Raw genomic sequence first — 127,340 nt, 5'->3', positions numbered from 1 at the left:
TTGCTTGATTTCATGAATCACATGGCTTCCTAACCAGCAGTATACTAAATTGTGTTTTTCTTTATTTTTTGGTGCTTGTTACCACAATGGTAGGTCAAAGGTATCTGTATTCATCCTGTTGTCTGAGCCAAGTTAAATTTAGCTCCACAAGGTAAACCACAAGAGAATTCAGGAAGTTCTTCTTTAAGAGCAAGGAAAAGCAAAGCAAGAAAGCAGATTTCTGGCAAACTACTATGTCTTTTAATATGTCCGCAACATCAATTGGATACAGACAACCGGCAGTCCTCTCCGGTTTCTGAGCAGAGGAGATGAGCAACCGGCGAATTCAGGTTGAGGTTAAGGTCCAGCTCAGTCTGTGGAACGGTACATGGCCGCTGCATCCTGAACCTCACGCACACACCATGTAGCCCTTGCCCTTTTTATTTCAGACTCTTTCCAAATGTTCCGGGTGGTGCACTGGCTGTGAGGTGAAGAGTGAGAGGTCAGTAAAGGCATCAGACACAGCCAAGTACATTCCATTCAATCAGTAGGCCTGCTCACGCTGCGTCCCTCAATCTGGAGACACTGAAAAGACACAGACGTCAGGCCAGCTTCCACCAGCTTTAGATTGTGCTGTTAACCAGTTTTGACTCGGTGTATTACACACATGATTTAGCGTTACAGTAGTGACTCCCTAATTTTATTCACTTAATTTGAAGATTTTCTGGATTTTTTCAGATATAATTAACCGATTCAGTCTCATGACCTCCAGTTTCCATTAAAGAAACAATGGGTGGTTCAGCAAACTGTGCATCATGCATTGGAAAAGGTAAAAAAATGACCAAAGCATGGGAATTTCATTCTTTCCTGTTTTGTGTAAGGATTTTGAGGAGGTGTTTAAAGTTGTCAGTTAAACATCTTTACGGGCCTACCCTCCATTACCAGCTGCTGTACAGTGGGGGCATCAAATATCTTAAGAGCTAAAGTGGACATCTGGGTTTAAGATCTTTGCATATATCAGTAGGCTGTCTAGTAGATTAAAATAACCCGTTAAAAAATGCTAATCACATGATATAATCAGGAGCACTAGAACATAGATGGACTTGGTTGTTCTTATTGAAGCTTTTATTAGCTCGACATGCAGAAAGCCATAGTAGAATAAATAAATAAATAAATAAAACAAAAATACCAATTTAGACCAAAAATGTATCCCATACTGACCGTTAAAAGTCAAAAATAAACATGATTTTGTGTAGCACTAATGTTTGTTTTCCCCTTTCCTATCTTGTTATTCATTTTATGCCCTCAGAAGATCCTGCGTCTGTCCCAGGCTCTGGATGGTCCCTGTCCCCGGTTGCTCAACCTATGTGTCATCCTTTTCTGTGAAAACATAATGGGCAGAGCGTGTTCCGTGCTGCGCTCCAGTGCACAGGCCGCTTTCTCAACAGGTGTGATGGTCTGTGTACTGGATTAACTGTTTTTGCTGCTTGTTATTATTTGTTGTTAATGGTTGACAGATTTTAAATGGAAACATGTGAAAGTGCCAGAAAAATATACGCCACAGTGGTGTCACCCAAAGGTGCCAAGACATACAGCATTTCTGTTAATAATAATTTTGTTCATAGCTCATAGAAATGAAATCAGACAAAAGCAATTTTTTGAGATATGTACCATTTTTCAACACATCTGTGGTGGCAAATTCAATTAACATGGGTTTGGGTAAGGGTTAGGGATTGATGTTAAATCCATTCAGCTTCCAATATTTTTTAGGCTTTTCATGACCTTTAACCTTTAATTTTCAGTTTCAAACCTCTATCAGACTCTTCTTAACCTTCTTTTCCCATACTCTCCTTGAAAATGTTGGTGTTTGACAACAAATGACCAGATTTATTTGGTCATGTAGAAGTCAGTTTTCTGCTGCCAAAATACTTGAGTCATTAACTTGTCAGCGCAGATGACGAAGCTGCAAACAGACTGTAATTTATCTGTTTCCAGAGAGTAATTAACTTCACCCACACAACACAGCAGCTGACGCTTTGCACACCAGAGCGAAGGGCAACTGAGGTGTGCATCAGCGGGGAAACTTAGTAGCAGAGATAAGAGAGAAGCGTAATCTGCGTAATGATACGAAAAGCAGCAACAGCAGCAGCGACAAACCTTCAGATGAGTGTGACAGCTATTAGGGTTGATGTTAGAGCAAAATGTTGGATTATTAAGTGATCACAATACTATAATTGTTGCAGCTTTTAAAAGGGACCTAAACTCTCCTGGTGTAACTTTATGGTGTTTTTATCTCCTCCTGCACTTACAACTGGGGCCTTTCAGCTGTTATACTTATATCATAAATGTTATATTGGTACTGTTGTAATCGTTTTCTGCATTGCTAAACAAGTTCCAACACATCTTAATTTTAATGAAATCACTTTACAGAATGTGGGCTCTTGCACCAGTAGGTTAAAGGCAATCCCGCATATTACTAATGATCAACTACATTGATACTACACTGAAAGATTACACATCTGACCAATAATTGGTTAAGTATCTTGTTGTAAAGCATCATACATGTTACCAGAGAAGGGCACTGGCCTTTTTAATTGCCTCGGGTTTGCAGTAAGATTATTTCCTCCTGTATTACTTTGGAATTGAATTTGTGCATTTCTGAAGTAGAATTTTCAGGTGCATACTTTTTGTAGATATCAATTTAAACAAAAACCTAACAACAACAATGTTAAGTTTTGATTTGGTTGAATTAATTACATTGTATTTAATTGAGAAATCACTAATTTGCAGAGAAATATCAATAATGAAAATCTCGATGGCCTACAACTCAGGCAGCAGTTTGAATCAACAAATTGAACTACCTATCATCACTGTCATCACTACAGAATTATCTTCTTCTTTTCTGAAAATCAGATAAATATACTTTTTTTGTGTGTGTGGGGGGTCTATACTTATGTATTAGCTTTATGCATTAACTGTAAGTCTCTTTTCTACAGGTAAAAGTTAAAGAAAAAATATATTTGCTAATATTTCCACAGTATGGTATTGGTAGCTGAGATGTATACTTCTTCCACCACTTAATGAAAGATTATTTAATATGTAAATGATGGAATTCTCTGGGGAGCCTCTGGAAACACTGTTAGGAAAGGTAATTTATTCTAAACATGTAAATGCCAAGGGATTCCCTGGAAATCGCCGGCTTCAATAAGCTAACTTGAACTTATGAGCTCTGGGGCTTAGAGGGCATTGCTTTTAAATCTCAGATTCCATCTTCCCAAGGCTGATTATTTTCCAAAAACTTTGAATAGACGCCTGTGGATTCTGGGGACTGGTTTGTATTTTTTGCTTACATTGTTTGCAATTTAGAAAATATAGGAATTTCTATGTCACTATGAAGTCTACCCAAGCCAAAACTCTCTGCACCTGACTGTATTGACCTCACAGGGAACAGTTCGCTGGGGTGAAAATCCGAGAGTTTGGCCGTTTTAGAGTTGAGTGTTGAGGCTGTGGTGTTGATTCTGGCACAACGAACTCCGTGTTCGTGAGAAAACGTCTCCATGCAGCCAGTGGTTTTCACATCCGGGCACTTTACCTACACTTCCGTTAGAAATCTGAACGACAGCCATTTTCTTTTCCCGGCAACGAGAAGAAACCACGCAAGTGACGGGTGAGTATCGTGCCGACATAGCTCACTGTTATTGATACTGATATTTTGCTCAAAATGTGTTTGTGTTGGCTCGATATTAAAAATGCAGGAAAAGTGGTGATATAACTGTTGTCTTACAAACGAATTGCCGCCGCCGTGCATGCAGCTGTCCGTATGTTTGATGCCTAGGTTAGCTTGGTTAGTGTTTGGACGCGGTAAATAAACGGTACCGTAAACTAACATCACTCTGAACCTGTTTTCTAGTGAAAATGGTTTCCGCCGTTAAAAGTTCAACGCAAACGTCGGCAGTCATTAGCAATCACCGGCCGGGCTGGAGGTTAGCACCTCTGTTAAACAAAACAAATTCTGCAATTTCTATGTTTATGTCTTTTAATTCAAGTCTTAAGATAAGACTGACACACATGTTACTCTTTTGCTTATGCACTTGGCAGGAGTGGAAAGTAACGATTTAGATTTACTGTCCTTACTGTAATTGAGTAGCCTTTCTGTGTCGTTTGTACTTTTTTGAGTAATTTTAAAATCAGTAATTTGACTATAACTTGAGTTTCCTTTCTTCTGGACATTGTGCTTCAGAGTACAGAGTAAAAATAGGTGAATGAAATAAAATAATAATAAAAAAAAATCTCTCCAGCTTGCGCACCAGAATCTGATTGTACAGCTGATTGGCCCTTGCGACCTGCAGTGTCTGACGTCACGCGGACGGCAGCTCTTTTCCGCACGCCACGCACGGGGATGGAGGCAGCAGCCGGGACTGCCCGTCAGCCCATTAAAATGAGAAAATGTTAGCTTGTTGGTAAATAGTGCAACAATAGGCTAACGAAGAAGGGGTCCCTTTTTTTTCTTTCTTCAAGATACCTGAATGAAAATATATTCGTCAGTATAGTAAATATATAAGCATCAGGCCTAACCTTTTACAGACACATCCACTTCACTCTAATCTCTTGCAGTTTTGTGCAAAACCCCTGCAGTATTTGTGTAATTTTGCCTATTCTATTTTATTATTCCTGCTTATTGGGGTCCTTCAACAGTATTACAGTCGGCTAAATTGAGGCTGACTGGAAAGGTGTGACTTGTGGAGTCAGTGAGCTATTCATGTGTGTCATTGTGTGCCATGTGTTTACACTCTTTATACTCCTCATAATAGTCATGCCAAACGAAGCCGGATAGACTCTGATAACTTGGAAAACCAACAGCTACTGAAACTGATCAAAAGGTTCAGAAAGTGAATTGTCTAGTGTATTGGGAAAGGTTTAAACTGTTGTCTGCAGGTTCAAAAACATTTTTGTCAAACTAAATTCCTGCTTTATATATGCATTTGTTTACAAATGTAATTTTTCTATACATTGTCAGAGAAATGTACTTTGAACTTAGATATTTTATACAGATGAATCCAATCTATTGACAATGCAATAAAACATTCATCAGTTAAAAAGTAATCAATAATCTGACTGACATCAGTACTTTTACTTGTAATTGCGTACAATTTAACAAATGTAACAGTACTTGTACTTGAGTACACATTTACTGTACTCTTTCCACCTCTGGCAATTAGCTTTGTCTATTTTGATTTGTAGCACAAGCGATCAGTAGGACCATCAGAGCCCCAACAATGTTCTCAGCCTTCAGGTAAGTGAAGTTAGAGTGAAAATGTAAAGTTAAAACTTTCTACCATGTTCATGTAATAGCATAAAAGTTAGATTAAAATCCCTCAAGATCAGCTACAGGTGGGTTTGCTAGCCAAACGTTGTACTCAAATAAGAGTATGATATGATGATCTCCATAGTTATGATCTCCATTAAAAATTATACTATACACAAGTTGTTGTTTAGTTTTGTTTTTTTCCTTTCTTTCTACAGACTGGGGCAGTGGCATGGCATCTCTTGTTACACCTTAGGCCATCAGTAATTTTCCTTGTTAATGGAAAATAAATATTTTTGATAGTCATTTTTGAGGTGATTATTTAATTTACATTTTAACTGTTAATACCAGTGGTCCATATATGCTGTGTCAGCAGCATACATGTGATACTGTCAACACTATTGAAAGTATTAATTTAACTCTGAACCAGTGGTTCCCATATAAACACTGGGTCAGTGTTAATCTTAACTCTGAGGGAGTTAAATTAGCAATTTCAAATTTGCTGTGTCTCGAGTGTTAAAGCAGCATGATACGTTTTACTGTATTCCAGCTATTTAATATTTATCTTTAAAGGACCGAGTATGTAACATGAACCAATGTCACATACAGCATAGCTGAAGCTGCTGTTCATAATGTCTAAAAACATCTGAGCCATTATAAGATCATCAGCTATATGTATTCAAATAGCCACAAATATTTATTTCTGTTATTTCTGTTCCTAAAACTAATGCAGTGTAAAAGCTTGTGCTGATCTTGACCTCCATTTCATTATAAAGGAAAGTATTTCTGCTACTTATCTCCACTGATATAAGGATGGTCAAAAACCACCTGTCAGTTTAATGCAGCAGACCTACATTACAGTGAAGTGATCATGAAACCAAATCAACCACTTTCTGAAAGAACTCCAGCAAACTGAACATTAATGACTCCCTGATTGACGATTTATGTCTATATCAACTGAGTATGCACTTTATACATGATCAGTAGATATGTTTATCATCCCCCACAGTTTGTTTAATATCGATTATAGCTGTCCTTTAATGTGGCCTGAAGATGTGAGAATGAAACCTACGTTTATTTTGACACGTTCCATTCACGTCGAAAAATACAGTTATAGCAAAATAAATACATAAATCATGCAGTCAGTGGGTTTTATAGTGAAGGGTCTGGAGTTCGTTTCGGGTCTTTTTATTTTATTTTGTCTTAGAGAATGAATCCAGGTTCTACCTCTGATCGGTGGAGTTGTTTAACGAAGCTGACACAATAAGACTGCAGACATTGGGCTGTCTGCCTGTCAACTCTCACCTTTCTGCTCTGATCGTGTCCTGCGGGAATAGAGACCCAACAGATCCGTTACTAAAAACTCTAGTTTTGTTGTATTTACAGGACAGAGAAAGAAATTCCACTACACAAAGGAGAAAAGATCGACTTTAATGATTAAACTTAAGTTCCGGGACAACTGTCAATTTATGGGTCTTTTTTCCCCATAAATTTGCTAGATAAGATAAAAGTGAGTTTATTTTATCCACCAATTCAAGGGACTTTTCTTAGTTTTATTATATAGCCTATTATTCGGCGATAAGAGACAATTGAGGCACCTAATAATTTTTTGTTCCACACTTTCAAGGTTTATATTGTTTATCTAATATATCAAGCAAAATGTATAAGTTTAAAACGAATCAAAGATTTTGTTGATCTAATGTAATCATGCTGACAACGTGGAGCTTTTGACACATTTTTTCAAAATGTAATTTAATCCGCCTGGGTGCATTGTCATTATTTATTTCTCTTTTGTCTCCTAATTGGAGAATTTTTGGCTGAAAACTGAAGCGATTATTTGGCTTCATTAAAGTGAACAAAGCTGTATTAATGAGGGCAGCAGCAACAACAACCAACAACACCTCATTAACACCACCATCATCACCTATATGATTATCTCATTAGTGGGTCCACGAGGACACCTCAATGCCAATACAACATTACAAATAAAGTCCTTTAAAAAACAGGAATAGGCCATCCCACAATAAGCACCCGAGGCTAAAGTAATAAATGAATTACAATATTGTTATCTGACAAGTCCTGTTGTTTGTTTAGAAATAGACTGCTGTGGAATAAAACCACTGCAGGCCCGCTGCGAATATGTGCAGGTCGCCTTTCTTAAAAGTCTTTAAGGCATATACAACAGTGTCCAAAGTCCATCAAAGTTTTGCTGATAAGGGGAGCCAATAAAAGCAGCAGTGCAGCAGTGTAAACACATGTCTACCTCGGCCCAGAGCGGCCCTTATTCTGCGCATTTACATAAGGCTGCCATCAGCCGGCCCACTCATTACCATGTTTTATATCCCCCAGCTCTCAGAAAGCATCATGGCAAAGCAGCTTCATCCTCCCCTGCAACAGGGAAGTGAGGCAGCTTCTCGGAGCAGGTGTCAGCAGCAGTGAGCTCTCCGGCACACCACAGAGCCACAAAGGAGCTTTATTCTTCTTTTTCTTTTTTTTATTGAACTCCCCCCGTCTATCCTGCCTTTTCCCTCCAGCTCAGGCGCGCACCCCGCAGGCCTTTATGTTGACTTTTTAATGTTCTCTAAAATGGTATCCAAGCTGACATCCCTGCAGCAGGAGCTCCTCAGCGCCCTGCTGGACTCAGGAGTTACCAAAGATGTTCTGATCCAGGCTCTGGATGATATGGACCCCAGCCCGTCCGGCTTTGGAGTAAAACTGGAGACCCTGTCCATGTCTCCGCAGGGCGGAAAGATTAGCGCGGCGGACGCCGACACCAAGCCCGTCTTCCACACGCTCACCAACGGCCACAGCAAGGGCAAGCTGTCCGGGGATGAGGGCTCCGAGGACGGAGACGATTACGACACCCCGCCGATCCTGAAGGAGCTCCAGTCCCTGAACACCGAGGAGGCCGCCGAGCAGAGGGCGGAGGTGGAGCGCATGTTGGCGTGAGTTCCCTACTGCTTTTAAAAAGTAACATATTTTATAAACATTAAAATAAGTCTGAAAAATAAGCGCATATACAGGTTTATTCTGTTTCTGCTGATTATACACACTGTTACATTTATAGTCCTTTAAATCTTAAAAAATGAATAAATAAATAAATAAACAGCAAGATGACCCTAAACACGGGCCTTCCCGAAGCTAAAACACTTTTCCTTCTTTGTTTACAATTTTAAAATAACCCGCCACAGCTTGGATTTCACTTTCTGGTTACTAATTATCCACATGGATTATTATTTCTTTACCTTTGTAAAATATCAGCTGAGCTTAGATCTATTTATAATTAACTATACTCCACCTCTCAATGATAAAAATTAGGCGACAAGAGTTTGAATGGAAGCACTTCTGAATACGAAATTTTGGAACTTAATTATTAATTGAACTAAAATATGAACAACAACAATAATAATAATAACAAAAATAACTAGCAATTATTTTTATTGTTTTTGTTGCCAATAATATTGATAATAGTAATAGTAATAATAATACTTACATAGGCTACGACCACGACAAAAAATATATATTATTATAAATTGGTCGGACATCTCGCCCGTCAGCCATTTATTTCTAATAATCTCCAGTCAAACCACTTGTGTCACTAAAACTAATATTTGAGGCTCTAACAGCAGCCGAGTAATATCAAAACTAACCCACGTGTAGTTAAGTTATTATTAATTTTATTCTATAAATCATCAACTGAAAGATACACAGTGGCGTGTGATTAGAGTGAATGGAGATCTGGTTATTCATTGTCAAAAGTTATAAACTAACATCTCCCACTTAACCCGCAGACTTAGATGTAGGCCTCCACATTCTCCAAAACAAACAGACTTGTGCAGATTTGCAATAGTTACCGATGTCAGTGTGTCTCGGCCCGCTAATCTCCTTCAGTAAGAGAGCCTTCATTTTACCTCCGACTCCGAAGCCACGGGGAATACTGTGAAGGTAAGAAAATACCTAAATAGGATTTTAAACCTAAATTTACACGCGGAGTCCAATTTGAGGATGAGAGTAAATGTATTTTCTTAACACACACACACACACACACACACACACAAAACCCAACAACAAAACCAATAGTTTTTTGTTTATCAACTTTGTCAACGAATGTTTCTAATTTTAGAGGCAGATATTAGATTTTTGGCCGAATCCAATTTAATGACAGTTAGGATAATTATGACAAATGCATTTTTCTAATTTATTGTTTGGTTAATGGAAATCCTCAAGCCTTAAATATTTATTCATAAAAATACTTCAGTTTAATGATAGGCATGTTTTATCCTTTGTGGACTGATGCTAAGTTTGGGCCTTTTCCCAAGTACAGCTGAAATATGTGACAAACCATTTTTATAAAAGTTTTGTAGTTTTCAAGTCTGGGATCCTTGACATTTATATATTCATTGTGAATTCATACATACCAAAGCTAACTCTTTCCAGGCTGAATTTTGAACCAAATACTAAGTCCAAGTTTCTCAATCTCCCTGAATCCACTTGAGCTAACCTTTGAAAAATATTTACTGCCTATTGAACGGCCTACAATGATAAACGGGTTGTCTGTTAGGGGTCTTACTATCATTACAGGCCTTTTAAACTTGAGGCCTTGAAATGAAGGGAAGTTAACAGGAAGGAACAAGTTCATGAGCAGCTGTGTGAATATATAGGTAAAAGTAAAAACCTTAAAGTCATTTGAGAATCGCCTGCTTTAACTTCAAGCATTTCTTCCAGTATTTATTTTAGACCAAAAATATAACTAATGGTGCTTTTGCTCTTTTCTATTTCATTCTGAAAGCTGCACATAGTTGAGTGGTGAAATGAGCTGTATTTTCTGCCCTTGTATTGTATCTTAATCCAGAGAGGATCCATGGCGTGCTGCCCGCATGATCAAAGGTTACATGCAGCAGCACAACATCCCCCAACGGGAGGTGGTGGACATCACAGGGCTCAACCAGTCTCACCTCTCCCAGCACCTCAACAAAGGCACGCCCATGAAAACACAGAAGCGAGCAGCCCTCTACACCTGGTATGTCAGGAAGCAGCGGGAAATTCTCCGACGTAAGTTAATATTTGAGTTTCTCACAGCTTGGCCCCGGCCTGTAATAATGTCATTGGCAGTAGCACAGCATATTATTTGGGTTTCATGCATGTAGGGATATCCAGCAGTATGAGGACATTTCCTCATATTGCTAGATGATGCATAGTTAGTCCCACAGCAATGAGCCAGTGCTGGATTTTATCTTTAGTCTTCACGCAGAGAAAGAAAACAAGCATTATTTATAAATACAAAACACAACTGTAATGTTCTATGTTTTTTCTCATTTTAAAAATCAATTTTATTGAGTGTGCCTCTTCCTTTTTTTCAGAGTTCAACCAGGCAGTGCAAGGTTCTGGCAACAATATGACAGACAAAGGCAATCAGGATCCGGTGTTTTTTTTCCCAGAGTTCAACCCGTCCGGTCAGGGCATGGGTCAGCCCGGTGAGGAGGTCGGCAGCGAGCCCTCCTGCAAGAAAATGAGACGTAACCGTTTCAAATGGGGGCCTGCATCCCAGCAAATTCTGTACCAGGCATATGAGCGGCAGAAGAACCCCAGCAAGGAGGAGAGGGAGGCTTTAGTAGAGGAGTGCAACAGGTAGAAAAAGACAGGACGCCCCCCTGCACCTATTTCCCAAAAAATACCAAATACAGTTTTTCATCCTTGTGCATCTGTTTTGTGCAGAGCTGAGTGTCTTCAGAGAGGTGTCTCCCCCTCCAAAGCTCAGGGCCTCGGCTCTAACTTGGTGACAGAAGTACGAGTCTACAACTGGTTTGCCAACCGTCGTAAGGAAGAAGCCTTCAGGCAGAAGTTGGCAATGGATGCCATCACTGCACCGACCCACAGTATCAACCCTCTGCTGTCACACAGCTCGCCACATCACCCCCAGACCAGCGCTTCACCTCCCAGTAAGATACCAAGCAGTTTTGCTTTGTCTAAAATGTTTCAATAGCTGCTTATGAAGAAAAGTTCAGCATTTATGCAAAATTTATGCACACCACGGATTTTAGAGATGAATGAAAGTGCACAAAAGGGTGATGATTTTGTTTTCCTCAGAGTGAAACTACTGTCAAATGGCACAGTTGATGTGATCAGGGCAGCAGAAAAGAGGGGGCAAGTGATCAATGAGCTTGAGTGAGTGAGCTGAGCAAATGCCATTGTTATTCTGATCTTTGAAAACACACTGAGAACAATCCACATTGTACCTGCAATCTCCACTCCAAAGTCAGCATGGAGAGGCATGACACAAAGGGCAGCAATCCTGTGACAGTCCAGGGTCAGGCCAGGGTCAGGGAGGGGGGACAGACACATCCAGATCAGCTTGACATAACGCCATCATTTCCACATTTCCTCCTCCCATGCAGGTTACTAATGAGCCAACTCGGAGAGTTGACAAAACAAGGAGATGCTGTGTGTTGTTGCTCAGGCCTTGTCACCCTGACGTGATGTTTGTGTTCAGAGTAACTGGTATTGACTGAGTCTACCTGGTGTATACAACATAAAAACAAAGCAGATAGACCTGGCTGAGCTTTATCCTCCGTGCCATCACTCACCCTCCATAAAACTGTGATTGGAGAGACTCGCTCAGAATCCATTGTTGTCCTCTCGTGTTCGAACATGAAGTAAGCTTTGAAGGGAAAACAAACTGTTTGCCTTGGCTTGCTCTTTTACCTTTGGATAAACTGGTCCCACTTGTGGATTGTCTGTTTGCTTGAGGTTTTTTTTTTTTTTTTTGCTCGGAACACCTGACCAGGCATTGACCTTAGGTTGCATAGCCAGAAAGGTCAGCGATAAGGCTGCAGAGCAGAAGGGTGGCTGCGTGGCGGAAAATCGCTTTGCTCCTGCAGAAACCCTCAGCTGGCTGCTTACAAGGTGTCCTGCTGGCATCCTGCCGACATCATCAGCTGTTTTTCAGTGTCAGTCCCTGGTCTGACAATAATATCCCAGCAGGTTGTCTCATTGCGTTGCTAGGGCACGGCCTGTATTATGCATGCTTAATGGACAATTAAAACCCCTTTGCTACTACATCTCCCAGACCTTTGATAAGGGGCTCCTCTGACTTCTCCTCTCTATACCCTACCTCTGCAGGGGGTCCCATTGTCTATGGTGTATTAGAAGACTGCACTGACTGTAACCTAGGTTCATTTATCTTTGCTGGCCCTGAAGGAGGAGTGATTTTAAAGCCTCCCCCTCACCTTTATTGGCATTAGTATAGTTGCTGAGGCTGTGCGCAGACTTGGAGCAGCAGGAGCTGTCCACTGGGGTATTGGCTCTTTTCTGGCTAGACAGGACTGATGACCCCCTTCTTCGCCTATAGAGAAAGCTACTACTAACCCCCCTCCACCCCACGAGCTCTACTCTGCAACTTCAGTGGTACAAGAGAGGTCACTAGTGGGTCAGATCAAAGAAACTCATCTTACTTGGGGAGTTTTTATTGATTTTGTCTCAGTCCATTGCTCAGTTGGACACAATTGGATAGACAGTCAAACAGTGTGACACGCAGATTTGGTGATGACATTTTCATTACACTCAGAAATGACGCTGATGTGCGGCACATTGCATACATTGCTGGGAAGCTAGCGGAAGCATATGCCTATGTTTTCCTAAATGATATTTACCTACAGTTCATCTTCTATGTTTACTGGTCTGGCATATTTATGGCATTTTACTTATCAGCCTTAATCTCCAACAACAGGTTAGTTAATGTCATGATTTCTTGGTTAAATCATAACACAGTCTCAATACACACTCCACGTAGGTGACTTTTAGTATTTTACCAAAATTTTATTTTCATTTTTTGCCACGTAATACACAATTAGGTTTAATGTAACATTTTTGCTTAATTATTTTTAATTTATCAAGCAGATTTAGTCATTTATATTTTCAGGTAACTGTTCATTATTAACTTGTCAAAATTTCATTTCAGTACAATTAAGCTATTTCAGAAAAGATAATTATTTACTTTGAATTTTGCTATAATTAATTGACAACTCTTTTTTTTTTTTTTTTTTTTTTTAGAAGCAACAGGTGGCAATCTATTAGCAACAGTGAAACTAGTGGCTCCAAATCCTTTTTTTTTTTTTTTTAACTCTAACATTGTATAATATCCAAACACAAATGAAAAAAAATTAATAAAATTAACCAGTAAATTATCTGAAGGCTGAAAATGTAATTTTTCCCTCTTTCTGACATACATTTCCTGCAGGAAAAAGGCTCTTTCTTGGTAGCTGGCATCATCATAAAACTGAGTGACTGCTGTATCTGCTGAGCTGCATAACTCCATTACACTTACTCAGAAGTTCCAGATCAGATACAGTAGTAGGGGGTTTATCCGTAGGTTGCATTGCTTTCCGTCACCTCAGGCTAGCCTGGAACAGGGACATGCACTCACAGAGAAAGGCCTAGCTCTGCACTTTCCACTGCCCTATGTCTCAGGGAGCCACAAAGAAGAGGCCGGACACGTCCTGCGTAGATCCAGGGGGTCTGTCATATGCAGTGGGACTACAATGGCTGCTGCCTGGGGTTGGGGAGGCAGGCTTTGATACTACATGGGTCACACAGGGAGCTAGAGCCTTTTTAACCAGCTGAAGAATCCTGCAACCACTCTTTCTTAAATTCTCACCCTCCCCCTGCTCTCAAAGAGAAATCCCAACTTCCTCTGGTAATGTCTAAAGTATAATTTCCATTTTATAGGATATGCCACCTGAAGAAATTTGTGAAGATTAATCTGATCAAGAAATCTTTTTCCTGTAGCTTTATAGTAACCAAGAGTGTCTTAGTTTAAATGGAAGTTCTCCTTGCTTACTCCGAGGTTCCCTGCAGTCAGTTACTGCCGGGCCCAAAGAGACAAACCTGGCCTGAATAGCATCCTTTTCTACTTCTGACACTTAAAGAGGTTGCCCGGCCCAGAGATAAATGCCTTTTTATGAGCCCTCTCCTATTCTGTGGCAATAGGGGTCATGAGTCCATTGGAGTGCTTTATTGTTCTGTGGCTGTGTTTACAAGGCATGGTGGAGTGTTGTGGGGTTGCTAGTATGCTGCAGGAGACAATATGAAGTCTGTGGGCAGTACAAAATGGAGGACAGGTCATTTAGAAGATGAAATATACTGCTGTGATTTGGTTATCGTAGCATCTTCATTTCTAGTCAAAGATATATTTCATAATGGGGAAAATACGCTAGTTTGTGGTCTTGCTTAAAATAAGAGATCTGATACTGCTAACTTATCTTCCTGTCTAATGTGGGACAGTTAGCTTAGTTTGCATAAAGACTGGAAACAGGGAGAGACAATTTACCTGATTCTGTTTAATGGTGATAAAAACATCAACAAAAGCGTAAATGTCACTAAGTCACATGTTTCTGTTAAATGCCCTGAAGACCAGTCAGTTAATCAAATTGTCTTCAAATTACTTTGATCATTAGTAGCTTCTTTTGAGCAATTTTAAAAACAAACAAAAATCTCAGATTTAGCTTCTCAAATGTGAACATTTTTTAGTTTCTTTACTTTCCTGTGAGAGTAAACTTCATATCTATGGGCTTTGAACTTAGAGAAAATAAAACATGAAGAAGCCAGATTGAGGAAGGCTTTTTTTTTTTTTTTTTTTTTTTTTTTCTTTTCCTTTTTTGGTATTATTTGCAAAAATGCAAAAATGTTAACACTTCATACTTGTACCTAAACACATCCAAACTCTTTACCTGACACCTGAAGCAAATATATGGTAACATTTAATGATTTGGTTTCCTCCAGTGACAAGAAATCAATACCCCTGTTCCCCTCCCACCAGTCACATTTTGCTTCAATACCACATCTTGTGTGGATCCTAATGATTGTGTATCGGTGGTACCTGTTGTGTCTGAGCGCCTTGGGCAGGGCAATCAGGCTGTCACACCTGGGTCAGGGACAGGGGCTTGGGGATGATGTGAGATCTGGGGGCAAACAGAGTCTGTCTCTACACTGTCACTGAGAGGAGGGGGTAGGTCTCTGTGTGGGACTGAGACCACAGGATAAGAATGTGTTTGACATTGCTTGTAATTGTGTAATGTTTACTCTGTTGGTATCAGAGGGGGCCTACATTAGCAAACAGTAATTTGACTGTTAGTTGTTTAGGAGGGTGAGGCATTTCTTTGGGCCTCGAGTGGGAGACAACAAGTGGTCTAGACATGGGATTAAGAGGAGAATATTAATTTCACTTTAACATTGCTGTGACAATGGAGAAAATAATATTTACTGTTGTTGAGTAGATTTTTTGTTGACAGTTTTTTTCCACCAGTTATACCTGTAATCTTCTAACCTAACTCAAAATTGCCTTGGATGGTTGTATTTATGCTTTAATCTTCTCACAACCTGCCAGATGTAGCTGGTGACCCTTTGTGGGGGTGGAGCCCCATCTGTAGACCCACTGATCTGAACTTTATATAAAGTAGTAAAAACCAGCCTCAGGCAGCAGTAAGATTCTGCTTCCACAATGATGTAGAATGTAAGAATGTAGTTATGATTCATTGTTCTCCAGGGGGAAATATTTATATTTTTGACATTTAAAGTACATTTTGTTGAGAAGACATTTTTATAGATAGCTGTGTATTTTTACTGCTTTACTTCTTCTAAACTTTGATGCTGACGCAATTTGATCAGACTCTCTGATCACATTGTGTGTGATCAGAGAGTCTGATGGGAGCTTTGCCGTGGTGACTGCATGTGTCCAGTGAGTGGCCTTGGCTGTTTAATGCAGATAGCAGCAGTGGACGGGTCACTGTGTTTGTTTGTTCTGTCCCCCCCTGTCTGAGTCAAAGAGCAAGTGAGTGTGGTTGGAGCGACAACAGTGCTGCTCAGCAGAGATGGAGGCCATTGGTGCTATCTCTATGCCCTATATATAATAGCACGCAACACCTCAGACTCTGTAAGTGAAACTAACCTCTTCTGTCCATGTGTGTCTCTCTCTCTCTCTCTCTCAGTGCGTTACAGCCAAGGCCCCGGTGAGGTCACCTCCTCCACGGCCATCAGTCACCACAGTAGCAATGCCATGGCGACCAGCCAGTCGGTGCTCCAACAGGTGTCTCCGGGGGGATTGGACCACAGCCACAGTCTGCTGTCACCTGATGCCAAGATGGTGAGTGAACACACCTGGGCCTTCATGGCCTCAGATTAGATAAGAGCAGGGCTACGTTTAGCATAAACGCACAAAGTCGTTTTCCTGGACCACCTCTTCTATGGACCAACTGGCAACTGACAATTAGCACATTGTGTTGCTCTGTGTGGAAGGTGGAGCTGGGGTGGCTGGCCATGGCTGGACTAGCACACAGCCTTCACCAGAGTGCATCAAGCATGTGCATCACTCAGCCAATAAACCTGACAAAGAAACATTCTGTGCTTATTGATTAAATGCCTCGCACAGAGGAGCCGCAGGTGGAGCGCTGCTTGTTCTGCCAGAGAAATGACGCCAACATTTGATTATGCCCAAGGCTCTTTTTTTTTTTTTTTTTACTTCAGAGTTTCTCCCCTCTGCCCTAGTCCAATATTTGATCAGTGACAAGGAAACCTGTGCAAGGACCCATAGCATTTGAATAGTAGCGTGACAGTGCAATGTGGACTATATGTCTTGTTCAGATAAAGACAAATGCTTATAAATATATAAATTATGCAAACCAACATTGAATGCTGTGCTCTAACTTCCCTGGCAGTTCATAACACTTCTGCCTTTGACAGCAAGTTTATGTGAAATGACTACTGTGAGGGTGTGTGGTGTGAAGTGCAGTGGGTCAGAGCTGACTTTTGAATCGGCAGATGTGTATCTGTTTAGTTTGTCTTCTGGGAGCTGCTGGCCCCAATGAGAGGAGGATCTTGATCCATATAGACATATCGAGATGGTGTTTTTGTGGCAGCTGTGTTGTGTTGCGTTTCTTGTTTTTTTCCCTCCTTTTTTTTTCTTTTGTAATTAAGCACATTGTATAAGCCAACAGGTAAGTGCAAACATTGTCAATGTGCTACGTGGCCTAATACAGTCTTACCTGCTGACATTTTTGGAATTATTTCTTTTTTCTCTACCCCCCTCTCCTTATCAGTATTTGCTTGTGTGCTGTGTGTGTTACTCAAGCAAGTGTTATACAAAAGAATCTAAACAAAGTCAACATTCATGTCTGTTGTTCTGTTGTTCTTTCTGTTGTGACGAATAGCACAGAAATAAAACAGTTTTACCTTTCTTAATTTTTCCCCAGATTTCTGGTTCAGGCGGAGGACTTCCTCCAGTTAGCACGCTGACAAACATCCACAGTTCCCATCACAGCCATCAGCAGACACAAAACCTCATCATGCCTCTATCAGGAGTCATGGCCATAGCACAGAGTGAGTTCTACAACTCTCCAAATCAATGAAGACAGAAGAGCTGCTGAATTTCTTTTACCATGATGTGGTCTAACTAGGGTTTTGCTGTGACTTACCAGGTTTAAACACGTCACAGTCTCAAACGGTGCCAGTGATCAACAGTGTGGCGGGCAGCCTTGCAGCGCTGCAGCCGGTGCAGTTCTCCCAGCAGCTCCACAGCCCCCACCAGCAGAGCCTGATGCAGCAGTCGCCGAGCCATATGAGCCAGCAACCGTTCATGGCTACTGTCACACACTCACACAGTCAGTAACACTTTACTTTATTCTACTCCAAGCTGAGGCCTTTACTGGACTTAGTAAATAAATTAGATCACTAGTTGTCTTGCTTTAAAACTTTTTTTTCTTTAAAAGTTGTAAGGACTGATTTTCTCCACGATTATCAATCTGCTGAATCTTTTTTTTAGGGCCGCCCCCATATATATTTTTATTCTTTACAATTCTGTACAACTGAATGAGTGTGATAATCTATCTTGTTTGTTATTTGCAGTGTATCCTCACAAGCAGGAGCCTCCACAATATTCTCACCCGTCTCGTTTCCCTTCGGCCATGGTGGTCACAGACGCCAACAGTATCAGCACCCTCAGCTCCATGTCCTCAAGCAAGACGGTCAGTTCCTTATCCACCAGCATATCTCACTTTGCAAACCAAACTCAGATGCACCTTCTTGCTTCTCTTTGCTTGTGATGGCAGATTTTAGTTCCAGTAATCACTATTGGCTTGTGACCGCATGAGATTCTGCATTAAATGTGCGATATTATTGCAGCCGTTTTGCAGTGATGCTTCTGCGGAATAATTTTTAAATTTTTGCATCAAGGGTCTCTTCTGTCTCTTTTGAAAGGCCACACTTGAAACAGCTCAAGCATTTTCAACTGATACACAAAAATCACCCTCACATTGAGAAATGACTAAATCGAAGTGTGCACCAACAGCAGGAACTGGGTCATGTCAGGGAAGGAGAAGTATGTTTTTATGATTGTGTGCTGACTTGTTTAATTCCTGTCCTATTAGGACGCTCCTGTAAACAAGATGGTGCAACTTGGGGGTCTCTCCTGGGTAAATAAGTTTATTAGTTCAGTTTTTAAAAATTAATATAATGGGCCTCCAATCAAGTATCTGAAATGGTTCTGCTCAGTTCTATTTTATTTATTTATTTATTGCCTTAAAGGTGTTTGCTTGGTGCTGCTCCTGATGTTCACATGCTTTCATTTGAGCTCAAACTAACAGACAAGACAGATACATGGATAGCATGTGCTCCTATTTCCTCTTACACTGACGTTTAATCAGTCACCTGTTCCCTCAGCCTGAACACCTCTTGATTAACGCTGCCTCCTTTCACTTTCCTCTGGTGAGGGTTAGTCCTCTGTGATCAGGAAATGAGCCTTGCTCTTAATCAAAGCGCTCCAGGCTTATGTCCCATTACGCTCCTCCATGCTGCAGTGAGGCCGAAGATGAGGTGGGATGGGTTGGTTGGGTAAGAGGGGGGAGGAAAGTTGTTTTTTTTTTTTTTTTTTTAATTACACCTCTTCCTCTTTCCTACTTCTCCCTGCTCTCAATGATCGCTCTAGCCTGAAATGTTGACCACGGTGCTTTCACACGCTCAATTTCCCACGCTGAGGCACAGAGTACTTGTATCCGCCGAGCTGCTACTGACAGACTGATGGGTTGATGGTACGATAGCTCAGGGTATATCCTTTGTGTAGTCATGGAAGTAACACAAATCTTCCAGAGGCCGTGAAATTGACACATTTGGAACTGGATGAACAATCAGCTCTTTATTTATCTGTTTTGCAAAACAAATTAAAAGATATGATCCTAAAACTGTACAAGCTGTATCAACTCCTTTACGCATCACTTGGTTTCAATATTTAATTTCAGGGAACAGTCTCCTGTTAATTTTGAATAGTTTATGTCATGAATGCTTAACATGTAGAATACAGATCTCATTTATAGTGATATCTTTAAACAGCATGAAATCTGAATTATACTGAATTAACGTTTTACATTATTTCTAAACTTCTGTGCCAAAGCAGCAAAGTTGCAGTGGAAGGAGTATAATATGTTCGAAATGCATTTAAAATTCCACTTCAGTAAAAGTGCAGACGTAGGATCATAAAAATAGTGTAGCCAAAGTATCAAAGTGCTGCAACATTTATATTATCTTTGTCAGAAATTAGTATGTCAGCTGGTTTTGATAGTTGAATTGTTATATAAATTTTAGAAGAACTTTAAGAAAGGTTCATAGTAATATAAATTAACCAGGTATTTCAAACATCTATTTGTTGACTTTTGATACAATTTGAAACTGCAAAGTAACTACTTGCAGCATCTATTAAAAAATGTAATGAAAGAAAAGAACAAGCTCTAAATGTAATTTCTACTCAAACTACTCAACTGCTCCAAATTTTCCCTCAGTATATGTATGACGGGCTGTACCCATTGGTCACCCTCTTGTCACTCTTTTGGCATTTCACAAACCCTTTTATTTAAAGAGCAATTAGCAAGCAGGCTCGCCCAGGTATTTTCTTATCAGGATTTTAGGATTTTATTTGGACAGGTCACCCTTCTTCTCATTACATGTCCAGCATGCTTTGGCTTTATAGCACTGATTGTTTACTGAGAATGTGCCGTTATACCTGTTTGAAACTCACCTCTGCTCAGACCCTGGTGTCTAATGACTCAGAGTCTTACCTGCGGGTCAGCTTTATCAGGTGAAGCTGTTTGTTGGCTGCAAGGTCACGCGGGGGTCACCTCCCCTCACCCCTGGTAATGCAGGAAAAAATAAATTCCACAAACAATCTAAAAAAAAAAAAAAGAGACCATTTCAATGGAAACAGGGCTTGTCAGGGGAAGGACAAGAGGGATGAGGGATGTATTTGGTCAGGTGTGGCACATGAAGGTGCAGGGGTGATGTATTTACCAGTGGAGGACGAAGGGAAAAAAAGTAATTCTACACAATAACATATTCCATCAGTGCTGCATTCACAATTTTACTAAATTGCTTCTATGTTGCTGTTGCCGCTTGTGCTACTGCACCCTAATGAATATCTACACCTACAGGAAAGTACTAGATGTAAAAAATTATCCACTCATTAGGATGACCTTCTTCATCCGTTGAATTTGGCTGCACTTTCACATTGTAGTCAGTTAAGGTAGAGATATTTCTACTGCCTACATGATGTATTTTCAATTTTATTGTGAAAGTAATCAAGTGACTGCAGGTTATACCCGGTGGAAGTCCACACATTACTTACTTAAGTTCTTTCAACCATTTATTTTTGTTTGATTTGTCAGGTCACAATCATAACATGATGTACAGTACATGTTGTATTGGTGCTGGACAGACTGTATTCATTGGTTTATGTAACACACAGCTACTTTGTCTGAAATTTTTCTCCCTCTCATTCTTTTCAGTGTCCTCTTCAAGCTTGGTGAGAGCATCCTTGACTTCCTCGATGCCCGGCAACTGGAACACATTTTTCCACCCTCTCACTTCTGTAACCATGACAACACTTAATAACCGGCAACAGCATGCTGGATGATGAGTCAGTCAACAAACAGGAGGAGTGGCAACGGTGGGCCAGGCGGTAAAAATGAGAAGTGGGGACAGGGAAGGAAAACAAACAAAACAGAAGAGAAGAAAAATTCACTCAACCTGAAAAGCAAGGAGACAGGATTCCCCACCTCTCTGTCGCACACACGATCAACAAGGATGTATGATTTAAGTCGCTGAAAACAGTATTCAGTTTTTCATCACCCCACTCCCCCCCCTCCTCTTTTTTAAAATTGTACAGCCATTTTCTTTTGTGACATTACAAAAGAACAAGAACTAAGCACCAAATACCACTCATGAACTGTACGGACCCAAATTCAGGCTCTGGGGACAACTTCGATTACACTGTGACTTAAAGTGGAACTATGAAGATACACTGAGACAGTGATCAGCCTCTGTGAAGGTTCAAGGACCCAATGAAGGCAATTCAGTCACACAAAGCACCAGGAAGCCTTTTCATGTGAGCAGAACCGTGCGACAATCACAATAACAAGTACTGATCTTGTGCACACACCTGACATTCTTACTGGGCTTTAAAGGAGTCTTCCATGTTATTCTTTCACACTTAGTTTATGATGAATTTCAATCTGTGACTGGACAGATTCATCATCTTGAGTTGTTCAGTGTGTATACTGTGATTTAAAGAAACTGACAATCTTGAAAAGACTATGCAATGTCTCGACAGGTGTATGCAATGCTTTGTATAGCTGGATTCCACTCTGAACTCCACACACACAACACCATAATATGTACCAGTGAAGTCACCAACAATTATTATACTACACTGAAGTTGCTGTTGATAAAGCTGCCTGTAAAATAATTCAAAAGCAGATGGATGGATGTGTGACAAATATTCATACTATAGCTAAGTTGTAGCAAGTATTTGTAGTTTGTCACCATGTCTGAAAAGCTAGCCTGCCATGTCTATAAACCTGGTCTTGCCTTGTGGAGGAGGACTGACTCACACACATTAAATGTGGCCTGTCCCCTCCATGGAAACCTTAGGCTTTTGTTTGCACATAGGTTCAGGTGAATTTCAGGAATGGGACTCACCCTCCTCCTCCTACCTTTCCCATTTCCTGCCAGAATGTGAATTAATAGGACAAATATAGTTAACTACTCCTCATCCTGAATCACGGCACAGGACGCCCACCCCAGTGTAGAATGAAAATATTGACAAGTATTCAGAAACTAAACAGTCATACAAGGCTGGTATTTTGCGAAGGAGAGTGACATGAAAGAGGACAATATTTTGAGGGCAGCTGCTCTAATCGTACAGGAATCCACAAAGAATGAGAAATGCTGGGGAGAGGAGCAGCTGCTGTGGGTTCACACACCCACGCCAGGAGTATTTAGGTGTGTTCAGTCAGAAAGCCAAACGTCTTTTTTTCGCACAAATTTGACCATTGGACTCTGTGTGTTTATTCACCCCCAGACAGTGTTGCTAGATTGAGCAACTGGCTTATTTATGTTAAACTGAATCTTTGTTAAACTAAATCTTTGTTGTTTTGATGGATTGGTATAAATTGGCCAACCTCTCTTCTTACTACAATACACACATTTATTCTGTTTGATGTGCACGGGCTGTCAATTTCCAGAAACCCGTGGAACTCCAGCTCCCGTATGAGAATATTTATGCTTAAAATATTTCTGCTACCAAACTAAAGATTTATGTACAGTTGTCCGCACTCTCACTGGTGCTTCACAAATTTTTGTGTCTTTACACACAGCTAGCAGCAGCTCACTTTATTACATTATACTTATTGTGTCTCATAAAATTGTATGCCTTCTCTGCTAATAGATCGCTCCTAAAGAAAAATTGTTGATATTGACTCTGCAACTTTTTGTTGCAACTAGCAAATCTGGCAATAATGAACCCAAACAGTCTGTGGGTGTGTCTATGGGTGTGTGTTTGTAAATTTGTCTGAATGGGCATCCATTTTTGTCAGTTCAGAGACTCCATACGCAGAAGAGAAACAGTTTGCTTCGTGCTTTATAAGAACTTCAGAATTTGGACCCAATGTGGCATCAAGGATAACTTTTCTTTTCACTATATTGTATTTGTGTGAAAAAAGGCAATTTCTGATCATCAAACTCAGCATATTCTAAGTGTGGCAGGATCCAATCTCATATTCAATATTAGGTCATTACTTTGTTATTATTATGTTGGTTTGTGACTGTTAGACACATCTATTGCCATCTGATCAGAGGGCACTCATACTTGTGTGGAAGGACGTGATTATTTTTTTTTCTCCTAATGTATTATTTTTGTATAAAATTGAAATCAATCATAAATCATTATTTATACTTTCTGAGAAAATATTGATATTTCAAGTAAATGTTTTTTTTCCAAAATGAAATCATGGTTGTGGTTAATTTCTATGTGGCTATGATTTGAGTAAAAATGAAGAAGTACAGACATGGAGAAGTAAAGGTAGCAATGCCGCAGAGTGTGTCAGACATTTACATGCACTTAGTATGTGATAGCATTATCATTAAATTGCGTAGTCCTATAATGCCTGACCAGAGAAATAATGGACAGAAATGTCATATTTTTTTTATCTTAAGTCTTTATTTGGCCCTTTAACAAACTGTAAAAAATAAAAACAAGCATATTGCCTTTTTGTTTATATCATATTTGTTACATCAGGCATGTCACCCAATTCAGGCAATAACAAAAACCTTTCTCTTTGGTCATCAGTATCATCTGTATCTTTATATCTGCATCTTTATTTTTTTTCCAAACAGCTTCTTCTTCTTTTATCTTGCCAAGGGGATGGTCTCATAAATGTATGTATCAAATATGATATGCACAGCATTGGGTCAAACATTATATACAATTTTTATCAGGCTTCTAACAATAAGTTGTGGACAGAATTGAGTCAGGTCTGTGGACCTCTTTGTTTGCTCACACCATTTCAGCACTAAATGCAAAATTTTGGATGGACTGAATTTCAGGTCGTGATAGTTTGCCACAACTTGGCTGATCCCTCTCATTTCTGAACTCCACGGTTTGGATGATGTTCTTTGACTTGTAAGCCTCAGCCTTATTTCCCCAAACATAGACTATTCCTTTTAGCCAAGCTGATCATGTTTTGTTTGGCCAGGCCTCAGGAAACTTCAGATTGCAGTTTATCCGTTGCATATGGTTTTCCTGGTAGTTTCGGAGCAGTGGCTGCTACACTGCAAAAGATTCACAACATGTGACCTCCCTGAGTGGTGTGTCACCTGCAGGGTTTCCTGGTGTTTACATTTTACAGTTGAATACGGTACCCTCAGGATACACCAGACTAAATTCATGAAATTGGGGAGAACTTTACTTGAGGTTTTTAGTCAATAAATTGTTGAATGTCAGCAGACTTCATCATCATCTGCCAAGTCAAGATAAATGTGCTAAAAGAGGCAAAAAGCACCGACAACAAAACGATACTGTGAGTGAAGTGATAATGAGTAATGTAATGAGCTCACATGATATTACCTGTATAGCTGTCTCAGGCCTGTTAAATGGCAGTATAATGTACCAGTTTTACAACGTTTGCATCAAATAAGAAAATTCAACATAGCTGTATTATCAGACACTTAACAGACATCTTAAAAACTAACAGGCCTGGGATTTATATTACTTGGCAAATGACCAGCTCTCCTTTCTTGTCCCTGTGTTGGCCTGCAGCCTCCATCATGGAGCCCTGCTGGGGAAAGCCTTGTAATCCCCTAATGTCACTCTATTTGGTTTTCAATAAGACCTTTGATTTTCAGACCCGGGAAGCCCTTAAAGATCCAACCAATGCCTCTTTGAATCCTCCTCTCTAAAAGAAACCGAAACACTGGTCGGCTCATTTGCATCTGTTAGAGACTGAAACACAATACTATACTCCCTAAACATCACATTTAATTCAGCTGGGAATGAGGGTTGCACCACAAACCCAATTCCTTTACAGGCTCTTGAATAATAGGAAATGTAGAACTTTCTGACTACATTCACAGCTTAAATTTGCTGAGCGATCAGTGATGAAGATTCCTTGCACTGGTTAGGCATTATCCTCTATAACGCATACTTGCTGTTGTTATTGCTGTATTCTTTGGAGTTTCAGTAACACTGGGATGATCTGTATGTCAGTTTTGAATGATTAAACTGGATCTTAGAGATTCTGACCTCAGATTTCTGCAAACATTCGATGACATACGTCATCAGAGTTAATCAGCCTTGGTGTCTGAGGGTTGGATTACATATTGCACATTGAAAACTTAAAACAGAGGCATGTCTGTTTTACTCCAGTGCTTACATACAGCACACATGCTGTTCTTCACCAAACTATGATGGAAGTGGGGAAATGTTCATACTACGATAAACATGATTGAAGCGTGATTGAACAAGGGGCATCGGAAGTCGGTTACAGCAATAATAATACATTACACACATAAGATTCAAGTAATATAACATCATTAGCATGCATTAATAATTCAGTTTCTTTGCTCTTTTTGAAATCATGATGACATGAAATATCTTTTGACCTTTTGACCTATACTCCAAACTGCCCCACATACACACAAACATAAATTGGTCTTAGTGCCATGTTATCAAAATATCCAGGAAATTGTGGATCAAAAGCTTCCTCTTGGAAAATATTGTCAAAAAGCTTCTCTGTAGAGATGCAGAGGTCTATCCCACTTTCAGATTTTTAAATCTGACTGTGATTTGCTCAGAAATTTTGTACAGAGCCACTTAAACAGAGAAAATGAGCAGTAAGACACTAACAGTTGACTTTCTCCTGTAAAACTTTGAGAGCAGCTCCCACGCAATTTATCAGCGATTTACTGCAGATGAACCCTGATCTGCTACATTGTTTAAAGAGTTACACACACACACATACAAAACCCACAACCCAATTTAGATAGTTTATATCATCCTGCAAGGATATAAACAATAAAAATAAAAAAAAAAAAAAAGTTTATTTGTGTTAAATCTTGAGGTGTAATGATTTGGTTAAGTCTAATATATGTAAAATTTATAAACATATTAATGGGGATTAAATAATGGAAATGGACTGAAATGGAAAACCAAATTCAGCTGTTGAATATTCTTCTGTTGGCAGACAAGCTCTTTCACAGAAATCAGCTCAGTTTACATTGGTATTATTAGCACAATTAGAGGAATCAGCCTTTGTGCATGAATACCCACATCCATAGAAACACAGACATGAACAACCTGAACCTTAGCAGTAGTTATTAAATGCTGTGTGTAAGAACGAGACGATAGATGTAGCTTCAAAGACAGCGCTAGAGTGCAGAAGATGCTCTGTTAGAGAGTGAAACTATTTGTTTGCTTCTGCGATGGAGGTCGATCGATAGATTCACTTCAGCCTCGGACATGAGAGGTCAACACGAGAAGCAAGCTGACACGCAGGGAAAATAGAGGAGCGGCACAAAGAGACAGAAAATGGAAGCTGCAGGGTGAATGTGGCCGTGTGTTTAGCAGAGCCAGAAGAAAGGCTACTACATCAACTCCAGCTGAGGCCCAAGAGGTTAATGGATAAGACTACCCAGCAGGGGTCAAAGGTCAGGAGGCCACTCTCTGCCAGGGCTAATTGGTCACTGCGACCAGAGTTGGGTCCGACCTTTCTATGGTGAAATACATACACATGTATGGAGCCGCTCTGACAGGAGTCTTCCATCAAAACCCCTGATCAAGGCCTCTGTTGTGCTGCTGCACAGTGATGGAGATCAGTCAGGCCTCCGCAGTAACAATCAGCTCTTCACCGTACCACCTACAGTGACAGCCAGGCTGGACTCCTGTAAAGACAGGTGGCTTTTGATCTCACGTTATTCTATTCAGTCCATTCGCTTTTATCTTTAGGTTTTCACGTAATGATATGTCCGCAAATCTTTTTTGTTTTGCGTCACTAAATGTCAGATATGATGCCACGCCAGTGTTTCTCAAAGTTTTTCATCAGAAGGAACCCCTAAAGCGACGGAGATTACACCACCGCTGGCCAACATTTTGGCTTCACATTCAATTCATACACAAAGAGAGTGCTTCACAGATTTACTGATCGCAAAAGATTTGATTAAAGAGAGTTTGAAAAATGTATTACATGCACGTGTATTTAGATATGCAGGAATTACTGACGAAAATAAAAAATTGGGATGAAGCCACAAAAACACAATGTAGTGTTACAAACAAAATACAAAAAAGCAGCAGAAAATAATTACATTTTAAGAGCTTTGCAAAGGAAATTAATGAAGTTGTTATTTTTTCGACATTGCATTGTTTATATGCATTGAGAATATGAATGAATGAGCGATTGAATGAAAGGATGGAGTATGTATCATTCAACTATGCTCAGAAACCCCAGTGACCGTAAAAACATGGCAAATATTGCCTCAGACAGCACCAGGATGACAACAATTTGTTTGTTGCTCCGTCAAAATTATTTTTAGCACATTTATGTTTGCAGATGACAGTGAGACAGAGAAAAAAGCATCTTCCAAACATGATATTAGGGGCCACGTGAGGAGTTTCACATGAGTCAGCAGTGAAACTCTGTGAAGTCTGCTGTGATCAGAATGAATCGAATTTCACTGCATTTGCATCTGAGGCTGAGAAACTGTATGAGCCCCTGGCTTAAAGGGATCCTGACAGATTGATGTTGTCATGCTGATGCTGTCACAGGTTGATGCTGGACAGGTTAATGATTTATGGGGGCTAGTGGGATGTTCAGAATGGGACCTGGGTTAATGTTCACTTTTCTCGCCAGACCTCCTCCGGGGGGCTGCCCACATCCAGTCCAGATTCAGCCATCGGGAAAGAGAAGAGAGGACCTGACTGAGTGATTCGGCTGGCTTCCAGATAAACCTGACATACACAGCAGGGAAGGAGCCCTGCTTGAGAGGCCTCTGAATGGACTCAGAGAAGAGGGCCTGACGAGGCCTAATCATCTTTTTAGTGATTCTCAATAGATGCAACAAAGATCATCAGAAATTAATGCAATCATAGCAAGATCATATAAACAACCACAGGCGGGCCAATTTTAATCTCCTTTTCTAAACTTCAAAATCTATTTTGCGGATTTGTTTCATTTGGCTGTCTGAGCTGCACCCAGGAGAATTCACACACAAACCCTCTTTCTTACGTTCATCTGCTGAGGAGGGAATGTTATTCTTTACTTGTTAAATGACAGCTATATGAAATCTGATTAATTCTTTTAATTACTTTAAAATCTTGAAAGCAAAAGAATTCACAACAATCATCTTCCCAAAGGCAGAGAGTTCAGAGAAAAACTTTTTTTTTCCCACTGCGTGATAGTAAACTCACTACCTCTGCATTTGACTGCTGGTCAGACAAAACATAATACTCATTATTTGTTTAGTTAAAAAAACAATCATGAAAATGACTGCTGGTTGCAACGTTTCTTTTATATTATCTGGAATAATTCAACCATGACTGAAATATTAAATACACTTACCTGTGTAAAGTACAGTCTCAGAGCCACAGGTTGGGAACCAGGATGCAGCCAGGATTTTAGAAACTCTAAAGTTGTCAACTGACTATTTGAATGTTATCATTATTTTGGTCCAGACACACAATGGCTTCAGTACTTCAAGCAGCTAGTAAAAGTGTTAGACATGATGTCATGTTGTAAAAGCAGGTGCTGATACAGCTTACAATGAGAATAACAGTATAAATAACAGACCGATAACATGATGCAAATCAGAGATGATAATCTAATGACCGATGTCTTCAATAATTCAATTACTTTAATATTTCAAGCGACCGGTAAAAATGTCGGCCAAGACATCAGCTTCGAAAAGCAAGTGCTGTCCAGTACAACAAACAATGAGAATACCAGTATACAGAGCAGACTGCTCATGATGCAAATCAGAGATAATAATCTAATGACAAATGTGACACCAGAGCGGCTGTGCTAACACAGCTCTTTTATATTTAGTTGACTAACTCCATCTGTTGGGACATGCAGAAAGCAGATATACATTTTGAACACACTTCCCTCAGTTTGAGGAGTGAGAGTCTCTTGGTGAGAAACCATGTTTAGTTATCAAATTAGTATCAACCAAATTATGTTAGTATTGTGTTTCATGAAATTGTCATCCTTGTGGCCTTCAAAATCTCTTTTATGTCAAAGTCTAAACTTTCCTGAGCAGAATAGATGAAATATGATTATTTAGTTTTTTGTTAGTTTTATTTAATTATTTACAACCTGCACATTATTCAATTAATAATTTTTAAAATAAATGTACTAAAATCTTGACTCCAATTTAGTCTCCAATTTCCATAATATTCTGACAATGAAGGCATTCTGACTTCTGAATTGTATGGAGTCTAAACATGATTCAATTCACTTGCCAAATATCCACCACTTTTAAATTGTAACTCCAAAAAGCACATATACAAATATTGTGAAAATACTGAGCAAAACTGAATAGAAAAACTGCTGCAGTTACATTTTGCGAGAGAGAGTAATTTATACTAAGATTATAAAAGAATAGATTCAGTCCTGTAGAGAAAACCTTCCATGTTGTGTTGCCACCGGCTGCATATAAAACCATCAAAAAAAAAAACCAAACAAACAAACAAAAAAAAAAAACAACGCTTTTTGTCTTCATCTATCAAAGTTAAGGTTTTTCTCATTTGTGAGTCACTCTGGGGCCTTCATGGTTACATTTGCTCCTCTGTCATGCATACGGCCTCTTTGCCGTTGAATAAAGCTGAGGTGTAGGAAAGGTTGAGGGCAGGCCAGGTGATGGATAGCAGTGGGGCTTGTCATCCAAGCCCTAACACTAGTCTCATTAAGCTGTAAATCTTTCACAATTCCCGCTAAAACAATGCCACAGAGGCTTTTACTTGTTGCTCCACCTTGTCACTGGCGTAACAATGAAACCGCCAAGTGGATCACTTTTGTCCACACACACAATGGCTTCAGCACTTCCAGCAGCCAGTAAAAATGTTGGACAAGACTTCAGGTTATGAAAGCAGGTGCTGTCCAATACAACTAACAATGAGAATATCAGTATAAATAACAGACTGCTCATGATGCAAATCAGAGATATAATCTAATGACAAATTTAACATCGGGCCGGCTGTGTTGGCACAGGGAGTAGACCAGCTCTGTCATATTTAATTTACTGTACATCTGTTGGAACACGCACAACACCATTATGATCCCTGATGTTATCCGTGATTAGGGAGCAGGCTCTTGGCCAGTCTCTTTGTAGCATGCAAACAAGCTAAACACTGACATCTGCTGGAAAGGATACAATGGGGAATTTGTTACCCTGTGTTTTCCAGGTTTCAGTGCTCAGGAGGAGGCAGAGATAACTGGTTAGGGTTAGTTAAGGTAGGCTTGGGGTCAGGTAAAACATCATAAAGGTAAGAAGAAGCACATATTTACAAGGAAACAGACTTATTTTAAAACTTTGGCATAATTCAAGTCAACCATGGCTTAAGAGGTGCGAGTTATCCCAGTTATTTGCAAAACAGCTATCAATATGTATCAGTTACAAAACAAACAGTAACCCAAGATATATGCAACTAGTCAAAACTTTGGAGACAGTTAGGGTGCGTACACCCTTTCATGACATACATAACTGAGAAATCTCACTGTGCAGTGGCTGTGTCTTACTGTTTGATTAATATTTTCTTTAATTTTGAAATGCACCAAAATAAAACTTATCATTCATTCATTCACTCGAGAGTGGTTCTCAGTGCCACTGTCCAACTCCAATGGCACAACCTGGTGGCAGCAAGAAAGTGACATTCATGTGGTGGCAGAAGTACTACATAATAAATATACTGTATACTATATATAAAACTTAGTGTGGAGGTAAATTAATCAAGAGTGACTTTTATATGTATCTTGTAGCAACAAAGGGGGACATTTACATTCAGTACAACACAAAGTGGTGACAGGGACTGGATGTAGCAAAAAGAAAGAGCAAGTCACAGAGAGCAGCATGAGACATTTTCACACCTAACTTTAGTTAGCTTTAAACTGTGATCCATGGCCTCATCAGTTAGAGAGAGAGGCGTGTGCCACTGGTCAGGCTGGAAACCCGCCTCAGCGCAGAGGGCCAGTAATCCCTCCGCAGCGGGCTGAGCTCAGCCTGACAGACCAAACTCAGGGCCGGCAGGCTCAAGTCCCTCCTTCGTCACTGCCGACGTCATCCTCCTACTTGTACCACCGATATCAAGATGGCGCTGCGGCCGGGATCTGGGGGAGGCAGCAGGTATTTTAACCTTTTTGTTTTGTTTTGTTTTGTTTTTAATGAGCAGTGTGTCGACAAAGAAAATGTAAGAGGCTGGCGAAGGAGCCGCCTCCGAAAAACGCTTCGCTTCCCGTTCAGCCGTCGGGAAGCTGCTTTTTGTTGTTGGGGCTGGATGCGCTGAAATGAGATGGCTGGTCTGTCAGGTGCCACAGCTAATGTTAGCTAGCCGGTGAAAGTGGACCGAGAATAACGCTGTAGTGTTCACCATGTTACCGCCTTTCAACACGTCGTGCCGCCTCTAATGGCCGTTTATCTCGCAGTTTGTGGTATCCGACGACAAAGCGTGATGTTCGTCGGTGTAAATGCTCCACAACCCCCCTGCTGACAGGCCCGTGGACCAGTCATGGTGTTGATGTTTGGCCTCGTCAGCTGTCAAGTTTCACACTGAACTCGTCATGTTTGCTATGAGGCAGAAATAAAGAAGATAGCAGGTGGAAATCGAGCTCAAATCGTTATTTCATGTAACACCAGCTGCTCTAAACTTTGAGGATTCAGGCTGATCTGCTGTAGGATTTCTCCCTAAATTAACATCTTCCATTATACCTGTGTGTCCACGTGATGCTCAGGTATCTTATTAAAACTTTAGGATAATGGCCTAAAGGAGGAGATGAAAAGGCCATCCTTATCATTTTTTCATAAGCTACCTGAATAATGAATATTCTCTGGTTACAAGCAAGGCACGCCGAGCCAGCTACACAACAGCCAGGTAATAGAGATGTGACAGGTGAAACCAAAACCCTCCACACAGTGTAACTGAGCAGGGAAAAGCAATTCCAAACCACATATAAGGAGAAGAGCTGATTATACTTATGTGATACGGCTGATAGTTATTGACTTGTCTTTTTTACTTGTGTGCAGTGTCAGTATAGGTTGAGTAGGATAGGAAAGATTCATTTATTTGACAGACATGGTCATTGGTGGACAATTGAATATGTAATTGCTCCGCCAGATTTTTGTAATTGCTGACTGATCTGTCAATGTTTGCGAATAGCAGAAACAAAATGGTGAGAATGCTCGTCACAACATGATATCATCAATATCAATATCTTATCATATATGAACAACTGACTGAAACACAACAAATGTTTAAATTGGACTAATGAGCAGCTATTTTTTTTTCATGAAAAATGACAGTTGTGGGCTGTTTTGATGACTGAAGCTTTTTAAACGAAATTATATACAATTTTGTGAAAGTGTGAGAAACGATCGGACAGTTAAAATTGAGTTATGACTGCATGCTGTAGTCCCTTTACGTTTACATACAGCTGAGTACTGACAGTGTTATACAGGATTTTATTCATATTGGGCTCTCCAACCCAAGTGCCACTTTATCACTGCTTCTGATAAGGCATTAAATTTGGCAGTAGCTCTGTAAAAACACAATTTTTTGCCAAGGGCATCTGCTATCTGTAGTACATTCAAATCCCATTTCATCTTTGTGTAATCTTTTTAAATATAATGGGTATGAATGAAGGGATGTTTGGAATATGTCTGGTGCACTATGTTATTCTTGGCAGATCGGATAATTCTGCTATAATTAAATAAAATGTGTCTTAGAGTACTGAAGTGGAAATCCAGGAGGTGGAGCAGTGGTGCTGCTTACAAAACAAGAGGCAGTGTTGTGTCATAGATGCATCTCTCTATATATATTTTATATATATAGAGAGAGAGAGAGAGAGAGAGAGAGAGAGAGAGAGAGAGAGAGAAACCAACAGTGTGATTGAGATGCGGCACATCAATATCATTAGGTCATGATGGCCCCATGCAAATGTCTTCTTGAAGCAGGCCATGCGATTAAACCATTCATCAGACTGCTAACCTCCTGAATGTCAAATGATGTCCATTGTTCTGTCCCATTGGTCAAGAGCGTCTTGCTGTCACTTACTGTTGTTTCTTCAAGAGAATCAGGAACATGATTTCTACATATATTGTAATTTCTGACGCAGTTGCCTTGGTTGAATTTAACGGAGGTCAGTGTTAAAAGACAATCTGGGTTATTTTAACTATGATAATTTGTGGTAACAGGAGAAGGCCTTTGGGTCCAGTACCTCTGGCACACTTAAAAAAAAAAACCAAAACTAAATAATAAGAAGGTCACTCACCTGGACTGGCATCCTGCCTAAATAAATAAATAACAAGATCCAAGTCAGATCTCCTCAGTTTCATAAATTAAATTATTAGTTGATGAACATAAAATCAATCAGCAACTACTTTGACTATTTATATTGACTCTATCTAGAACAAATGATTGATTAATTAAGAAAGTAATCATTTTAAGGCAGCTCAAACCCAAATCAGATACTGTATGGGTTTTAGCCTTTTAATAATAAATTATCTTTATTATTTTTGCTACTTTCAGTTTGTTTGTAAAAAGTGAGATTCCTCACTGTACAAACTCCAAAGACATTGTTATTGTCAAAGAAATACAGGAAACAATTTTGAAATGTAAGCACCAACTGCGAAAAATCTAAATTTAACAAAGCCTTTCAGTGGTCTCTCAATGTGCCTTTCTTTGAAAAACAGTACTTGTTATATTTATGGTACATTCCACAAAAGGAGCAATTTCACAATAAGCCGAAAGTAATTTTGGGATGAGTGTCCTCTGTGATGATGACATTAACTGAACCTCCTGACTCTGCCGTCTGTCTGATGATAACTGTTTGATGATTACAGTTCTTTTACAAGCCATTGGCCTGTCTGGTGGACACAGCTGCTATCACTGCTTATCTTCTTCTATGTTAATCTGCTCAACCATGACATGTTACTTGCTGTATGATGGTGGGCAGCAGTGCCATAGTGCCCCTCTAAAATCCTTTTAAGCTGCAAATCTTACAGGGAGCAGATGTGAGAAACCCTACAAGTCAAGCGTCATCACAGAAGATAAAAATCCAGGCATACTACATCAGGGCTCTGTGAAGGGCAACCCGTCTGGGCAATCAGTGAGACAAAATATGACATTTGAAAATGTCACTTTAGCCACTTCGATGGTAAAACAGGCTGTTTTTGTCTGTAATTAATCAATAAAAAATAGCAGATTAATTATTAAATAAAACGTGCCTCGGTTGAGCCTCGATTTCAAATGTCACCACCAGGAAACTCTTTTGAAGTTGCAGATCAGCTTCACATACATCACAGGTAGCAGGTAGTATGTAGTGGGTTTGTTAGAACTTTTCTTTTTTTTTTTTAAAGAGCTGAATAAAATCTAGCTTTGGACCAGAAAATCAAAAACCTCAAAGACACTTTAGAGCTAATAACAAATGCTGTAAAGAGTGGATAACAAGTCTGGCCAAAGTTCTCTACAGGCCAATCACAACAAAGGACTTATTTCATATTATACAGGCAATTTAATCTATTTTTTTGTTTCATTCAGATATTCATAAAGAAGAAGGCACATTGAGTGCCAAGAAATTTAAATCAGTTTTCATTTTCTGTCACAGTGTACATAATAAAATGGCTGTTTGATTAATCAAATATTAATCCAAAGGGTTATTTCATGATGAAAGTAAACCTTAGTTATTGTTGCAATGTACAGCTTCCATACTTGTACTCTACAAGAATAAACATATTCCTTTGTAATTATATATTCCAAATGTTAATCTTGCGTGTAGATGTCATGAAAAAGCCAAACCTATTTATTTGCCACTGGGATAGGATAAATGCATTAATACCTTCTGGCTTCCAATTAGCTCCCAGCGTTTGACGTGACTCACCTATTGGATTAGGGAGCTGTTTGCTGTCACTCGCAGCAGAGGCCTAGCTGGTTTATTCTGCTGTTTGTTTCTGCATCATCAGTTTCTGCCTGAAGAAGTGACCTGTGATCAGTTATTTGACAAATAGCTGATGGCCTGTGTGGGTTGGCTTCAGTGAGAGAGAGATACTTGGCTGAATGTGGAGACTTCCTCTGATTATTTCTTAAAGGCCCATTTCTCATCTCAGAGTCCAAGATGCCCTTGAAACTGAAGTTTGAATAAGGTCTCCTTAATCTACTTTTAACTAACATCTTTGCGAATCTCGTCTTGTAAGTATAGTGTTTTACTGACAGTGGACATTTTGAATACATTTTTCCTTTTCTGCCAGAGTTAGTGTTTCTTGTCTAAATGGTTCTTGAAGATGGATTGGAAGCATCAGCACAACATTCAAATATGTGTGACTCAATGAAGCAGCACATGATTAAAAGCATGTCAAACTGAACAGCAAACCATTCTCTAGCAGCTGTGTGTATACAGATCTAATAATGGAATTGCACAATTAAGAAATGGCAAGCAAGGCAATTATGTTTATTCATTTGACAAACAGGCATTTACACTTAAATACACATTGGAAACAAATCCAGTTAAAGTACCCTTTCGTGGAGAAATAGTACTGATTTTGTCTAGTTTTGCATCTCTTTTATTCAGCCTATAAATGTGTAATGTAAATTGTAATTCATTTTGTGTTAAAAAGCAAACAAATCACGTCTGTTTCACCTTCAAGGTTTCAGAGGGCATTTCATTGTTCATGTATTTCATGTCATGAGTTTGTATAGAAGGTTCAAAGCAGCCTTAATGTGTTATGAGCATGTTTTGTTATTTTAGCATTCATTTGAATCTCGTAACTTGCGTTTTACTTTCTGTCTTTAAGTTTTATGTATCCTGTTGGAGGAGGCTTGGGGCCACCACAAGGTGAGTCATTCTGCAGTTAAAGTAAGCATTTGACTAGTTTCTTCAAGGAGGTTGACCCAACAAATAACAAGTGTCCAGTGACATAGGATCTTCTCTGATGATATCTTTAAACGTATCTATCCAAGTCACAACATGTACCTTCAGTGATTACACACAAATAGAGAACATGTTTGTTTTACTGGGTGTCATAAATGACTTTGTCACTCGTTAAAGATTTGAAATAGATATAGAACTCAGAAAAAAAAAAAAAAAACATGATTCAATGACTATGATTCACAAAGCAGAAGTAAGTAGCATCAAGGAGCACAAACCTTTGTAACCCCCAGTGCTAAGCCTCATGTGTACTATCATTTAGCTGTGAGTGTGTCATATGAAGGCTGTTGACTCTGCAGTAACACACACATGATAAACTATTCCTGCACCACTGGGACAGGCTCATTACACGCTCCCGTTAGCAATATCATTTTAGTCAGACATATTAGAATATGTGCAACCTCCTAAATAAGCCATTTATTCAGCCCTGTTGAGTCCTAGCATGGTGAATCATCTTGAGTCCCGAGTAGGAGCTGGCTGCTCAGCTCTGCTTGTCAGCTTACGCAGCATCTGTGAAAACAAACTCACACTTTTCAACCCCCCCCCCTTCCGTTATGCTCCAAGCTGTCATTGTAGTCACCACAAAAACAGATTTGGTTGTTGTTGCTTGGGTCTTTTTCCAGCTATCCAGGAAATGGATTTGCAATACTGAATTATGGTCAGACTCTGAGGACGCTTTTCCAAAGTCCAGACATGTATTAACTTTCCCTCAGTGTACTTTAAATTGGACTTACTGTCATGCTTCAAATAGTAATTGAATACACTATTCTTTGCCATATCTCCACAACATTATAATAGTGATTACATGTGTTTGTACAGGCATGGTACCCATGCAGCAGCAGCAACAGCAGCAACAACAGCCGGGCTTCCCCATTGTTCCAGTCATGCAGCCTAACATGCAAGGCATGATGGGAATGAACTTTGGGGGACAAATGCCACCAGGAGCAATGCCTATGCAGGTACATTTGTGAATATGTACTAGGCTTCTGGAATTCTTATACACTTTCTTGATGATTTGTTAGTCTGTCAGTAGTTTTGAGGTGGAAACAACACCTCTTTTAATTCATTGTCATCTGCATTTTTGGTTATTTTTAACAAATTTGCCTTTATGGGCTTTGATTAATGAATATATAATACAAAACACTGCTGTATTGATTCAACTGATTTCATTTAAGTGGAGGCCTGGGTTAAGGATCTTCCTTAATGTTTTATATAGCATTTTTCATCATCATTGGTACCATTAATGTGATTCTGAATGGTTTTGCTTTTTCTTGGTGTAAATATTTACCTCAAAGGAGTATGACAGTAGGAATACGAATGAGATTTCTCTGCATCTTTTATGCCTTTTCTGGTTTATAACAGGGCGGGATGGCGATTGGGATGCAGACACCCGGAATGCAATTCTTGGGTCAGCCACAGTTCATGGGTATGAGACCTGCTGGACCCCAGTACACTGCTGACATGCAGAAACAAATGGCTGAGGAGCACCAGTAAGACAACCAATACCATCCACACTGTTACTATGCACACACATTGTACAGACATGCTTCCCTGATTTTTCCTCTCTGATGCTTGTGGGAGTTTGACAATTGGTGTTTTGAGAAAAGATTATCTCTCCCCATTAAACAAGATGGCAAAAAGTTCAAATATGGATTAGTATACTAAGTTAATATGCAAAGCGCAATGGGTTGCATGATTAAATATAACCTAAATAGCTTTCATTAATTACTGACCAGCATATTTGTGAACTAATATGAGTGGTTATTCTGATGTTTATCTTGCTCCTTACCTCCTCAGCAATATTAGTTGTTTTGCTCTACATCTAATTTCTGTATTCCTCGTTCCATTAGAAAGCGTCTAGAGCAGCAACAGAAGATGCTGGAGGAGGACAGGAAAAGGAGACAATTTGAGGAGCAGAAACAGAAGCTGAGGCTGCTCAGTAGTGTCAAGCCAAAGGTGAGTATTTCTTCACATTCTGATTACTTTATTCTTTGGTTGTCTCCTTGTCACCTTCCCAGCCTGTTTGGTAATTGATACTCTATTTTTCTGTGCTCAGACAGGGGAGAAGAGTCGCGATGATGCCTTAGAGGCAATCAAAGGCAACCTGGACGGCTTCAGTAGAGATGCGAAAATGCACCCCACTCCATCATCACAGACCAAGAAACCAGGTACCTCAACCTAAAAACATGGCTGTAATCCCTGTGAGAATAATAACTGGGTTGAAGGCACGTCAGCACGATGGCCACCCAGATTGGAACCAGATGAAGAAATTTGGGATTTTCTGTCGAGTGTTTGTTATCATATGGAACATAGATTCATAATCCAAATTTGTATCATGTTGTTTCAGATTCTTTTGTGTCTTGCGTACATCTAGTTTTGGTCAACTTCAATGTTTCCTTTTTATATTTGTGTTCAGTACAGCATCTGTTTGAAGACCACAGTTTTCACTTTCTGAACTTTTTATTGACACTTGCACTCCTTGATCTCTCTCATTTTACTTCTATGAATTTCAGAAAACAAACATTTTCTAAACATTCACAGTAACAAACACAGCTTGGAGTTTTTCAAAGACTCCAGTTTCCAACTTTTTTCCTTCATGCAACCTTAAAATGAAGCAGACTTGACTTTCAGTTCCTTGTCACAAGTTTTGTGACAATCTGTGAGCAGACTGAATCTCACCTTTTAAACCTCTCAGACTGCTTTATTTGAATCATTGATAATGACTTGATAAGATAAAACTGTCTGCTATTAAACTAGAAAAAAAAACAAGGATTATTCCTTTATATCCTGATCCCTCAGGTTAGGTATCTCTGCTTTACAGTCATTATTCTTGTGATGATATTTATACAAATGCTGCTCTACCCTTTAACTAACTAAATCTGAGTATTAGTTAAATGTGGCATATTAGGGTTTTATTTGAGTTCCTGGTTTATTTCTGGTCTTGCACAAAATACTGTCTCATTTCAATGTGGAGCCCTGAATTCAGTTTCCATTGTAGTATGTGTCGTGTTGTGCCATCATCATTATTTCTTCATTTTTGCAGACTCATCGCCATCACACCCGTCTGTCACCACTCACTCCCTCCCCCCAGCTTTGTCTGAGGACAATGATGAGTTTAGTGACTTTCAGGGGCCTGTAGATGCCTCACCCTCCTTCACTCAGCCCCCCTCCTCCTCCACTTCTTCCACCTTCGGCCTCTCCTCTCAAGCGCACATCCAGCCTTCATCCCTTGCCCCCAAGACAGGTTTCTCTGACAACGATGATGAATTTAGTGACTTTGTTCAGGGTCCTGTAAATACTTTTCCTTCCTCCAACCTTAACTCCTCCTCTCAAGCCCAAATCCAGTCGTCGTTCCCTTCCTCACAATCCCTCCCTCAGTCCCTTCCTGCGTCTGTGTCCATTCCCCCTGCCTCCCAACACTCTGCTGTCAACACCAGCTCCCAATCTACATTTCAAGGTAACTCTTCTTTTGCTCTGTTGACACCTCCCCACCCATTCCCATAATTTTAAAACAACCATTTACACTTTGAATCAGTTTAGAGGGCTTTTTATATTCATGGTGCTGCTTTTATTGCTGATGCTGAATATTTTTAAATTTACGTCTGGAATTTGGGTTGGTTCTTGGCCTGCTTTGCAGTGAGAGAGCATGCTGCCAGAAAAGCAGGTGGTCCTATTACTTAACAAACTAGGGAAACAAGGATGCAGAATATATAAGAAAACCCAACTGCTTCAGTCATATTGGGAATGTTTGTGTTGGTTTTAACCATTTAGCAATTGAATCAACAATAGAGTTAAATCACAGATTGTGTAGTGACAGAAGACTGTCATTCTCCTGTGTCACTTGCTGTCCAATTTTGAGATGAGCAGCTGTTCTTTGATATCGCTCAATTGATACACTATCAAAGACAGGACAGTGACATTGTCTTCTGTCCAGATAAATGCACCAGCTAAACCACCATTGAATGTCATCCCAATCCTCTTAAGACATTTCTGACCTAGTTGTTTAGCATCTGGAATAAGTAGATTTGATTGCATCGGGATTGCTTGCCTGTGACACAGAGAGAAGAGATCGAGGCATGATTTTATTTGCAATAAAGAAAGTTTTTTCTTCCGGCTGACCTTTGTCAGTGTTGAAGAAAAGAAACGTGGAATTTTGCACAACAGGCAGGCTGTATATAAAGAAATGTTAGTTAGCTGTCAGTTAAAAGTGTTAGGGACTGAAAGATCACACCAAAATGATTTTTTTTTTTTAATTTAAACTCCTTTGACAGATGCTTTGTACAGACAGACTGTGTTATAAAGAAGCCTGTTCCTCATTCACCCCTCTAGGCCCATCCCTGGAAGAGAAGCTGTTCTCCTCATACGATCTTACTGCTGATAAGACGGCTCAAGTTAGCTTTAAATCTAAGCAAAGTTTGTCTGAAATTGGCCCAAGAGCTAAGGTTTCAGCCCAGTTTCAATCCAGCACTAAAGCGAGGAACTGGGCTGCGGCCCCTGAGGACTTGAGTTCTGTCTTTGCTGCAGAAAAGCAACATGATGCCCCAGTAGCAGCATTCAGCGTCCCCTCATCAGCTGCTGACTCATCCTTCCAAACCAGTAGTGACGGTGGTGAGAGAAGTGCTTGTTTATTAGACTTCATAGCTTCTTCTTCCTCTCTCCCATGCATTGCCAAAGCATTAACGCACAGTCGAGGCAGTAGTTTTCTGTCATGGGGAAATAATTTCACTCTTACTAACCCTGAGAAAACAATTTTCTACCTTTTGCAGCAGCTGAATGTTTTTCTTCTCTTTGGGTCACAATTGGTTTATACCAATATCTGAAAAGGGCATCACACTACTGTGAATTTGTGCTGTTAAAATGAAATCACAACAACTTTTCCTTCACCTGTGAGATTGTTATATAGAGGTGATATTTTTGAGGTCTCCTCCTTGGTGTTTTCACATCATCTCTGAGGGCAAGTCTCTTCTTTTGTTTCTGCTTCTTTTATACCTCTTACTTCAGACCAGATCTCTTTAGACGGGCTCTCTCTCTGCACAGATATTTGAAATGGACTGTGGTTGGAGGTCCTGGGGTAGTACCTGCTGACTCACTAAACTGCTGTCTGTTCTCTCGCCATGTCACACCCTCTCAGAGAACTAGATCTGGTGCATGCTGGCTGCATTGGTTTAACAGGGCTGCGCATGGATTGGCAGGTGCCACTGAGGCCCAAACATAATCCAGGGCTGATTGTGCATGTTATTCTGCTACTCCTCTGTGCTGTAATTTGTTTGTCTGTGTCCATGTCCTCCATGTCATCAAGGGAAATATAGACGCTCATCACGGAGACCAGGGAGTTTTGTAATATGATTCATTTAACTGCCAAGGACTGATGGGAGTTTTGTGTGCAAAGTCACAGCTTTATGTTGCCTTACAGACATTATTAGTGACTCAAAACAAGCTATAGCTTTTTCAAAACTGTTTCCTCTTCTATTTGCAGATTAAGAGTTTATTTAGGTCAATGATAGCAGTCAAATTACATTTTTAACATATTGTCCCTACCAAACAGTCTCCTCTCTTACCTTACCTTGAATCTTGAAATAGCTCACAGACTGATTTATAGATGTCTGACATGGCTGGATGCTTGTGACTCGGGAGCCTTACATCTGCACCGAGCCGTCCTGACATCAGGTGTATGATTTTGTGGAGTTGGACACAAAGCAGGGCTCAGCTGCCAAGAGACTTGGAAAATCAGAGGCGTGGACAAGGCTTTTGCTGCAACAACTAAATGTGTTTGTGTGTGTGTTTGTGCGCGTGTGTGTGTTTGTATGTTTGTTTGTGTGTGTGTGTGCGCGCGCGCGTGCCTGCGTGCGCGTGTGCGTGCATGTGTGCGTGTGCGTGTGCTTGCAACAGCAGGTGTTGGCGTGTATCCACAACAAGAGCACATCCAGCCCATGCTACCAGCCTGGGTGTACAATGATAGCCTCGTCCCAGGTAAACGTTTACACTTGAAAATATTGAGTGTTATGTTTTACTGTTTTGTGAAAAGAGAATTTTTCAAATTCGTCTCTCACTCATCAGCATTTTCCTGTTTTTTTTACCCTTAGAAATGTTCAAGAAGGTTCTTGAATTCACCATGACTCCAGCAGGGATAGATACAGCCAAGCTCTACCCAATATTAATGTCGTCAGGTCTTCCCAGGGAAGCACTGGGGCAAATCTGGGCATCAGCCAACCGCACAACACCTGGCATGCTGACCAAGGAGGAGCTCTACACTGTACTTGCACTAATTGGTGTGGCACAGGTAAATTTCTAATTGTCCTTTTAGATATAGCTTCACTTTTCATCCCCCATGGCCTGTACATATGTGTGATATAAACTCTAGGCTAGGGCCTGTCACCAACATCCCTGGGATGGATGCAAGTCTGCAGGCAGTTCACAAATGCTGCATGCCACTGCCTCCATGTAAGGAATAATAACATACCTTTGGAGACGTAAATCTTCAGCAAGTTGAATTTGACATCTATTCAAAGGAACTTGACTATGCTGAATAAGTCATATGAAAACATCAGTCTTTTATATACTTCATTGACTCCTCAGCAGAACTAATCTGTGATGGCAAACTAACAAACATTTGCATTTTGTGTGTAACATCCATAATAATGAAGTTAAATAAAAATAGGTTTGTTTGTTATTCTGTGTGTCAGCAAATCCTATGAAAAGACCAAAACTGTCTCTCAATACTTTCACACCTCCCACATTGTCTGTGTTTGTTCACTTCAAGCTCATTTGTTTATGTCTCATCAGATCTTTGAAATCATCAACATTTGGCAAATATGCTCAAACAGGCTGTTTTTGTACTAGTTATTTGGACAACAGTGGAGCTGTGTGGCAAACTGTCACTAGTTGCATCATTTTAGTCTATTTTCTTTGATTCAGAGTGGCCTGCCAGCAATGAATGTTGAAATCCTTGGTCAGTTCCCTTCTCCGCCCATGCCCAACTTACCAGCCCTGGCTATGGCCATGGCCCCGGTGATACCCCAGCACCAGCAGTCAATGATGGCCCAGCCCCCTGTCTCTATGGCCATGCCCTCACCAGCACCACCAGTCATGGCCATGACACCTGCAGCACCGGCTCAACAGCCTGCAAACACTAACTTCATCGCCAGCTTCCCTCCCACACAGGTAATACAATTTTTCATTTACAGTGTAAGCATTTATTGGATGCCTGTTTCATCAACTGATCACTGTACGCAATTATAACACATGTCTTATTAAACAACATGTTGATACAGGGAACCAAAGCAGATGACGATGACTTCCAGGACTTTCAGGAGGCTCCAAAGGCAGGAGCGGGAGATCAGGCCTTTACTGAGTTCCAAGGGGAGTCGGGAGGAAGTTTTCCCAGCATCATTCCACCTCAACATCAAAACAGGTACCGTGCATTAATGCACTGATGAGTTTTTGTTTTTTGTTAGGTTTTCTTTTAAATAGTGGCGCATACAGGATTCAGTTGGCAACTCCTGAGTTGCCACTTTAAAGAGATATCGAGTTCTTTGTCATTTCTTACTCTCTCCACACTCCAGCTACCTCTGCTGAGCAAGAAATTGTGTCGATGAAATTATGTATATGCTAACCACCGATGAGTATCTAATATTCTTATGGTTATTTATAGCTGAGTTATTTTGCATAATTTTTGTGTCTTCCATTGTTCAACCTGGCAGTCAGAAACACTGCCTTAATATCGCACAATTACTTCCTCACAATAACAATGAACTTGTGCTGTTTCTTAATGAATTAATTTCAGTGGGCAGTAGATATCATAATTTCTGTGTATGACTTCCTAGCCCGTATGGAGAGACCATCCTTTCACTGAGATGAAGCTGAAGGGCAATTAAGAACTGAAATACAAAGAAAAAGCTAGAAACTAAAGTATTTTTCATCAAAGTGACAGACTTTTTATTATTCTCTTCCATTTCACCCCTTTAAACATACACTCCTGAATGTTTCAGCAGTGTAACAAGAATCTCCCACCATCTGAGATAGTTGTCTAATTAAACAAGACACTGAAAAGCGCTTGCTGGGTTGCCAGCCTGAAATGGCAGGCATGACTTACTGTCAGATGTCTTGCTGTGAAAGGACTTTGAGGAAACTAACACTCATTGTGAGCAAACAGATTCCCTGTAGTACTTTATTCTTGTATGTTATCAGATCAGTATGTCAGTCTTTCACTGTGCAAAGAAGGAATATTTTCAGTTTTGATTTTAATATCTCACAGGAACTTAAGTGTATATTTAATCCATCCAAAATATAATTTGTGTTTTATTGTGCTATGTTCCAAGCTAAGTTGGTTTGTCTATGATGGCTGTTTCAGCTGTTTGCAGCATTTTCTTCTGGATTAACAAATGAGTTGTACTGTAACATGTTCATTCAGAATTCGTAGTAGGGTAAAAAAAAAAAAACAAACAAAAAAAACAACCTGATAATAAACTTTTAATTTTAACATACAAACATGAGGGCCATATTGATCTTCTAATCTATCACTGCCAGAATGTCAAAATATTACTTTTAAATTCAGTTTATCTCATCCAAGGTACCAAGAGTAGACAAAATGCCTTAAGAGCCTCATGCAACTTCAGATCTGAAAAACCAAAAGCACAATATATGTCAAGGATACTTTCTCATAATCAGGATAGCACACTGCAATGATGACTGGAGACATCAAGACATCAGTTCAAACTATCATATATAATATTTTGAGGTAAATAAAAACTGATATATAACCCATCTTTATATGCACTTTTCAAGTGTAATTTAGTCTCTTCTCAAGATTTTATGATATAAAAGCTCCCTTGTGTTGCATCAGTCACAATGACTGTTAGTAGAATGGAAAAGCTTTTAACAAAAAATACCTGTGACTCCAAACTTTCCAAGCCCAGAGCAAATGTTCAATCAGCTCAGGCAGCTTATGGGGATTATGCTCTACTATTAAACCTCACTCCTCCTGATGTCTGACTATAGCTTTCTGTCCCTGCAGCACTCCTGCCATGCTAACACCAGTGTCTGGTTCCTCTTCTGCCTCCCTCACATCATCCGATAAGTATGCTGTCTTCAAGCAGCTGTCTGTGGATCAGCCTGCAGAAACTGCAGCAAATACCTCAGGTAGCTGGTACATTCACCTCAAAAAGGGCTTAATAGTGTGTTAGGAACATTGTCTGTTCACAAGCCAGGTAAACATTTGGAAGATAAAGTTTAAAAAAAAAAAAAGTACATTCAAAATTTTGAGGAAACTGTCCAAAGGAGCCTTAATAAAATAATATTTTATGGCAATGCTTTCAACTATTTAGGAATACAGTGTTTTGGTTGTTGGACAACACACAGAGAACAGATCCATTGTAACAAATTGTATTAAGGCAACACCTGCCTGCCTGCCTGTCTGTCTGATAAATGTGTTTTTTATTTTTCTGTTTAATTTCTTCTGATCCAGATACTGGAGACAAATACAGTGTTTTCAGGCAGCTTGAGCAACCTACCGACAAGAAACCAGCTGGTAAGAAACTCGCATACACTTGTAATACTTTTTTGTTTGTTTGTTTGTTTTGTTTGTTTTTTTTTTTTTTATACATGTTCTTTGTTTTCTTGAGTCAAATAATAATTTTTGCTCCTCACCAAACAATGAAACGGACACATTGGGTTCCAAGATTGTCCCTGTCAGAAAATATCTGGATAAACAAAAGCAATGTCGCAGATCTTGATAATCTTATTTGAATTATTGTGGCAGTGCTGGTACCTTTAGGTTACCTTGAGTTAAACACTTTATAAGCTGGGCAAAGCTATCAGACTACGCTGCCAAGTGTTGTTCCTTATTTACATCATATCTTATTTTTCAAGTTTACGTTGTTGATACTACAGCACTTCCCATCCCTGTTTCATTAGAACAGTTTCGGATGGGGACGACTCTTACAACTTCAGTAAGTCATGCTTTGCAGTGACCTTTCCTCAGCATTGTCAGGCTCTATCTCCTTAATGAGCCCATTAGTTGTCTCTATTCCACTGCACAGCAGCAGTGTAAACATACTCTTTATTTCAGTCCATGCATACCATGGTGAATTAACTAATCCAAAAAAATCAAGAATGCTTTCTGAATTTTTGTCTTCTGGTTTTTGTCACTTGTATAATCTTTTTTGAAAAAAAGACAACTTTAGTGTTGTAGCATATTTTGAGTTTCCTCATTGCAAAAAATCCATCTTAACCAGCAAAATCAGTTACAATTGAATCTTTTGACTCAGGATTGAAAAAAAAATAAAATAAAAAGAACCCTACCATACCTGAAATCAAACATTGGCACACAATTCTGTCTGCAGTCCAGACATAAAGAATAAAATGGCATGTTTAGATGGACTTTTTTGTACAGTAGAATGAACTCTGTTCTTTTTTTGAACAGTTCACAGCATGGCAGTGAGGGTGTATGTGTTTTCTGAGTTCACTTTTTTGTTGTTTACTGTTCCTTGGACACTTTTGCAGCCCGCAGTTCCCCTGAGGACTAAAAATTTACCATCCACCAGACAGCAGAGACAAACTAATCCACCCCATTTCTTTCTCGTAGGATTTACAATAACAAAATCATGGCTGTTGCTGAAGCTTTCTTCTCTGATGTCACAATATTTCTAGTTTTCAATGTTTTTCACTGATGATAAATTGTTATCTCTGGTTCATAGGGGAAGTATTTGCAGATTTCAAGTCTGTCAGCACTGATGATGGCTTCACAGACTTTAAAACCGCCGACAGCGTCTCTCCACTAGACCCTTCAGAACAGGCCAAAATTTTCCAGCCTGCCTTCTCCTCTGCTTTTCCAAACTCTCAATCGCTACAACAATTACCACAGCAGCAGCAGCAGCAGCAGCAACAACCAGCAGTGTCACTTTCTCAACCCAAAAACCCTCTGAATATGGCTGACCTGGACCTTTTCTCTTCTATAGCTCCCTCTGTTCCTGCCCCCACTGAGACAAAACCCAGCACCTTCCCCTCTATTTCTGTGCCCCCCTCTTTAGTGCTCCTACCAAGTGGACCTAAACCTCCCGGGGCAGGGTCAGATGATTTTGGTGACTTTGCCCTCTTTGGTTCCTCCTCTGATGCTGCTCAAGCTTCAGTAACAGCAACAGGTGGCACTGCAGCAGTGACTCAGGATGACTTTGCAGACTTCATGGCATTTGGCAGTTCTGGTGGGGAGCCTAAAGGGGAGAGCAGCACTGCTGTTCAAGGGGAGACCTCCATGCAGCAGCGGCCTCAACAAAGCTCAGACAAGTACGACGTATTTAAACAGCTGTCTCTGGAGGGAGGCCTCGCCTACGATGACACTAAGGAGAGCGCTGGCGGCTCCTTCTCTTCCCTCAAGAGTGACACAGACGACTTTGCTGACTTTCAGTCCTCAAAGTTCTGCACAGCACTTGGGGCTTCAGAGAAGACTCTGGTGGACAAAGTGGCCGCTTTCAAACAGGCCAAAGAGGATTCTGCCTCTGTCAAGTCCCTAGATCTACCGTCCATCGGTGGCAGCAGTGTGGGAAAGGACGACTCAGAGGACGCGCTCTCAGTGCAGCTAGACATGAAGTTGTCGGATATGGGCGACCTGGCTTCAGGAGATCTTAAGCACGTGATGTCAGACAGCTCTCTGGATTTGCCAGGTCTCTCGGCCCATCAGCCCCCCGCTACAGGTGAGGAACTAGTGCGTTTGCTCTGGTGAGGCCCCATCCAATTACACACAGTATTAATTCCAAGGCCAGCAGTGGCCTCTCCTCCTCAGTGCCCACTTGAAACCACCAAACAAGGGGTCAAAGGGCAATTAATGAGTTTGATATGGTCAAATACAGAAGACAGACATAACACTACATGATGAACATAACATATGAGTTGCATCATATCATCCTTCATATCATTCTTGCACTTCATGATTCATCTCTCAACATATTTATTTATATATTTATTAACATATTTATATGAAGCTTCGTTTCTCTTTTATTTACATGTCCCCCCCTCCATGTTTCTTCATATCTTATGACCGTGATTATTATTGTCTTGACAGACAGGTCGTGGCCCATATCTTTATTTATTTACAAATGATGCGTGCCTGTTTTTGAAGTATTGGCAGTCATAGTTTGTAGATAAGGTACCTGGTTGCTGTTTGTGCGACTCGGATAAGCTCCCCTGTTTGTTGTATACATTATGCAGCGCCAGACTTCATGCTTCCCCTATTGTCTCTACAGGGTGCGTGACCAGGATGTGTGTGTGTGTGTTACTGGCGTGTTAATGGTGACGGCTGTTGCTAGTTTTAATCACACGTTTAGTGAAGGTTGCAGTTAACCAAAGGCATACTCTGTCAGCCATCAGTTGTTAGTTTTTTGTTGTTGTTTTTTTTCAATATTTTAATGTCTTGTTTACGTCGGTCATGCTCCAGATAATAGAGTTTTGAATAGTTACCATAACAAGAAAATTTTACAAGCAGGAACAGCGAACAAGCCATTTTAAAATACAGCAACAAAATTTTGTGTTGAAAAAGCAGCATTTTCAGTATCTGAATGCGAGTGTGAAAGCTGTCCTATTACTCTGCAGTATTTTCTGATAGTAATGCAGTATTATTTAAAAAAAATAATAATAATAATAATAATTTCAGAACATGTTGGATTTTTCTCCCCTACCTCACATCCATGAAAGTTGAGTTAAAGTTTACATAAAGGTGGTTGTGCAGTCATGAATCTAAAAGGAAATCAGACTAATTTCCGTGATAATCAGGTAATGTCCATGTCAATGCTCCCTCTCCTCCTCCTCCTCTCCAGCACTCATAATTTATACATCAAGCATCTCACCTTCACCTTCATGTTTCACAAATAACATTCAAGACCAACTCTTTCTATAACTAAAGTTTGCATTTAATCTTTTTCATTTTTTATTTCAATGGTTTGAAAAATTTGTAGAAGTGGGCAAGGACCTAACCAATTGTGCTCTCACATGTCTGCATGGATGTTAAAAGTATTACAGTGTTGTATATCAGTTAACAATCAATTAAATCAACACATAAGGCAAGAACATCATTTCATCCTAAGCATTTATAATAATTTCTGTGACCAAATCATTGGAACACTGAACCATCGCCTTATTTCAGTGTCTGTGCCGTGCTCATATTTCTTCTGTAATAAGAAGGAAACTATCTCCAGTCCATGGAAATGCAGCTAAATACTTAGGCTACCACCAAGAGGGCAGAGATGGTGCCCAGTTTAACATTAATACATTCCTAAAAGCTTCTACACCACCATAACAGCTGCTTCATATTTCTCTTTCATACGTTTATTCTGTCCTTGTTCTTGGAGAGCTCTTGGACAAAACTGTTGTTACAAGTGTAGCAGGCCAAGCAGGTAAAGCGCCTCACAATGCTTTTCACTGTGTTTCTGGACATATATACGTAATCTTAAAGAGACAGTATTTCTTTTGTGAGATTCCTTTTGCGTCTGGTGCAAAAAAGGAATCTGATTTCACTTTTTTCTTCCTTTCTTTTTCTTTTTCTTCTCCTTTTTTTTTTTTTTTTTTTAAACTGTTATCTTTTTGATAGTACAGCATGAATTCATCATGTGTGGCTCTATGGTCTGGCTCTCTGAGAACACAATGAAGTTAGTGTTACCCTTCCTGCCTTGCTTTTTGCTGCAGTGTGCCTGCCTTTTCAATTTGTGAAATTGACAAGAACGTAATACAAGAATACAAAAACCATTTTATGCATAACAGTATTGCAAGTTGTTTTTATTCAAGGAAAAAATGTATACATACAGATTTATAGTGTATTTTTATTACAGGAATATGAGCTCTTATTTTGAGACTAGAAAGATTCCCTGATCTTGTTGTGATTTGCAAGTTATGTAAATTAAATGTAGCCTACAGTATTTAGTAAGACAAATATGTTAAAGTATTTTAGATTAATGTTCTGACGTGAGAATTGAGAAAACAATGGTGTAATTAGTTCAGGGATCATAAGAATTTGTGCACATTACCCTTTTGACAAACAATCACTGTAGCAAGAGAAAAGGATACTGTCTCTTTAAATCTGTTTCTAAATCTGTGATTTGATGAAATGAAGGCCCTTTCTGGGATATCAGCTGTAAGGATGGCCCTCTTTGTTTTCTGTAACCCTTTGAGTGCTTGAACAAGATCACTTCACATGTATAAGTAATCCAGATATTGTGATTTCCTTCCCTTAATTTTCTGTTAGCATGATCACTGGGACTTAATTTTATTTCATAATTGACAAAATGCATAAAGAGCCCCTTAAATAGTGACTGTATTGTAAGTCCTCAGTTTAGCTAAAGTAAAGTTTGTACAAAACTTATCTTTACCAAATTTCCCCTCAGGTTCTCAAAGGGTTAATGCCTCCTGCCTTGAGCTTGTTCTTGAATTAACTTTACAACTTGGCTTTTCAAGTGTTCTGTATTCAAATCTTTTTTTCCAAAAAACAGCTGTTGCTTTACATCCTAACATTAAATCAGAGTTTGTTACCTCCCCAGAATTACTGATTTTAGTCTGTGAATGTGCCTTCTCATTCTGGTTTCTGCTTCTATATCCTCAAATTATCTTTGTTTTACCTTCTAGCTGTTTGTTTTCTTCCTTTCCTCCCATATTCTGCATGCCCTTGTATTCTAAATGACTGAAATCTAATTTAACAAGTGTTAGTTTGACAGACCTCTTGTAATGATAGACCTCTTTCACAGTACTTTGTGATCTTTCTCTCTTTCGCTCTACTCATGTTGTCGTAATAAATATTACTGTTGGTATTGCTGAAACGCGTACCGTCTCATTTTCTCCTTTCCTTTCTTGAGAGGCCGTAAAGTGATTTGAGTGTCATGAGGCTTACAGATCTAGATCCTTGTCAATTTCACAAATTGCTTTGTGTATTTAAGGGTTCTGTCATGCAAAATAAGAAGGGTTCAACAAGGACAACTTGTATGATTGTGGGTGTGTGAGAGAAATTGAGGAGACCTGAAAACTAGTGTTGACAAATGTGAGCAGACAAAAAAAAAACAAAAAAAAAAAAAAACTAAACACTTAAGGAGTAGTAAGATCCTGTATTAATGCTGCTGTCAGTAGACAAAATCCTTCATGTTGCCTTTAGTACAAAGAGATCAGCTCTGATTACTGTTAGGAGCTCTGTTGCCTGTGAGAACAGAGTAGAGGAACTGTGCTACAGAAAAAGCAGTGTGAGTGTTTACTTTGTTTCACTAAAATTATGCAAGTGATTTTCATTTCATTAACATGTTTCAGCTCAGATATCAAAACCACGTTTACCCTGCCTGAGATAATTTACCAAACAATTCACAAAGGAGGAGGAGGATGCATGACTGAAACATAATGTCTATTACTGTTACAACAAAATGTATTGTTCAGCTCCTAGTACCGTAATTTTTGAGAATAATAATATTCAGCATTGATGCATTATTTTAGTTAGTATTTTAGTTTTCTCACATCTTAAAAATACCAAATGAGGGAGTTGGCAATGTACATCAGATGTGATTGTCGCTACTATGCATTACATGGGACATAAGTTCAAGTTTACCTAAATTCAAAAACAAGTATTTTTTCACTTGCCATTCATGGTATCTATCAATAGAGATGGTTTCAGTTTTGTTGGCACATCTGGTTTTATGAAGACCTGTTAGGTTTGGGCATCAGTTGTGTTTTGTTTTATTGAAAAATGGCATTGAGGAAAAACATCCCCTCCCAAAAACATATTTCAGGGTTCTTTTGGTAATCCACAGAGAAGCATTTTCTTAGGGTTTGACCCATTGATTGAATGTAGGGCAAATACTTCATATTTCCAGATCACTTTCATGATCAATAACTTTGTCAGCGAAACATCTTAAAGTTGCTACTCCTGTCCACTATCCTAGATGTGACACAATTAAATGTTTGACCAACTCTGTCCGTTATCAAATGAAATTGGAATCAGTAAATATTACATTTATTTCACAATTTTTACAAAAAAAAAAAGTGTAAAGTATTTAATAATTAAAAAAAAAGTTTCACATCCTTTGTGCTGAGGCAGAAATGTGAGACTAAAAAACAAAAAAACAGGACAAATAAAACTAAAATTATCTGCATGGACACAGTAATAGAGGTAAGTGGAAAATATTTGTCATTTGGGTTAACTGACCCTCTAAGAGTCCCAAAATCTTTGCACCACTTCAAAAGTGATATTACTTTTACTCTAGATAATTGATACAGTGATAATCCATCAGAAATCTCAGTCATTCATTCAGGCTCATGAATTCAATATAATGACAGGATCTGTGCCCTTCCTGGGAGCCACTGGTATATTTGTGTTGTCATTACAGAAGGAGACGACATGAAATTTGACCCATTTGGGACATCAGCCATCAGCACACTGACCAGCTATGACTGGTCAGACAGGGAGGAATGTCTGCCTGTCGAGGTTGGAAAGCTGCAGCGCTTGGAAGGAGCTTCCGTTCCATCCTTAATCCAAACACATACAAAGGAGCAGAGTGTTGGCAGCAGCGAGAGCATCACAAGTAGTTCCTTAGCAAAGATCACCACCTACTTCCCAACAGAAGATGGCTCATCAGCAGAAGACAAGTTCGAAGCCTTTGCTGACTTTGGCTCAGGTGAACCAGGCGGTGTCGATGATGAGGACGACTTTGGGGACTTTGCAAGTACTGTTTCAGAGAAATCAGACTCACCAGCTGCCACTGCTGAGGTTGGCTCTGAAGGAAACCAAAGTGAAGTCTCAGATGAGTTTGGTGCCTTCCAGGGGGACAAGCCCAAGTTCGGCAAATCTGACTTCCTCAAAGCCAGCACTCAGACCAAAGTCAAGTCCAGTGAGGAGATGATCAAGAATGAACTGGCAACCTTTGATTTGTCTGTTCAAGGTGAGTCCCAACCTCCAGTTGATCATTGCATTGAAAATTGTGATTATTTTCACTGTTGATGAATTTGAAATTAATAAATTGGCAAAAATTACCTGATCTATATACAAGATTTTAGATTATTTATTTTGAATTGAATATATTTGGATTGGGAGGAAAGAAGATATTTGAACATTTGAGTGGCAGGAATTATGTATTTATATTTTATGATCATTATAAATCAAACTAGAATATCATCACCAGATTGATTTGTGATGAACATCATTATCCATTGCACCCGTAAATCACCCGCCCATCAATTTACCGATCACACAATAATCTCATAAACTGTTTACAATCTAAATCCATTCAATTTAAATATTCACAGATAAACTTGAGAAAATCAACAAATTCTCCCATTTGATTATTTTTGAAACGTGAATGTGCACTTTTGCCTGACAAATGATTTGGCCAAAATTATTACTAATTGTTATCAAAGTTATTGAGATATTTTTCCAGATGGAGTCAATGTTATTCTAGGTTTTTTTTTTGTTAGTTTTTTTTTTTTAATCCCTGATTGCCATCTCCAAATCTTCTCACCTCAAGTGGCACAAGTCTGTCCCCACCCCCACACCAGTGTCCATCAGATCTGCAATTAAGCTGTCAGACATCAGGTGGCAATGTTGGGAAGACAGTGCTGCCCTCTTGGTATTGACTGGTGAGATGGACCAGCAGAAATTAGCTGTGCCCACTTAAGGCCTGTTCATTTTTTAACTACAGTTTGCTTCCGTGATGTTCCACTAATAATTTATAAGTGTTCCTTTCATTATGGTAAAAGCCTGTTTGCCCCCCACATTTATTTAATTGTGCTAAATGTAATTTGTGTGAAGAATAAGCTTCACTTATTCCAGTTCTGATTGAGTTGGAGCTTTAAGGGGTGGTGCGCAGGATGGCATATGTGTCTGTTGGTTGTGGAGCAGTTTGAAGAGCTTTCACCTGCATCTGGACAACTCACAGAAAACATATGCACTAAGTGGCAGTCCCACTGGAATAGTTTCAGTTTAGCATGTGTTTGTACTTGCCTTTTTTTTTTTTTGATGCCATGCCAGCATTTGCGGGTATGTAAGTCCTTATGAATAATTCATGGTTTGCATATTTGTGTCTGCATTTAATTATGGTTTGTCACAAATTAAGTATTTACTCATGCTGTCCTTGTCCAGCAGGAGTTAGCTGTAACTGAATGGCAGTCTAATGACTGCAACAAACAGGAGCATATCTCAAAATGAGTCATCATCACTGTTTGCTGCATTGATGAGAAGGCGAAAAGTTTGAAATATGTTTTTGTGCTTCTGTCTGACGTCATTTAACTCTCTCATCTCTACTGTCATTGCCTTAGGCTCCCACAAACGTAGTCATAGTTTGGGTGAGAAGGAGATTGGGCGTTCTCCCCCTTCTCCTGCTCCAGAGCAGCCCTTCAGAGACCGATCCAACACCCTGAGTGAGAAGCCTGCCCTGCCAGTCATCAGGGACAAGTACAAGGACCTGACTGGGGAGGTGGAGGTGAGGAGGGTGCTGTGTACTGTGTAACTGTACCACATGTTAATCGCTGGTTAATAACCACCAGATTTCAGCAAAAATACTCAGTAAACAATACCACTGTTCTCTTGTGTTCTGTTTTGCCCTTGTGTTAAGTTTAGATAATTTTGTGCTGTGTTGTTGCAGGAGAGTGAGCGTTACGCATACGAGTGGCAGAGGTGCCTAGAGAGTGCTATGGAGGTTTGTACTGTGTTTCTTATATGAGTAGTAAAATAATTAAGATCAAAAGTCACTGAAATGATTTTTTTTTTTTTTTTTTATTAATTACATTTTGAGACAAATTATTAAACTCTTTAAACTTCATGATTTAGACTTAAAAATAAATGGGGGTTTTTTATGTTCTAAAAAAACAGTCATAGCATTCATGAACATTAATATTCCAGTCAACAGTGACAGTCTGTGAATTTTCTCTAACCTCAAGTTCTTTTAAAATGAAATACTTAAATACTTATCTTTAATGTTGCCAGTCCCAGAAAAGTGGCCAGTTTGCTCAGTTTGCCCACACCTGGTCTGTGTCAGTCAAGGCAAAGATGTATGGTGTGACAATAATATTGGTTGTCAATTCGGGCAGCATAGTGGTTTGTGCTGTTACCTCACAACAAGAAGGTCCCAGGTTTGGTTCCCGAGCCTGGGGCCTTTCTGTGCGATGTCCCTGTGCTTGCGTGGGTTTCCTCCAGGTACTCCGGTTTCCTCCCACCATTCAAAGACATGCACATTTGGTTTAATTGGTGACTCTAAATTGTCTGTAGGTCTGAGTGTGAGTGGTTGTTTGTCTCTGTCTATCTCTGTGTGTTGGCCCTGCTGGCGACCTGTCCAGGAATAGGCTCCAACACCCCCACGACCCGGAAGTGAATGAATGAATAAATGAATGTTGTCAATCAATTTTGAGTACAATAATTTTGGTCTCTGTCTTATCACATTAAGGTAATCACCAAAGCTAACAACACCCTGAACAGCATCAGCAGCTCCTCTGTCTGCACTGAGGTTATCCAGTCTGCTCAAGGGATGGAGTATTTGCTAGGTGAGAATTGCAAACCATTCTCCGCAACCAACACGTCAGTGCTTGGTGTATATTGTGAATAAGAGGCTGTTGAAGAAGTATGCTCTGAAGGACAGAGGTACAGAGAGGGCAAGATTAAAACAAGCTCTAGTGTGATGGCTTGTCTCTGCCTGGTCTGAGAAGGTCTTGGCCCCTTATTGTGTTTCTCTGCTTGTTACAAGCTACAACTTGCAAACACGCCAAAGTGAGGTACTGAACACAGCTTGCCTGGTAAAAATGGAATCAAAAGCGCAATAAAACATGTTTTATGTGCTTTTCTGTTTTTCTTTGGTCTTTCAGGCGTGGTGGAAGTGTACCGCGTCACCAGGCGCGTGGAGCTGGGCATCAAGGCCACAGCAGTGAGCTCTGAGAAGCTGCAGCAGCTGCTGAAGGACATCAGTCGTGTTTGGAACAACCTCATAGGCTTCATGTCACTGGCCAAGCTTGCTGTAAGATCCTCAGAAAACATAAACCTGCCAGAGCACAGGACAGTTATAAAAAAAACACTTTAATTTGTGTATGCTGCTGCTTTTATCACCTTCTATCATCACCCAAACATGTTTACTCTGTCAATTGGAGGTAGACAAGTTTACGTGATAATACAGCAGTGAAGATCAATTCACAATATAAAAGGCTGCCAATAACTTAATGAAATGTTGGTGAATCCAGCATTGTCAGTCCATTAGGTTAAAATCAATGATCCATTGATTTGGATGCAGTGTAGCTAGAATCTTTTGATAGGCCAGTGTGCAGATCAACAGGAATGACAAGGTCTTTATAGAGTTATCCAGCTGTCTGCTAGTTTCTGAAACAGAAACTGTCAGGTGCAGGGCCGTCCTTATCCACAGAGCCAACACGAGTGCATTTTTACACAGAGAGGTAATGTTTAATGGAAGCATGCAGGTAGTTTTTTCCTGAAAGGATAAGGACACGTGCTGCTATTGTCTGCATTCACTCTGCATAGTCAAAGTCAAGCAAAGACATTGTTGCTCTGAGATGTTTATTGTAAGCAGACTTGTTTTCACTGCTGATATTGTAAGAATAAAAGTGTCCACCTTTTTCCTGTAGCAGGAAGTAAAATTGTGTATATTTGTGTGTGTGTGTCTGTGTGTGTGTGTACAGCCTGATGAAAGCTCCCTGGATTTCTCCTCCTGTATTCTAAGGCATGGCATCAAGAATGCCAAGGAGTTGGCTTGTGGGGTGTGTCTGCTTAATGTTGATGCTCGCAGCAAGGTTTGTATGTTCACACACACACACACACACACACACACACACACACACACACACACACACACACACACAAATACAAACATTCCAAACTGGCAGATTACCTGTTTCTGAATAATTTTTTACATTAATGCTGTTGTGCTCATCCACACTAGATAACAACTGACATTTTTTTGACTTTGAAACGTTTTGCAGAACAAAGAAGAGAGCTCTATTCGACGTCTGTTTAAACGAGTATGAGACAGTAAACTCTCAACCAAATCTCTTTTCACTCTTTCCTGCTGGGGGCCTGGGGGTCTGTTCTCCTCTTACTGACCAGCCCAGTGGGGAACCAAAGTGACAGCATTCATGCCTTTCCATGGTTCCTCTCTCACAGGCAAATAACAGTTGTCTCCATAGAAACATACAAAGTTTACAATGATAAAGGTAGTCAATTTACCATTTCAAATTCTTAGTAACTTTTGGTCATTTCATTTCAAACAAAATTGAATCTTAAGCAGTTTCTTTTTTTAGCCAGTGATGTTTTGTTGGCTGAATTGACACTCAAACATAATATTGTGCTACTCTCTCTCACTGATGTGTTAAATGTTTCTATGTGTTTGTTTTCACCTCACAGGTTTGAGGGTTACATACTTGATGTGCTTAAAAACGTATCAGAAAAAAAATCTGTTCTTTCGTGGCAGTGTAGAGTTTGGTAGTCTTTTCTGAATAGTATGTTTCTATTTCTAATGTTAAAGAGATAACAATGAGCTATTAGAACCCTCTTTAACCTTCAGATAAAGTTGGCTAGAGTATAAATTTCCCCAAATCCAGTCAAGAGCAGGACAGAGTTGTTAAATTTAACCTAAGATCTGATAACATTCAGGTCCTGCCGCCGACCAAGTCCAGTCAGGCCATATGACCCAGTGGGTAAAATTTGATAGATGAGAGAGACGTGCTGTGCCTGTTGACGTTGCCAAGCTGTTGGCCAATCACTGTACAGAGGCGGGGTTTAGCAAAGTGTCAACTGTAATCTCCTTGGTTATTTGTTGAAGGAGAATTGAAAGAAAGTATCCAAGGATAATAATGTGTGCTCCTGAAATATGTGAGAGGGGAGAGTTGTCACTTTGGCACCTCAGGATGGGTTTTTGCACACTGGGATTGGTTCTTCAAGGTCACAAAGGTCATTACTTTGTCTTGAAAGGGTTTCATTTTCTATTCTGTCGCCTCCATCCTGAGGTAGCTGCTCACCTTGAAACTTTCATCTCACAACCATCAGTGTTTCTGATAACTGCTTAGTTATTAACTCTGACTGGGGCGCTCTGTGCAGAACTGCTGCATTTCTACCTCCTCGCCTCCTGGCTTTGATTTTCATTGACGTGGGCCATTAATGGTACTCTCAGACCCTGCGGTTTAGAGGGGGTGATGGTGGCGCAGATTATTTCTCATGTTCCCTCTGCTGCTCAGCCAGAGCCAGATGGATGGTCCAGGCAAGATATGGCTGACTGAGAGGCATCTAGGCTGCAAGCAGATGTGGCTTACACATTAGTCATAACCAGGGAGTATGGCTGATAATAGACCTCAACACACATTCTCTCACCTCTCACTGTTGTGTGTGCACAGACAGGCTGAAATGAACACACTTTTATTTTGTCTCTGTGCTACTAGCATGAGATTAATAACCCATCTTTTAATTACATTTTTGGCAGAGACACACTGGTAAGAATGCATAAAAGCCCACTGGAGTGTACTAACCCCTCAGAGTATTAGGAAGTGAAAAAACAGCTTTGGCTTCAGCAGAGTGATTGTTGCATTGTCTCTTAGTGAGGAGGCACTGATTTCAAATTAAATCAGATTTATTTATATAGCACCAAATCATAACAAAGTTACATCAAGGCACTTAACATATAGAGCAGGTCTAGACCAAACTCTTTATAAAATGATTTAAAGAGACACAACAGATCCCCCGATGAGCAAGCACTTGGCGACAGTGGCAAGGAAAAACTTCCTTTAAGAGGCAGAAACCTCGGGCAGAACCAGGCTCAGGGGGGGCGGCCATCTGCCTCCACTGGTTGGGTAGAGATTTGTTTTCTTAGCCATAGCTACAGAAGGGTGAATATGCTGATGTGCCATTGATGATGTGACACGAATCAGTAAATGCTATTTATTGATGCCATTTACTAAATAGGATAATCCTAAGGTTAGGAGGCAGAGATGGGCAAATGGCAGCAGCTTCATCTTATCTCAGTTTGTGTCTAAAAAGCAGGGGCTGCAGTCATAAGTTTTATCACAAGTGCTACGTTTCGACTAATGATTCTCCAGCTCCTGCATTAAATGATAATGCTAATTTGAGCAATTACAGGCAGAAGCACTGGAAAGGATTATAAATTGAATAATTCAGCATTTCTGGCTATTTATATTAGTGCAGGTTTCTGAAGTGCCTCTAGTATTTAGATTGATTATGAGTCTGTGGCTTTGGCAGCAGTGCTGAGTTGAATTTAGATCTTAACTTTGACATTTTATTCTAAACTTCCCCATCTCCTCAACATTTTATTTTATAGATTTGTTGTTAAGTTGCCCCTCTCTGTCGCAGCATGCTTTATTGTGGCTTGTGTTAGAAGGGTTCCTATACATCCAAACAAAGACTTAGTTGGATTCTACCAGAGCTAGTAAATCTGGAAATAGACAAAGTGCCGAAAAAACACATCACAAATCTTTGTAGATGTTAGCACTGTTTGTACCTGCAAAGAATATTGTGGAGTTACAGACAAATTCTGAGTGTTCCCAAGCTAAAGCTGCCATTACTGCAGAGGGAGAGGTGAACAAAAAATATTTACATTGACAATGAAAGCAGAAATGCTCTAAATTAATTAGTTATTATGTGTTAATGTGGAGTCACACAACATTAGTCTTACTGTAAATTGGGCAAGAATATAAAAAAAAATCCTAGGTGACATTCTCAAACAGGTTTTTTTTCCAACCACCCAAGACCCCAAGAAATGTGATCAAATAAAACTAGTTAATTTACATTTGTCTTGGTTATTTTGGCTGGTAATTGAGGTCAGTAGATTAGCTAAATAATTGTATGTTGATCATCCCACTAATTGTCTCATCTCTTGATCAGAGACCTCTAAGCAATGTCAGTAGATCATGTAGATTGGATTTGATGTGGCAGAGGCCTTTAGTTTGTTTAATGTTGTTGCAGCTGACAAAAGCAGAGCCCTGAAGAGACACCCCGGAGTCTGTTAAAACTGGGCATTGTTGATCACCACAATAACTGCAATTTGCTGTTATTGTCACTATTCACTAGTTCATTAAAAAAATTGTTTAGCCAACGAAGATGTTGCTGAGCTGAACTCAAACATCTTGTTTTGTTTAAGTAAAACATTCAAAAATCCTTTACATGTATTCACAGAGGTGGATACATGAAGCCATCGCAGTAATGGCAGCTGAATGGCAGCAGGAACAAACTGCTGCAATTAGCATCCACAGCTATGACTAAAAATTTCAGTCAATATTTTTGATCAGTCATCGCAAAATTCCTTGAATTGTGGGACAGAAAATTTATAATTATACATCAATTTTATATTGTGCTTTTTTAGTTGCTCAGACGCTTTACAGATAAAGAAAATAAATAAGAAAATAAAAGGTCTGAAGGTCTGTAGGGAGTCTGCGTTTCTGATGTTTAGTGGGAGGGAGTTCCAGATGACAGGGGCAACAGCAAAGGCTTGGTCCCCCAAGGTGCTTTGTTCTGATGATATGGGTCAGGAGGTTGGAGTCAGAGGAACAGAGTCGACAAGTCAGGGAGTGGTGGTAGAGGAGGAGGTCAATGAGGTAAGAGGGGGCGATGTGTTTGAAAGCTATTCATAGATGCTGGTGGAGGGAAGACCATAAAGACCATATTGCAGTAGTCAAGTCTTGAGGTCATCAAGGCATGAATAAGGATTCAGCAGTGGGCTGTGTGAGGGAGTGGCGGAAAAGGGCGATATTTCGGAGGTTGGAAAATTATGTTCTAGTGATATTACCAATGTGTGTTCTGAAGGAGAGAACGGGGTCCATTGTAGCTCTGAGGTTTAGCACTGAGGAAGTGACGTTGTGACTGACAATATAAAAGGAGACGTTCTGAAGGGAGGGTAGGAGAGCTTTGGGCCCGATAACTGTGGGTTCTCTTTTGTTGCTGTCTAGTTTCAGGACGTTATTGTCAATCCAGGATTTGATGTTGGTCGGGCAGTTTGTGATGATGGAGTTTCGGGGGAGATGGAGTTGGTGGTGATGTGAAGTTGTGTGTCATTGGCATAGTAATGGAAGTGAAGACCGTGGTGGCGTATGATATTTCCAAGGGGGAACATATGAAGAGGAGGGGACCAAGCACCGAGCCTTGAGGGACACCGTGGGTGACTGGGGTGATGTGAGGCTTGCAGTTGTTGACCGAGATGTTGTGATGACATTCGGAAAGGTAGGAGGTGAACCAGTTGTGTGCAAAGCTGGTGATGCCAAGGGATGACTGTAGCAGGCTGATTAGGATGGAGTGGTTGATGGTGTCAACGGTGGAGCTGAGGTCGAGGAGGATGGTAAGGGAGCCAGAATCGGAGGCGAGGAGGTTGTCTATGACCTTGAAAAGAGCTGTTTCTGTACTGTGGTGGGTGCCTTCGGGTAGTAACTTTGATTGTTTCCTGTTTTCTCCCACAAAGGTGCAGGTAGAAGGGAGCTCTTTTCTGTCCAGCTGATCTCAGTGTTAGCTTTCTGCTCTTTCTATCCACATATTTATTTCCATAAATATGCCTCAACATGCTAACTCCTCTTATGCTTACAGGCATTGACTAAAGACAATGACTGGAGTTTAAGGGTAATTATACCTAATTTTAATTTATTGTTTCATATGGAAATATCAGACAGTATAGAAACACAACATATATATTCAGGGTAGATTTTAATACTATCTAATCAGGTAGTGACTCACCCTGAAACCTTAACCTTTACATGGAGCTACAAAGGTCAGGAGAATTAGAGCTGTTGTTTTATCTGACCAGCTCCAGTTGGAGACCACGAACATGCTCATTCCTGTTTCAGCGCAGAGTTCCCAGAGGCTAAAAGGTTTAATAATGCACAGCATCTGTCTTGTTAAAACAGACTAAATTAGGCTGTATTCACTGCCATGCAGGTGAAGTCTAAGAAAAGCTAGAGAGTCGGAGAGGCTCTGCAGTGAAAGCAGGAGCAGTTACTGTGTGTCATTGTATGACCACCCTTTCTTTAGCATCCTCTCCAGCCAACATTCTCAGCATTTGGAGCCCTAAGTGCAGGTTTGTGTAAACAAGTAGGCCAGGGCATAAAAGAGCTCTGAAAGAAAATTGCTCTGCTTCTGAAAACTGAACGTGTGAGAGAAAGCAGTGAGTGGAAATGTGTCATTATGTTTGCATTAGAAAGCTCTTTATGCAGCGGCATGTGTGTGCTGCAAACGGCGCTTGGGCAGGTGGAAATGTATTTGGCTTAATGTTGTGTTGTGGTTGTTGTTTGTTTTTTGTTTTTTTAGTATGCAGTTCATGCTTTCTGCATGCATCTCCCCTCTCCTTCTCTGTGGGAGGCTATGATTCACTGCACATGACTCATTCCTCTCTTTGGCTTCCAACTCCAGTTTTTCACCAGGGATGCAAACTCTTAAACTGCACATCACACAAATTAGCATCTTCGGATTGCATACACAGTGTTGTACCTGGGCTCAGTCCAAGTCCGAACTTGCATCAGATTATGAAGCAACAAGCTAAGCATGTTTTGCCAAAGTCATATCTTTGTCATTTGTCTTTGTCCTTTTGAGTGAAATAAATGACTTAAATTGTGTTTTCCACCAGAGAGCATGATAACATCTCAGCAGCATGTCGTTGAAGCTTAACTTCTTGGCTGTTTCTAAAATAATCTTTTTTTTTTTTTTTTATTTGATTTTTTTTCTTTTTTCTGGCTTTTGATGCATCAACTTTGTAGAGACGTTCACATCACGGCATCACTGATAGTGCCAAAATATATGAAATACTAGAAACAGCAACATGCAAGACACATTGAATGACTAATTTGAATAAATAAATAAGTACTAAGTACATTTTCTGTGAAACATAACGTCATCTAATCTACAGCACCCAACTTTTATGCGAATGTTTCTCTTATTAGTTTTTGGTATCCTGTATATTTTCTAATCCATAAAAACAGAAGTACCAAGGAGGCTGTCCTGCCTCTGCCAGTCTCTCAAGCATCAATTTGCTGCTGGGTCTCCTACTGAAAAGCTGAATTTTGCACCATGGTGCTGCCTGTAAGGGATTAGTATCATGCTCTGAGTTGACATTTGAGTCTGACTTATTTAAACCCAAGTCTTGTGAATCATACTGTCAGTAATGACTTCAGCAGTAGTTAAATGAAGCACTGATATATCAACACAGAAGGAAAGAATTAGGGTTTGAAGGCTCTTCCAGTCTAACTGTGTTAGGTAATTAAGTTGTAAAACCTTTATTTTAATTCATTGATTTTTTTGGCTTATTACTTTTCCCTTACAACATTCAACATCTCTAAAGAGAGGTACATCATTCAACACAGGATGATGAAGTTTAATAAAGATTTTTTTTTTTTTTTTTTTTTAAATAAATATTACATTTTTACATTTAAAAATGTAATTTAACAGTATCTTAGATACCAGGTCATGTCACTAATCCGAGGCTCCATAGATGAGTAGTTAGTGTTAGGCAGGGCCATTATTGTTCTCCTGTATGATTTAACTGCTGCATTATTCATGTGCATTAATAGAACAAACAGTAAAATGTGTAAGTATCAAATGTATACAGGATAAAACAGGAAGGCTAAAAGGATAAGACTCTCTGGATTTAGTATACATTATGTTCATACATAGATATATTCATATACGTACTGTGTAGTTACTGCAGGCCTACGCATAAGATAAATTAGTCCACATATCTGTCCCTCTCCCTCTTTTGTGCACAGATGGCTTCATTGTCTCTGTGATTCAAACATCTAATATTTCACCCTTTCCCTCTGACAGGCCTTCAACTCAGAGACGGACAACTTCAAGCTGCTGTACGGGGGCCACCAGTACCATGCCAGCTGTGCCAATTTCTGGATTAACTGTGTGGAGCCCAAACCCCCAGGCCTCATCCTGCCTGACCTGCTCTGAGCTTTGGCTGCAGCTGCAGCTGCCATGGTAACAGGACATGGGCTAATCAACATTAGATAGGTGGAGGAACAACAGAGGCTCTCACCTTGGATGGAGAGCTAAAGAGGAACATTTAAAATGACTGCTTCCCTCTGTATTTATTCAGATACATCCCCTTTGTTAGACTTTTCGTGAGCTGCTGCTCATGTTTCTGTGTTTCCAAATATTTACCTCCCTGGGTTTATTGTTACCTTCCTGTTCCTTCAGCTAAAACATCATAACAGAGAACAGACAGAGATATTCACATCTATCACTACTGATGCTGTAACAAACAATTTCCATTGCAGAAAGAAATTAATAATTAATTTATTTGGTGTGCAATATCATTAATATCTGCAAGATTTTCATGGTCATTTGTTGCTTTGCTTCTCTTTTCAAGGAATTTTATTCATCACTCTCCTTATTCCCACTGAAGCAGAGTTGTTGAATCATAAGCCTATTATCATACTTGAATTGCATTTGTTGGGCAGGTATGGTTATATCTTTTAAAAATCTTACACATTCAAATCATCACTGCTGCACTGGAGGGCAGCTGTCTGCCTTTCTATGGGTTGTGTTGAATTAAATGCTATGAATGTCTTTTGCACTGTTGGATTTGGGATTTAAATTGGACTTTATATGTATTTTTGTTGGACTTGCTGTGATATTTTTATTTTTATTTTATTTTATTTTATTTTTTTGGATCCTGAAGGAAAAAGGTTGTGCTTTTCTCTCTTTTGGTTTTGTGTGCAACCAGAGCTAAGTGATTCAGAGCTAAAACTGTTGCAGCACTTTTCATGTTGCTGTAGCAGATATGACTTCAATGTGAATGTGATGTAAATAAATGTATGTATGCGGGCAGATCATTTATTGTGTCATAGTTTATTTTATTGGTTAGATGCATTGGGTTACTCCTGTTTTCAGTCTTAATGTTAAGCCAAGCTAACCAGTGGCTAAACTAACTAGTATATATATGCTCAATCTCAACTCTCGGTGAGAGAGGGAATTAGCATATTCTCTAAAATATAAAGTAATGGTTTAGGGCGGTTTAGAAGCAGAAATGTTCATTTTGTTTTTGGTTTTCTGGATGAAGTCTTGCTGAATTTCTGTTGAGGTACAAACTACAGCTTTAAAATGGGACAATCATTTATGTCACTACTGACCGTGTTCTTCCCTGAGTGCCCACTCTTCCGAAAGCATGAATGTTTTGCCACATTTTTCGTCAGTAGTTTTACTCAATAATTGACTTTTTCTGCGGCCGGAGAAGCCTCATCTCCATCACTTTGCAACAAAATGGAATAAATTCTCCTTCAACAGGCCCGTGGAGCCATCTCTGGCAGTGGAGCTCAGCCAATCAAATGGGATGTCTGGGGGCTCCGTGAAGCCACTCTCATTATCATTCTCTCACTTGTGTTCAGGTGTATTCTTCAACATCCATTTTATCTCTCGCTGTTCCCTAATTCATTTCCTGCAGAAAATGAATTCCTCTTCTCTCACGGTGAACACTGGGATTACAGAAAATTACAAATGCTGAAATCAATTACTGAATGAGGCTGTGTAATTTGAATTGCAGACAGTCTCTCACCTTCCTGTACCTGCCATCTTCACGCCTGCTGTCTGTGAGGCTGTGCTGAAATGATCGCTCAGGGAAAGAAGTGAGATTGTTTTATATTGGCTGTACTGAATCTTTGGTATTTCATGGTCATGGTCACTACCATTATACATTTAAAACTGTTGCTTCCGCACATGAAATTCAACTGTTCCCTTGTGCCCGTGTGCTCCAATTCCAATAATATTTCAATATGTCCACAGAAGCTCAAAAGCGTGAAAAGCAAAAGCATCAATTTTAATGTTTCCAGGGAAGGACTGAGAATATTAGTCGTAACTTCTGTGCATCACATTTCCTCTGGATTTCAAAGTGAGCAGTAGCCTTAGAGCTACAAAAAAAATATAACAACATGGTATTTGTTAGTTAACAAAGGCCATATAGGCCATATGACTGATGGCATAACGCTTCAGAAGGATTGTTGACTTAATGATTAAAAAATGTAGATTGTTGGTGGAATCAAAGGAATCACAGCCATTTGGATAATTAAAATAAACAATTGAGTCTAATAATATATCAAGAAAAACTAGCAAAGACCTTAATTTTCCAGTTTGTCCACTGTGAGTACTTTTGTATGATTATAGTTTGAATTTATTGTTCAGGACTGCTGGTCAGGCGGAGGATTTAAGGACATGAGATCTGGTCTCTGTACTCTGAAATGTTGCTGAAAAACTCCATTTATATTTGGAAAACTGTAACTAAATTTACTTAAACTGTTTTTTCACTGTTGGTCAGACAACACAACACATTACAATATGTTATTTTGGGCAAGAGGGCCTAATGATGAGGATTTTCACACTATTTCTGACATTTTATACACTAAACAATCATCAATGAAGAACAGGCTATTATTTCATATGGAGCAGTCTGACTTTCATGACCAGCCAGTTATTCAGTTTTGGAATTCGTTTTGTTTTATTGTTGTTTTTTTTTTTTTTTCCTGGGATGAGTCAACATTATAGATTATAGAACAACATCCTGTAATCCTATAAGACTAGCTCCCTCTGGTTCAGCATTAGTTGAAACAAATATGACACTTAAATTAGATTTAGGATCCCTCAGTTTCTCCATTCATGGTTCTGGACACAAATATTAGCCATTTTTACTGCTCAGACGTGTAAAAATGGAATAAAAACTTCATGGCTTGCAGTCTGTTGCCTCAGTCACTGTTCTATCAATCAGATCAGACAGCTGAGGCTTCAGAAGCGACGGACAGATGAGTCACTGTTAAACCACAGAGACGACACAGTCAGCCGCTCGCTGAGTAACAATGACTTGTTTCACTAAAGTCTAAATTACATCAGCCAAGGTCTGCAATTGTGCCTGATCCTCAGTCTGCCGTGACTGTTTTACTCTCTTACTGTCTCATATGTTGTTTTTTGTGTTGGAAGAATACAGATCATTTGCTTTACTAGTAACAGACGGATGTAATAATATGACATAAAAATATATCAGCATTAAAAACCATTTGGTCAGTACGCAGAGTGGCCCTTTCACATTTAAAATGTATAGTACGATTGCACATACTGTTGAGTTGGTGTGTGATTCAAGTCAAACAGTTTTGAATTTAGATATTTTCATCATAAACTAGAGACAATATGAAGTAGTAGAATTATTAAAAGTAGATTTTGTAAAATATTCAAAAAGTAATATGCTTTTCAACAAGTTGAAAAATGATTTGCTCCATCATGTTAAGCATAAATAAGTTTGGTTAGATATCAAATCTTGGAAAAGCTGCATGGATTCCAGACGTAAAGCGTTGGATTGACAAGTGTACGTACTCAAAACGTATAAAAATTTTAAAGAAGCAGAAACTCAACAAAATACTCAAATAACATAATTGAATTGTTTGCTGTGAGACAAAAAAAGGGGGGAAAGTGCTTGAAATCACATCCAGAAGTTGAAGCATGTGGCTAAATCAGGCTTTGTAACTCTAACTATAATGAGGGCGCTGCGCCTGACTATGCGGCAGCAGTCAAAGCAACATGTTTTTATTAATAACTGGCCTTGTGTGTATGGCCTTGTTAAAATAGAAATGCAGCATCTGCAACTAGTGGTACAGGAATAGCGCTGTAGCTCATGCTGATTATGGTGAATTATTAAGGGCTGTATAATTTGAAGCCCAGAGAAGCCATGATTCAGTAATAAACTGCAGTAGACGCTCTTTGTGGTTGAAATAAAACCTGCCCAGAGAGATGTGGAACGACTGAGATTAGATTCAGTAATAATTACACGGCCATAGTCATGATTTTACAGACAGGGTGGTCCAAAGCACAAAGTCCCTGGCAGCAAGCCAAAATCCAATTCATTCTCCCCCTTTTTTTTTTTTTTTTTTTAAATACATGATCAGAAATCAGAGATGCTTGTTTTTTTGTTTTTTTTTTCTGCTTCATTGATGTCGCAAATTCTATGAATTTTGGTGGACACGTCTGTAATCAAACGAGACACAGCCAGCAACAATTTGAATAATTGATGTAAACAATTAAGTCTAATAACATATCAAGTAAAACTAGCAAAGACATTACCGGGTAGCTGTTTACCTGTGTAAGTCAAAACTAAAGCCTTCAACAAAGCCACACCATTAGCTTGGCAACAGAAATCCAACATTAACTTGTTTCATCCTTTTGCATGAGACAATGTAATGCTTTTTTCTTTTTTTTTTCTATTTTGCATAATTGTAGATTGACTGCTGGCGGGACAGGATGAGCAATTTGAAGATGCCATGTTGGATTTGTGGAAATTGCAGGCAATGTTGTTCCACTAAGCACTACCATTTTACCATCAAAAAGTAAATTCGCCGGATTGAAAAAAAAAAAAAAAAGAAAAGAAACAAAGCTCACCACCGTCAGATGCTTCCTGGCGAGTTGGCATCTGAATGTCATCTCAAACTTCATCGGTGTTGTTCGTTCTGCATGGTCTGCACCGCTGGAGCTTGGACTGCTCCAATGCTCAGGATGATGCAAATGGCTCCGCTTACTGCTTTAATGATAGATGATAATATCCTGCTGCCGGTGAGGGATGTGTTTACTTTTAGCGCTTGACTATGCCCTGGAAATTATGTGCATTTGTACTCACATTAACACAGTAAGAACCAGGAGGAGGGGAAACAGCAAATAGAACAACATGTCTTTTTCTTTTTTTTCTGGTGGGGAAGATATTATGTGCAGTGTATAATATGGACCCATCAGTTGTGCGTCTCCGCAGTGGTTGGTCCGTCATCGTCTCTGTGGGTAATGGAATTCATTGTGGAGACCGCTCTGGAGGTCCCTCAGAAATGTGGGAACAAGACAAATGGCATTCATCAACATCTGCCTGCTGCTCTGTAGCCACAGCAAACGAAAATGAATGACAGAATGTCTCTGACTTCTGAGGACAGCTCTTGGGGGAAAATGGCCGTGCAGAATGAACACGGAGAAGCGTTTGGCGGAGAAACACCTCTGCCTGTTCGTCTGTAAACATCTCCAGACAACTCCAGGCGTAACTGGAAAACCTGATTCTGATGAGAAAAGTTTGTCAGTTTTTAAAGTAAATGTATAATGCTGCTGGTAAAAGAATGGAATACTATTGCATCAAACCTCAACACAAACAGGAACATTAGCATTTTATTACTATCACTATTACTACAACATCACTGTTGGGGCATTGTCTTAATGAGAGGCAGCTCACAGATTGGTCAAGAACAACTTGGTCCTGCTTTTATTCTTCTTCTTGGAATTGAAACATCACATGTAATCTTTTATGGCAGGAAAGCGTTCTTGCACTGATCTCTGTGGGTTGACAATGTCAACTCCACTGCACCTGTGACAACAACCTCAATCATGGCTGTGAATTGTCGGCTCGGCATCTCCACTGAGCTGTTGTGTAGGGGTGGCAGTCAACAAAGAAACTAATCAGGTAACTTCACTGCCCATGATAATGATAGGGAACGATTCCAGCTATTTAACAGGTACAAAACTGAGAAAAATCTGGAAATGCTGTAACTGTAAACGGCTTCTTCTGGACTATTTATGTTACGTAAAATACACAACTTCAACAGGTGAATTTAAATGCAACACATGACCTGCCATTCAGACTGAAGTCATACATCTTCAGCGGTGATATGTGACCGACTACACGCTGGTTCAGTTTGCATCTTTTACAACCTGCAAGGATTGAAATGCAGGGATGATGCAGTGTGATGCCAGCTGTTGGATTTGGAAAAGCCCCAAAAATAAATAAACGTCAGGAAGGCAGAGATATTGTTGCCATAGCTCTACGAGTCGTCCCTCAATAATCCCACCTACAGCCACCGTCGTCATGTTTCACGTTGGAACACGTTATCGATCGTCAACTACGATGCATTAAGCAGGATCAAACTATCAGTTGTCATGTCTGAAGCCTCTTTTCATTCAGCACGAACAGTCAAACATTTGTTGAGATAAAATTTGCCATTTGGTGGTGTTTTTTGAATCATGCCCTTCTCTCCAAGGGAGGCGGCGAAAAAAGCCCCTAGTTCATAAACATGAATGTACACACTGTTGGATTACACTTTTTTTTAATCATCAAATATTTTATGAGGAGGAAAATACACTCAAAATAGCTATTAGACTACAAGGATACACACAGTGGCTCAAGTGCATACGCTGTATTGTCTTCACTGTGTTACGTTTATTTTTATGTGATTAAATTGGCAGAAAAGTCTTGATGATGTTTATGTATTGTAATGTATAAAATCATACCACAGTAGATCACTGTGGTATGATTTCTCTTTTCTTTCCTTTTTTTTTTTGCCTCACCTGTACAACTGCAACAATCCCTCGAAAGTATCAACAACACGTTTGGTGAATTGAAAGTTTCAGCCACAAGACGACAACAGAGGTCGGACTGCCGCCTCAGGCGCGTCGGGAAAAAACACTAAAGCACAAAAGTATCCTGTTACAAGGACTGAAATAATTTGTGCTCTCTGTACTGCAATGATCTCAGTGGAACTTTGAAGATGGACACAAAGCAAAACCAGTGGCATATAAAATATTCGTCCAAGCATCTATCATAGAGCTACCAGTACCCTTTAGGTGGCTTTTTTTTTTTTTTTTTTTAAATACAGCATCAAATAGCACTACAATAACATAGTGGGATCACAGGACAGAACAGTCAACCCTGTGGTACACAGGAGCTTCCCCTACACCTTGATTTTAGCAATATTTGGGTTCTTACCTTAGGAAGGCAGATATGATAGCTTCGTTAAAGTGCGCCATTGCTGTTTTGTCCTCACTATCAGTACGTTCCAATAAAATGATTTTGTCTATTTCGTTTTTTTTTTTCTGTACACTTATCTTAAATGCTACCATAAACTGAGAGCATGCTGCTGCCCTTACACCAAAGACAACTGCAAAACTGGCACAAGACCACCACATGACACCACGTCAGGAAGGGACTTCAGTCACATCACTGTCAGAGCGGAGTCTTGAGCTCAGCTCGCATCTTCAAACAGCTCCACTGGAACGGGACAGACAGACGCTCTTCTTGTTTTGGTGTCTGACATAACTGATTGGTCCCCGTCGATCCTTCGGCGTGAAGGATTCTGGGTTTGAAGTGGCCTTACTCCCACTCAAAGACTAAACGGCAGCGTTCAGTTTCCACTCCCTCTGTCCAAGCGCAGCGATATTCATTAAATAAGCTTCACACAGATCTACACTCACACACATCTCACTTCACCTGTCCAGAACAGGCAGGAAGCTGCAGTCCGGAAGGGCTTCACTTCCCTACTCCATCCCCCGCTGCGGACGGTCAGCGCAGCCCCGCTCACAGGCCCCAGTACGGAGCCAGGCTCCTACGGTCCCTCTCGTAAACATCCGGTATGACACCGTAGGGCGTCTGCACCATCTTAACAGAGTTTCTACCGAACAGCTTCCTCTCATATTCAATGAGTTGGCGCCAGAAGCCGCCGTTGGGCCTGATGACGGGGCGGCGGGCTTTGACCCAGGCGTGGGCCTCGGCCAGAGACACACGGTGATACTTCATGAGGTATGCCAGGCACAGAGAGGCAGAACGGCTCACTCCTGCTGCGCAGTGCACAAGCACCGCCCCCCGTTTACGTCCCACGCTGTGGATCTTATCGGCCACGCTGTCGAAGTACAGGGAGATGGGGGAGTGGGGCATGTCTGCCAACGGCACTTTTACATACTCCATGTGAGGCCAGTTGAAGTTTGGGAGCTCGATGGTGGCGTTGACCACGCAGGTGATACCTTTAGACAGCAGCAGGCTGCGGTTCGACGCCACATTTCCTCTGCTGAGGAAAAGGTTGGGGGTTATTTGTGCGATTCCCCCCAGCAGGCTGCCATTCTCAGGCAGCAGCCTCGGCACCCCAGTCGGCATCATGGAGCTACGATGGTGGTGGTTGTGGAAAAAGCCTTGGCTGCGAGAACCCATTGAAGAATCAGGAGGCTTTCAAACAGGAAGGGGAACTGAAAAAATAAATGTATAGAGAAATCTTCAGCAGCTCAGCGTCATAGTAGTGAAGAGGGACCAGTCAGACAGCTCCTGTAACACAAACACATTTCACTTTCAGTCTAAATTAAACATTTTTCTATTTCAGTTGAGGCTGAGCAAACAAGCAACACTTCACAAGTTGGAGGAACATCGCTGCTGTTTGCCCAGACTCAAAAACAAGGCTGCTGCAATCCTTTCTTTGGATGGCATTGTGATGAGACGCCCATATCCAGGAAATGTTCCCATCAGTCTGTCTTTCAACTTTAAAATCAAGACACACACACACACACACACACACACACACACACACACACACACACAGACAAGTCTAAGGAGCAACAACAGCTGACTAATTGAAGATTTTCATGAATCCTCAGTTTCTGTGTGAGCTGGAGGGGCAGCACCATCTCTGCTGTTTATGTCTCTACATTCTGCTCGAATGGCCGCCGTGCTGCACACCAAGACGTGCCTCCCTCTGCCATGTGAGCACAGACCCCCCGGAGGCATACACTCACCTCATCTCATGTTCATCCATCCACAGCCCCCACATACAGATTAAAGCTCTCGTCTGTGCGGCTATTGCTGCTTTTAATTGGATGGCAGCGAACGGCGGGGTGGAAAGTAATCATATACTGTATGAAACCAGAGAGACAATAATACACTTCATTTAAGCACCAAATTTGCTAAAGTGTATTATTGTAACTCCATTTTCTCCTTCCAGGAGGGAAGATTTAAATGACCTTCCAATAACATGAACATGAAGATGCACGATATGAAGTGAAGGAAAACATATTCTTGGACGTTCCTGGCTGTGCTGTCCATGATGGAAAAAGCCTCCTGTACTAATACTTAAGTTATCAGCAGAGAGCCCACAGCTCCAGGCTTTACTTCACACACTGTTGCACTGCTCGCACGTCATCCACACCTTGTGAAGCAGTCTGGCCGCCAGGTCTTTATCTTTCATGTTCAGCTCCAGTCTGGTTAACAAGACGCACGGGTCAACTGCTTTAAACTGGAATTCGACCTGCAGAAAAACTCCTGATCACCTGCTGTCATCCGCAAAGGCAGCCCAACACAGATTGGGCTCCTTCTTGTTGCTTGGATCTCGAACAAAACGAGTGGAAAGGCGCTGTACAACCACACTAACACAACACTGCGATGGCAGCTTTGTGATTTCATCACAAATTTCCACCACCTCATCATTTATCAACCACCCGCAAAGAAGATCGACTTTTTAACCTTGTTAATATGAAGGTTCCCATCAACTTGGCACTTTGATCCACTGCCTCTTACTGCGACAACCTAACAAACAAGGACAAATACTGACTACACTCACCGCTCTGATACGCCTGCTCGTCTCTGATCTGGTTTCTGGGTCTGACTGAGGATCAGACGTGTGACTTGATCCAGGTTTCTCAAAGAGGAGATAAGAATAAATGTGCTTCCAGCTCTTTCCTTTTTTTCTTTCTTTTTTTTTTTAGCTTTTATGTTTGAAAAGTCTGTTAAACAAAATATTAATGAGTGAATCAGTGAGTTTGTGGATACTTGTGTCTGGAGGGGAACTCTGAATCTGTGGTTCTCAGCTTCTGTGTTGGGAACTACAGAGTGGGCTGTAAGATTGGCCTGAGGGCTGATGTACTCTGTAAAAGAATAGGAATCAGGAAACTATTTTTGCCATGCAAAATTGTGCATTCTTACACATTTTCCTAGTTTTCCACAGTGTTACAGGATAAGTGTATCTATAAATGTCTAACCCTGCCTTGGTTAAGACAATCCTTTTGGTTCAGAGGGTCACAACTAAGGATTTATTTTGCAGGTGGGTGCTACTGTTTTTAATGCGACATTCCAAGGACAAAATGAAATAATGACAGCAGTGATATCCTCTCCTAACATGACCACAAGAACCACACCGCATCAAGGTTGTAACTTGGAGCTTGAGTCTTTTTTGACGGTATTATTTCCTAAATTTGGGACAAAATAGAAAAAGAAGCAACTGGTAGATAAAGCAAAGGGCTGGAGCTGCTTTGCTTCAATATCGGCTTCCAACTGTAAAAACCCCAGTCCTCCTATCGATCACAGCTTTGCCATCTCAGCACGGTCTGTTTCATCCTTCCAACAATGTTTAAATAAAAACCAATAATTAAATAAATAAATAAATAAATAAATAAATAAAGGGATCAAAAGGCTAAAATAACACCCCTCTCCCTCCCTCCTTTCACACAGTCCCTCTAGCTCGCTCCCAGTTGCCAGCCACCCTGCTCTTTCCCTCTCCAGCCGTTGCCATGGTCGTGATCGAGCTGTGGTGCAGCTGATTTCACCTTCCTCTGCACTGTTGCCACTGCTGATGGTGAGACAACAAAAACTGAGATCCCCATTCGGGAAAATGAGTGTTTTCCGCCCAAAGCCCATCAGGATGTGGTCAGTGATAGATCTAGGCGGCACTGAGTCACCGAGTGAAGGACTCTCCTGCAGGCACAATCAAACCAATAACAACTCAATAGGAAAAAAAAAACATGTCTCTGTTTGTGGGCTATTGGTAATGCATTCAGAAATTTCACTTGATCTCATCAGCTAATTAGCAGGTGAGCTGCTGAAGAAAAAATGCTAAGATCTGAAAATAGATTCAAATGAAGGGTGAAATTATTTTTCAATCAAAAATATCCAACTGTCTCTGCTGCTGCTCAGTTGTGAAGATTGGCTGCTTTCCTTTGGTTTTGTGTGACAGTAAATCGATAGTCTTTGGGTTTTGAACTGCATGCCAAAAAATATACATTTAATGGTTTAGTCATTTTTAAGCAAAGAAGCACAAAAAAAAATGTACACGATCTCTGGCATCGGATTCTGAAATGAGTGGATTGGTTGTGTTTTTTTGAGGTTTCTTTGACTTAATGATTCATCCAAAATTAAAATGTGAATGTGCTGTTGCGTGCAGTGATGAACCCGCTGACAGCTATCACCAGGCGGACTCTGTAGCTATTGTCTCTGCCTTTTTTGTTTGTTTGTTATCAAGCATAAGTTTACCATTTTGCATGGATTTTTTTTTTTAGCAATGTTGTTTGCAGATGCAGGTACAAAAAAAAAAACAAAAAAAAAAACAAACTCTGATAACACTGCAGCAGGTTTAGAGCTTGTTGCAGTGCAGAGCAGATTTAACATTTGTAATGTTAAATTGTAGGTTGACATATAACTTGGTGTGGAAAAGCAGCCTGGCTGTGTTCCTCTCACCGTTTTCACCACTTCACAGGCTCTGATGCGGGAAGATGACGTCTCTGTTCTTAATCCCACCTAACAAAGCTCTGATCTCAGTCTGCTCACTCTTTTATTTTCATTTTTTTTAGCCATCAATGAACACAACAGCAGACTTAGAATATGTGGGCACCAATTCAGAGGTCTGAAAACAGGCAGCAAATGTGGAATCCTTCCTGTAGTCACAAATGACTGCATTACAAGCATATATCCTCCTTCCATGCAATGTAAGGCTGCATGCTACAGTAATTTTCAATGAATCTGCCGATCATTAAAACAAATGTGTGATTTTTTTTCTTGACTAATGAAATATTTTGTTATTGTTGCTGATTAATCAAAATTCTCTATATTGATTCATTATTGGAGCTCTACTTGGCTGCACAGCTGATGAGTGAGTGATTCATGGAGATAGCACCAAGTCTTCCGGCCTGAGCGACTATATAGGCTGATTTTATCCATCCTCTGACTCTACCCATGGGGCAGTCTCCTGAAGACGACGGTGGAAGGCGTGCTGGACCTTGGTTGTCATGGTTGCAAGAATAAACATGCAGACTGTACCAAGAGTGGCTGCATATACCAACCAAAAGCACTCATGTTTTGCTATTTGGTTAGTTTGAGGGAAAAAAAATTATGAGATGCTCCTCAACATATGATGATCTTTGTTGTTTTGGTAACAATAACAACACTGAGGTCATCTGTAAACAAAACTGTGGTATTCGGAAATCAGGAATAACAGAAGCAACGTGAATGATGGTTTTACATCATCGTCACAACTGTGCCTCATTCCTGCATTTGGCTGTCAGTCCAACCAAATGTCCTCCGGATTATGATTTTGTCACATCTCTCTTTGCTGCTGTGAGAACTACAGCCACTCGATGTCGTCTAACAACAAACTATGGTCATTATAAGCAGCCAGACAAATGACCTATGATCCTGTATTTTATACAAGAAAAGCCAAAGAGATCAATAATATACGTATATTCCATCAGAGCTCAGTAAACTGTTGCTGCAGGAAGCTGTTGGCCAAGACAGGAGCAGCCACATCACCAGAAAGATGAGGGTGATAAGAAAACCAAATAATCCCTGGCCCTCACCAGAGTGCTGGTGGACAACCAATTTGCTCCATTGACATGGTTATTTATTCCCCAGGCTGGGCAGGAATGAGGTTGCAGATAGCTGAGGAGGGAGAATCATACAGAAAACTGCCGTCACAGAAAAAAACTCCACTGTAGGTTGGAGGGATACTGCACTTCACCGTCAATCAAACTCACTCTGAGGATGAAGACATAGCATTCACACCACAGCGTCACAAGCTGTGAGCATCAAACTTACTGCACATTCTGAAAATTTAAATCTCGGTCCCCCTCACCCCCCTTCAGGCTGGACTGTCAACAGGTGGTCTCACTCAACAGATCTTACGCACATCTCTGTTACTCCCTGTGTGGGGAGATTCCTTGGGGGTCCTGTTACACCTCTGCTAACACAAATTGGAAACGTGACCCACCTTGAGGAGAGCTAGACTTACAACCTTGATGGCGAAACCTCAATGACACCGAAACGTGTCACGACCCGGTTAGCGACAAATTCCTGACTGACCCGTCCTCATTCCACAGAGTGGGATGAATGAAATGAGGAAAAATAACTGGAAAAGTGCGAACAGGCACGCTCCTCTTTTAAATCAAAGGCAATCGAATTATTCAGTCAATGATTTCTGAAAGTGACTGCAGTCTAGATAGTAATCAGGGGAAAATAAAGAGCAATGACAAAGACGTTGTTTTTTAAATCCATCAAAACCGGTTGCAGCTTCACAGCCACAAATTAAGCTGCTGCACACGAAGAACAATGTTGTGTCAATGGCAGATGGTTCAAAAAGGGAGAGGCAGGATAGAAACAGGGGGGCAAATTCCACATGAAGACTTGAGGGTTTGGCTTTGGTGTTGTTCTGCTGTGGCAGCGGTTGGGTGCTGCTAAATCAGTCCACAATGTTACACCTCACCATGTCACACACCAACACGTGCAAACTGTGAAAACATGAGTGGCCGAGGTGAGGCCACGTGTGATGAAGAGAGACCTCGTCAGCGCCGCTGTGTACTGTGGGACAGAGTAACACGGATCATTGTATCTCTCACTACAGCAAACAAAAGAGACTGACAACTGGGAAGACTTATTTTAAAGCAACGAAAAAGAAATAGATCAGAGGCTAATGAGGCTGGATTTCCATGATACAGGACTGCCATGATAAGTTGATTCATCGTTTAGCTCTGAAACGCAGCGATTCATGGTGATACAAGTGATTCCACATTTCAGTCATTTTTTCATGCTAAATTTCTCAGTTTCCACCTTTTAAAACAAATGGGAGATCTCTGCATATGGGACTTGTTAGTTAACAGAATAAGGCATCTTAAAACATCCCCTTTAAATCTGAATATTTTGCAGGTTTGTTTGTTTGTTTTGTTTTGTTTTATACACTCCACAGATGAACCTACACATGAAAAAATGCAGACTGATAATTTAGGAAAATCTTTTGGTGCAGCCTTAGTGTATGTCCAAAAAAAAAAAAAGAGCTGAATTGATTTGCCCTCTTGACAAAACATTCTGATAATGGCTCTCTTGCAAACTGTATTATTTCTAGCCTCTTAAATTTGAGCTTTTTTTTCTTTGACTGCCCGGATAATTACCTTATATGAGCTTTGAACCACAGAGCAGATACAGCAAGCAACGAGAAATTAGGAAAGTTTTTGACTTAAAAAACCTGAAATGAGACAAAGTTTTAAATTGACTGCGAAAAGGCAGAGCGGTTTTCATCAATAACAAAGATATGTGAGTTGCAGCAAATGTATTTCAGTCAGAAAATACAGATTACCAGGCTATTGCTTTACACACCCCTAAAGGGAGAGTTCATTAAGACTGAGCCACATGACCCTCAGCAGCATAGAGAAGACTTTCTCTGTACCTCTGACTTAGCAGAACATCCTGCTTAGGAATTTTCCATTTTGGGAAATCATCCATCTATCGTATTGATAATTTAAAACTAGCCCCTTTGCAAAGGTTAAAAGCCTCCTCTGATAATTTGTTTCCAATCCCTACGTCTTCAATCACCCTCTCCTCAGACAGACAGGAATATTGCTCCTGCTTCAGAAACTTTCAATTTATGATGTCTCTTCATTGAAAGAAAATGTAACGCCTCCTCTGTCCTTCAGGGCCACAGTGGCTTATAATGTGGAGCTGAAAGTGAACGAATACACAACTTTATATCTCCATGCATGAAGCTTTCTGGGTGTAAAATATAAAGTAACCTAATGTTTGCACAGTCAGTCAGCAGCTCCTGTCCATCAGAAGTGAGGAAGGTGCGCTCGTTTGTTCAGTCCGACTCATCCCGCAAAACACGCCTGGAACAGATCATTGTCCGTGTGGACAAAGTGCAGCCATCAGAAGGAAAAGTCAACTTACCGGCGGACTGAGCCGCGGAGAGACGGAGGCTTTTCAGAGCTCCTTCACCTCCTGCACCACTCCGGCCGTCACGCTCCGGACGTCCGCCCCGCTCGCTCCGATCATACGCAGGTGTGAGAGGGGGATGGCGACGGGCCAGGAGGGGGGGGGACGGACCGAGGGACGCAACCGCATCATGCGAAAGTCAACAGAAATACGAGCCATCGGCGCATCCGCCCGGCTGTGCTGCTGCTGCGGCGGCGGCGGCGGCGTGTGCGGGGCAGCGCTGCCGCTGTATGGAGGGTGATCCGTGCTGTCACACCGAAATATCGCAATAAAAAGCTGATAGTTCAAGCACTTTCATTCGTTTTGTTTCTCTGTCCGGGGTCGCCACCGCCAGTCAGCTCTGTGACCTGCATGATTGATTGGATTGACAGAAAAAAAATTGCACGAGTGGGAAAGAAGTGATAAGTTGCGGCTCCGGCATCGATCGCTCCTCATACACCAACAGTGGGCGGATCAAGCCCCTCCCACCGTGACAAGGCTGCCAACGATTGGTGAGACGCGACAAAGGAACAAACAAACCTCTTCATAACAAGTGGAATCATCAAAGCTGGACTGAAATGCAGTTTTGATGGACTCTTTTAATGCAAAAGCCAATTTATATTCCTCAAAATGTTCCCTGATGTTTTTTTTTTCCTCAGAGATTACTGGAGCATAAAATACAGAAGTCGGCTTATCAGCAGAGCTGTAGTTAGTATTTCAGAAATACTGAAATTATAGACTAGAGTCCACATTTTTCCAACTGAAACCCAAACACCTAATAATGTTCAGCAAAAAAAAATCTGACAACTTCAGTGACTTCATTTCATTTACATTTGCTGTTATGCCAACCAAGTAAAATGTTGTGACATAACGGTCAAAATGTTATTTCAGAGACTGTCTATCAAAGCTATACCTTAAGATGTCAACTTCCTTTCATGTCATTCAAGTCCAAAATCTGAGCTGAATAGAGGAAATATTCTCAGTGACCTTCATGCTAGCTCCGGGCCTTCCTATCAGTTAGATCATAGATACATCTCTAAAGAAATATAATTCATTTTCTGAACAATTATACACTAAATAAAGTGATCTTGAACGTTTGCTGTGCTGAACTATTGAGGGCTATATGGGGACATTCTGAAGTAAAAATAACACTGAAGCTTTGTAGACCTGGCCGTGAATCCCAGACTGCAGTATGCCATTCATCCTCCTGACGAGCTGTTTAGCATTAAAACTCTGCACGCCACTGACGCTATTTGCTAATAGCACTCTCTAATGCACAGCCAGCTGCACCGTACAAATGACTGTTGTGACCTGTTTCAAGAACTTTAAATACATCAACTGTTTATTTAAATGCTCGCAGCCAAATGTGATGATTTTGCAGGTGTTGCTCATAAACTCATAAATCCCACAGAACAAACAGAACTGAGTCGACCATGCAGTAAACAATGTAGGATCACGCTCCTCGGCGGCTTAGGCAATATGTTTCCATTCCAGTGCACTGCTGACTAGAAATCTAATTTTACGCACTTGTTTAACACACACGCGCACACACAAACTCAAACAGTACCAATTTAAATGTTCCCACAGACTTATGGCCTAACAGGATATGTATGAAAAATAAATATACTGTGTTCTTTAGGTGTGTACTTTCCAATCCCATTATGCCCCACTCGGAAGAAAGCGCTCCATGTCCACCCTGAGCTCCAGTCAATGGACGATTGGACCAACTGAGCATCTGAGACCTTCAAGTTTGCAGTTGCATCTGCAGTGCTTGCTGACCAGCCTTTAGTGAATATAGCCGTGTACAAAAACGCAATTAGACATGCCTTCCAAAGTCAATCCTATTACAGAGGGCTCCTGGGGGAGATATTATGCCATCCATAAACCCATGGCCCCTGTCTCAGAGTCACTCCTAATTACATTCCAAATTCAATCAACTGGAAACAAACAGCAGCAGTACGAACTATAAAAAAAAAAAAAAAAAACAACTGGCACAATGGTGACTGTTACTACACTCTGAGGCAAAGGAGGCAAAGATGGGTGACACTTTTCTTCCTGACCACTTGAAATGCTATGCATCCCTTCATGGAATAAGTAGGGGGGAGAGATAAGAGCTGACATTGATTGAAATTCACCTGATGAATGTTTAAAGAGATGAGGAAATGGTGACAGAAGATGTCTGCGAATGGAAAGAGGAAGATGTAAAGAAGGCGTGACAGATGTTTAAGGAACACTAACCTTGAATTAGAACAGCACAAAAGCGAGGGAAAGATATATGGGGAGACAGGACAAGGCAGGATGGAGCTGCAGGCTGCAAAGACGGGGACTGGGGTTCAGACGGAAATGTCAGATGAGTCAGAGGCAGTCTGCGAGGATGCTCCTGTTTAATATGGCTCCGTGGTCTACCGTGAAGGCAGCAAATTTACAATGACACCATCACTGTAATAACAAGCACCTGCAGCCACGTTGTGAAGGAGCTGTCTACCCTGAATGAGCGGGTAGTGACATTGATTAACCCTGACCGCCTGTGACACAAGATAACTGATGGGCTTGACAGTGCGGAAGGTGCCACAGTGATATAACTGTAAAAAGCCTTTGCACATCCCTTAAATGCATGGACACGCACTAACCTGTGCTGTTCAGTTACGGCTGCTTATTTACATTTTCTGAGAACAAGTAGAGCGTCTGTCAATCCAAATAGAACATTATGAGCACTGTGATCTCACTCAGGCTTCTGTAAATCATTCAGGGAGAATGTTAAAGGCGACGGCAAATGAATTTTAGCATCCTAGTGAGAGTGCTGAGGCAGAAAAACATGCCTGGTATGTGGAAATATTGGCACAAGCTTAGAAGGACCATGCCGTCCCCAAGCCTTTGTGCTGCTCTGTCTATCAGGCAACATCCTCACTTTCTTCTCCTCAGGACAGGATGACGGCTTCACGACTCGAGCCTGAAGAACATTTGATCAAAGCTTCAGTAAAACATCAGAGTATCTGTGTCATCTGCTAATGAGTTAATGAATGATTATCAGCGAGAAAGTAAACCCGAGAGTGTAAAGATGTGCCATAAATCTTGCAGATGATCCCAGCTGGTTTGTAACACTGTGTTTATTTCAGTCCATGCTGGAGTGTGTGACCGATGGGCCACTGGGCGGTAAGATGAGAAGAATGGAAAGTGTTTTGTGGTCTTTGGTGGAGAAGCTAGGTCTGGAGTCCCGGAGGGGTGGGGGGTCTAAATAAAGTTGCTGCTGATCCCACAGGCCCCCCCCCCCCCTTTTTTGCTCCATCTGTGATGGTGGTAAATAGACAGGGGATCTAAGTGTTTGCTGTGGCAACATGTGAGAGCAGCAAGGTGGCTGAGCGCAGCATGCAGCCTGCCCATCGTGCCGCTCATCCCCACTCTGACATTGAACAAACACATTTACTGCTGTGGAAAAGGGATGAGACCTACTATCCCTCAGCATCACACATACACATACACACACACACACATCCTGTTTTTATTGATTCCTGGGGAAATGAAGAAAATGCAATGGAGGTCTTGTATATTTTTTCAATATTGTTTCTCACTGAGTGCTCAATGCATTTACTCACTGCCTTTCTTCCATGATAGTGAGTCAGTGAGAAAAAGCACGTACACAGATGGGGTTGGGGTGGGGGGGTGAGGAAGGGGGGGGGGGGGGGCAGACTTCAGTTCGGTGCACTGCTCCGGTTAGTCACGACTCCTCTACCCAGCAGATGAGTATGAGCAATAGAAGTATGTGTGTGTGTGTTTGCACCCCCCCCCCCCCACCCCGGCTCCTTCTTTCAGACTTCAGTATGGCACAGACCAGGTTGCCAAGGTAACGCCCTGTGTTGATTGGTTCACCTCTCTGTTAATCACTACCTAGCAACTACCTGTGTACATTGTATATAGACCAGTCCTCTCAGTGTGAGAGCACCTTCAACCTCAGAGGTGTGTGTGTGTGTGTGGGGGGGGGGGGGGGGTGTTTAGTCATTTTTGGCATTCAGTCATGATGACAAATGTTAGGGTGAGGGGGGCAATGCATGCATACAATATAACAGGGTCCTCACATCTACACACACACCACTATGTGAGTGTGTGTGTGCCGAGGTTTGTCCTTTTAAAGATGGCTACAGCAGCACAGAGAAAAGATGTGATCCCCTGAATAGCAGCAAAATTAAAAGTCATTACGACACCAGCAGAGGAGAAACTCTAAAATCAATGGATCAATTCCTCTCAGGAGAGCTGTATTTTCTTCTTAATTTCCAAGACATGGCAGCTGACTTTCACAGATTTAATAGGAAAAAATACTTCAGCGTATGAGCAAATATGTCTATGTTAATGCTGCTACTGTGAAAATCATTATACAGATGTATAATTGATAGTGAATTAACATAACTTAGTCTGGAACATGTTTCCACTGTATTTGCTATTCCCTACATGTGATTTCAGTGAGATAAAGATAATTCATTTATTCTTCCTGATGTAGTTTGATTGATTAGTAGAATTCTCCATAGATACAGAAAGTGGCTATACATTTACTCAAGCACTGCAAGTATTCAATACTCAAATTTACATCTGTCCATCTATCTATCTCTGTATGACTTTTTCTTTCAAGAGCGTTTCCACATCTTTTGTATTTCTGCATTTACTGAAGAATGAGAGTACTTCTTGCACTGATTAGAGCATTTTTTTCCTTTTGAACTGCAAGAGAGTGTTAAGATACAAGGCTGCAAACTGTCAGAATGTGCTTCAATCTCTCCCTCGGTATGTGACATTTAAGAAATCAACACTGATGCACCGGCTTCCTGCTGAAGGAAGTCGACATTCATTTACCTCAGTGAGGAGACCGAGACCAGACAGTCGGAGCAGGAGGCGGACAGTGAGTGTGAGGAGACGGTGAGTGGGTGGCCTGAGAAATGCTGCATCTCTGCACACATGCAGCGCGTTGACACTAACATCTGCTCCATCTGCTCCCACTGTCGTCACAGCACACTCGACAGAGACAGAGACAGAGACAGAGGGAAGGCCGTGCACTGGGGGAAACATGTCTCCTTAGCTGGACTGCCAGTTTAAGACATTCTGCGTGGAAAACAAATATGTGAGTAAAGACTGTCCTCATGCTAATATTTATTTTTTCTTCACAGCCGCTAATGAATTGCAGACTTGTTGCACCTCATTCTGAAAAAACAAACAAGTAAAAATAGAAAAAAAAGAAAAATGAAGAAAGAAATAAAGAAATAAAGCTGTAATAGTCAGCCAAATCAACATGACCCAGACTTTGCCTCTGCAGTTGAAGAAACTGAGCTACATTGGAAAAAAAACAAAATAATAATAATCATAAAAAATGTAGCAAGGCGCTTTAACAAAAACACACTACATGAGTTTAAGTATACAGCACGCATTATAATTTTAAATCCTTATAATCTCAATTTCAAAAATAATTAGTAAGATTTACTCTGGGCAATAATTGTTTTCAGTTTCCACAATGAAGAGATGTGGAGAGGATGGATTAAAACTGAGTTTGGTGGGACAGATGATAAACAGACAAACTGGGAAGATTTTGAGTTGATTCATTTTAAAAGTAAAAAGGACAATTGTGGGTCGACATTTAATCAGAGGTAATAAAACTCAGCCACGGGATATAATGTAAATTAACATAGGAATAATTTCATCTTTACTTTTAGTTGTACATTTTCATTTTAATGTCATTTGTTGAATTTCAGTCAGAGCTTACACGGATTTCATCAACGTATTTGAGGAAAGATACCTCCATCTCGATTTAGATTCCACTAAATCTATTTCTGCTTTTTCTGTCGAATGTTGGATGTGTCCTGTACATGCAGCACTAGACTCTGCCCTTCACTCTGTAACAGCACAGGAACAAGACCGGTCAAATAACACATGACCACAAAGCTCAAGGCTCAAAGCTGATGTTTTCAGCACATTCAGGCCCCAACGTTGAAGACAACCCAAATGTTTTTAATTCTTCAAGTGTGGCCAGAGATTCCATTCGCTTTCTGTTTTCCGTTTTTCTTTTGCAGTTAAACACCAGACACCCCGACATCACACTGTGGAAACGGGCTGTAACAACATCAAACAAGGTGTAGCTGTTCATCCAACTACAATCAGTGTGGAGCTCTGGTCTTAGTGCCTCACTTTTGAATCAAGAAAATTCAGGTCACATTTGTTTGTCTGCTTCAACTCTGGGCTGAACACCAATTTGCCACAATTTGCAGCTGTAAGAGCTGAGGCTTTAAACAGATAATGAAACAGAGGGTGGTTAGATTAAAGCCTAGTTTATTGAGACTGTCTGGAACTAGGTCTTGGATAAAAATGCAGAGCAAAACAAGAGGGAAACTGGATCCTGTGAAATGAGCAGAACTGAAAGGGGTAATTTCACTCTGCTGCTTCGTGTTTGTTTTGCAACTTTGAATTGGGAAGACATACACACACACATATATGTATATACAAAAAAAGTCTGACTTTCTTCTCCCTCACATCCTCTTAAATCCAGATTCAGCCCCTGCATTTCAGTTCTGTGGCTCCTCCGTGGTCGTCTCAACCTTATCATCAAAGGTTGAATGTGCCATTATAATCAGGCTGTTAGCTGGGGTTGATGTGGCGGCTGCTCTCTGCTCTGATAAGCCTGTTGGAGGCCTTTCCTGTGCTTTCTGCTGGTATTGCATTCGTCACAGCTCTCTCACGTCACTTTGGGCCCACACACTAGCAAATGCAGACAGAAAGGATTGAGTCATTCATGCCCCAAACTGCGATGCAGTAAAAAACGCAGACAGGACTATGAGCTCAGAAATGTGCAGGCTGCATTTTATGCTTCTGCAAATGAGACTTCAATATTACCCATCACCTGAAAACATGCTGAGGTTATCAGTCTATGACAACGCGCTTGACAGAGGAGATTACTAATTTGTGAGTTAACATTAAAGCTACATTTTGTAAATGTAAAGAGCTTTGCATGATCGCAAGGCTGTTTGATGCTAGAACTGATTCTTGATTGGCTGTGCAGGTCAGGTCTGCCTTAAATCCACTTAGCAGCTCCCTTGTTTATTTGAACTCCTTGAAAAATGGCATGCCTTGCCTGAAAACTATTTTTATGAGAACACAGCATGTTTACTTAAAAGACTAAATCTGCAACGGAGAGTTATTTTCAATTCTATAAAACCATCACTTATATTTTGATTAACTGCATTTGAAAAGGTAAAAAATGCTAATAGCAAGATGCCTGAGGCCATTTCAAGAGGAATTTTATAAACCTTGCTCTCCATACATCTTATATATCTGTGTTGAATTTCATTTTTTTGACAGTTTTCTTGTTTTTTCGCAAGTTCAATTGAGCTGTAGCAAAAAGGATACACAACTCTTTCATCAGATTTAATTAGAAGGGTCCCTACTGATTTCCTAGACTTTCCCGCTGTAGCTGTTGGGAATTAGTTACAGAAAATTCACAGTTACATATGAATTTATGTTGCCAATGTAAATGGTACCTGTTAGGTTTAAAATAAAATGTTAGCATACACACCAAATTATTTTTTCATAAACATTTTATGACAGGAGAAATAAATACATCCTCATGTTAATATCAGGCCTTAGTCTTCTAACAGAAGTAAACGGATATTCGCCATTTTAATACATTTAAGGCTCAAAAACACAACACAATCTTACAAATGTTACACTATTTCAAACAAGCAGCAATAATCGGAAACAAAAAAGTTTACAATGTTATGAGATCAGAATAAAATAAGTCACTAACCACAAAATACTCCTAGGCCTTAGTGATGTATCCCTCTTTGATTAGGAAATCATAGATTTTACGTGTCTTGTTGACGTCGATCTTGATCAGCGCTCGGGCCTGTGCCAGCCGCAGCCCACCCTGCCGTCTGCATTCGTTCAATAAAGCCTGCTTGTACTCCAGATAGGCTCCTGGCACCAACCGCACCACCTGGCATAACTACAAGAAACAAATGAACAGAAGTTTTGAATAAAAGTTTCCATGAAGCCCTCAAGTTTTGGCGCTTGAAAAGACCAACAAAGTATTTTTTAAGGCCTCAGGATAACTGAAACAAAAAACTGGTTATAGTATCTGATCAATATAGTATCTGAATCATTGAAGAAAACAATTTCAGAACTTTCAATGACCACAACTGGCAAGGTGAGAGGGTTTATTCATGTCAGCTGCTTCCCTTACTTTTGTGCATGTTCAACTAACTGCAGCACCATGAATCCCTTTGCACACACTGTCCTGTGTCCCAGCATGTGAGCCGTTATTACCTATATGTGCAGACTTCATTGCTTCATGGCTGCAAAGGCGGGCCAAATCACACAGTGGGCAAGCTGCACTTAGAAAATTGTGAAATCAAACGTCCGCTCTGACTGTCTTGTTGACTATGACAGCACGTAGTCATGTTGGCTAAGTTAAGTCATGCAGCACGGCTGTAGGCAAGGTCATGCAGTCGAGAAGTACTCACTTCAGTCCAGCATGAAATATGTCTAGAGTCTAATTAAATCTATCCAATTCCATCTTTTGGGACCAAATACCTGCAACAATTACGACATGCATTCACCTTAGACTGTCAGCAAGCTAAAATTCCAGGTTAAAACTGTGAACAGGGTAAACTTTACACCTGCCCAACATCAACATTTTAACCTGTTCTCTGTGAACATACAATCATTCTGATGTTAGCATTTAGCTCATTTACGCTCATCAGCGTACTAACTAGCAGGCTCAAAGAGCTTCGAGCATGTCTGCAGCCTCTCAGTTTTGTTAGATAACTAATAAAGTCCATGCGCCTAGATATTTTTCTGACATAGTCACTTGATGTCCAGCCTTTCTTGACACTAATGCATGTTAGTAAAATGTCTAAAAGTATGTCTCTGCTATTGATAGCTAAGGAATTTTCCTTACAAAACAAACTGCTGTACGTTGCCTGACCCAGATCAGATAAAGTCTACAACCATTATTGGTGTGATTCTTCCTTAAGTGGATACACAAAACAGGAGAGATACATGCTGAGTCTGTATTATTAATCTCTTACTGAAGCTGCATGTGTCACATGAGCCCAGGTGAAATTGGCACAAATGCCTTGGTGAAGCTGTCCTGGACTCTTTGGACAGAGATCAGATGCAGTGAGATGCAGCCTGCAGTATGTTGTGATGGGAGGCTAGCCATGCTGCCTGAAGGTGTGGCCATTCAAACTTCTGTTGTTGCATCAAACTGTTGTTACAATTATTCTGTGGCTTACTTTACCTTTCACCTTTTTCAGCAAAGATAACAAAGAGCTGTACCTCTTTCTCTCGCTCGTTCAGCTTCTCTGTCCCTGGCAGTCCCGTCAGGTTGAGGGGAGGGGCGCTCCGCCTACCTGTTGCTGTGGAGTAGAAATTCAACAGTCACACATACATACAAAAGCAGCTGCCCAGGGTTGGTCTTAACCTCAGACAACATAATAGCAGGCTGACAACAGCCAGTTAATTCCTCTGCTTGGAGGAGACAGGGGAACAAATATTTACGGTGTGCAAATTTTGTAAATATAGCTGTGTGGGAGTGTGCATCCCATTTGTGCTCTGAAGGTTTAGGGAAAAAAAAAAAAACTAAACAAAACAAAAAAAACCTGCAAGGTAAATATATGTCTGTTGGGGCTTATTTTTCATTTCTCATTCATGGAGGAGCGTCTGCAATAATGTGACTTTGCCTGGGGCCACTCTGAGATGCCAGAAAGAAGGGAGGGCAGAGGGGAAGGTGAAGAGAAGCCTCATACCTGACACTGTGATCGTTGTGACAGCTGGAGTGATGCCAGCATCTCTGTAATGAGAAAGATAAATTAGCATTTCTACGTCCTTATTTATAGACAGACACACACACACACAGAATCCCACTTACACATAGCATCTCTGATTTGGTCACTTTTCTTCCTCTCTTATATTGCCTTCCAAAAAAGATGAGTCATTGCATTCTTCTTTTTTCTTATCTTTTTTTTTTTTTTTAAAGGTAGATTTAGAAGAAGTTGGATAACATGCATGGATGGAAAACACAAAAGCTGTGGCACGCTACTGGGCCTAAAAATACTGCAGAGGCTGAAGTGGAAGTGGGATGCACTGTGATATAAATGTCTGCTCTATTAGTCTCAGCACTTGTGGTACTGAGTGTGACGACAGAGGTCAGAGTCTAGGTAGACCCCAACTTCGCCAGCTCGTCCATTAAGCGCTTATTAATGAGCAGTATGTTTGGAGTCGCACATTGCAGCCTGTTTGCTGAGCCACTGCTGGCAGGCTCTGCCGTCCTGGATGTACTGCAGCACGTCACACAACATTGTCCTCTTCCTACGCTCTTCCTCACGCATCCGCTTCACCCGGTCATACACCTTGGCACCTGAGAGGAATTACAGAGGGAAGTTAAGTGAACGATTCAAAAGAACAGGCTCCTATTTTTCATTCATTTTCATTAATTAATTATATTGTTTATAATGTTTTTGAAAAGATAATACTTAAATATCTTGATTTTCCCAACCAACACAAAAAACATGATATTCAATATAACTATCACGCTTCAGAGAGATAATCATCAAATCCTTAGATTTGGATCAGGAAGAGGAACCTGCACATTTTGGCAGTTTGCTTAAAAAAGGCTAAAACACCAGATGACAAAAAAAATCCACCGTTGCCAATTCATTTTCTGATTAATTGCTAAGTTGTATATGTAGTTCAGCTGAGAGCAGTGGCTAATAATGAAAGTGACAGTGAGGATTGGCAATTTTCAGGTGATACAACATACTTTTTAATGAATCAGCAACACTTGCGAGAATTATTCATTGTGTTTTATTAATTCTGTCAGCAATTCCCTGACAATCTTCCAAAAGTAGCTGTTGCAGCCACTCAATAAAATATTCAGTTGTGCTCTCCTTCATGTGCCATGCATATACAAAGTAGCCAAATATTATCATTCCAAAAATTGATGTGAAGACTTGATTACTGTGCTGCTGCGTCAAATAATTATTAAATCATTTTAAATCCAACCCAAAATAAAGAGCTCAGCATAGCTACAGCTAAATTCATTTCCTGCTTAGTCATGCAACTTTTTTTTGTTGAATAGGAGGAGAGAAAAGTTCAAAATAAACTCACTGCAGAAGGACTTGATCCCTGCTTTCCTGTACTCCTGCAGTCTGCGAATCTCTCTCCTTAGTTCAAACTCCACTGGAAGGAAAAACAAATCCATGTTACAACCTTACACTACTAAAACCCATTATGCATACTCGTTTTTATTGAGGAGATTATTAAGAAGACTGATATATTGCGTAGTAGTGCTTGTAGGCAGATTCGAAGAGCTTTAAAACAGGGATTGGTAAGGATTTCCATTTAATCAATAACTTCAATAATCAAATAGTTCATGTGATGATAGCGCCTTTACAAAGGAGGCCATTGTTATTTCCATTGTTCTCAGCGGCAACCAGAAATATTTCATTATTTTCTTAGCATGAGAAATAAGGCTTTTATTTTCCCTATTTGTGCCTCACATGTGCCAGTGGCGCAGATATGTGTTTTAATACTTTAATATGATGTTAATATGCGCTGTTACTATGAATTATTCATGAACTGTTCAGTGAAAGAGAAATAACCTGTGTCTTTACACAGTGTTGATTTTTGGCTACAGATACTTATCAGGGCCATTTCCTTGAACTAAAAGAAACAGTTGAACAGCTTTCCGTTTTCTCTCTATGTCATGTCGGGTGTGTAGTATGTGCGGAGGGGGCAACCACTGATTAAAATGATCAAAGGGAATTTTTGCTGGAAATGCACATCCCTGCTCTAAACAAGGACAGCCTATATGTTTACACCTGTTGCCAGCTGCTTGGTGTAACATTATATTTACTGAGCAGATAGGCAAGGGGTATCTATCTTCTCCTCTAACCCTCTAATGGTTCACTTGGGGTGATAATGTCAGCACATCAGTCACCATATCCTAAAGTAGAACCTGCAGTATGGGAGTTATGAGAGCTGCATGCTGTAAAGGACTCTCTACCCTCATGCTCAAAGCATCAAATGGAGGTATTTATTTTGTAAAATTGCTGTACTGAGAGAATTTATGTCAAGATGCACTGAAGCTGTTCTGGAGGTTAATCTTACTCAGACCCGTCAGGTTGGCTTTTCTTTTAATGTGTCACCAATTTGTAGACACAAACATACTACCTCAGACGAAAGCGCTAGTCTAGTTTTGCTTCCCACAAGAATTAAAAATAACATTAGTCATTTAGTAATGTCAAGACAAGAATTGGAAAAATTAATTCTCTGTGTTTGTGTCAGCTGGACAAAGTTTCATGGCTGGACCATTTAAACCTGCCATGTGTAATCAGTCCAATACTAACGTGTATGACTTTCAATGAATTTGTCATGTTCGGTTGGTCCGACCACTCTGGCAAACCGTCTCATGACATCATACAGCTCCTGCACTTCCTTTGGGTAACATCGTTCCAGCACTGATGGAGTAGGAGAGAGAGGGAAAGACAAAGAGAGTGTGGGCAGCAGATACAAACAAAAATAACAAATATTACAATGAAAATTTGCCTCACACGCAAGAGCAGTGTGTGATAAAGCAAGCCAAGAGAAGAGCAGTAATTTGGTTTATTTTTGTTTACCTGTTTTCACTAGAGAACAGCCATTAACAAGCAGCTCTGAATTACCCACTAGTGTTCATTATCTAGTGTCTATTATCATAGTCATTCTGTAGCTGCTCTGCATTTATGATCTCTTGGCTCTGTAGTTGGTGGAGTATTTCTATCTTGGTGGTTGGTTAATAGCTGATAGTCTTGTTTGTAAGTTTGTTTTGGATATACAGTTTAAATGTATAAATTTGTTATACATATACATATACTTCTAAATATGGAGCTATGGGGGAAATATAAAAATAATAATAAAGCTTGATTTTGAAATTTAAAGCGGTATAATATATATATTATAGATTATATACTTTTCATTCATTCATTCATCTTCAACTGCTTCTCCGTTTCCAGGTCACAAGGGTGCTGGGCAAGGACAGGGACCTGGACAGGTCACCAGTCTATTGCAGGGGGTTATACTTTACACATCAAATTTAATTGAGACTCTTTTGGGAGTTTTAAATTTGTTTTTATTCGCATTTAAAATTTCTCTCACATTATAGCAGGCCATTACCATCGAAACAAAATATATTTGTGTTTTCGTCTCACTTGTATAATCTTGTAATTATATTTTCACATTTCTTTTGTTGTATATTATGTTGTTTTTTTCCTCTTTCAGCTTTTCACTATTTGGAGTCACCATAGCAAGTCACCTCTGTGACTTGGACGACTGAGGTGGCTAAATGAATTTCCGCTGGATGCCCATCCTGTTGCAACCCTCCCCACTGGTTGTGCCTTGTGGCTGAGGTTTGAACCCAGGACCTCTGCATGCAAACCCTGCGCTCTACTACTGAACTACATCCCCAGGCGTTGACGTACCCATAGTAAGTAAAAAATAAATACATTAAATATTAGGTATTAGTTGTATTTTACAGTGTATTGCACTGTTATATTTTGCTCTTATTTTCATTCAAACCGTAAGTGTACTACATTTCATGCAAACCCCTGCAATGGGCTGAGCTGGTGTTGAAAAAGTGCCCTCACATACAAATAAATAAAATAATATAAAATGTGTTGGCCCATGGTCTAAATTCTTTTTTTGCCTTGTATTCCAGAGTCTGGTTGAAAAGCAACTACAAAAATGATCTGATCTAGCAACCCTTCCTGCATCAAAAAGATAATAACCCCTGATACTGGTCACAGAAAAGCTCAGATGAGGTGTATTGACCACCACTTAACTCGCTTTACAAGCATACACACTCTGAAGAGCATTTTGTGTTCGCCTCGAAGCACCACCTGTGTTGCTGCTGAGGAACAGACAAGTGTCAAAGCCAGAGGTAAGTGTGTGTGTGTGAATGTGTGTCTGTCATAGTCCTTCATCAGCTCCCTGCTTGTGAGTATTGATATGCAGTTGCCATCTCAGGCTAAAGCACACAAAGTCAGGCCCTTAACATAACAGCTGGCACACAGAACAGCTTTGTCCCTCTCTTAGGAGACATCAACACTTATTTGTGGCTTCATACTAACGTACCAATACTGACAAATAAAGGCAACAGCAAGAAAATAGTCTTAGATTGTTTCATGTAACAAGCCCATGCAAGACTGCTGCCCTAAAACAACAATGCTGGCCAATCTGCCTCCAGCAGTTACTGAGACATGATACTGTGAACCTCCCGGACTTGGACACTGCCTCCATTATTGCATGTGACACACATAAACACACTCACACACTGTAGAGACACACAATCTTTGACAGTCTCCATGACAACCAGTCTGCAGCTCTACAGCTACTCTGAGTTCCCTTTTGTCTTGAAAGATGGGAGAGATAAGGCAAAGGAGGTGAAGGGGGGGGGCTGGAAACTGGAGGATACATAAATAAAACATGAGGGGAGAACTCTTCAACTCCCAAACCACAGACACTCTCACAGAGCAACATGTGGAAACATTGCAATAGGCTGGGTGGTCGAGCGTCGTTGAAATAAAAGAAGGCTTAATTGGACAAATCCATTCATGAGAGCCCCTCGCTGTCTGTCTGACTTCTAATGCAAAATTACACTACTGAGCTCGCTGTAATCAAACCTGCGATGTGTGGATCAATAAATGAAGCCCTCGTATTCAAGTCTTTAAGTGAGAAACACTCACTGCCTAGGGATCTAATCACATTGAAGCAATTGTGCCATGGCACACTCTGCCGACTATTTACAGGTTTGATTGTAAATATGAGCTCCGTCAGTTGCCACGAGAGGACACTGAGGTTGACTGTGGTTATCACACGGGAGTTGTTTGCCTGCATCCATGGAAACCTACAGAAGCGATTTGGCTTGTAGATATCAGATGCCTCTCTGAGCTGCTATGAATACTGTTGTGCCTGAGGTCATGTGCGTTTTGGTGATAGACTTACTCTGGAATTTCCGAAGGTTGATCAGGCCATGGTCTCTGATAATCCTGAAAGAAATGCAGGTTTAGATTCATTACTATGCAAATTAATATTCTGATTACTGTGACTCTGCAAGATTAAAGCTGGCATTTATTCATATGAAATCATCTTGGCTGTTAGAGTCATTAGGGCCTTTCACCACCCAATACACACACCCAATCGTAAGTTTAGAAGGCACAGCTAGCTAATCTAATGAAATCTAATCCTACTTTCATGAAGGTTATGATGCTCCATTTGTGTTTAAATTGGTTTTGAAAGGTGTTGATTCAACTTTATAATTGTTTTAGATGCTGTGGTTTGCAGTGCTGTTGAATTAAGGGAGGGTTTATTGTAGGACTGTTGCATTAGACAATATTTGTTGTAGCTAAGTCTACCCAACAAAGTCCCAACTGAGTGTCCATATGTCTAACAGAACTGCTAGGTGACACTGGCCACAAACTGGATTTGAAACCTAAATAATTAAAGGCTTAAAAATGGTTATAGACTTCTTGAAAATGAGTCTGTAGTGTCAGGGGTCACAGTCCTGGAAGACCCTCTGAAGAACAGCAAGCTGACATAGGTCAAATAAGGCGCATGGAAAGACAGGGAAACCAGAAACCCCACGTGCCTGTCCAGCCAGACATGCCATTCCACCATGCTTTGGGAGCAGGAACTCATTAAAGTTGAGTTAGTGATGGATTCGTTACAGGATTGACTGTGGATGTCCAAGAATGACAGCCAGCAAGCTGGAGGTGGATAAGCTCTCTTGAGTGCTGAGTGAAGGGTGACAAATTCAAATTCTTTATCTTATAGAAAAAAAACAGTTGTCATTTTCTTCATCAATTGCCTAGTTTATGAATGTAAACTATACTAAACCATAATAGCTATATGATGCTAATTAAAATAATTCTGTTGCTAGTTTATTATGGTGTACATTTAGCTGAAGCTAATGCCATTTTACAGTGCTTTAGGTTATAATGACCTGTTTTAAAGATGTGTTGGTTTAATTGAATGGATATCCAGAGGGTGTGGGTTGTGACTGTCGAATTTCTTTAAGCTTTACTGAGGTGATTTTACTGTCTAAATTTCTCTTTTATCTAGTGATATAAATATTATGGCCACAGTTACAGAAACGCCTGTCAGCTACACATCCCAGCTCAACACCATCACAGACTTCAGACTTGGCTGTGCCCATATAGCTCCCCCTCTCAGCAGTCTCAACAACAAAGCTTTACCACAAGACGAAGTGCACCACAGGAGCTAGCGACTGAGTGCTTGCTATCACGTAAAGGTGGAAAAAGAGCAGAAATCCTCAAATACTAAGCTGAATTAAAAACTGTTTCACATTTCTATGTGAAATGTCAGACAAATAATTGTCTGAATAGTAGACATCACTTCTTATTTAGAAAAACTAATAGTTTTAAGTCTGTTGCCAAATGTATATTAAGCATCCAATTAATTCACCACTGCTGTTGAAAGTATTACAATCAGCCTTAATTCTGTGAAATGAAAATAGATAATATACAAAATGTGCATGCATGCATGCATATCCTATGGGCTTTAAATAATTTTCTCCTGTCTCCTGTGGTGACAATGTTCTCTTAGGCAGTCAAAAACTGGGAAAAATGTCAAACACTTTGGCATGCACAGCAATCACCTGGGGACACTTTTCCCAAAATACTGACGGTTAGAAAATAGATTCATGCAGCTTATAAGTTGCACCTGAATGACTCCCTGTGGCTATTACTGAGAGCCTGTAAACCGGTTTAAACATGCAATTATGGTCATGCTGCTCACTGTAACAATCCCAGTCTCCATGGATTTCTGTCTTTGAAGCACTTTACATGTTATAATATTAAGGAACATTAAGAGTAGAATTTATAAATACATTAGCATAGTTAGAATTCATTAATGTTTAAGAAGATACACTCATGAGTTTGAAATGTTTTTTTTTGTTTGTTTTTTTTTTACTTCCAAATTATAGTTCAAAACAAAATCCCATTTATTCAAGCTGAAAGCATAGCTGAGGGAATTGTTACTATAGAAGTTTATATGCCATCTATTGACATACTTGGGTCATTACATGACGCTGAATAAATACATTTTTAACATTTTGTGTATTATAAAAGGACCTACTTTTTCCTCCGCTGTCTCTCCTTTAATCTTGAGTGATATATATCGACAACGGCAAGTTTGAGTGCTGAAACAGAACATGAACAACACAATTATAGATTTATTGTAAAGTAAGCACTGTAGTTCACATCATTAACTTCTATTTGTAATGAAAATACATTTTTCAAAAGTCTGTACCCACCACGAAGGATGTCTGAGTCATCATCCACAAAGTCAATGTCTTTCAAGTCCCATTCCGCATAGTTGTCAAACTCCTGGTATGGCAGTAAAAGTTATTTTCATAATCTGCTGGTTTGATCTTAGTTCACACACAACTGATAAACGACCTCAGTTATCTGCTTCTATTTGAAAACAGTTTATGAGTGAAGGCATACAATGTGGATGAATCACACTCTAGGAGACAACAACAAGGGCATGAATAACTGTTTCAATAACGTTTTAAAATGAGCCATCTAGTGGCTGTTTCCATCATTTACTTATTCATCTTGACAGGCTGTGTCAGCACCCATTATTAAATCTGGGACACCTCACCTCCATGAAGTCTGCTCTGGCAGGCATGTATCCGGCCATGTCTCGTGACAGCACAGAGTCAAATGTGGGCCGAGGGGGATCATCAGTGGCTGCAACATCGGGGAACATTATGACTGTACAACATATTTTCTTAGGCAACACGTTCTACCTACATCGTTCTTCAAATATTCAGTTTTCTGAGACAAACAAGCAGTTGTAAATGTCAAAAATTTGTTTCTGCATCTGCCTTGTTTTTCTAAACTGCTCTGGGAATATGAGAGAGCAATGCCCATCAAACACTCAGACGCTGCGACAGATGGAGACCTGAAGGCAGCTTAGAGCTGAGACAAGCTCTTGACTCATCAATTGCTTCTGCCCAACTGAGGACATAGTGACTTTCAGACATAAAGTGATAGGAGTTTATTTTGTGAAAATCTGAATACTATTTAAGAATAGTATAATAGATAAGGTTCTTTGTTGAGACATAGCTACACATAAGTTAGCCAGCTAATACTAAATGATGTCTGTTACCAAAACTCTATGGAGATGCAAAGCTCAGATGTTCTATTAGTTACATAACATTTGTAAAGAAAAAAGGAAACAAAAGGAAAGGAAATGCACATCACAAGTACTGACGTTTGAAAGGAATAGCACCCTCTGCAAAGCGAGAGTCCTTTGTTTTCCGCAGGCTGAGCAAGGTGGAAGAGAAGAGCGGGTTATTGATGAAATTCTTCATGTAGTGACTCTCACATTCCTCTTTGGTTTTTGTGCGCATCTGATATGCCACATCCTGCCTGAGAAAGAGGAATGGCAAAAATAGATGTTAGTGCGCTACAAATGATAAAAGGGAGGTTTGCTGAAAATCATGAATAAGAAGAATTATTTATGAATCCAACAGGATGGAACTGCTGTAAACACATCAAAGAGTCCTGTACATTGCCACCATATTTTAACCATAACATACACAATAATAACAAGATCAAATCAAATATTAATATTTGATAGTTTGTAATATAAACATGACATTGACATAAATATAGCAATAAAAGCAATAAAGCAATATAGCAATAAAAAGTTGCTTTAGACAAACCCAAAACACAACACACATAAAGAGGTATAAACATCCCTAAAAGGTGCTGTTACAAAAGATATATATGCAACAAAAGACACTTATGATTTGTTGCAAATTCTTTCTGCAGAATGAGAAGTCCAGATAGTCAGAGTAATAACTATGTTCAGCTACTAACAGGGAGAGTTACAGCAGATGGCCTGGCACCCACAGAGCATTGCTCTCAACAACATGTCGTCTGTGATCAAATGAAGAGACAGAAGATATGTGACACTTCTCCAAGATGCTCGGAACAACCTACCTACCAAGAACATTTACTCTGCACAAATGTACCTATGAAAACTACAGACAAGGAGCAGTCACAGCAAATTGATTTTATTTCGTTTTCCTGATTATTGCACAGTGTTAAGTGGTTCATAAAATTTATTTGACTTTTTATGCACAAACTCTGCAGTATTGGGGGAAAAAAGTGTGCCAGAACCAACAGGACAGAAAAGGGATTCTTGACAAAAGACTGACTAAATAAATTATTTATAGTGTAATAGGAACATGAACTTCCCTGGTACTCTCACAGGAAAAAGAAATGAACGGACTAACCAGTTTCCAAACCCACAGTCCATGACAGCCTCCAACAAAGCCATCTCTTCCTGTGCTGTCCATCCAGGCTCCAGTACAGGGAAGTCTGATGTCTATATGAGGAGGTGAAAACAACAAGTACAGTGTGTTAGTGGGTAAGAGCTTATGGACATGCAGGCAGTTTTTGTCTGATTTAATTTCACTAACCATGATTTCATATTTGTGATCACTCTGATGCTTCTTGTATTCAAATCCTCTGGTGAAACACTGAAATAAAAACGCTTGTTTTATTTTTGCCCAGCGGGAATAAATCTTTTGATAGTAATTGTGCATTTGCCACCTACTAACCTGGAGACAGAGTAAAAAAGGTGAGGGTCCACATTCTGCACACTTGATGTAAGGCTCAGTAAGATAAGATGAACATCCTCTGCATGGTGGTTTATCGAAGGGATCATCTGAAATAGAGACTTTTAACTCCATTGCATTTGTTTTTAGGATTCATTCACCATTAACCTTAGACATATACACTCATTTATGAACAACTTTATTGGATTATTATTATTGTTCCAAAATGAATCACCAAAAATACAATGAATGTAATGTAATGTAAAATGTAATTTATAGATTCAAGTTGTTCTTGATTATTTGTTAAGGAGAATTACTTTTCACCCTAACCCTAACCCTTTTTTTAGACCTGCAGATCGATACAAGATTTAACCCAAATGTTAACAACAAGCTAGCTAGCTGAAGTAATTAAGCGTTTATTATCTCAAGTTGAGCTGTTATATCAGACTTTCACTCTCCCTGAAAATTATTCAGACTTATATCAGACAATTATAGAACAACCACATCTTTGAATACAATTACATAGTTTCTTTTGAAAGGAGGCAGTCTGTGTTGTGCTGCTAACATGCTAACGTTAACGTTATTAAAGCTAGCTTAGGCAGCTCGCGTAGCTGCAGGCAGACGGAGAAACAGCGGGGCTGTTAGAAGCTGCAAGCAGCTGCGTTTATCCGTGTGACACCGTAAATACTCACTTCCAAAAGATGCCAGTCGGTCCATATGACGAGGTTTGCACCAAGCTACAGCTAGAGTGGATGATGTGATTCAATCGACTTTACAAAGCTCACAAGTAAGCCTGAAGAGGGAGGCAAAACTAGTCGATCACCGAACCCTCGAAATGAATCGCTCTAAATTCACGTTATTTGTTCATTATATTTGGGTTTATTTTTATTTATTTTTTTACACGCTAGTGCACGGAGTAGCAATAGTCGCTAAAATAAATAATAATTAGTATTTAAAAATTCCTCGTATTCTTACGCAAAAATTAATTGTATGCGGATAATTTCGAGTTACTTGTAGGATTTCCTTTGGCTGTCACTTTATTTGCAGCATAAAAACGTAAATAAATAAAAGCATAACTGCACTTATAAAAGTTGTGGTGGTGGTGGTGGTGGTGGGGTCTTCCAGGATGAACAGGCATGAAATAGATTTCATGTTTACAGAACAGGGGAACATAGATTTAGAGTCCAGGCCGATGGATTGTAACTACTGAAGAATACTTGTTAGGATGTCAAATAACCTCTAGATGTCGCCAACCAAGCCTCATTTTCATTTCACCAAATAAATGTTGGGCATCTTCACAACCACTGGAACTATTTATCCAGAATACGAATTACGTTTTCGTTTTCTAAGATTGAAACATACTAATCAAAATATATTGGTGCCCAAAACTTGACCAGCAAATAAAAGAGGACATGTCCTGAAATAGTTTTTATTTTTTATTTTTTAAATCCCTTTGTGGCTTTTTTTCATTCAGGAAAAATAAAGTAAATGCATAAAAAAACAAATATAACAAAAAGTAAAATAAATAATCACATAGTTATGTCAACAATAATTGGAAATAAAATTGACTAGTCATTCACAATCCTACCACAGGATGTCAATCTTACACCATTTTGTAAAGAAAAACAATGAAAGCCATGTAAGCGTTTCTTTGTCTTTTTCTAAGCACACACCACTGCCTGAACCTTGCACAGACCAGGGTGTATTAGGCTGGATAATGAAAGACATGGGAGGACACCACAGTACATTCATGTGTTGGCTGTTTCCCCTCCAATGCAGTAATCCATTCCAATACACAGTGACATGCAGGAGTGCTGCTTTCCTTGCAAATGGGTTAAAACAGCTAACTATAATGCAACAATATAAAATTTTCCACTTTTTTCCAGCTTTGGATCCCGATTGGATCCAACTCCTGCTCCTCAAGTACACCCCTGTGGCTGCACATCAAGGGAGCTGGCAAGACAATATCTGAAAATCCTAATAAATAAAACTGAAAAGCTGCATGCTTTAAACCAATTTAAAACAAGTCAGTATATTCAAGGTGAGTAAAAAGAAGGTCTATCAATTTACCTTAGCTTTTATGGAGGGATTTTATGACTGTTATTCAGATTTCATATGACTTTAGTTAAAAAAATATACTTTGTATTATTGGTGAATTAAATGTATTAGTTTGTTTTATTAAGAACATTTAAAGGGGGCCACAATGAAAACAAAAGAGCACATGGGGTTAAATTTGAGCATTGTCCCTGTCCCTCTTCTTACCCTGAGCCATCTCTGTGAGGACGATCTACTGTGACAAGTACATTGCAGTTATGGAATACGGGCCTCAGACCTCAGGGGGGAGACTCAGTCAGCATGTGAGCTCAGAGGAACACAGATCCATGAGTAATAACAACCCACCCCCCACCCCCCGCCAAAACAGTCTGTATGCAGCAAATGAACAGTTGTACTTTTCCCTCTCAGAGTACTGTCCAGCTCACTGCCAGAACACAGTTTGTTTAACAATCCTGTGAGAGCGTTAGGATTTATTTACCTTTAAAAAGAGGAACCACTCTTCTCTGTGTGACACTTTGCATTATAAATGGTGTGTGGGTGAAAGTGATCTCTTTAAGTCAAGTTTTACCCCAAAACTCACAGCAGCTGCTTTTATAATAAAAACTCTTCATCCCCTAGGGAAACTCAGTATATGGCAAAGTTACATGGAAAATCAAATGTGGCACCATTTGCATCTCTCAAGAAATTTGTAAACTGTGGTTATCAGCATGTTGATTATAGGGATTTGCCCCCCCCCACACACACATGAATACGGCTGCAACAAACTATTTAATTTAGGTATTGATCAATGTGACCATTATTTTCCAAAATAATTGTTTTGGCTACAAAAAGACAGAAAATATTGAAAGCTGCGAGGCAGTTCTCCGAATAAAAAGAGAATAGAAAACTAATGAGGACACTAAAAAGACAAAAGCAGCAGATATAATTAGCTTGATGACTCACTCATAATGGTTTTACTTTTCAGCAACTCACTGACTGATTAATCAACTATTCAATTTAGGTAAATAACTGTCTCCATGAGAAAGATGTTAAGTGATGAGATCTGAATCACTGTTTGGTGTGTGAATGGATTGATGTACAGCCCCTTTTACCACTGGTGAAGTTGTCTTCATCCAGAGGTGGCAAAAGTACTCAGATTCTGTACTTAAGTAGAAGTACAGATACATGTGTAAAAAAATACTCTGGTAAAAGTAGAAGTACTGATTCAACTCCTTTACTCAAGTAAAAGTAAGAAAGTACAGGCTCTGAAATGTACTTTCAAAGTAAAAGTAAAAAGTAATTTTTTCTGTGAATGAATACATACATCCTTTGACAATTTCTGCTACAGTATGTCATGTCGTCATCTGTGGAGGTTTAAAAGAAAGTAATGAGCCTGTTTTTACAATGTAAGGAGTTGAAAGTATATATTTTTATGTATACATGTAGGGAGTAAAAGTAAAAACTCAAGTAAAGTACAGATACCTGAAAAATCTACTTAAGTACAGTAGCAAAGTATTTGTACTTTGTCACTTGTCACCTCTGTCTTCATCACACTGTTGTCACAAAGGGAGAAGTGTACCGTTGTCTAAAATGTGGTTTTTATTGTATGTACCATGCTTTTTTTTTTTTATTATTATTAATATTCCCAGGGATGTTGACAACTTGACTGGGAAGATGATTTTCTGGTGTGGCAACATCTTAAGATGCATATGCCCCGGTTCATCTCTGTGATATTCTCTCCTCTGTCAAGGCAAATATATCAAAGAGAAAGCTGAAGACTATTGCTGAGAAGCTGACGTTTGCTGCAGCCCAATTTGTTTGGGGACAGGAGTAGTCTCCATACTACTTTAATAAAACACATTTCTCACTGCATGCCAATTTCAAATGCCAGGGTCAGCATATGTGGGAGCATACTGTATAAAATTACAATCTTGGCAGTGAATGCAGGCAGAATCCATTATCCACACAGAGACTAACAAAGAAAATAATGTCAGCCTTCCAGAGTGACATGTGTGCTCCCTTATGACAGCCCCTGCTGCAGCATCACTGCCTGTGGGCAGAGAACCTGCTTTCTCTCTAACCACATGCCATTCCCCCTCTTACTCACAGCACCCCAGCACCCTAGCAACACCCACCCCTGCCTCTTTCCCCAATGCCTGTGCCTTCACACCCGGAGTAAAGTACTAAACCTGAAAGACCGGCCTGCTGGCTGCACACTGTTTATAAGTCTCAGAGCTCTGGGGTTTCTCTGTTACAGAAGTGTGCCAGATCATACAACGGCCAAAATAATGCACACCCCCACCTCATTACGTTTTTAAATACTCCCCCTGCCTCAGCCCACTCCTTTTGCTCTTACCAAAGCACTTCCCAGCTGCTGTGATTTGAATATGAGGGCTTAGATAAAGAAAAGAGGGCATCTGGCACACGCCTTGCAGGCTAAGGAAAGAAAAGGGCTTGAAATGCTCCTGTCATGGAAATGTCCTAAACAAGATTAAGCCTCTTTAAGAGTAAAATGGACTCAAGGCCTTAAATAAGTTTAGATAAAAGACAAAATGAGGAGACACCTGTGAAACATCAATATCCAAAGCACAGACAGACAATGGTTGCTTGGGGAGGACATGCACACCGAGAGTTTATAGATTAGAAATGAGAAAATTAGAAAAAAGTAGAAGACAAAATGGAAAATCAGATTTCTCATTGAGTTAGTTTCAAATTCAGTAAATGTTAGTATTTGTTATGTACTTACTATTTGATTGTTTTCACCTCAGACACCTTAAGCCATCTACTACCTATCTGGCTGTGCCTGCTAATTAACATTCAGGAAATCACAATATCCGGTTTGTCTTTCTTCATGCTACTGAACTGAATGAATTCAGCAATGTCTGTTTCATATTTACTGTATCTAAACTCTCATCCATGTGCAGCCAGTGTACATAAAAACAAACCAATCTTACTTATACTTACTTATACCTATAATCAAGTATGAAATAAAATATTTTCCTCAGTAAAGTCAAATTTGCATAGATTCAGAGGTCCAGATCTTCAGATGACTATGAAAGCTCAGGACAGAGTTAGACACATTTAAAAACAGAAAGTTTACGAGTGTTTATGTAACTGATAAGAATCCCATCGTTGCCATTATGTGAGCAGCCGTTAAACTTCACCTCCCCGCTGAATGTGTTCCCTTTTATCTTGGCTTTTGTGTTACGGGGAGAGTTTTGAGTGGGATTCAAATGGCTTTTGATATGCAACACTTGGCACTGCTCATCCATATGCAGGGCCAGACTGGGAGATGTTCAAGAAATCACGATGATTCTGGATTAAGTGTCAAATAAATGCCAGCAACGATGGATGTAAGATGTTAATAAATTAATAAAAGCCGGATACTCCCACGTTAATGTGTCATGAGTTTATTTTCGCTGAGTGAGAGGTTTTATCTGTACATATGTTCCTTCTCCCCTGCAAGCTTTGTGGTCATCCTCTCTCTACGGCCAAGGTAACACTGAGGAATCAGCACACTGAAAGTTCAGGGAGGTCAACAAGTGGGTGTGGAATGCAAGTGTTTCCCACGCGAAACTACCTTGACACCCAGGCCCTGAGAAAACACATGTCAGGCCTCAAGGACAGCAAACTGGAATTCACTGAGGTCTGCTGAGATTTAGAGCCACAGTTCCCAAGGAACCATTGGGTCAGTTCAAACACTGCTGGGAGTAGGAGAGCAGGGATGAAGGAAGTTCTCAAATCCTTAAGGAAGAGTGAATAAACCTGACTATTTATATATAAATAGTAAATTTCTTATCCCAATCTAAAAGCCCATTTAGATCATATATTTGGTGAGGCTTAGGGAAAGATTGTGGGTTGGGTTAAAAGGATGCTTCTCTTCCTCTGGCACCCAACGTGTTTTCTCGTTGGGTGCCAGAGGCGTTGGGTGGTGCTGACTTTGGCTTGACATGAGCTTCAGCCTACAGTGCGTTTACAAAACAAGAGGTTATGAAGTGCACTCTCGTCAGTGCTGTGTCTTCAGGGCAGATTTGAGGTGACAGTGAGTTGCTAATGGGAAGTGAGAAGACAGGCTGATAAAGACCTCAGGCTCACTGGTTAGGCAACAGTAAAGGGAAAGACCAGCATTGCTTTCCCTCCCTGGAGTTAACTCTAACTGGAGTGTATGAAGGAATGATGTTTGGTGTTGAATTTTTAATGGGGTGAACCAATAAGGAAGTTTTGTTTTAGGGCTATGTATTGCTGCATGTTTTAGTCATATTAAGTCATGGCATGGGCAGCAAGGAGGTATAGTGGTTCGCTCTATTGCCCCACAACAAGAGGGTCACGGGTTCAGTTCCCAGCCTGGGGCCTTTCTGCGCAGGGTTTGCGTGTTCTCCCTCTGCCTGCGTGGGTTTCCTCCAGACACTCCAGTTTCCTCCCACCGTCCAAAGATATCATGTTTGGGTTAATTGGTGACTTAATTGTCCATAGGTGTGAGTGTTAGTCTGAGTTGTTGTTCGTTTCTGTATGCTGGCCTTGCGATGGACTGGTGGCCTGTTCAGGATGTGCCCCCCCCTTGTCCAAGCAGTAGAAAATGAATGAATAAATGAAGGTATGGCATCAATATGCCCCTGTGTCTTATTATTCTTATTAATATCTTATTATTCTCTGTTTTGTAGTTGGTACTCGCTACATATTACAGTACTTTTCTGTAAAAGCAGACAATTAATGAAATTATTGGTTTTTGGTTTTTTTAATTATTGTTTTTGGGGGGTTTTATGCCTTAGTATTGATTAATAGAAACAGCATAGGCCTGGAATGCTGCGACAACACACCATGTACAGCCAAATGAAGTATTTCGTAAACTTTCAATATCATGGCTACATTATTAAACACCTGGTGTAGGTTACAGGTCATTGTGAAAAGAAACAACCCTGGTAATTTGTTTGAAACAGAAAGCTGAAGCAAACTGTGGTTGCAAAATTCCTTTTTGTCCGGACCAGCCGTTTTGGGACTCTGCACACCACCTATGTACCACTTCCTCTTTTTTTTTTTTTTACGTATTTACTGTGGCTGCTAGAGATTGTCTAACTGTAAAACACAACTGTGGGTTTCTATCAGCATCAGACCCAACATGAATAATTTATTTAAGAAAAAATAAAAATCCTTTTATGACCCACACTCTTCCATCATGAAACCTAGCACCTCTATAACTCACAGTGCAGCTCAAACTGCCAACAGATCAGCTGGAGCTTCTAGTATGTAACTAGCAGCAGCTAATGTGGCTTCAAGCTGTTCAGTTTCAGAAGGAATGTAAATATAGGGTATAAAAAGCATACAACAGAAGCACTCAAGTGATGCACAAGTACTAGAAATGTACTGTGCACACAGGCATAGTACCTGAAGAGATTTACTTACTTTCCACTCCTGCAGGCCAGAGTGGGGAGTGGGAAAATGTCAAGAAAGCAAAGATCGAGGGGATTTTTCTGTGGCTTAAATATATGAATATGGCCACGCACACACATAAACGTGTGCGCTCAACGATGTACCCCACTGAGGCCAAAGTGTGGATGGAAAGAGAGAGCCCCAATGTGAAGCACACTGTGTTTCCTATGTACCTCTTACGGCAGAGCGGATATACCACAACATTGTCAGAACACATCAGCTGCTGGAGGGCTGACGGCTTCCACAATCAGGCTCTCCCACTGCTGCCCTGGAGAGGCACCGCAGGCCTGTTGCTTTAGTCCCGCTACCAGCAACCCATTCAGCCTGCCTTGATCTCAGCACATTGGAGAGGGCTCCTAACACAATACGCCCTCAGCTTAATCTAGGGAAGAATGATGATGCATATTATGCATTCTCTATGCTGGCATTTGGGAGAACGGACAGAAATAACAGCGAGGGGTCAAGCAGGACAATGTAAAAAGTTGTATTTTTTTTTTAAAGGCTGAACTGTTGAAGCGAGAATAAATGGTCCTGAGCCCTCAAGCTACAGTTTCTGCTCATGAGAACAATAATATCAGAACGTGACTGGATGACCTCATTGGATACAATAGAGAGCCTTACAATAACTTATGTCTTCTTTCTTATGAGTGCATTGGAAAGTGAAGTAACCCATAAAGAACTTAGTTTTAATTCTTTTTAATTTACAGTTGGGAACGCATAGGGGCAGTGTTATTTTTGCCCATGATTAAATTTTTTTTTTCTTTTTAAATCTTTTTAAAGATTGGCAGTTATTGCTAAGAGTGAACTACTGGCTGTACTAACAGGACTTCTGAGTTCTGCAATGCTAATGATAGACATCAATGTAATAGCATCCTTGGAAAGTCAACTTGTCACTTAAAGAAAGAGGAACAGGAAAGAGGAAAGAGGAAAGTTTTTTTTGTGGTAGTATAACAGGTAATTTCTGTGTACAAAATACCAAGATTGATTGTTTAGGTAGTTTTTACCTGACAACTGTTTGGTCCTGAGCCACAGTGAAATCTACAGCAGTAACTTCCTCTTTTCAGTGCACCTGCAGAAGTGGAGGCTTGTAGTTTACAACCCTCTCAGAACAGAAAACAAGTTAACCAGAAAACACTGACTAAAATGCGTCAGGTCATCACAATATCTTCTTCTTACGTTGGTATGCTGCCTGTTAAGAGAGTGAAAGTATTCTCGGTTGTCACCTGCTCTTTGGAAGTGGCTGTGTGCTGAAGAACACATGTGAGGGGTGACTGGCTGTCAGGGTCAGAGCAGGAATGCCATGGCGACAGCACGAGAGAGACACATTCATGTTGCCAGTCTTCTTACATCCAGCAGTTCAGGGTTATGACCTGTCTGCTTCGCCACTTTCTACTGCACAGCAGAAATCACTAAACCGAGTCTGGGAGTCCACTGTGGGTTTTCTGTGGGACCAGACTTCTCAGGAGGGTTAGTCAACTGTTGGGTGGTGGAATTTGAAGGGTTTTTCCCTCCAGTTGACAGCTCATGTGAGTTTGCTGTTAACAATCTGCTCACTGCAATGACACTAAGCAGGATATAATGTAGTCAACCTGCAGACATCACAGGCCAGACAGGGGCAAATGGGTCCAATTGTCAAGTCCATCTCGATGGCCCAGACAGGTGTGTTAAGTCAGGCTAGACAAGTGACTTAATCCTAGCAGGAATTGTCTGGAAATAAATCAAATGAGAAATGTTGTATCACGCAGATTGGATTGTTTAAAGGTTACAAACAAGTTTTTTGTTTGTTTTTTTTTTGCTGGTATTGATTCTAAACCACAAAGGCCATTGTCATTGTTGAAGGTTATGCAAGAAAATAACACAAAACTCAACTCAAATTTGAAACGCTGAAAACAGAGAATGTTTGTCATTCGGTCTCTCAGACTCCCCTAACATCCAGTTTTCCATTTTTATTAAGTGGCTCTAAATCTGGAAAATTAATTTTATTCCAGACCATCTGTCAGAGTCATATCTGGATTCAGTTTTAGCTTGTTACAACTCTCTTCACTGGGGCTATATGGCGTTACAAAAAATAAATATTTAAGGGCAAGATGTCCTTAATAATTATTAAGTATAATATAATTGGTATATCCGGAAATATCGACACGTTATAGAAATATATCTTAATCACAATGAAAAGTTCATCTCCCCAAAACACAACTTTAAAACTTAAATCTGACAATTGATTTAGATTTTCTGATTTTGACAGAAAGCAAACTATTTGGTGATAAAGCTCTAAGAACCAACAGACAGAGCCAGTTGGTGACTGTGACCAGCTGGCAAACATAGCGGAACTTTTTTTGTAGCGATAGAGCCAAAGTTAACCAACAAGCTTAAAACTCTGCAAACAGACGAAGTCACAGCTCGCATTAAATGAAAAGGCTGCTTTGTAACGGCTGGATGTGTAAATAAGCTATATTTATGTGATAAGTTCATCATGTGGTCAATATATATATATATATATTACACTGCCCCCAATTGGTAGAAAATAAACCTGCTATTGCTTGCATAACAATTGGCTGCACAGCATGAAATTGGAGTTGCTGGTGCTCAATAGCATTTGTTTTCTGTTTTGTTGCGTGAGGAGCAGAAAGTTGCAGAGCCTGTCAGATGTGAAGGGAACATGTTTGATCTTGCACTTGTCCGCCTTTGGCATTAAAAGGAAACTGTACATTAGATGGTTTGTGCATGGGGAAATGAATGGAACTTTTAAGTATCATAATATCTTAATTAATCTGGGGTGTGGCGCCAAACTGAAATTATGGCAGACAAATTTGTGTGGAGGGTACAGTGAAACTATCTGACACATCAGCCCATATAATATGACACCGTGATAAAACATGTCTTAGAGGGGCTCGCACAACTGCTTGAAAAAGCTGAATGAATACAGAGCCATTGTTTGCAAGCTTGGGAACAGGGCTCCCGTGGGACAGGAGAAAACAGGGACTCTGATCAGGGCATTTGGCTTTAGACTGGCATGTGGTTCTCATTGCTGCAGCACAGTGAGTGATCATTGTGTACTGGTGCTTTAACTGGCCTTGGCCTTGCACGTGAGCAGATCAAAACCACATGTTCCAGTACGATTGTGTCTTTGGGCTCATAAAGATAGAGTTCTGGCTAAAGAGCTGCCCCTGGCTCACACAGCCACACAGAGACCTCTTTGCATGTTAAAAACATTTTCCCCCACTCACTTGGCTGATGCAACGTAGTACAACTTCCACATGAAGTGTATTTTCCCTGACTAAGGGGTTTGGGAGTTGATTTATAATCCAGTGCTGTTGTTGAAATAAATCTAGAGGAGTGAGAGTTTGTTTTTGCAAAAGTCATCTTAATATACAATATTATATATAATATATATAGTATAATATCAAGTTAATATTCGAGCAGCAATGCTAGAAGAATGGAAGTTGTTAACAGTAAATTACGATGCAAGCTGTTTGGAAATGACTGTTTCAAGGTGCTAAAAGATGACTTACAGGGCCAGTATTGGTTTGAAGAAGATGACCTTTCTTACAGCTAACTGAGTTTAACTGGTTTTTTCCACACAGCTTCTGCAGTGAGCCATTCTGTCTCTATCTGGTTCATATTTCCAGAAGTATTTTCCAGTCTTTATCAGATACAATGCAAAGTGCAGTACCTTTTATAGCTAATATTTTGTATAAAAACGCCTTATATAATGAGACAAAAATGTATATGATGACATGATTTTGAGGGATCATGCTCTGACAAAGACTTGCTTTGTCCCACAGGCTGCTGGTTTGACTGACAGAAAACTTAGCTTAACAAAATGCATACAATGGCATTAAATCACAAAACTCAGTTGCTAGCACCAATAATTTCAACCTTTTTCCCATGAGCTTTAGCTTTTTAATCTATTTATGTATCTTGGGTAGCTATTATAACAAACAGTTTATACCTTATATCCATGATAATTTGTATTTATTTATGTTATTGAGTTTAAGAGAACTACTTTTAATAATTTAGCTATATGACTCTATTAGAGTTAGGGTGCAACAAAAGGTTACAGTGGATAAGTGGTATAGATAATGAATGGATGAATGGTTCATGGGATAATGGAGCCAATCCCAGCCAATGTTCTAGGCACACCCTGGACAGGTCACCAGTCCATCACAGGGCCAACACACAGAGAGAGACAGAGACAAACAACTACTCACACCTATGGACAATTTATAGTCACCAGTTAACCTAAACCTGATGTCTTTGGACGGTGGGAGGAAAACGGAGTACTGGAGGAAACCCGCACAGGCACAGGGAGACCATACAAACTTCACACAGAAAGACCCCTGGCTGGGAATTGAATGGATTAATTGACTTTGGGAAAAATCCTTTGTCTTATATTAATTATGTCTGTTACGTCTTGTTTGTTGGGCATTTTTTGGTTTTTAAATTTAACACCTGATTTTATATTAGCTGAGTATTTCCTTGTACCCCTTGGCAACCACAGAAGTAGCATACATGCATCCCTGGCTGGGATTTACTGACTGACTGATTAAAACTTAAAGACATTTTAATCTTTTGCTAATTCTTCTCATAGCCAGCACAGCACATAAAGATAAGGCTATGTGGTGGAGTATTGTGCTGGGTGATGATGGTGGAGTAGTAAAATAAGGGTCCATGGTGGCATTGCTGGTGTGGAGGTTTGCCCTGAAGTCTCCTGGCAGAAAGCCATCCACAGCCTCACACTGAGCCACTGTGTCTTATCTCCAGCAGCCAGGATGCTGATTACAAGGAGACTGTGCAGGCATCCACATACATCCTGCTCAGTGTCAGAGACAGCATGGCTGTGCATCTGCCTTTACTGCACAGCAGATATGCTAAAAGTCATTATTATGCCAGTCATTTAAATAGGTTAGTGGGCAGTGCTGTGCTGCGCTGCAGTGTTGTTCGGTGCTTGGACACTGATGGAAAACAGATAGAAATGTAGTAAATGATGTTTCAACAATGGAAAAGCTGCCACAGTGTTCCTTACTTTGCATTTTCAGCCATTTGTTTCTTTACAGGTTGATATAGCAGACACAAGAATGAGCGATGGTGTACTTTATTACCTCAAAAACGTTCTGGTCATTTCACAAATTTAAAGAGCGAGTGCAGACACCAAGTGGGAGGAGAAGGTCTCAAACTTTGTGCAGAAGCATCTGGGCACAGACAACCAGTTTTGAGCAGGAGCACGTAAAAAAAAAAAAAAAAAGGTCTTTGTACTGAGACTTTCTGAGAGAGAAGGTACAGTCTCTTCCAAAATCTGAAAGTGAAATTAAGTAATACTGCTCTCTAAATGAAATGCTTTCAAACAAAGACAGGAAAAAAACTCTATAGTTAGGCCAATGGCATCCAAAGCCCAAAGAGTCAGAGTCAGTGGTTTTCAATTTGGCGTCGACATGTCAGTTGAGAACGGGGGTGCTATTTCTGAACTTCTGCAGCTGCTGGCAGAAGAGTGGCAACACAGTGAGTCTGTCTTTTGTGATGGCTATATCTGTTTAGGGGTTATATGACATCAGAGACAGATGAGTAAGAAGAGCTATGAATCTGACCTATGAACTAACTCTCCAGCTCGGGGTATAGAAGCAGCGCTAATCAAAGAGTTAAGCTTCTACATGGTCAGACAGCTCACACACAGGTGTCTGCCTGTAGGCCTGAGAAACAGATTTGACTCCACAGACTGTGCCTGTCTTTCTCAGATGGATTACCAGTGCAAAAGGGTAAATGCAGAAATACAACAAATGTCTGGGGATCAAGAAATGTCTAGAAATACAATGCAGGCATTTACCATCAAGCAAAGGGAGTGTTCCGCTTCCAGCATCCACCTCCACGTTCACTGCTTGTCTCATCAGCAGGTTTGGCTCAGCTGTTGAACTAAAACAGAGCTCATGCATCTTCATCCTACAACAGTAAAAATACTCTATTAAAACTCACAAAAACATAATTTGAGAACACACTACATCACTACTAAACTGCAGCTGAGCTGCTACATCCAGCTGCTATTTCAATTATCTATGCACGTAATGGGTCTGAGAGCGGACCCAAGAACAGGACAAACCTAGACCGGAACAGTTAAGAACTTTATTGACAATGTTCAATCAGGAAGCCCGGCTGGCGAGCACAGTCCAAGTTCTGAATGGGGCAGGAGTCTCTGGAGAGGGAGTCCAAAGACAGAAAGCAGGTCAGGTACCAAGAGATACATCCGGAAAAGAGTGCTGGAGAATAGTGCATGACATGACGAGAATATGGCAGAGAGTGAGTGTGGAGGAGCTGGTGAGAGGAGGCTGGGTGATAAAGCCGGCTGGGGGGAACAGGTGAGTCTCACGGTCTTGATTAGGAGAGGCAGGCAGGTAGAGTGGACAATGACAACGCGTCAGTTATTTTCTTTGCTGATCAACTTTTTACTCAGTGTATATCCTTAAAATGGTTATTTCTATTAAATCCTTTCTTTGGTGGCGACGTGGACCGGAGACTTCTCCCTCGAGTTTCATATCAAACTTAAAATATTCAGTTTATAAATTAATAATTATTAGTAATTATAATTATATATTCTTTATACCTGCCTTTATTATGGAGCAGCTTTCCACATTTGAACTCATCTTTCTGTCCCTTTCAGTAGAAGTAGTTAAACAACTGTACTATTTGAGTAATGTGACACAGACACACTCAAGACTATTTTCACTTTGACTTTCAGCCACACAACAAGCAAGTTGCCTGGATTTGAGCAGCAGATGCAACAGGATAAAAAAAAGCAGCAGCAGCTGTTTCTGCAGCACAGGGGTCCTGACCCAGAGACCACCATGAACTGCAAACACAACTGCAGCAGGAGCACAGGGGTGCTTTCTCACTCTGTACTTCTTATTTTATTTTGAAAAGATTTGTTAAGTCTAAAAGAAGGCCAAAACACACACATAGCTGCAGTAATTACTTTAATTAACTGATTACTTTAAATTAATCAGCATATTTTAGATAATCAATAATCCTACTGTAATTCCTCACACAAAATAAACAGCCAAATTGTTTGCTTGTTCAGACTTTGAGTGATTATTTGATCGTCTCTATGGTAAACACAATATTTTGTTCAGGCATTGTTTAATCTTGGAGTCTTAGAAACGCTCACTGACGTTTTCAACATCCTCATCCTGAATCAACCACTGAGGCTCATTTTCCTACAGTGCAACATCTTACCACCTTTAGAATAACATAGTCATGTGCTGAGGCAGTTGATGAACTCTCAAGCTTTTCCTTCCTGCAGTGCAACAAAACCAGCGATCCATCACTTACTTCCTGTTTGCACTGAAGCTCAGTTTACATGCTTCCTGTATGGGGCAAAGGACTTCCCTCGCAACCCTCTGGATGCACTGACTCTTTCAACAGCTGCGGTATCTGCTCGGGCTCAGGATTCAACGAAACACACACACACAGAGCATAGCAATAAAGCTTATATTTTTTAAAAGAACAGAAAGAGATGATCAACTCAGGGAAATTGGAGTCTCAAGAACTGGAAATGTGTTGTTCATTTAATTTGCACTATTTTGAACTTTTATTTCACTCTATCCTGAACTCCATGTAAATGGGTTTCTCCTTCCAAAGAAGCAAGCTACTTATTTCTGCTTCTTGTTTGAGTCAGTTAAAAGGCACAAAATGGCTGCAAAAATGCTAAATGATCCCTAAGACAGGCTTAGTAACCACAAAGACACACAAAACAACTCCATGAACATGCAGAATGACCACAAATTGAACATAGAACAAGCACAGAGATGCAAAACAACGAACCAAAAGATGATCAATTAACAAAGAAACCACAAAGAGATGCAAAATTATCAAGACTAGCTCAAAGAAATGGAGAACAAACATAGAAAGCCACAAAATGACCACAAACACGCACATATCTGGAGGTTCTATGAAGGAGATTGTGGGGGTGGACAGCACAGACATACCTTTCTATGTTCATTCTTCCCCACTAGCTCCTGGATCTTGTTACCACTGTCTTGATAGAGCACTCCCACACGCATTTCCTATCATCATGGTTTTTGGGCCTTCCGGAGAGGCTGCAGGCCTGCCGGGACCACCAGTGGCAGCTCTGCCACAGCAGGGCTAGTCTCACAAAGCCTCTGCAAGAACAAAGAGACAAAGATAGAGTTCCAAAACTAAGTGTGTGATAAAAAAGTGCTGATCTAGTGTGTTAATCAGGGGTAAGAAGTGCTGAGGCTGCTCATAAAGTCTAATGTTTCAAATCAGCCTTAGGATGCTCAAAAGCAGGTTATAAATTCCAATGCTGATGAGATGATGCAACTTAAATGTTACCTACAACTTAAAAGTTGAGTGACTCTTGTACAGACAAACCCAGCCTTCCATGTATTACTGAAGACAGCAAGGTAACACTCCCTCAGGGCTCCCTCAGCACAATGCTTAATTCATGAAGAGGCTACAACTCTAACAGTATGCTTTAACCCAACTTAGACATATCAGAGCAGAAAAAGAGACTCCTGTACTATGTGCTACAAAGTGTTTCTTTCAATTATTTAACCCCGTTGACTTAAGTGCCGAGCAAAAAAAGCACTTTCAGAAAAGAAGCATGTTAACATGAAGCAAGTGAGCTTTTATGTGAAAGCTTACTTGTCCACACTCTCAGCTTTCGTCCATGAATGGTGATGGTGTTCAGTGAGACCTGCTAGACTCGGCATGAGTGCATGTGAAGTGGTGCTTCACAAAGAGAGCTGATCTGGCAGCAACTAACAGAGAGATTATCAAAGTACAGACAATGAAGGCATGGTCTGCCACTTGTTTAGGAAACTGATTCGCAAAGTCAATATTCTTATCTTTACGATGAAATAGTGGGAAAAAAAGTGACTTAATAATTGCTGTTATTAGCAATTAACTTACATCTTAATCTCTCTTTGGTTTGGAATTTACAGTGAAGTTCAGATTGACGTTTAGTTGTCCACTCTATCCTTTTACTCAATTGGTTAAAAAAAAAAAGACAAAGCAACCACCTTGATCAAGAGAAATCTTATTTGGAGAAGGTGTAGCTGAGGAAGAACGAGGGGAGGATCTGACCAACTCACACACACCCAAATGAATTTCATAATATAATATACACTGAAACCATAAACTCATCAGGAAAACATTTACCAAGCTCATAAATCAATTGAGAAGCAGGGCCATTTCCCCACTGACTTCAATAAAATCTAACTTCTTTTTTTTTCTATTTTCTTGCTGCTGTAATGGTGAAATTTCCCCTCTGTGGGCCAAATAAAAGAACCTAAATTTGAATTTCTAACCAGTGGAGACATCCATTGATGGTCAATCAATAAATAGCAAAATGGCTACATGTTGTGACTTTGCATGGGGGAATTACTGTGGTGTTACAATGATTAAATATATACCAGACATTGATGCTTTAAGCGTGCTTACATGATCCTTTAACTCTGCATTCGAACCTGGTTTATCAGGAATGTGGTTGAGTTCAAAATTGGAGGTGGAGATGGATTAAAGGTGAGGTCCAGCCCATATCTCGTCAAGGCCAACCCATTTGCTCAATATGTCACCTTCAGATTACACAGTGCCTGGAGCTGGAGCTTCCATGGGACGGATAGTATGTAAATCTTATTCTGACAGATGATGTAAATCTCTCCAGAGAGAATCAATACTGTGAGGCATTCTCTGGTTTGGGGGGGCGGTTTCTGGACATATGGTTGTTTCCCCTGGTGATAGACTTTTTCCTTATGTTGTCAAAACAGCAGCAGAGCAGCAGCAGTAGCAGGAAACCCCTCACCGTAACACCGTAACCCCCCCCCCTGCCCCCACCTCCACACACACACACACACACACACACACACAAAAAAAAAAAAAAAAACATATAACAAGAACAGGCCTCCAGCTGGGGTGAAAGGTCAGGGCCCTCCCTGCTGGTCACAGATGAGGAGTGTCAACACAGGACTATGTCCATTTGTAGGATGAACCAACATCTCCTGCAAAGAGGCAGGAGTGGAAACAAAGCAAAGACAGGGTGGGAGTCATTTGTGCATGTGCCCTAAAAAGACAACTGTGTGTTTTGATGACAGTAAGAGAAGATAAATTGGAATCACAGGAAAAGGAGTGACTCACCGCTCCAACCTAACATCTATCTTTATTACATCTGTCAGCGCAAAAGCTCATAAAGACAGTTCATGACCTTCCGACATCAGGTCTTTCATTCTCACCTGTCCTGACGGGCTCAGCTGACACAGATTTATATCCACTCAAGGCCATTACACTGTTATTGCTCAAATTCTCACCACCTTTTGACACATTTGGTGTCTGAACTCCCGCAAGTTTTAAGAATATTCCCATTCTTTTCCATTATGGATTTCATACATTGAATATGTATGTAAGAGAGGTTGTTTTTATTTGTTTTCTTTGTGGAGGGGTCCAGTTTCTCGTCTCGTCTAGTCTGGTCTGGCCTGGTCTAGTCTCTAGTCTCTGGGGGGGGGGGGGGGGGGGGGGGGGGGGATCTGGTGTCTCCAATTAACCTGTTCGGCTGCCCACAATGGGAATCAAACCGTGCCCACTACGCTCAAGTCACCACATTCATTTATTCATTCATTCATGGGTAAGGGGACGTGTATTATTAGTGACCGCAGCCGAGCAATTTCCCAACAGATATGTTCCTTTTTACTCTGGAAGAAAAGTGAACAACTGACAAGTGAACAATTGAGCATGTAATATCTGAAAATGTAAATATTGTGGGACACGTTTTTTGTCATGAGTGAATAAATAGACCTTCTTTGAAGAGTCACACTACACAAGATTTACTGTTGCAGAAGTAACATTTTGCAATGTCTGTCAATTACTTTGTGCATCTTCCAAACTAAAGATAACAATCTGAGTCACTTGTAAGAAGATCAGAGATCCCACGCCAGCCGGTATTAGTTGTTCCTTCCTTCACATGTACATCCTGTCGGTGTGACACTATTACAGACGTATGTGACTTGATAAGACAGCGCTAATATTACCAGGGAAAAGCGTAGCTGCATTGAAAGGAATGTGATGGAAATGTGAGACATCCTCGCTGACGTTTCCTTCAGGGAGCTGGCACTGTTACATACTGTACAGATAACACATCATTATCTATTTTCAGTTGGCTTTACAGAGTCTAGCCTGTTATTATGTATGCAGTGTGGAGGAGAGGAGTTACAGACAGAAATGTGATAAAGACACAATTTTCACTGGTTCAGTGTTGATTAAATCATCTCTGCCTTATCATGAAAGATATGCAGTATATCCTGTCCTGGACTGCATCCAGGCCGAAAGCTGCCATTTTTCTTTCATATTTACATTTAATCCTGCTCTTCTCTCTTTATTCCAAGTGACAGCAAGCAAAATTCCATTGTAGCATTTTAGCAAATTATGAGGTAAAATGGATTTTTACAGTCCTCAGCAAAGCCACGAAGCCAAGACTCTGTGGGTGACTGTGAAGGTGAGTTTAACTAAATATAAGGAGGCTATAAATAAATATATTACACCAACCCACGAACAATGACTTTATGGTCCATATCTATATGGTAGATACGTAGATAGAGCCCAGAAACAGTAAGCTGGCCTCAAGGTAAAAATATATTTATCTCTACATTGCTTGTTGGAGTATGTGGATGACTAAAAAAATTAAAAATGAAAAAAAAAAAAGAAAAATATGATATATGAAAAATAAAAATAATAAAAAAAAATTATATATATATATAAATAAATAAATAAACTAGCACCAAACCACTCTGAAAACCATGATGTGCCTTTCGTACTGATCAGTTGTGGCTTGAAAAGAAAACAACACATGTTAACACGTTGATTGCTGAAATTCAAAGGTAGTGGCAGGCACGTGTTCGGAACTTTAGGTTCTTCCTTATGCATCTAAAGCTTGGCCAGAAGGGTAAGTATTTCCTTTGAGCCATTTTATTCCTTGAAAGTATATATTCCTCAGAGACTTAAACACAAGTGAAGTCCACAAATGTTCACAAATGTAAAATTACATTTAAAGAAATTCTCCACTTATTTGGAGCCAGAAAATCTAAAAAGCAAAGCAAGAAAATCATTTATTTATCTTGTCATTGCATAGGTTTTTTATTTTATTCATAGTTCTGTTTACTGTTGCATCACAGTTCAGTTCAGTTCTCAGCAAGGAAAGAGTCCAGAATGTTTCCTCTGAATGAAGCATGAAATTGGACACCAGGCGTCACACTGTAGCCTCTTGAAGAGCTCAGCTTCATCACCTCCCCTTTTCTTCATTGGGGCTTCACAAAACTTTTGTTTTATCAAGTTTGACTTGCGCAACAAAGAGTGGGACAGAAACTTGTCGTTTCAGCTCCACCGAATCTGGGCTCTGGGATCAGAGCCAAACATTCCCTGAGTGGGAAAGGTTTACTAATAAATGGTTTCAGTGGAGGCTGCAGGCTGAAGGTCCCTGAGTGTTTAACATGGTTTAATGTTTTACTCTTTTCCTGGCTGTAAATGCTTGCGTCTAAATAGAATGTGAGAATCAAGCAGAGCTGCTTTGACAATGACTCTGAAGCCACTGCAGTATATTGACAAGCAGGAATTTTGAGTGCAGAAGGACTAAAGCCAACCATGAAGTCAGTTTTCAGTTTACACACAAGCTCAGTGAAGTCACAGGATTTCTGTTGTGTCCTTCAGCATAATGCACAAAGTCTTAGTCCACCAGTAATATAAACCCTCTTGTGTGTTTTTTCACAATTACATTTCACACGTCACATGCACACCGTGGTGAGGATGTTTTGTCAAAAAGTAATCAATGTGATACTAACAGACTTATAATTTGAATGACAGAAACAAAAATGCTGGTGGTGGAGGTGATATGGGACCACGTTCAAATGGTAACATATATATAAAAAAACAACACGTAACATGAAACGGTTTGCTCATAGTGATGAACCCACAGATGATAAAATTGCATACTTCTCTTTCAGCTCACCTGATTGGTTTTCAATGGGTGATTCTGGTTAAATCCAACTGCTTCCCTCCAACTCCTCTCTACATGTGATGGGCACAAAAAAACAAAAAAACTATAAACTATAAATATATATAAATATAAACTATAAAACTATATGCAGTAGTGATTCATTTAGCTTCATTGGTTGAGACCAAGACAGAACTAAAATGAGATTAAAGCTTGGATTTCAAATGATGTCGCTCCATATGTAAATAAAAGACTGCTTGCATTCATATTTGTCATAGCAACTTTGATATATTTGTATTTGCAGCAGCTATTTGAGAGAAGAAGTAAAACCTCAACATATAAACCTTGGTTTACTCATAATAAAATCACACCTCTCAACAATAGGGGTCAAATTCCAGCAACATTCCTCAGGCGGCTTTACAACAGTGGCCTCAGCTGCAGTAAAAGGCTATGAACCTGCAACAACAAGTCTTAAATGGACATTTTGTTTATTGAAAAAACAAAGCACAACCTCCTGACACACCAGTCACAGCCTTGTCAGGGAGTGGTGGACGGAGCCTTGGTGAAGTGCCACATTTAGCTAATTTACTCCATGTGCTAGAAATGTGACACTAACTGAGAACGGAGGCACAGCAGGACAGACTGCCTTCTTGCTGATGAAGGACTCCCCAGTGACCAATCAATTTAGGGCAACCCTCCCACCCACCCCCATGACCTGCGTCCTGGTCTGCTCCAGTATGGAGGGTCCTAGCAGCAAACCACAGGCCACACAGGGTGCTTAAAGGAAACTCTGAGATATTTTTTTTTAATTCTTTGGTCCTTTCCTTTCTCATTGGTTTGAGAGCTGTCACACATTTCCAAACACAGCCACCAGAGTTAAGCAGCCGTTTTATTTTGAACAATGAATTAACAAAAAAGGCAAGTTCCAGTTTAAAATATGTCTGAGTAGTTGGAGTGAAATCCAAACATAAACTAAAACTATAAAAAAAAATACAAGAAATCCATTAAATTATGTTATTAAAAATCATATAAATTAATGAAACCAGTGGTAGGCTTGTACCAGTCCCAAAAAATGGGGAGGACTGCGACAGGAAGGGCATCTGACCTAAAAACTGTGGTTAAATCAATGATGCAATTCACAGTGCTTTCTGGCTGTGGTGACCTCAAACAGGGAAAAGCTGAAAGAGGGAAATTAAAAGTAACATTTCAGATGTATTATCTTGTTTTTATGGGCAAATACGTAAATAGCAGCAATGGATTAAAAAAACAAAACTAGCTATAGCAACAAATGCATTAGTATTATATTTCAACAATTGAAAACCTTAACATCTTAGTTATTCTGATGAAGTTTAAAATTCAGGTTCAGGTTAAAAAATAAAGACCTTGTATATAATAAAATATTTGTACATAAGAAAGAAAACTGGTCAAAGATAGCAAAGTTAAATGGCATCAGTCAGATGGCTTAAATTTAACAGCTTTTCTTTCATCTTATGTCTTTTTTAGACTGCTCTAATCCCTTAACAGCTGTGTTTCATGATCTCAGTTCTGGTTTCACCTGAAAGCCTTGGTCGTCTTTTTTCTTTGCCTTTTCTTTTGGGGCTTTCTACATATTATTGTGTATTTTAAGAACTATAGGTGTAAACAGTTCTTGACACTAAACGCTAAAACCAAAACCCAATTAAGAATAAAAATCTACAACCATGTTGCCCTGTCTCAGAATAATGAATTCCCATAAAAAGTTTTGGATTACAATCTTAAAGTATCAGGGTGATGTGGGGTCAACACCCCCTGCCAAAGAAGGAGATTTTAACCACTCCCAATCTGCACTCAGTGGTCTGCCGTTTCCCACAAATGTAATTACTCCGCTGAACTTTCATTCAGATGGGCAAATTAACAATAATCACAGCCCTGGCCATGACGAGAAAGTTTCAGCAGGCCAATCAAGACAATCGTTTTAGATCCCGCAAACCCAGAAAAATTTACCACCGATCCCTCTTTCAGCATCTCTTGTCCCACGTGGCTGAATCTTAATCAGAACCAGGCAGACTGGATCAGGTCCCACATGTGGAAGGCTGGATTATAAAAGCTGCGAACCATTAACATGCATGAGGGTCTGCCCTGCCTCAGTGAAAAAGGAATAGTATCTGCTTATGTTAATTTCTCAGGATTAATTTAAGAAGCTTTTAAGGGCACTTCAGTGGGTGGGATTCTTTGGATTTTTATTTATTTATTTATTTTTGTTAAAGTGGAATGACTCCTTTCTTGCTTTGACGGGCCAGGTAAAAATTGTTTGGCTGAAAATGTCCATTTAGTCCTTCAAAAGTTCTGTGGGCATAAATAATGAGACGAGTGAGTGTCCGAAACAAACTCTTTGGTGCCACATCACCGCAGCATATTGGGACATTTGGGGCCAAGTGTGTGTTTCTGTGGTGTTGGCTCAGAGCTATGCTGGCGCCGTGTTTGGCCCCATGGCTGCAGCTGCAGATGTGCTCCGTCTCTCTCTGTGAAGAACTGATCAACACATGAGGAAAACTCTGTAGCAGGATTGAGGGGGAAGAGAGACCGCTGCAGGGAATTGAAACATGACCCCCTCCTCCTTCTTCTCCTCATCATTCTTAAAACTCCCTCCGCCAGCTCTGTGTGACACATTACTCACTTTGAGAAGTGTGAGCTTTCCGCTGACTGTATGAAAATGACTGGTGTAGAATTTATTGTGTTTCGGGATTATTAATTGGAGCCTTCCTGTGACATCGTCAAAGTGAAGAAGAAAATTTAAGATTCATTTTTCCTGCATATCCCAATAATAGAACTGCCAATCTGAACTCTAGAGGTAAAACTGGAGACCTCAAACTTTATGATAAACACAGTAATGTAGTGTCTCTTCCAGCCACCAAGCTGGTTGCTTAGATGTATGGCTGTTGACGTTGGTCAGTTGAGACTGAAATATCTCATGACTGCATATTTTCATCTTGAGCCTACTGTGGAAAAACAAATGTTCAGTGTGTTTTTAATGCTGATGTCAGTAGAACACACAAACATCTTAATGGCTAACTTTTTAGTTACACTTTCAGCTTAGTTGTCACTTTTCTTTCTGCCCGATACAAAATTAAGTGAAGATGTTGCAAATTGGTGATGAAGGTAAATTATCCGTTTTTTATTCTGATAATTTTTGCACAAAAGCATCTAATACTGGGAAGAGCATTTGCTTGTAAAATTACTAATCTGGGTAAAACTTCCACGGGGTGAGGGTCAGTTCTGATTGATATGAAAGTAGCTCCAGAATTGTCTAATGTGAATTTTCTGTGCTCTTAGCTTCTACCATTAGCCCCAGGCAAGATAAATTCATTCATTCGTTCATTCGTTTCTGGGTCGCGGGTGAATAAATTCAGGAGTTGCCTAATACAGATAAGAGTTGAAGAGTGAGAGAACTACAGCTGAGGTTTAAACTGTGCACAGCCACCAAAGCTAAATTAGCTGCTGCATTCGCTAATTTTTCATTTTCCATCTCCGCACATTAAATATAAAGGATGCAACGTATGGAGGACAACAATGCATATGTTACTTGCCCACCATTATTAACTGCTGATCCACATGTTGATATATTGCCCATAGCCAGATGATTTACCCTTTTACCCATAGAACAAGTACAATACAAAATCTAAATAATATCTTTCATACCGTCCGAAAACAGAGCCACTAAAACAAATTCACTGATACAGTTATGTGTTCAGTACGTTCAAACAAAGTTGAACAGATCCTGCCTCAGGCGACAGCTGTGGACGCCTGCCAGGCCTGCTGTAAATCAACTACAGTAGACAAATTCGTTTATCACATTGACTCTCTCCTCATGTTAGGGGCCAAATATTGCTGATTTACATACAGAATTAGCAGTGCTGAAGGGGCAAATTTCAGACTGACAATAGCTGTCATGGTCCAAAAGAGTAATGCAATTAGAGGCAATTGTTTAAGCTCGGCCGTACAATCCAATTACTCATGTGCAGCTGACAATAACTGTCCGGCTGTTTGCGATGCACGACTAATGAATAACATCAGGACATGCCGCCACCTTGGATTGCTGCACGCCTGACTTTCCGCAGGCACAGTTCTTAAAAAATAAAGAAATAAATAAAATGAATACACCAGATTCTTTATAAGTAATCTGGAAAAAGACTTGTTGGTGTCGAAAAAAAAAATGAATGAATGAATTAAAATGAAATTAAATCTGAAAACTTACATTTTTCTTGATGTCTTCAAGGGACGTTTGTAATTTTTGACTGTTAAATGTGTAAGGAGAGCCTGTAAATGAAAACAGAAGCAATGTGTTAATACTTTGAGGGTTTTTAGTTTGTTTTATACTGTAAGAAACTGAAAAATAAAATCTGTGCTTGATCGTTTTTTCTACCACACCTAAATAAAAATGTTGGCTGAATAAAGAGAGAATGTTCAGAGGAAACAGAAACTGAGCTCATTGTTTTCCATCCTTTGCAGTCGATGATCCAGTGAAGTTAATGTCACACAACTTCAAGCTCAATGAAATGAGATTTTATTTAAAAGAGGGAGGATCTGTTTGTATGAAGTGTATGAACTCAATAAAGTGAGTTAATGATTCCTTCTTAAATATTATGAATCTGAAATGTACTTTATGTAGCTTTGTTTGAAACATTTAGCTAAATCTAACAGTAATATGCAATTTTATTAAGGAAAAGATGAAATCAGCATCTTACTAAATCTGCCACAGTGGATACTTTATAATAATATTTATAGTTCATACAAATATTAGCAGCTCATCTAAAAGATTTTGATGCTACAAAGGTTTTGTTTTCCACATGAACTGTGGATTTACTCAGTTTTTTTCACTATTCTCAACGATGCCTTCTCAATAAATGTTATCTTATAGATAAAAACATTAGGTCAGATTATGGCATATGATGTTGTTTGTAATAGATTCAACTCCCAAAAACCACAATCTTTTTTTTTTTTGGTTTGTTTTTAAACAACTTTTTTTCTAATTACTACTTCAGTTATTTACAACAGCACCAGTGTTTCAGTGTAAACTGGGCAGCTTGAGGTTACACCAGCCACTACCAGCCGGGTGGAGGCCTTTCACATGGCTGGAGCCAGTCATGTCCAGTCTGCCACTTTATTGAGGACAAGTACTGTATTTAGACAGCAACATAAATGGCCGTATTTGTGAGCCTCTCTCTTCTAATGCATCACCTGTTCAAACCTGAGGAGCCATCTCATTGCCATTAAATGTCAGCTTTGTGTCAGGACAGCTTGGCCCGGCAACAAAACATCAATTGTTTCCAATTGGCAGAATTTCCTTCCCTCAGTTGTGGCCTCAGCCAATCGGAAGGCATCTTAGTAGAAACAGATCGCGTTCACCGTGGCAACCACTCCACTCTACCTCTGCTCATTGACACTCCTCACACCGTCCTCTCCGCCTCCATCGGATGGACAAAATAACATCCACTGGTGAGCTGAAAGTGGCCGCTCCTGCAGTTCAGACTGAACAGACTCTGCTCTGGCAGAAGAGGAGCTTTCTGCTTTGTACATATTTTAACCTGCACTGTAGAATATTTTACATGAGAGGGTTTGTTTGACCCCTACTGTTATGGGGTCCATATAAATATACTTGACAAAACAAGACAGAAAGGACCCTGACAGATAAACGGTAGAAATTAAGAGAAGTACCTGAGAGAAAGGACACATAAGCATAAGATAGATCGACATATTATAAAATGTATAAATCTAAAGTTCCAAAAACATACTCAACATACTCAAAAGGCAGCCTCTTAGATGAACACATCACACAGGCTGGACCTTAGGTGCTGTCCCTTGGGTGACAGGTGAGCTTTCGGGTTATTTTTATTGACTCCTCCCCCTTTCTGGGCCGTAGTGCCAGTCTCTTGAATACCTAACCCTCTAACTTTACTTTACTTAACTTTACTTTATACACTTGCAAATGCATATTGACTGAGTCACATGTTTGATTTTTACATAAAAGTTCAATAAAACTTCTAAACCACACTAATGTGTTGAAATGAAATTGTGCTGTAGACGATTAAGGTGCAACTTTTACAGCACACAAGGTTATCTTCAAGTTTCAGGGAGCCGATCTCAGAGCAGAGCCCAGTCTGTAGCAGTGTCCTCTGCTTATAGTGGACGCTCTTTGGTGGAGCCAGTGATATTTGATCCACACCACAGATGTGAGAATACAGCTCAGGACAAGCGTGGGTGGTGCTGTGCATTTCAGTGCAGCTGGTCCAGAAGACAAACCACACCTATTTGAATAACCCGGGCCTGACCGTGCTGCAGCAAACACACATCTGCACCCAGGAACAAACGTACAACCTGATACCAAACATGCAGACCCCCAGTGGAGAGACCTGCTTGACACTGGGCTGAATGTGTTTACTCCCCCCGCCTCTTTGAAACAACATACTGCCATTAGTGGGGCTCGCAGAGACTGTGAAGCAATGTTTAGAGGATAATCTTAGCTGGACCATCTGGTCAAGATTTTCTCTCTTCTCCGTATTTCTGATTTCCAATTTTCCATGTTAGAAGGCTGCAAAAATGATGTATAGTAAGCTTTAAATGCAGTTGAGAAGTCTCTTGGATTTTATTTAGTTCTCCAAATGGATAACTGAATGGGATTTTTTGCAGAAAGGGCAGCTTGAGCAGGATCCCCAGCCAGTGGTGAACTATATAATCTATACTTACACTATTGCTGATCACTTGCAGTCGCTTCTGCCCATCTGGATGCTTCGGCAATCCCATTCCCCTCCAAGTATAATCGCTGTTGACACAGGAAATTTAATCTCGATATCTTGGTGATGATGAAAGTGGTTGTAATAGGATTAAGCTGGGCTTGACAGGAGTGTGACATCACGACTGCAGGGCATTATTCAACCCTAAATTATGCCACTGGTAGGCTGAAACAATATTTTCAGTTATTAAAAATAATCAAGCAGTATTTTTATAAAAACACTCATGTATTTGCAGGTGTTCGCTTCATGACAACAAACTGTTTAAATATTAACTAGCATTCATATAAAATATGCATGAGTCAGATAATCCATCTCAGTGGTCAGTCTTTGTGACACTGTTATGTGAAAGCGCTGTTCAAAAGTTGGTGGATTTGAGAAGTTTCCTTTTATGACAGTAATACATTTCATCTTTGATTATCATTATTTGTCAGGTCACTTGAAGATTAATATTCATTTATGTGCCAGTCTAATATATATATATATAAAATATTTTTATAATTTTTTATCTATCTAATTGAGGTTAACATTATTCTAGTCCCCCCCCCCCCCCCCCCCAAGTACAAATCTCATTTGTTGCTTTGCAGTGGCGCAGCAATAGACCTTAGCAACTCAAATTATCTTTACAATTTGAGTTGCTAAAACTTCTTTGTAAGCAGGGCCATGGCTCTGCCAGCAGAAATTGCTGTTTGTAGTGAAATTCAATATGTACAAGTTAAATATACAAGTGAACATGAAATGAAAACGAAACGTGCACTCATCTAGCCAGAGACAGCTCTGACTTATTGGCTTTACTGTGCATGAATTTAATTTGCATAATCAGACTAATGCCTCAACAGTGGGATAAGAGGTTTAGGATAGATGGGTGTAAAAAAAAAAAAAAAGAAGAGCTTCATCATGTTAAAAAATAACTTTATGTGCCACTTTTAGGTCGCCCATACCTGCTGGTTATACTCATAAAAATGTGCGTTTGAACCCCAGAAAATGGGATGTAAAAATAGGCCACAAGCAATAACATTTCTATTTCAGTCTGGACTCAGATATCTTAAGTTTTTTTCTTTGCTCATCTGTCTACCATGTGGCCTTCTACCATACAGATTATGGGTTGCATGGTTGGAGCCACAGAAAGCCATTACTTAGGAGTTAAAGACTGGAGTTAAGATTATCTGCAGGACTTCAGACCAAAGAGGTTTGAATCCTCGACGACCAACACAGCACTGTGTTTGAGAGGATTTGGAGGTGGCAATGGGTAAATCCAAGACTAAGCCAATTCTGGAGTCTTTTGGGTGAATTTTTGCCATTTTCCTGATAACAAGGAAAGTCTGTAGCGTGCATCATTAAATGCTTGACTAATAGCAGCACAGTGGTGGGAAACGCTATCGAGGCTGAGCCAAAGCGAGTGGGGCATTGTTTCAGCATGTATCAGTTATGAGAAGAGAAACAGAGATCACGTGACCGAGCAACAAGCATGACTAATACAGGCAGTTCCTCTGAGAAAT

At 40.1% G+C, this 127,340-nt stretch overlaps 4 protein-coding genes across 13 annotated transcripts; 2 read left to right on the top strand and 2 right to left on the bottom strand.

Moving 5' to 3' along the window:
* The first annotated feature begins 7,858 nt into the window (after positions 1-7,858).
* On the top strand, positions 7,859-21,123 carry hnf1ba (HNF1 homeobox Ba). The gene is made up of 10 exons (XM_029518007.1): positions 7,859-8,229; positions 10,137-10,336; positions 10,645-10,912; positions 11,000-11,223; positions 16,267-16,421; positions 17,527-17,653; positions 17,752-17,934; positions 18,179-18,297; positions 18,700-18,744; positions 21,103-21,123. The coding sequence occupies exons 1-10, from the start codon at positions 7,859-7,861 to the stop codon at positions 21,121-21,123; spliced, it is 1,713 nt and encodes a 570-aa protein (XP_029373867.1).
* A 10,320-nt stretch (positions 21,124-31,443) lies between these two features.
* synrg (synergin, gamma) lies at positions 31,444-65,037 on the top strand. Of its 7 annotated transcripts, none has more exons than XM_029516826.1 (24): positions 31,444-31,483; positions 36,143-36,183; positions 37,096-37,235; positions 37,639-37,766; positions 38,127-38,232; positions 38,333-38,444; positions 39,320-39,733; positions 40,801-40,884; positions 42,166-42,246; positions 42,360-42,556; positions 43,192-43,437; positions 43,548-43,687; positions 45,290-45,414; positions 45,740-45,802; positions 46,971-47,963; positions 52,620-53,171; positions 54,544-54,707; positions 54,870-54,923; positions 55,668-55,764; positions 56,083-56,231; positions 56,905-57,015; positions 57,205-57,243; positions 61,802-61,834; positions 64,028-65,037. In XM_029516826.1, the coding sequence occupies exons 1-24, from the start codon at positions 31,449-31,451 to the stop codon at positions 64,157-64,159; spliced, it is 4,236 nt and encodes a 1,411-aa protein (XP_029372686.1). In that variant the 5' UTR covers positions 31,444-31,448; the 3' UTR covers positions 64,160-65,037. The 7 variants fall into 7 exon arrangements, with proteins under 7 accessions (XP_029372686.1, XP_029372683.1, XP_029372682.1 ...); XM_029516823.1 differs by having other exon boundaries at positions 40,606-40,884; positions 42,169-42,246; XM_029516822.1 differs by having other exon boundaries at positions 40,606-40,884.
* A 5,802-nt stretch (positions 65,038-70,839) lies between these two features.
* On the bottom strand, positions 70,840-79,280 carry dusp14 (dual specificity phosphatase 14). Its single transcript, XM_029517972.1, has 2 exons — positions 78,948-79,280; positions 70,840-72,302 (listed from the first exon to the last, which is right to left on the bottom strand). Exon 2 carries the CDS (start codon positions 72,189-72,191, stop codon positions 71,565-71,567), a length of 627 nt encoding a protein of 208 aa, XP_029373832.1. The 5' UTR covers positions 72,192-72,302; positions 78,948-79,280; the 3' UTR covers positions 70,840-71,564.
* Positions 79,281-84,119: 4,839 nt separating this feature from the next.
* tada2a (transcriptional adaptor 2A) lies at positions 84,120-99,404 on the bottom strand. Of its 4 annotated transcripts, XM_029518276.1 has the most exons (16): positions 99,321-99,404; positions 98,632-98,738; positions 98,491-98,550; positions 98,305-98,396; positions 97,275-97,432; positions 96,660-96,748; positions 96,310-96,382; positions 96,132-96,195; positions 93,981-94,024; positions 91,349-91,459; positions 90,108-90,179; positions 89,226-89,358; positions 88,748-88,791; positions 88,278-88,357; positions 86,746-86,943; positions 84,120-85,700 (listed from the first exon to the last, which is right to left on the bottom strand). In XM_029518276.1, exons 1-15 carry the CDS (start codon positions 99,343-99,345, stop codon positions 86,758-86,760), a joined length of 1,338 nt encoding a protein of 445 aa, XP_029374136.1. In that variant the 5' UTR covers positions 99,346-99,404; the 3' UTR covers positions 84,120-85,700; positions 86,746-86,757. The 4 variants fall into 4 exon arrangements, with proteins under 4 accessions (XP_029374136.1, XP_029374138.1, XP_029374137.1 ...); XM_029518277.1 differs by lacking the exon at positions 84,120-85,700 and having other exon boundaries at positions 86,022-86,943; positions 88,278-88,351; XM_029518275.1 differs by lacking the exon at positions 84,120-85,700 and having other exon boundaries at positions 86,024-86,943.
* Positions 99,405-127,340: the final 27,936 nt, after the last annotated feature.

This window comes from Echeneis naucrates, chromosome 13, assembly GCF_900963305.1.
Source record: "Echeneis naucrates chromosome 13, fEcheNa1.1, whole genome shotgun sequence".
Taxonomy (NCBI): Eukaryota; Metazoa; Chordata; class Actinopteri; order Carangiformes; family Echeneidae; genus Echeneis; species Echeneis naucrates.
This window is presented reverse-complemented; position numbering and strand designations above follow the sequence as displayed.

What these genes read in the sequence shown, in the direction of transcription:
- synrg (XM_029516822.1), top strand. Translation starts at nt 31,449, where the DNA reads ATGGCGCTGCGGCCGGGATCTGGGGGAGGCAGCAG. An exon ending in CAATGATAGCCTCGTCCCAG is followed by an intron (nt 42,247 to 42,359) that starts GTAAACGTTTAC and finishes TTTTACCCTTAG; the next exon opens with AAATGTTCAAGAAGGTTCTT. An exon ending in CTTTGATTTGTCTGTTCAAG is followed by an intron (nt 53,172 to 54,543) that starts GTGAGTCCCAAC and finishes TCATTGCCTTAG; the next exon opens with GCTCCCACAAACGTAGTCAT.
- hnf1ba (XM_029518007.1), top strand. Translation starts at nt 7,859, where the DNA reads ATGTTCTCTAAAATGGTATCCAAGCTGACATCCCTGCAGCAGGAGCTC. An exon ending in GAGGTGGAGCGCATGTTGGC is followed by an intron (nt 8,230 to 10,136) that starts GTGAGTTCCCTA and finishes ATCTTAATCCAG; the next exon opens with AGAGGATCCATGGCGTGCTG. An exon ending in TTAGTAGAGGAGTGCAACAG is followed by an intron (nt 10,913 to 10,999) that starts GTAGAAAAAGAC and finishes TGTTTTGTGCAG; the next exon opens with AGCTGAGTGTCTTCAGAGAG.
- tada2a (XM_029518276.1), bottom strand. Translation starts at nt 99,345, where the DNA reads ATGGACCGACTGGCATCTTTTGGAA. An exon ending in CAACCTTCGGAAATTCCAGA is followed by an intron (nt 91,460 to 93,980) that starts GTAAGTCTATCA and finishes CTACTCCATCAG; the next exon opens with TGCTGGAACGATGTTACCCA. An exon ending in CACAACGATCACAGTGTCAG is followed by an intron (nt 88,358 to 88,747) that starts GTATGAGGCTTC and finishes TCTACTCCACAG; the next exon opens with CAACAGGTAGGCGGAGCGCC.
- dusp14 (XM_029517972.1), bottom strand. Translation starts at nt 72,191, where the DNA reads ATGGGTTCTCGCAGCCAAGGCTTTTTCCACAACCACCACCATCGTAGC.